Source organism: Nyctibius grandis, chromosome 7 (assembly GCF_013368605.1).
Source record: "Nyctibius grandis isolate bNycGra1 chromosome 7, bNycGra1.pri, whole genome shotgun sequence".
NCBI classification, from domain to species: Eukaryota; Metazoa; Chordata; class Aves; order Nyctibiiformes; family Nyctibiidae; genus Nyctibius; species Nyctibius grandis.
The window spans coordinates 30768936-30890831 of NC_090664.1; the positions used below are offsets into that span (position 1 = coordinate 30768936).

A 121896-nucleotide genomic window follows, 5' to 3' on the forward strand; every position below is an offset into this window, starting at 1 on the left:
ACCAACACCAGAACACAGCGAGATTATCCTGGAGCTCAGCTTCAGGTCAGGCACTTGAGGAAGCTGGTAAACTTAACTGTGGCTGTGAGTTGCTGGTGCTACAACCAAGAGAAGCAGGGCTCTTCCTGGCCACGCTGGTGTATGCCTGGGAGGACACCTGCACCTGAGACTTCTTGCTGTCCTCACACCAACTGCTTTGCACACTCTGCAGAATTCCTGCCGCGAGAGCACTGAGGGCAAAAGAAGCAGCATCTTGACAATGAGCAGTATTTTGCAGAGCAGGTCATTCAGACTATGTCACTGCTGTGCTAATCTCTTTTTTATCTTAAATAGTTTTGCCTACTTTTTGCCACCTTAAGTAGCTCCTGCTTGCACGCCCTCGTGTTCAGCAATAGCCACTCTCAGCTAGCTGTCCTGGCTCTGTATCTGGGAGACTTTTCATCTTGCTCTGTGTACCGAGTTGGTTACACAGAATCACAGAATCACAGAATGTTAGGGATTGGAAGGGACCTTGAAAGATCATCTAGTCCAATCCCCCTGCCGGAGCAGGATTACCTAGACCATACCACACAGGAACGCGTCCAGGTGGGTTTTGAATGTCTCCAGAGAAGGAGACTCCACAACCTCTCTGGGCAGCCTGTTCCAGTGTTCGGTCACCCTCACTGTAAAGAAGTTTTTCCTCATATTTATGCGGAACCTCCTGTGTTCCAGCTTGCACCCATTGCCCCTTGTCCTGTCAAGGGATGTCACTGAGAAGAGCCTGGCTCCATCCTCTTGACTCTTGCCCTTTACATATTTATAAACATTAATGAGGTCACCCCTCAGTCTCCTCTTCTCCAAGCTAAAGAGACCCAGCTCCCTCAGCCTCTCCTCATAAGGGAGATGTTCCACCCCCTTAATCATCTTCGTGGCTCTGCGCTGGACTCTCTCTAGCAGTTCCCTGTCCTTCTTGAACTGAGGGGCCCAGAACTGGACACAATACTCCAGATGCGGCCTCACCAGGGCAGAGTAGAGGGGGAGGAGAACCTCTCTCGACCTGCTAACCACACCCCTTCTAATACACCCCAGGATGCCATTGGCCTTCTTGGCCACAAGGGCACATTGCTGGCTCATGGTCATCCTGCTGTCCACTAGGACCCCCAGGTCCCTTTCCCCTACGCTGCTCTCCAACAGGTCTGTCCCCAACTTGTACTGGTACATGGGGTTGTTCTTGCCCAGATGCAGGACTCTACACTTGCCCTTGTTATATTTCATTAAGTTTCTCCCCGCCCAACTCTCCAGCCCGTCTAGGTCTCTCTGAATGGCTGTGCAGCCTTCCGGTGTGTCAGCCACTCCTCCCAGTTTTGTGTCATCAGCGAACTTGCTGACAGTGCACTCTATTCCCTCATCCAAGTCATTAATGAATATATTGAATAGTACTGGTCCCAGTACTGACCCTTGAGGGACTCCGCTAGACACAGGCCTCCAACTGGACTCTGTCCCATTGACCACCACTCTCTGGCTTCTTTCCTTCAGCCAGTTCACAATCCACCTCACTACCCGATCATCCAGACCACGCTTCCTCAGTTTAGCTGCAACGATGCTGTGGGAGACCGTGTCAAACGCTTTACTGAAATCAAGATAGACCACATCCACAGCTTTACCATCATCTATCCACCGGGTTATGTCCTCATAAAAGGCTATCAGGTTGGTTAAGCATGACTTCCCCTTGGTGAAGCCATGCTGAGTGCCCCTAATGATCCCCCTATCCTTGATGTGCCTAGAGACAGCACCAAGAACAAGTTGTTCCATTACCTTTCCGGGGATGGAGGTGAGGCTGACCGGTCTATAGTTACCCGGGTCCTCCTTCTTGCCCTTTTTGAAGACTGGAGTGACATTCGCTTTCCTCCAGTCCTCAGGCACCTCTCCCGTTGCCCACGACTTAGCAAAGATGATGGAGAGTGGCCTAGCAATGACTTCCGCCAGCTCCCTCAGCACCCGCGGGTGCATCCCATCAGGGCCCATGGATTTATGGACGTCCAGGTTGCTTAATTGGTCCCTGACCCAGCCCTCATCAACCAAGACAGATTCCTCCTCTATCCTGACTTCTTCTGGGGCCTCAGGGGTCCGGGGCTCCTCAGGACAGCCTCGAGCAGTATAGACAGAGGCAAAGAAGGCATTCAGTAACTCTGCCTTCTTTTTATCCTCTGTCTCCAGGGCCCCCACCTCATTCATTAGTGGGCCTACATTGCCTCTAGTGTTGGTTTTACCTGCAATGTATTTGAAGAAGCCCTTTCTGTTGTCCTTGACCTCTCTTGCAAGGTTTAATTCCAAGGAGGCCTTAGCTTTCCTAGTTGCCTCCCTACATCCTCTGACAACAGACTAATATTCCTCCCAAGTGGCCAGCCCCTCCTTCCATGATCTGTACACCCTCTTCTTCCACTTGAGTTTGCCCAGCAGTTCCCTCTTTAACCATGCAGGTTTCCTGGTACCCTCTCTTGACTTCCTACCTGCTGGGATGCTCTGATCTTGAGCTCGGAAGAAGCAGTCCTTGAATGCTAACCAACTATCTTGAGCACCCTTACCTTCTAGTACCCTGTCCCATGGGATTTCCCCTAGCAATTGCTTGAAAAGGCCAAAGTTGGCCCTCCTGAAGTCCAGGGTTGTAATTCTGCTAGCTATTCTGTTCCTGCCACATGAGATCCTGAACTCTACCATCTCATGGTCACTACAACCAAGGCTGCCCTCAACCTTCACCGCTTCAACCAGACCCTCCTTGTTAGTGAGGATAAGATCCAGCAGCGCTCCTCTCCTAGTCGGCTCATCCACCATTTGCATCAGAAAGTTATCATCAATGCACTGGAGGAACCTCCTGGACTGAGGATGGCTGGCTGAGTAGGCCTCCCAGCAAATATCAGGGTAGTTGAAATCCCCCATGACAACATGGTTGACATGGTTGTTTGGTTTGCAGGGTTTTCCATATCTGAGCTCAGCTGTGTGGTTTGTTTAGTTCTTCAAGACTGGGGTTGGCCATTTGAATTCTTAGGTCTTGTGTGTCTGAAGCCAACCAGTTTGGTTTTACAAAAATATTCTATGATATGACAGGCTCTTGAATAGTAATCAGTGTTCAGCAGCGATGACAGACAGCAGTATCCACAGGAACTGGGTAATCAATGGAGAGTGAAGTAATTGACATGTTAATGGTAAAAAAAAATTAACTCATTCTAGGAAAATGAATGGCATAGACTCATGAATGGCACTTTTTTTTCAAAAAGGTTGTGATGTCAGTATCAATAATTGGCCCTTAGAATATTAGCATAATGGAAATATTAGTGATGGCTGTGTTCCTCAGGGAAGAAAACAATCTGTCACAGGGAAACATAATGGTAAATTAGTTACAGTACAATAAAAGCAACATATACTTAAAGCCTAAAGGCTTATTTGTATGTTACGATTACTACAAAATCTCTTAATGTATAATTGCTAATGACTTAATCAAGTGTTTGAATTTCAAGCCCTCTCCATGACAGCAAATTAAGACCTCTTGAAACTGGAAGTTCTTTGGGGCAGGCATCTATTTCTGAGAACAGGCGCGTGTACTGCATTGTACTGTCCCACCCAAATCTCTGTGCTTAGGGTATCTCAATAAAGCAAACAGTCATTAAGACTAGACCTCTTAGCCACTCGAGGTGAAGAAGGTGGTCTCGTCTTCCAAGGGGTCACACGGTATGTAACAACTTACTGTAATGTATAGTGCAAGGTATGACATTTATACCATCTCACTTTTCACTGACTGGTCATAGCATTATTTTCCTTCCTTTTGTGAAGTTATTTATCATAATATATGTACATTTTTAAGTGCCTGAAATGCACTTCAGACCTAGTTCTGAAATGACATGATTTTCCACACCTTGCCAGCAGGAATATATCAACAAAAACAAGCAGTTAGATTTAGTTTTATGTTGTTTTCTATAAGCTACCATAAAAAAGGCCTCCGCTAACTCCTATTTCCAGCTTTCTGTAGGAGAGGAGACGCTGGTTTATTCACGAGCTCCACTTCCTTTACTATAAGAGTCCTCTGTTACACATAAATTAGTCTGTATAAATAGGAACCGTGCTCGAGAAAGTTACTCCAAAAATGCTGGTGTACTTATGTCTGACAGTCATGCAGCCAGTATGAGCAAAGATTTATAGCGCTGCCATTTTTCACAGAGGGAACAAAGGGACACACTAAGTTACTACGTCTCTTCTTTGTTGATATTGGATACTTACTCCGGACACAGTGATCCAGAGGAAGATAAATAAAAAGACTTTGATTTTTCAAAATAGTGACTTTGAATTGGCCGGAAAAGAAAAATAAAGCAAGCCAGTACCATGTTACCACATGCCAGGAGACAGTGGTAAGTTTTTATTTTTATAGCACATTCTGGAAAACATCAGGGAAGGAAAAAAAAATCATAGAATCACATAATTATAATCCTCTATATTAGGAATTAAAATACATTTTTATATCACTTCTCTTATGTCATATTTTAGAAGCTTTTGTACATTATAGACAGTTAACAATACTAACAATTAGACGAATGAAAAATAAAGATAAAATATGTCTGCATTTTGATGGAAGGAAAATATCAAAGTAAATCTGTCTCAGTTTCTGAGCTTATACCTTCAAAAGTGATCTTTGATGTTTCTGTTGGCTGTAGTGGGCCTCTGGACACATGAGAAGCTCTCCCTGTGTGTCTGATTGCAGGACTGGGACTTCACGTGGTAGGTCTTTGAATGTTCACCACTTTACACAGAAAACGCTCTGGTCTACTAGTTACCACACTGTAACCAATGCAAGGCTAGAAAAAGGGAAAATGGAAGAACTGCATCATTTTCATCCTCGTGTCCAAAATAGTAAGCCCAGTAAAATGTCAGCTATATAATATACTTTTTGTTAGGTTACAGTGAAAGTGGCTTCTGGGCTTTTGTGGAAACCTTAATTCTTTCCTCTGAAGTTTATAAAAAGCTCTGTCACTCCTATATAGAGATCCAATCCTGAATGACGTCCACAGACCTCGGTGGACTACATATGTGGGTTCTTCTGTCCATGATGGAGACCATTTTGTCATTGCCTTCAAAACCTTATGTGTGAAAGGCTAGCTGGACTGCGCTGTAAAAACAGCATGACATTTCATGGAGCTGAACACCTTTGAAAACTGAGTGCACCTTGTAAACAGAGAAAAGCAGAAGCTGAGGCTTCTTGAGGCCAGCGAGGCAACGAGACAAACCGGGACTGCACAGCCACATGGCTACAAGAATCTCATGTGATGTGATGATAGAAGGGCCAATGTGTGCCTAAAATGGGCATATCACAACCGTTCTTCATTACTGAACACAGCTAATAATTACCTATTGATAATTCCATAGAATGAAATCCCTTTTCTATCAGTATAAAGGTTATTCTTGCACAGCATAATGTACTATCAGGCAGAGAGATCCCTGCTTGTTCCGAACAAGCCAACTCAGGCATCAGAAACAATACAATAATATTTTCCAATGCTGATGCTAGCAGTACAACACCCCTGTCTCATCAGCATGGCTCAAACCCAACCTGGATGGAACAAAAACTGCAACCAAAGGGCCGAACACTTCACAGAAGTTATTTAAGAGTGATTTTCAAAGACAAAGAAAATGACAAGCAGATCTCTAATATTTTTTAGTGAAGGCAAAATTTAGAAATTAAATTTATAATTTCACCTTCTATATAAATAAATAAATACATTTAAAAAATCCTACTGAGTGGTTATATCACACTTAACACAGTGAAGGCCCAATCTCTGCTGGAGTCGCTGCTACTAATATAAAATGAATGAATGATAACACCAATAACAAAGAACACCTGAAGACCTAGCCTGGAGTACTCAAATGCTAGAAACCCATGGGTTTTAGGAAAAAGTGGAACCAAAGAGATCACAAAGTTAAAAGCTCTTTGAAGTAATGCAAATGTTTGTAATCAAACCCAGATCTAAGGAGGTAACTATCTGATGAACAAAGCATCCAAACGAGGGGAAAAAATGATGAAGCAATATAAAAAGAGAACTTTTTTCAGGATGTATTCACAGCAATAGAGTCTTTCCATCTCAGGAAATACAGCATTCTTATTACTCAAAAGTAGTCATTCTTTCAAATCATAATAAAAATTACCCACAGAACACAGTTTTAAGTTAAAAAAAAGCCCAGAAAGAAAAAATCACTGGAGATAAGTTATCTTCTCTTAGCTCTAGCAGCATTTTCTAAAATTCAAACACAAATTGTGGGCTCAACAGTTTTACTATAGTAAATGTAACAGGATGGGATCCTTAGTATTCATAACTAAAAATAATAATCCTTTTGGACTTTACTGAGTACCTTAATGCAGGAGCATTTTGTAGTTGTGTGTTCTAAAAGGTAATTATGTGCAGTGGAAAAGGGCATCTCTTTTTGCAGTTTTAGATTTATTGCCTTTCAATTTCTTTAAAAGTCTGCTCTTGTGTTTCTGAGAGAACAGAGACTACCAAGCTCATTTTTTTCCTGGAACAATCCTTTTCTTACAATATAACTACCATCTCCTTGATGAAGCAAACACCTTCAGTTGTTTTCAGTGTCCCCTCAGACTCTTCTATTTCCGTCCTCTAACACCTTGACTTTTGCTTGCTTTCGCCTGATCAGTGTTTTGATATTAACGTGATAGAAGTCAAATATTGTATCCACAGTTAGATATCCACAAATGCAACTGTATCAGAAATGTCACAATTTTCGCTATCATTCCAGTTACATTATAAGGACTATTATCTGCCTTCATCCTTAATAACCTACCATGTTGTTTGCTCCTGCTTTCTGTTTTCTCCCTGGTGGACTCTGATGTTTATAGTAGGATGCTGAAAGCAGTCTAAGGAATATAGATGAGATGGAATGGGCTAAAAGGAACAGGTACCCTTTTGCACCAATTTTCCACTTTTCTTTTAATCTCACAAAGTGTTACACACCAGCCTGTACGGAGGGAGAGGAAGTAGACAGACCAGCATTTAAAATACACCCCTCCTGCTCACCATCACTCCTCTTCTCCATAGACCCAAAGGAGTCAAGTTCATAAACTTTGGAAGGGATTTCCTCACCATTCCTTCTGTGTACATGTCCTCTCCTCCCTTGTTGTCCCTCAGAAAAGAATCCCTATGGATGCCAAGTTTCAGCTAGCCATAGCTGGAAACAGGCAAAAGAAATGCAGACATAACCAAAACAAAATTTAGGTGTAATATTACGAAAGTTCTAATAGCAGAATTTCTTACCAGTTTCCAAGGAAAATGTTGAAATCTGTTATCACCTGAATCCATTCCAGCTGGACTACACAAAACACTAATAAACTGAAGAGGATGGTCCTATTCTCAGGATGAAAATGGTTTAAATACTCTTCTCATCTCCACTCTCTAGGATTTACAATAGACAGTTTTTAGACAAGCAGACACGATCCTGTATATGAACGCGGATCTGTCTCCGCAAAGCTCAGAGCAAATCATCAGAGAGGTGCTGGAGCTCATGGTTATTCAGCTGAAGAGACACGCTTCTGTAAGTTGATCCCTGAATCAGTTATAACTATGACATGAGTGAAGAAGGAGAGACATGAGTGAAGAAGAGGATATTCCTGTGACTGCATTCTCATAGCCAGTGGTCAACTACTAAAAATGCCAGAACATACAGTGTGCGCAAATAATCAGCTTTACCTAAAGCTGTAGACTGTATACACGGTTTGGATCAATGGCTCATTTTTCTGTAGAGTCTTCTCCACTCCAGCAAATAATCCTGTTGAATTCAGAAGGATTTTAGGTCACATGAATCAAGGCCGCTAGATCTGCTCCTAGAGAATGTGATTAGTTTCCTTAACAAAATCTTATTGTGGGTATCCTTGATTGTAATCTGAATTCTAAGCCATTGCTTATGCTGTCATACACCCCTTGGCAGAAATTGCCTGCCTGGGACCTTAAGGAAAATACACATCACAAAACTGTCCCAGCAAGTAAACATGTTTGTGACCTGAATCTACTTTTGCTTTCTAAAGGCTAGATTTGAGAGAGTCACGAAACCTCAGACTCCCCCAGTTCATTCATTGCAATTGTTGTTCATAGTTGTGGTTGTTTTCCTTCAGACGCTCATTCTCCTTTTCCTGCTCTGTGGCCTGTTTTGCACAGTTCACTCGCTCGGGCCATGCAAATAACTTCCCTTGGAAAACAACACTGGAGATCTGCAGCTTAAAAATGTCACCGCGGTGCAGAAAGGATTGCAGAAAAACATTCAGAAGAAAAAGACAAGTTTTCAGGAATGTCCTTCAGCTCAAACAGTGATCTTTGACAAAATGGGATACACTGAAGATATAAACTGAATTTCTCAGAACTACAAATACATCTCTGTAATTGAAGAATACTGTTTGTATTTGCTTTACATTAATAAGAACTAGGATTTTTAGTAAATGATAAAGACTTCAGGTTAAAATTATATCACTGTTTTGTTTTGTTTCTTGAGGAGTAGTGAACATTATACAATGTATAATTAATGAATCTATAATTAACCAATTAAATCTTTCAGTTCATTCATTGGTTTACTCTTGGCTAAACATGTTCTTCAACAGCAGTAGCCTTCAACCAGATTTTTTCCGTGCATGTATTAAAAATCTCTTCCCTCAACTTCCAGCTAATCCAGCATGACCACTGCAGCCCGAACTCAGAATTTCCCTCAGGCATCAGATGAAAACAGTCACGTATATATGATTTCCAGTCTGGAGAGCTCTAAGAATACACTGCAGCACGTCAAAACATCAGTTCCCACTAAAAATGAGCGGTGTATATTGTCAATGCAATCTATTTTCCTTGACTTACTCAGCAAAAGGACTGTGCAAACCTACAGGTGGGGTCTGTGATCCTTATTAACCCTAACTTCTAAATTCAGGAATGGCATCACTCTACCCCACTAAACTACTTATGCTTTAAGGTACTGCTTATCATGAGAAATGAATTCCCTGAGAAAACCATTAAGAAACAGTGCATCTCTACAGAACGCTGCTAAACCATGAGTGTTGAAATAATATCTGTGATCTATAAGCTTTTGTTTTTAAATTTGGGATCAGAACTTTTACATCAAAAGTTGTATTCAAGTAAATATTTTTATTTGTCCCAGTAGTGTAGAATTGATATTTCTTTTGCTTTTGCATATATGAATTTGTAATCCATTTGCACCCTACATCTACAATTAGTTCTAAATTAAAGAATAGTTACAGTAATAAAATTGGATACCAGCTGAAGCAAAAGGCAACAAAGAAATCAGTGATTTGTACAAATCCCATTTCTGGTTGGAATGCTTTCTACTGTTACACGATTACTTCTACAACTGTGTCAAAAAACATTTTCCTTCAGAAACTTTGGTTCTGTCTTGCCAAAGTAAATATTCTTAATCTGTTCTAATTTTCTGTCATTCTTTAAGGACCAACATACCTCTGTTTCAGGCTTTACAGTGTCTGATCAATGATTGTTTTGAGGGACGTCAAAACTGTCTGTACAGCCCATTCTGTGCAGTCATTTACCTTTATAAAGACTGAACATACAAAGCATTTTAATTCTGACAGAAAATATTGTTCTTTCTCTGAGCAACTTTTTGTAACCTGTCCTTTTCTTCAAAGCAAGTGGAATCTGTCATCTAGCATTTTGATACAACAAGCAATCATCACACTTATTTTTCTGCTGTTGTACTCTTTCTAATTGTACCTACTTACATTCTACATTTCAAAAAAGAATGTAATAAAGAAAAAAAATGGGATTATAAAAATAATTTATTCATCATATAATTGCAGAGAAAATACAAAGTTTTTCCAGCATTTTCCATTGTAAGATCTTATTTTCAATTGTTTACATATTAAACCATATATACATATAAACTCCGGGGCAGAATATTCCATGGTAGCTGACTGGCTCACAGTGACATTTTTTGAAAGTTTTAGCAAAAGTGATGCAGTCATTTTGAAGAACAAGATGAAAAGAATGTTTTTTCAATGCTAGAAAAGTTTTCAGAAAGTTAGCGTGGTGTCCACCATACTTTGGAACAGACGGATGAAAACTAACAGACAGCTAACGCTTGTGTTGGGGATGTGCTTTTTTATTACCTCATGCCAGTAAAATGATTTAATTTGGACAAGATGAAAACTTCAGAAAATTCTGAAATCTGCAGATTCTCAGTAATGGTTTGCTCAGGACTGGTACCTAAATTCTTCAAATATTTGTTCTACATTGAGCCAGCAGCTGAAGGATGTAGGCTCTCCACATTTCCATGGAATGACTGACTGCTCTTTGCTATTGTTGGGTAATGCAGCACTTTAGAACTAAACTAAAATTAGGGAATTTTTTTTGCTTCCAGTGCACAAAAGAGGATAAAATGGCTCAAGCAGGGCACAAGAGAAACAAATCAGAACTGATGTGCTGGGAAACAGCAGCAGAGTTTGAGGTTAAGTAAACTGAGACTGAGGAAGAGAAGCCATTGAAAAAAACGTAAAGGGAATGGCAAAGGGCTTCAAGTACTGGGCTAAAGAGGAAACCAGATCAACCGAAGAGGGATGAGGTTGCAAATACCAGGATTAGAAATGAGTCAGAGTGGGCAAGGCTGCTCAGTGGTAGAAAGAATGAAGTAAAGACCAAGGAGAGAAAGGCAATTGGTTAGATAAGGAGTTTCATGAGGAGCAGCCAAGGACACAGAACAGCTGTTGGGAAAAGACCAAGATATTTTCTGCGCCAGAGCAAAATATGATGGGAATAATTACAATCAGCAGCCACCAAGCAACTGGGGGGCACTGCCATTTCCTTCTGCAGGTATTTCTGAAGCTTTCACTGGCTGTCATGTATCCACTGCAAGCCACGCTCTGTGAAAATCTGTTCGGTATCTGAAGTGCTTGCTGGATAAAGCCCTCTGAGGCAATGCCAATTCCTGGCCATTAAAACCTTGGCTGAGCTATGAACTAAGCTGCTCATCTCTAACAGGAATGGGCTAGGTGAGCACCCAAGTGGAGACATCATCCGGGCATCTGCAGAGCTGTACAGGGAGGCTTCTGTGGGGCTCTGGTGCCATCAGACTCTATTCAAGAAAAACCACAGCTTTGGGATCACATTCCCAGCAATTTCACCATCCTTTTTTGGATCTGACCCAGAAAATTAAGGATATCTCTTTAGGCAGCACTAGAGAGGTTATGAAAAAGACCTGACTAGGCATTTCAGACCCTCTAACAGAAGTTGGATGCAGGTTAGTTATGCAAAGAGAGCCAGAGGCACTGACGTCTGAAAAGTTGGCAGGAGCGCTTGGAATCACCTTCTGATATGCAGCAAGTAGCTGATGAGTAATTATTAACAAATTCCAAATATCAACTTTAGACCATGTAGCTGTGGTCAGAATAAGTGATTCACGTTAATGATTTACATAAGCATTGCAAACTTGGCGGCACCGAAGTGAGTATCTTTCATTTTAGCAGCAAAAACATAGAAGATCTGCCTGAAGGGAAACTGAAAGCTCAGATATTGTGATACTTGACCTAAGTATCTAGAGTTCCTCCCTGAAATATAGAGTGGTATCTTAAATGCTCAGGCTCAGCTTGTTTCTACATAATCACTTGTGGAATATTTTCTTTCCTCCAGAGATAATGCTCTGACTTGGACTAATAAGACTCTCAAAAGATCTGAATCGTTAAGCTTCACTTAAAATGTGCCAATGCAAAGTGAGATAGACAACCCCAAAAAAACTGATCAGAACTCATCTCCTCGGTTCTTGTCCAAAAAGCACTGAACAACAGGCTCTGCAACAGGCACTGCAGGTCAGCAAACTCAGGCCTTTCAGAATAAAAAGGAGAGCATGTTCTGGAGCTGAAGGTCATTTCTGCTCATGCCCAACCTTCACAGGATATGGGTCACCTACTTGATATCAAGTACAACAAGGGAATACAGAGAAGGCCGTTAGTTTGCTTAGTTTTTAAGGGCAAATAAACCAAGACCAGAATCTCCACTATATACCGAGGAACTCTTTGGGAACCAATACAAGCCTGACAGAGTGGGAGATAAGCGTTGCATTTTGCAACAGCCCAGAGTCAAGAAGTCTGACAGGTGCATCTCATTCACTATAAGAGTTCCAGCTGCTAAGTGCTGTTCTATATGAGTTTCGGAACAACATAACAATACTAGCAGGCTCCTTCAGGAGTCTCTTAAAGATACAATTCCCCCAACAAGCCATACTATTAAGTAGGCAGTAATACTTTTCTGAATTTCCAAATGTTCTTCAGGTCCAGCTTCTATGTGGATCTCATCAAGCCCAGTCTCAAAGAGGCAAAATGAAAGTGAGTGGATCCATGCTCAAAGAAAATGCCAGTCCCCTATGGAAGAAAACCGACTTGTAGCTCTTCAGTGCTGGTTATCATCTTAGCAGCAAAAGTTGTATGTATTCTCTCAATCAATATACCCTACCTATTTGTGTTATCTGGCTGAATCTAGTAATAAGCCCCATGGTGATTGTACATGTTCTGCACTGCCAGGGAAATACCAGAAGAAGAGGGAATTACACAGGACTCGAGTGCATTTGATGACTACTTCTCTGATGCTCCTACAGAAGGCTAAGTTAATGGACTCCCTCACCAGGCGATGAACATTTCAATGATGTGCCCTTTAAGTCACTTTATATTAATATAAACAAGCAAAGCAGTACATGACAAAGTGGTTCTTTTCACCACGGCAGAGATGAACATTTTTTTCCCTTTTGCAAGTTTTCCTCTCTCCCTGGAAAAGGACACTTTGCTGACTCACATCTGATTAGCTCTGTTACTGTAGTAGAAGCAGCAGAAAAGGAGAAAAGAGCTGGATACTTTTCTGCCTCACACATAACTATCCACACACAAAACCTAATACAGGATAAATCATACCCTCAGATGGGAATTTTCCTATTGATTTCAGTGAGCATAGTAGGGGATTTTCTGTATTTATTGTTTAAATCTTGTTATCTGCAGAAATAGTGGACTAAACTATCAAAACATCTGTTGCAGTTCAACTTTCAGGAACTTAGCTGAAAGCCCCTAAAATCTCCTTTTGATATGTAGAGTGTGGACATCTGGCTGGAAAATTTCTGAGATACTGAACACAAAAGCTGCATGACACATTTTTACTGAGTCACTGCCGATCATACAACTCATCCTGAAATATCATGCCTGCTTCTGAAGCATGAAACCATAGATAGAGATGGTTTCTTTCCACCTCTCCAAGGCTGGTTCCAACCAAACTGAAAACAACAACAAACAAAATTAAAAGAGAAAAGAGGAGAGAAATAATCTACCAAACAAGCAGCTATGTGAGCAGAGCACAGAAGGTCTGATTTCCCGTGGATTCTTGTGGAGTTTAAAGAGATCAGTAGCTGGGCTGAGGTCTTCCCCTGTGGCTAGGCTTTCCTAGTCTCTCTTTGGATATGGATTCTTTGGAGTCTATTAAAAGATGAACATACAGTGTAGTCTGTTCTTCAGTGGAAGTAACAAGAAGTCTTTATTCTTTATCAGGCTGCTGTTTTTCACAAAATCTGGAGGAATGTAGTACCTCTGAGACTGCTGCTTTCCTCTCAGGCCTGGCTGAAACTGGCTAACAGCTGACTTTTGACCAGATAGATACAAAAGCAATGTGACCTGCTTTTTTGGTAATGAAATTAAAAAGAAACGGTCTGAATAATTAGAAGTTATCATCATCTTCCCTAGGTAAACATACTTGCTATCAATGCTTCCAGTCTTGTAAGTCATTAAAAACCTTTTGAACTTTTGTCTTTATCCAGCTCATTTTAACAAAACAAATACCAAAAGCTGGCATAGGCTGATAATGGAGAGCTGTAAATACCTAGGTGGGTGATGTTCTTAGAGTCTAAGCAAAGCACTGAAACTAATGGAAAAGCTCCAGCTGGCTTTAATGGACTTTGAGCTAGACCATCTTTCTTCAGCTATGGAAAAAGACTAGCTCATAGTGGGTCCTCTGGAAATGTGTACTAATAATTAATAAACGTTGTATCTCCATGGAAAATAAAAAATGATGGGTTTTGGCTGGAGAATGAAAGAAAACACTGAGTTTCAAGATGACCAAATGTTTATATTTTCAAACATGTAAGTTTGTTGAAGCTAAGAGAAACTCAGTGTTTTGTACAAAACTTTGCAGAGGTTCTATTACTTTCTGCAAAGTCTTGGCTAATTAAAATCCAGCAGTCCTCTTGCACACAATGTATGTTCAGTGTGTGCAGACATTCATACATACACTTTATAGACATACAGATTTTCCATTAAACGATGCCTAATCTCTTCTGTGAATAAAGTCTGGTCAAAGCAGTGTGTCTATTCAAATATGACCGACATTTTGGCAAATGGATTTATTAACAGATTTCAGTCTATCTTGTTATGGATAATGCTTTACATTCTAGGTATTTTGGTGACTAGGTGAACTTTATAAATAGCAAATTAATATACTGTCTTGAAAACCTGATCTACTTCTGCTTTTTATTTTGCGATTGACAGATTTATTATAATTTTTTCCTCTTCATGAATGCTTCAGAATTGAGAAGATCTAATCCCTCTTGGCATTTTCATTTGATGTTGCAATTTTGTTTACTTAATAAATAAAATTGCAAGAAAAAGAAGGTAATTTACCCCTTGATAAGCCTCCATCCTGTTAACTTCCATCTGTGAAGAATGGCCAGTGAGCGTGCAGCGTGGCTGGTACAGACTGGATTTGGTGTAAGCAGAAACAATTCTGATGGTATTGTTAGGAGCTGGAATTTGCACTTATGCAAATTTTTTTTCTCATTCAGAATAACAATGATTTAATCCAGCAGCACAGTTCAGCACTTGACATGCAAACACAACAATTATTGTGTTTTATTTTTTATATCCCCTTTATTAAAAAAGAACAAGAGAAATATAGATAACTCCTACATCTGTAATATAATCTACGTTCAGTACTTAGCTTTAAAAATGTGATACTATTAGTACAGAGTATGATAAATATTCTAAGCATACACAACTCATGCTAGGTGATAAAATATTCTGAGCATGTCCTAAAATGATTCTCTCATCAGAGATGGCTTGTTACCTCTACCATCAGCAGATACTGATAATTAATCAACTGAAATGAATCTTTACAGAATAAACAAATCTGTTATACATGAAGGATGATTATGTTCTTTTGGCTGTGAAGATTTTTCATAACTTATTCATGCCAATGGTGTGCCTGAGTTATGTAGTATTTTTCACTTATGAAATAAATATAGCATCCTTTGTTTGTCATATAACCCCTCTATTTTCTGGGCTTTACCAATGTAAATCAGTACAAATCTACCAGCTATACTGATTTATACCAACAGAAGAATTAACCCGCTATTCATCATTGGCATCAATGTTTCCTGAGTTATTTCAGACGCCTTTCTAAAACACAGCCCTGGTAAAGCATTTTCAACAGTAATGTCTGTGTAAATGCCATCATGAGCCGTAAGATGGAATCATAGCTGCCTCCTTCCACTTTGTGAATTCCACTGTCTCCTGGTAGACGCAATACACACAGTGGGGGATAGTGTCATATTTTGAGATGGGAAAGCCATGAAAATATACTACCATTTGTATGGATTTTTAAATTAATTCATACTTCTACATGCTGCTTTTATGCTCACTTTTCCTTGAAGTATTTAAATGACCAGTTTGGTATTTCGCTGGCAGAAACACTGATAGATGATGAATTTTAAACATGCATGTGAAAGTATTTGAAAATATTATGTTCTGAGGAACAGGAAACAAGATCATGTTTGGCTGACCTCCTCAGCAATCACAGATAAACAACAGGGTTTAAATTACAAATATGTGTGACATGTTAAAAAAACAACAGCAAAAAAGGAAACATTGAAAATCGTCATTAAAACTGATTATAAACAACATAATAAAATAAACAGAAAAACAGTACATGTATTTGAGGAAATCATGATCTGCTGTGAATATTCTTCAAACAGAGGAAGAAGAATTGTGAATGATTCATTCAGGCTGAGTCATACTTTATTGTATTAGAGAAATTCTCAGGGTTAGGCCTACTGTGTGAGCACAAATTCTTGGCTAAGATTCACTAAAACTGATGTGCTAACTCACATCAGCCAGACATCCTTTATTTAAAGAAACCAAAACACAAAAACACAGAAACAACAAAAAAAACCCCAACCAAACCCTTGACCTAAGGAAGGGGATACTGCTTCATGCCTTTCCTGAAGCTTCACTGAGGGAGAGGAGACAATAAAGAGCTTTAAGAACTATTTAAACAAAATCTGCTCGGGAAAACCTTGTGCTCATTTCGTTTGAACATTCAGCTCTTCCCCACTAGGAACGAGGCCGCTTGTTTGTTTCTACTATAAGCTATACTTACATGAAGACACACTTGTGCAAGTTTTGTGGTAAGTTAACACAGAGCACGCTATCCGTGCTGTTGTATGCATAATATAACACAAAAGAAGCTGCCTGGAAGACAACTAATATGTCGTGGGGCAAAGAGAAGGTATACTGAGGAAAAGAGCTCAATAATTTGGACAGTAGCATAGGTCTTGAGGGTCTTTGCTTTACCTCAGCCTCTCACCAAGCTACTCAGTGCACCCAGATCTTTCCAGATCTGATCTTTCCAGATCCACTCCTTCCCAGACCTCTCCAGACGCACTCAGATCCTTCCAGATCCAAGAAGATATTTTCTTGCCTTTAAGCCACATACTGCAATGTCTACATTTTAGGCATTTGGCTGCCAGTGCAAAATCCAGAACATTGTAAGAGACATCATAGAAAGAATAATGAATGTCAGAATGAGATCCAAAACAGCCAGCATACTGAGCTCTGCCTTACACTAGTCAATAGGAAAATGTTGATCCTTTATCAGTCCTTTATCAAGGCTAAAAAATCCTATGAGCCACAGGCTGTCAGTCTCCCCTGGCTAATCTTTAATTAGCTCAGCAAAGATCATAAGTGCTACTGAGATACAGTTGCTCTGCTATACAATATCCTAATAGTTAAAACACCAAGTAGTGAATCAGCTCTCATTCTCTCTTCTACATGAAAACAACCAAAGCCTAATTTTTTACCTCAAGGACAGTGTCCAGACACTAGGTTGTGGCTTATTTTGGAAACAAGCTACAGCTCTTCCTGTAAAACCCGTCCCTGTATGTACAAACTCAAGATGCCCTGTATTAGAAGAGGGCACAAGAAGGAGCTAACTCCAGGTCATTTCTCATTGCAGAGGGGAGCCCTGCAATGACTGTGCTCTGTTTTGTGTTACACGTAAGACACAGAAAAAGCCATTGGTTAAGGAGACACAATCTCCTAACTTCTCCAAGAAATGCTGGTATGTGTTTTAGTGAAAACTGACGCACAATTTTACCCTCATCCCACCGCATTTTACCATACAGAAGAATCACGCTTCTCTCCAGTCCAGCTAATATTGAATTCTCCTCTGCACAGTGACACAGCTTCACTAGAAAGAATGAAAAATGTTCCTCGTCTATTCCCCAGAGCAGTCCATGGCTTGTGGTTAAAACATATGAAAGGAGCATGCCACACGGGCCTGAATCTAACCTCAGTCAACAGCGGACTTTGAAAACAAGCTGCTTACGTACCCAAAAAGAGTGCTGTAATCTACCACAGCCATATTGCGTGCCATTTTAAAAGTGAACATTAGCCTTCACCGCCTTTGCTATGAAGATAAGGAGCTTGGGCCTGTACATGGCGCATTGGACACGATCAGAGACCTGCCAGGCGAAACCCTTTATACTGATTGCACTTGGGTTTCCATGTAAGCTGGTCAATGACCTTCCAGCCTTGTCTGGACCAAGGCACTGCTGAAGGCATGCTCAGGACTTGAGGCACCTGGAGCTCTTGACGGCTAGGAAGAGCTCAGGTGCTGTTGCATTTAGGGAGCCGCTGAATGAGGCTTTCCAGGGTCATCCTTTTTCATTTACCTCTCTGAATTTCACTGCCAGTCTACTTGAAACATAGGCAGGTTTTTTGCTTGTGTTTTTCCTTGGCAATTGGCTCAAGACCATGTAGCATCATAATGTGAGAACTGTAGTAATTTTCTTAGCAGTCTTAATATGGAGAACAAATCCCATTGAAGCCCGTTTTCACAAAAATAAAGCTCAATAGGACAGGCTTTCAGCCTCACATCTAAATATCCTGGCTTCTGTATATTCACAGAATCTGATATTTGTATTCTAAGACAATTGTTATGCTATTTTCTCTCTGTATTTTTTCTCTTCTTAGTGGTATTATTAAAATAATCCGAGATTGTTTTTTGTCGTTTATAAATGGACTGCTATTATCTATTAATTTATGACAAGGTGACAGTATTTACTTATCTAGTTGTTTGCAGATAGGCACTACATAATGTGTTTTTTATGTTCATTTGAAAAGGTGTGGCAGGAGGAAGGCTCCAGGTCTGCTTTGCTCTAACTGCTGTTTTCTAGGTCAGGGAGATGCAGCAAGAAGTGAAAGGCTGTGCTGTCTCACAGAACAGGAGACCACATGCAGCAGGCACACGGATGCGGGGCAGGTAGAAAAGGAAGAGAATCCAGCAAGTGGGAGTGTTTTACAAGAGGCAGAGACTGGAAGACTGCTGAGAAGCAAACAAGATAGATATGCTGCCAGGCCTCACAGGTGATGGAAGAAACTTCCGAGGGACACAGTATAATTTACTGAAAACCAGAAAGTCATTAATTCATTAGACTGAAAACAAACAAAAGAAGAGCCATCCTGCAAAGATATATAGTGGGAAAGAGCAGATGCATTTATGAATCCTTTTAATTTCTCTACTGTCTCCCTCTAAGCCAATTAAAGACAATTAATTAGTTAATTGTTCTGGTTTATATTGTAATAAATCTGGCTTTGAGATCCTCTGCCTTTTTAGTATCTTTACGAAACTCACTTTAGGGAAAGTGCTGGAAGATCTACCTCAAAGCTACGACTAACTTGACACCCAATTATAAACACAAAACCTCACCCCCGAGCTACTCTCATAAGCAACCTTTAGCTACACGCACGTGCCAAGTTCCCTGTCTGCACTACCAACCTCAGGCCAGCCTAAAATCCCCCAGGAGCCAGAAGCCCCAAGGCCAGCCAGAGCGGGCATCGGCAGGGCTGGCGATTGCCCTGGTTGCAGCCGCAGGCCTGCATGCCAGAACGTTTGCTGCCAAACACGCCCAGACAGGCTGTCTACAGTCAGTCTGCAAACTGTGAGCGTGCCATACTTGTGGTCATCCTGGGTACCGCCGGGGACTCTAGTGGGGCTGCTTACGTGTCATGTTCACGCTGACTTAGGAACGAAAATGGCATTAACAAAATTTGGTTGATAGCATGGCTCATTCTCGGGACATCCCGGAATGAAGCCTTGGGATACAGCAACTGGATGAAACATCCCTCAAACAGCAATCTGACTTGCGGGGAAGAGAACAGCTCTGGGCAGGAGAGCAGGGTTTGCTGAGAGGTGCAAGACCAGCACGGCTGGTGTGAAGGCGTCTGGCAACCATCGGTTGCTTGCCCCGGTGTCCCCTGCGAACACACTGGAAGCATGTCCTCTGGTTAACAGCACGAGTGACTAGTGGCTGGCGTGGTCGCTCAGAAGTCTCTCCAGCGGCCGGAGGGGCTGCAGGTCTCCTCGGAGCTCGGGGTCCCTCGGACGCTGCTAGGCCATCAGCCATAAGCTGAGGAGAAAACATGAGGTAAACGGGACCCTCACAGGGCTGAGGCGGTGCCCGCCCCGGAACGCCGGCGGCCCGCCGGTGCCTGAGGCCGCATCTCTCGCCGCCTCGCCTCGGTCAGCGCGGACCCCGCAGACCCCGTGGGGCGGGCCGGGCCGGGCCGGGCGACCAGGCGGGCTGCGGCCGGGCCGGTCGGGGTGCAGCCAATGGGCTGGCGGCGCCGAGCGCCCCGTCCGTGCCTGGGAGAGCGGTGACGGCCGGCGCTGGCGGGCTGGTGCGCAGGCGGGGAAGCTGCCTGCCGCAGTCGGAAGGGAGGGGAGGGAGGGGAGGGAGGGGAGGGAGGGGAGGGAGGGGAGAAAGGGAAGGGACGGGAAGGGGGTGGCCGCGCCGGGCACAGCATGGCTGCCAAGGTAAGTCACCGCCGGCGGCGGGCGGGGAGGCGGCGCGGGCGCCAGCGGGCTCTCGGCGCACGCCAGCGCGGCCGTTGGCGGCGGGGAAGGGGCCGCGGCGGGAGGCGGGCGGCTGCCGGGTTTGACCTCGGGCCTGTCCTTGGCGAAACTCGGCGGCTGGCGCCTCCTCCTCGCGGCTCCGCGGGCCCTCGCCGCCGGCCCCGGGGGAGGAGGGAGGTGGGCTCCGGGGCCGCCGAGCGCCCGCGGCGGGGGCGGCCCCCCCCCCCGGCGTTGGGTGCCGGCGGGCACAGCGGCGGCGCGGCGGGGCTGCCCACCTGCCGGCCCCAGGGAGCGGGCCTGCCCTCTGCTTGGAATGCACCAGCTGCGTGACACTGCGCGGCCGCCTCCCGGTGCCGGGGAGGCGGGTGGGACGCGGCTGGTGCCGGCGCCGCCGCGGCTCGGTGCGGCCCTCCCCGGTGCGGCCGGCCTGCCCCCGCGGCCCGCGCACCGCCCCGCCGGGCACCCGCGTCCCGGCCCGGCCGCGGCTCCGCCGAGCGCTGTTAGGCCCAGCTGTGCCTCCGTAAGCACCCCGCCATGCACACACCGTATCTAGATGCATAAAGATATACATACATACATGTTATAGATACACTTATTTTTGGACGAGAGAATGCGGTGGGTCCTTGGGAGAGCAGCTGGCAGGTCAGGACCTTGTCGGCCTCGCCATGCCCAGAGTAGGCACTGCTGTTGGCCCTGCCCCACTTGCAGGCCTTAGCATGACAGTCCCTTTTTGCTTTTTCTCCCATTTTCTCCTATACCTGTTTTTACCTTGTGTTTTTGCTTTTGATTGTAATTTCCAACTGGTTTCATGTCTCTCTGGTCTCCTGTCAGATTGATACCTGTTAGTTATGCTTTTCTGCTGTTTCAGAAGGATAAATGAATTAAAATACTTTTTAACAATTGTTTAATAACACGCTTCCATCCCAGAAAAAAAAAATTAGCCATTAGCTGGATCAAGGCCATACAAAACCAGATATTCCACTTCTAATGGCAGATAAATGTAGTATTGGTGTTTCAAAACTTACTACTTAGCTTTCCTTAAGTTTCTTTTTTGAATACTGAGACTTTAAAAAAAAATTGGGCCACATCCTGCTTTTTTTCAAGTCAGTGATTAAACTTGTGCCAGGAAAATGTCAGAAAACAAACTTCCCCAAACAATACAAAGCAACACGTGCTCAGTCTGGCCGGAGTTGTATGCTCCTTTATTTCAGTGAGTCCATGAGAGAGCTGCTCCTGTCATCACCTTCCTCACGAGAGGCTTAGGTTATCCGAAATGCGTATTGTTTTAAAGGATTGGGTAACATTTGATTCCTCTGCTGGGGTATATGAAACAATCATCCCCAAGTGTTATGTCTGTTATTCCTAAATCTTAAACTGTCCTGTCTAGCATTTTTTTTTTGATTTCCCACTGGTCCGTACACACAGCACATCAGTTATATTGTACCAGACTCTTGGTGTTAAAAGACTTATAAGTCTTCCATTCACTAAATTTATGAACCATCTACTTACCTTTTCTCTCCAAGCAGCAGTTCTTAATCCTCAATGCATTTGAATTCTTACTATTCACATACACTTAAAAAATGTTGCATATGTACTTAGTGTTTGTCTGATCTGATACACATATGTGCTTCATGCTACACGTTTGCATGAGGTCCTTTTTCTTTTGGCTTGGCTTATTACACAGTTCAGGTCACCAAAATTTTTACAAGCATATGTCAAAAAGACTCAACACTTAAGCAGAAACTGAATTGAACGTAGTATGTTTCCAATTATGTCAAACTTGGCAGAGATACCTGCTAAAAAGAAAAATGACTTGGCACTAATATCGTAAGCATCCTTGGTGCATTGCAAGACAGAGATACAGCACTTTGTACTTCGGGGTTTGCAGCCCCCACATAGCTTCTGCAGGCTTGAATGTGTTTTGAGACTTATGTTTAAAAAAAAAAAAGTAGAGCTGGGAGCAGCTAGAATGGATTAATTATTAAGTTACCTTGTGAGACTTGAAGTGTTTTCATCTTCTTGAGGTGAAACAGTTGCTGTTAAACACAGATGAATTTCTATTTTTATTGAAGTCAGTGGCAAAATGTAAGTGTTTTGTACTCTTAACGGTAATGTCTGAGCTCAGGTTCTGCAAGCACACATATGAATAACTTTGCCACGTAAAGAGCTTCTGGGCCTGAAGTTATTCACATGTGCTTGCAGGCATGGGCCTTGATTTGTGTTCTAACTTCCTCACTGATGCATCTCAGTAATGTTTGCCTTTTTCACCTCAGCCAAACAATGGACTGGTGAGTCAAATGATTTTTCTAAAATCCCTTTGGTACCTTTTCCTTGCCAGTATCCTGCATGACGGCTTCCTTTAATTTTTTAACTACACCCTTTTAGGCATATGAGTTTTTGGGATTGAATGTAACTGTTCTTCGCATGCAAGATTTCAAATGTTGACTTTTTAAGCAGACTCTAGGAATTCAGTCTGTCAAAAGGAAAACTCAAACGGGATACTGTTAAGGCTGCATAGTTAAGCACTCAGGTATCAAGAAATGGGCAAAGCTTTTATGCATAGAATCTTTAATGTCCATTACAGTTCCATTTAATTTTCTGCATTGTGTGTTACTCAGTTTATTACAATTTATACAACATTTTGAACACTGTATATTGCCCATCAGTGTCTTTTCTGAATCTTCGAAAGTGTTTTCTGAAAGTGTTTTGTGAAAACCTCACTGTAAATTATATTTGCACAAATTGCCGGTAAAAACTGCAGGTGAGATGTTCCAGTAGATTTTTACCCCATTGGTAACTAAATTACCATCATAGATACTGGCTTCTTTTTCTGAATTACACAGAAAACAGGCCATGTGGAAAGTCTTTATGGTAATGCATGTACAGAGCAATAGTGATGTTTTCTATAGTGCGTCATGCTTTATTTCTTCATTTTGAGTGTTTAACAATGCAATCACAATGTTTTTTCTGCCCTTTAGCCAGATGCTTGTAAAGAGAAGTTACGTAGTCTAGCAAATGCCCCTTGCCTTCACCCGGTGTGTATTTTACAGCAAAATTAACTGTGCCTGTTGAGTGGATGTAAGCTGCCCTTGGTCCAGATACTGCTACACAGTTCTGGGCATAGGGGTTGTATCATGCATGTGCAAAGTGTGACTTGCTATCTTTTTAAAGTACTACTGCTTGGTAAAATATAAACTTATTTCCAGTGGGAAGTTCTAAGGTACTTCTCAATGAGACCTCTTTCCATAGCTGATTTTGCCTTTGCCGCTGTGCTGCTTTGTCTGTTCAACATAAAGTCAGAAGCGGATATTTATAATGGGAGCTAGTATATGTAATATTTTTAAATGTTGTATTTCATAGCCACTAAGCTACACTCAAAACAGTTAAAAATTGCATTAAAGAAAATTCCAAACTTGAATAATTTCAGTAGATAAATTAAAGCTTAGAAACTGTGTAAAAACTGTGGGCTTAGCATGGAAGCACTTGTACCCCGTTAAACTTCATCTCTGGTATGGACAGCATGTGAATGCATTTTGATACTTGTATTGAACTGCACAGTACTGATATAGGAGATGATTTTTAGATACTGTGGTATATCTCTTTTTCTGATGTAATTGTTTCTTTGTGCATATGTGAACTTTTATCCATTGAGCATGTACTGGTTGCGTCCATTACCTAGAATATATTAGTTATTTAAAAATCATTGTCTTATGTACAAAGTGAACACAAATATCACATGCTGAAAAAACTAGTTGTAAAATGACTGTTCAAGTGAAGGCATGAAACTTACATCAGTACCTGGTGTGACTACTGGCATGCTTAATTTTAAGTGCATGTGTAAGTCTTCTGAAGAACAAGTGCCTGACTGTGAGAAATATATCAATAAGGTAACAGAAAGAGATTTGGTTGCTGACTTTACTTACATGACAATATTTGGGATGTTTCTAATGCAAGGTAAAGAAAATTTGTTATGCAGTTTTGGTATATTTAACAATTTTTTATTCTCTTTCTGCTTGTGTTTTTCTGGAACTGTTTACTATGGAAGCTGTATCAGTGGAGTTACATGTTCTTTCCAGTTACTGACCTATTTACCTTTAAAATCCTAAACCTTGTCATATCAAAAATAGTTAGTCCCCATCACAGGCTCCTTGTATGTCTTGGTGTTAATGTGGTCAGGCATTTCCCACTGAACACCCCAGTCCTGCAAGGTGTATCACCTTGTCTGAATTGGAGTTCTGTGAAGGATTGATGCCGCTGGCCCTGACTCTGTGGGCCTTTTTGTGTGTAGAAATGATCCAATGCCTGCACTGGGCAATGTGAATTAATGAGGTCTGCATAAGCAATAAATACAAACACCATGGCAATGCAATGCAATGAACATGATTCCAAACAATGTCAAAACTATTAGATGCTGGTGCAGCCATGCCACGTTGGTTATTTTGCTGTTGTGCATACCCAGCGTGTTCCTTTGTGCATCATCCAGCTCCATTGTGCCTCTTCATTCAGCTCCTTCTCCTGTGCTCCTCTCCCCTCTGCTAACAGTAGGGTGGGATGTGCCTGGGAAAAACTGAATTCAATTTTCTTGCCCTTGTTGGTGCCATTCTTCCCTTCCTCTAGCAAAATGGTAGAGAAGAATTTGCATTGCATTGCGTGTGGATTCGATGGGCCCTCAGAAAGGAACAGGTGAGGGATCCTCGCGTCATGATGGGCTACTGTGTCCAGGAAAGGAGTGGAGTCCCTTACAGACAGGCTCCAGCCACTCAGCGAAATCAGAACTGTGGGGAGGAAAGTGGTTGGTGAGTAAGGAGAGAGGTATCTCTGTTTCCCTGAAGCATCACTGAGTTTGTGTACTTGTAGACTTAATAGTGTCATGACACTTAATGGCGCCATGGTACTTTTTCTGGACGTGATAGCACCATGTAAGATCCATGTGAAAGTCCTATTACTAGTTTGTACACATCCAGTGGTGCTTGCTGATGGGTAGTTACATTTTGGAACTGCGCATAAGTGTGTAAATTCTTAAATACCTTCTGTATCATAAGACTCTTCTTTCCACTTTCCCTCTGAGAAAAAACATGTCCTTATGCTGCTCATGACTTATTACTGCATCTTGACTTCTTAAGAGACCAGAATTTGCCTGATAAAGGGATACTGAATTTGTATGAGTGCTCATTACTTCAAACCTTTTCTAAGTACAAAGTAGCATGCATGATGGCTGCGACTGAAACAGAGGAGAAAGCAAATCATTGACTTCCCTTCCCTGTCCTCCCTGCCATTGTTTATGTGTTTAGTTTCATTTGTTTTTTTTACTGCACAAGTCTTTGCTCATGATGTTTACCCTTAGGGGACTGCTCGAGTCCGAATCCCACAAGGTGCACAGCGAGTTACAGGGCGCACTGGCAAGAATAATCCCAGGGAAGCCACTTGCGGAGCGACTCTCTTGTGGAAAAAGCCCATACAGTTCTCTTCTGCAGTGAATGCCAAGCTACCCTGAAAAGGAGCTTTATTACACTGTGTTTTGGGGTTTAGTTGAGTTTATCTGTTTCTTTGTACTACTATTTTCCCGCTCTTTCTTTATCAGAGCAAGATGGAGGTCAGAGGAGATGGTGAAAGAGGTTGATTTATGTCTTTAATATGTTAGAGAGGTACTTATGGGATCGCATGTTGCAACTGCCAGTGATTTTAACAAGTTTTTGAAACTTGCTCTTTTCCATTATGGTGTCCCTGTAAGAGGAATTGCAGGGTGACCTCACTTCATGTATAGCCTGGGAGAGTGTGACTGGACCAAACAGTTACAAGTACATCCTCATATGCGTCTCATCTGTTGTGATGTCCACCGAGAAGTATTTTAAGTTATCTGGATCTTATCACATCGGGAAATGTATTCCTCTTTCTATGCAGCTTTATGTCTCAGGAAGTTAGAGAAGCTCTTCGAAGTATGCTTCAAATGATATGTTAAAGGCACTCCTCTTGATCCTGTAATGTAGACAAGCTTACAGCCCTGAATGGTAACAGTGTGTCTTCTGACAAACTTGTTTAGGCCAATATCTATTTTATTTATCTATGTTGTCCAAGGAGTATGACAAGGAGGTATGTGACACCATGTTTCCTGGAAGATGGAATGAACGTGCTGCTTAATTTTAGCTTCATTTTTGCTTTTGATCTGTGGACTTGCTGCTGCTTTGGCTATAGAATGGCTTGACTGTACTGAATAGAGCCTGTATGTTTGTATGGCACCAAACCTAAACTTGCATAAGGCCTCTGGGCACTACTGTGACTCTGCTAATCGTGCTGTTTTGCTTCAGCTACAACACAATCTTCAGAAACAGAGCAGCTGATGTTTTATGGTGCTAGGTAGCTATGGCTAGTACAACATAAGGTTGCGTGTTTTCTGGTGCATTCTCTTTCGGGAAAGTATCTGTATCTCAGTCATTTGCAGGGAGATAGAGAGGTCCTTATAAAAATACTCTATCTTCGATTGCTTTGGATAAAGCAATTTCAACCGAAGCTTTGTTAAAACACTTAAAGGAACACTGCAAATGCATTTTTCATAACATTTTAAAATAATTTCATGCTATTTACACTACCTTAGAAATGTGCAATTGCAATTATATTCTTTACCAAAAATGTTACTTGGCCTGCACAAAACCCAGGGTGTTAAAGGATGAAATTGCTCATAAGGAGTGGGTTGTTCGCATTTTTCTTTTTCTCTGAAGTTGGGAAAAAAGAAACATTTGAGAGAGAGTGGAGAAGTGCACACAGGTACACCAAACTATGTACATTAAGAGAAGAAACAGCAGAAATAGAGCTTGTCGCAAGCCTGATCCAATTCCTCTTGTTGGATACTTGTGAGGTGCTTAACCTCAGCTGCTGGATTCATATGCTTCTGACGTCTTGCATGCCTAGGCAGCCTGCAAGAACTGTTTCTGTGCTCACCAGTAAGCTCACTCTTGGGGGTCTCCTTGAAGATCTGCCGTACTCACTGGCTTACTCTTGGCCATGTGGAAACCAGAATGTGGAATTTAGGCTAGGACGGCTTTTTGGTGGTCTCTAGATCAACATCTCCATGCCTAAATTTTATCCACTTGGCTTTGGAAGTAGAATTAGGAAACCTATCCGAGGTATCCAGGAACAGGTGTCGCAACAGCCAGCGTGCTGACTAGGGAGCATCTAAGTCATCCAGTGGGTAATGAAAAGATAGAGATCTCCCAGGAGGATCTTCAAACAGCAAGGCTTGCATCTCTCTTTCAGACGTGGATGCTGGGGCGACAGGGGAGTGGGCCAGAACCCAAATCAGTTGCTGGCACTTAGGGCACGCAGCTGGGAGTGGTGAGATTTGCGTTCTCTGTTGCCAGCGGAGTTTGTGCATTTTGCATGGATGATACCTCCACCTGCCACGGTTTCGGAGGGTTGCTGTGCTTGATGCTTAATACAGTCCTGCCAATGCACATTAGACGTGTCGCATGCATGGTGCCTGGGCTGGGGTGGGGAGGCCTGGTCACTGTGTCTGAAATGTCTGTACGTGCTCAGCCAGGGCTGCGGCAGTTCTGGATGTGCACCTTGGTGGAACTTCCAAGAATCTTAAAAATCCTAAATCGCATGTGCCTTTTTGCTTGTAGATGGATTAGTTTTTGCATCATGCTATGACTGAGGTAGTGGAGCGTGCTAATGGATCTGACCCTCAGAGGCCAAGCAAAGTGGAGTTTTCAAACTCACACACGTTTTATTTGTAGGGAGAGCACTGAGATCGGCAGACTTATGCTCAGCCAAACCTTTTTAAAATAGTTTTTAAATCTTCCATCATCAGTACTTCCATAGTTTTAGGAGGTGATTGGTTCTTTTTTGGAGTCCTAGCCTAGGCTGGATCAGGCCTCTGGGACTGGATCTTTGCCTTTTGTGCCTTTCTGATACTGGACTGTCTCTCTACTCTGATGCCAGGGATGAACTCACATAGCTGTTCTGTTGGTCGAGTTGGCGTGGAGAGGTGCCTGTTTGTATCCTGAACCACCAGGTCACTGTGTTTTTAGTTCAGTGGTAACCCTGAAGCTGTGATTCACCTTGAATATCACTAAACATTCAATAGCAATACTAGGGTAATGTAATGGTGCCAGGCTGAATTACAGTGGGTAACTGGCTTGGCAAAATTAGACTAGGTTTGTTTTTTTTTTTTCTGATACAAATTTTTTGTTTGCTTTAAGTGAGAGCAGTTCCCTAATATGATTCACAGCAAAGCAGCATAAAGAGTTATGTGGATGGTGTGCTCTAATGTAACACTGAGCATAGAAATACCTTAAGCTGGAAACCTTTGAAGGGTTGTCTTGTATTACAACCATAGGACTGTTTCTTGCCTTGCATTTATAGATACTTCTGCATTTTCCACTGCTCAGCAGAGAAATGAGAAGGAATTGTTTTTTTACCAAAATTAGGTCTATGGTGTTTTCTGTGGATCAGATGGTTTGTTCATTGACAACCCTTCATGCTTGGCTCATGATGGGGTAACCATAGAGGTGCTAGGGCTTTTTCCCTAAATGTAAGAGGCATGGTGCAAGAACGTAGGCATGGGGATGTAACTGTAAGTCTTGCATAGGCAAAACTGTGAGATGGTCATAGAATCATAGTATCATAGAATCATTTTGGTTGGAAAGGACCTTTAAGATCATCAAGTCCAACCGTTAACCCAGCACTGCCAAGTCCACCACTAAACTATGTCCCTAAGCAGCACATCTACATCTACACCACATCTACACATCATAGAACTAATTGGTCAACTAATGTACCCACTAATTATTTAAATCCCAGTGGGCAACAGTCAGTTTAAATGTTCAGAAGAGAGAAAGTAAAAAATGGAACTGAAACACCAAGAAAACTTTATCACAATTTTTCTCTTAAATATTTATGCTAAACTCTTTGAAAGTCTTTTGTCCCATTTTCTCTATATAGCCCAGTAACTGGACTGGTAGGAGCATTTTTAAAAAGAAAACTTTGATGTGAATTTTCCATGGGAGAAGAAATAAAAAATCAGACTGCCCTTGCAAATGGTTTGGTGTTGTGTTGTTCTTGTTTGTTAAAAGATGTCTCTGATTGGCTTATTTATGTGTTCAAATGTGAACAGACTTTGCTGTAGAAGGAATAACTACCTCTTCTTTTAGGCAAGTTTGTGGTTGTATTTGCCTTGATTAGCCTAGCTGGTCCCTACATGTTTTTCTAACAGTGGGGATCAGTTCTAGCTCAACTCCACACACAGAAGATGACTGCAATCGTAACCTGTAGGAGTCAGGCAGCTGGTGAAATCCTAACTCTCTGAGGCTTTTTTCTCCCATTAGAAATGTGGGAGAGTAAAAGGGAGTGACCTTAGTGGTGAAGATGATGGAACCTTGCATACGATGCAGTAATCCTTATGTTTTTTTTCTTAGCTTTGTAGTTTTTGAATTGTTGATACACATATGAATTGTTAAGCACTATGGCATTTTATGAATTATCCATATTAAAATGTGTAATGGTCAAAATGAAAAACCTAGCTACAAAGAGGTTTCATGCCTTTGTGGTTTAGGTTGCTGTTGCCTTTATGACTATGACCTCCACATCACCTCAGTCTTGCTCCCTACCAGCTAGCCCATGTTAGCATAAATAATGTTGGTGCTTTGCTCATCTCTTCAACAGGAGACCCAGTCTCAAAGGCTTTGGACCAGAGCTGAAGGGAGGTTTATACCCCTCTGGGAACAGGCACCTGGGACATTTTATGGGAGTCGTCATTGTGGGTTTTTTTAAACCCAGATAGCATATTTGGCAAACTTATTCAATCTCCGTTTATTGTAATAAATAGTACTACTGCAACTTGTGATTGCTTTAGTTGTTCTGAAATACGTTTCCATTCTTAAGTGACGCTTTTCTTTCTTCTCCACATCTCCTATCTGTGGGATAGAGAGTGTTTTATCCTTTCTTATGCCTGACAGTTTGTACACCATCGCTTGAGTTTATTGAATATAGATGTAGGCTTTTTGGAGCATCTGGGACTTGCCATTAGTTAGAGCTTCAGTTGGTTTTAGGTAGGGCATAGTTACACCACAGTGTTTGCTGTGGAAGCTGAGAAGGTGAGACAATTTTGGTTCTCACCCAAGCTCTCAGTGAACTACTGTCCAAATAGCCTCTTGTTTTCAGTAGATGTTGCAGATTTACATGTGAGCCTGCCTTGTTTCCTTAGTCTTTCCACATTTTTGGCGTTCTTACTGTTAATATTTTAGGTGGCTGTGATTGCAATGAATAGGACAGGTAACTACTCTTGAAACTGTTAATTCTTGCTCCACAAGCCGTCCTTATGACAGGTGAAGAGTTCCCAGCCGTATTAGTGCTGTTTGAATTATTGGTACTTCTCATTGATTAAAATTAGGTGCAAATAGTGAAAAAAGATGTTAACCCTGCATCTTAGCACGTACTGCTAGATTGATTAAATTTGAGGTAAGGTGGAGAGAAAAGCACAGACATGTGTCTTTACTCAGACATGTAGGATCACCTTATTTTTGTGAAGTGCAGTGCTTCACGGAAAGCAGAGAAAGAATGTACTGCTCCAGCACCTCTCTCAGGTATCAGGGACAGGAATGTCTGACAGCAAAACAGACTGATCACATAGGCAAACGGTTAATAATATGTTGTAAATTGAAGAAGAGTCTTTGAGAAACTGACCTTTTTAAAGCACATTAAATGCTTTTTGACCAGCATATCTTATTTTCTAAAAGCTGCCAGAGTACAGAATTAAATTGACCTGCTAAGGTCTAAGTTTTGGTAAGTCAGCAATGATAATCCTAGAGTTGTAGTTACCTGTAGAACTATCGTTAGGTTATATTGAGATTAGCCACAAATTATGTAGCTGGAACTTGATTATGTCTTCCGTTCAAAGCAGAAATATTAAGAAAATAGTTTTGCTTGAAGTGTATTAGCATGTAGTCTTTTTCCAGTCTTCAGGTCCCACTGTAAATCAATCCCATGTGAAGATAATACACCCTCAAACCTGAAGTCTAGTTTTTAAAAGAATTCTCATCAGTATAAAAATTCAAGGCTTTTAAAGGCTATTTTTGCAATTATGGGGACCTATCAGAAGAGTAATACATGTTCTTTTTACAACTATGATTTTTATGTCCTTGATGATTAGGGCAATTGAAGAATTGCAAAGAGCAACCTTAATTCCAAAGCTGGAATATGGAAGAAGGTGTTGTGTAGCTAGATGACCATAGTTATTAGCCAACCTTACAAATAGGTAGAAGCAGACTTTTTTTTTCCCTCCTCCTTCAGATGACTTTACGTAATTAGTGTTCTGGAGTATTAAAACCTTGACTGTTGGGCTAAACCACTGTTCAGCAAATTTAAAACATAACATTTCTGAGCAATTGTGGGACTGCACAGGGAGGGAAGTGTAGGGGATCAAAGTTTGAATATTTCTGATATAGTTGAACAAATTATTCTTAGACTAAAAACTTGAGGAAAAGGACGAGAACAGTGATTTGATGTATTTGAATTCCATTTGTTATTTCCCCAGTAGAGTTTATTCTTTCTCTCTCTCCATTTGTGACACTGTAATCTTGTTGGTACTTCCTTCATAATTGAAATAGATTTGCTGGAATTCAGATTGTTGTGTAAAGTGCCATTGACCACAGATTTTTCCAGCTTCATGCACAATTTTGTATTTATCTTTTCATATATTTCAGTTTCTGTAGGTGAATACTACCTGATCTTTATTCACTGAAGATTTAAAAATGTTCTTTCCTGGAGCTGAGCTCATTTCTGAAGCTGAGAGGATAAGTTTAAACTTACCAGGAAATGGAAGGTTCGAAGAAGGTTCCTTGGCAGGTTGGAGTCTTTTTTTAGTGCTGGCTTTGCAAGGAAATGAGGAGGGAACAACAACTAACACTCTCTGTTCTTTGTTTTTCTTTCTGATGTTGTGTACTGGAAAAAATGTCTGTAGTTTTCAGAATATGGAGTCATAGAAGGGCACACATTTTTCTACCTTCTTCCTGATAGTGTTTGCATACTGCATAAAAGTGCACTTAGTCAACAGGGGAGGATGCTTTCACAAGGATGATCCCAAGCCAAATGCCAATCATCCAGCCAGTAGGAGGAAGAAATTCTAATTGTCTTCGTATTTAAGTTGCTGTTTCTTATCCAAACTTCCCCGAAATCTCTCAGCCAATAGAACCATTACTTGCTTAGGGTTTTGGGTTTTTGCTTCAGTCAATGGATATTTGATTCTGGGAAGTTAGCAAATGTGCCCACTTCATCTAAGTGAAGCAGTAAATTAGAATAGTTTTTTAAGGAGTAAATTAGACCAAATTATTCAGTGTTAGAGTAGCTTGAGCGGCATCTGACTACATCTTTCATCAAAGACTGATAAGTGTTAATCAAAATGCAGGTAACATCTCCAAAACATAAAAGACCATCAGCAGGATCATAACACAAAGTTTCTACATCTCTGCACGCAACTCTGGTTTGGAGGTCTGTGTTCATATGTGTGCACATGTGATTTCCTACACTGAGAAATGAGATCTCCTGCCTTAATGCTTCTTCCTACTTTTGCATGTTTGTGGTGTTGCTTTGTGTTTTTTCTGCAGTTACACCAGGTGCCCACTGAAGCTTCTTAGTCAAGTCTCTGGTCTGGTGTGTGATGTTACGGTGTGGGAGAGAGACTAGGATGTTGTATTGTATCAGTAGCAGGGTGGTGGGAGGCTCCCTACTTAAAGGACTTAATTGAAATGTATGTTCTGCAGTAGCAGTCAAGCGTTATCGTCTATCCTTAGTTACTTGACTTTCCTGTCAGATCCGTCCATCGCATGACCTGATGCGTACGTCTGATTTAAGGATAGAAGAAAAGAGGTCTGAAAATTAGTATTACTGAACAAACGGCGGACTGTTTGTTATTACTGTCATCTTTCTGTGCCTTGGAAATATGACCTATTTCCACTCTACCTGGATCCTTGGCTACTAAAACTTCTTGGTCATGTATTTTGTTATTGTAGGTCTTTATGATGTTTGACAACTACTGTTTGATGGAACATCACTAATTTAACAGGTCTTTGGCAGAAGAAACCTCTAAGTGAGGCACCAAGTATGAGAAGCCATTAGAAAAAACACGGTATGTAAAAATGCAGTGATGGGGTGATTTCTGCTCTCAGCCCATTGTGCAGTCTGAATCTGACTAGAGAAATCTTCATGTGTTTAGGGGAAGAAATTTTTGAATAATTTCACATTTCCATTAAAATAGTTTTTGTCACTGACATCAAGTCAGCCTTCCTCCTTCCTGTCACTTCACCTGTCTAATGCTGCTTGCCATTGTGTGTCAGTCTAACTGGAAACTACTTTGTAAAGATCATGAATTAGTCTTATGTTGATGCTGTTCAAAAGGAAGAAAAACATGTCAACAACAAACTTTCTACAGTTACTTTTACTCTGTTCACACGCCCAAATCGGTTGCTTGGTCTGCATCTTTTCTTTCAAGACCGATTGGAGTGAAGCAGCGGGTTCAGTCTTTTCTGCATTGTGAATGTTGTGCTACAAAAGTTTTGGGTTTCTCTTTTCTTCTCACAGTAAAGAAAATGATAATGACTGTAAACCTGTTGTAATTTGCTTTTAAGGGTGTTCCCTTACATATAACCTATAGATTCAGAATCTCAGTTATGAGAATAGCCCAAACCAGAATACTTAATTCTCAAGTGTGTAAACATTCAACCTAAATACTGTATAATTAAAATAGCACTTATTAGTTCCTTATTCTGTGTGCCATTGACAAGTTAAGGATAGTAAACCAGCTTTTTCCCTTTTTCTTGTGGATGGGTGGGGAGAGAACGAGGGAAAGAGGGCACTGAGCTTTGGAAAATGATGGAAGGAGCTTAGCAAAGTATGCGCAAAAAGACTCTCAAATACGCTATTTTCCTTCAGTGTTTTTAGAAAGTTTTGTAGAGAATAATTGTCTACAATTCTTTTGTGGCTTTCAAAGCCTGAGGGTACTTTGTGTTGTGTGTCACCCATAGTTTGATTAAACAAAGGGATATATAATGAAAACTAGTGTGAGGTTTCCTGGCTTTTCTGTTCAGTGTTCAGACTTCCTGGGCTGGCACATGTTGTGAAAGCTGTGAAGAGTAACCATTGATTGGTCACCCAGCATTTTCATGAGGCAAAGCATTGATTTTTTTGCATTTCAAAGGGCTGGATCAACTGATCAGAAAGAAGTTTTTGGAATTTGTCCACATTTAGCCCGCACCTGGGGCTAAACAATAAACAATTTTTCTATCACCCAATGTCCCTTCCCCAAATGAGGAAGGGAATTGGGAAAAGGAGGGAGACTTGTGGGTTGAAGTTAACCAGATTTAATGAAATGAAGAAATCAATATAATGACAACACAAAACAGAGAAAAGTATACTTACCCACAGAGCACTGGCAAATTGCTCCAGGAATCACAATGAAGAAGAGGAAGGAAAGGCAAGGAGAGCATAAAGAGCCCCACCTCTTCCCAGCAAACCCTCTTTTATATAGTGAGCTTGATGTCAATGATATAGAATACACCCATGGGCCAGCCTGGATCAGCTGCCCTGGATTTAACTGCTGAGGGCCTTGATCACCACGGCTGGCCACAAACTGAAACAAAATCCCAGTGAAACCAGGACAGGATTTTATTATGTTTTTGACAGTTGGTGTCAAAAAGTGAACTATATTGTCAGCTAATGCCAGTAGCATACTGTGGAATGGCAGACGTACTGCTCTGAATTCGTTTGGTGATGTCAGGGTGCTGACATCAACCCAAGTGTCCAAGGAATGAAACGAAAGAACTCCTGGTTAATCAGACGTTGAAAGAATCATGCTAGAATTTCTCTAGTATCTTCAACTCTGCTCTGTGTTTGGTTAATCTGAAAATGGAAATCCCTTTCTTGGCAAAAAAAAAATGATTTAATTCTGTTTTCCCCTCCACTAAAGATGCCTGCCTGAAAGTAGTTTTAGGATTTTTTTTTTAAATTCCTATCTTTAAGTCAAAATGTTCAGTTTGACATCATTATCATTTCCACTGCAACCAAACGATCTCACAAAAATATTCTGAGCGCAATGCAGCAGAAGTAAATTTAATGTTTTAATGAAACAGTTATTGCTTTATGCAAATATATGTAATAAAATAGACTCACAGATGAGAAGCCAAGATCATTCAAACTAAAATCAGAATAGTTCCTAATTAAAATGTATTAAAATGCTGGAAATGTTTCCGCAGTTTCTTAAGGAGATGATAAGTTTTTAATTGTTGTTGTCAGGTATCTTACAACTTTTGCAAATTATGGAGAGTTATTGTGAACTCTTTAACAATTTTGATTGAGTTGTGGCAAGTCACTGGCAGGTAAACCTTTAGTATTAGAATCACTCCCTTACTTAAATGGTTTAGGTCTTCATTGGATTATTTGATATTCCTACATGAAACTGCAAATTATTTCCAAGTACCCTTTTTGATAGCTTCAACTTTCTGTTCAGGTCCTTAGCACAAATGAAAGTCACATGGCCACAGTGGTCTGTGGCAACTGTGTAATCTTCTAATATTTAAGCACCAAGCATTTGTTTATTGTTAATACTGAAGATAAGAATTGTAAAAGCAAATGTTAAACTGCCTTTACTTTGTAATTGCCCTGTCTTCAGGGAGATAGATAATCTAATGATTTTAAACTGAAACCCGTATGATGGGAGTTGGACAAACAGTGATACCATTGCTTGAAGGCAAAAGCGAGCGTGTTGCAAACTCATATTTTGTCATGTGTATTTTGAGATGACAGGTAAAAATCTTTAAGGGAGAGAGAGAGATTTTGTTATTTCAAAGTCCAGGTTTTCCATAGTCAGAGGCTGACTAGCATGTTTATCTGGGAAAGGTGGATAGTCACTGTGACTCTTTCAGCTTTCACAGAGCATGGGCATGCTCCCCATGACCCAGTACTGCACTGTGCTGAGTGCTGTCCAGACAAGAAAGAAAAGAAAAAAAAGAGCCTATTTTTTTTTCTTATTGTTTCAAGTAGCACAGTGTTATTATTTGCCTGAGTATGTGTTGGAATGCTGCCGTTATTCTTTTTAGCTATGAGGAAGGGTTCTTGACTGCAGGACTTAAGATTTTCTTTGAGTCTCATCATTTATAGCCTTTAATATGTTTGCTTTGTGTGTGTGGTGCTGTTTCCATTGTGCAGTTGTCTTTTGTTCTTTTTAAGGTTGTAGAATTGGATCCATGCACACACAGGAATTCATGCCCACTCCCACACCCTTCCCAGTTCTCTGAGCTGCTGAGGTGTAGCATTTTGAATAGAGTTGAATAGATGGATTTGATTATAAATAGGATCTTGAAAAGCGAACTTCTGTGTTCAAAGAAGAAAACACAACACTGAAACAAAGTACATTTACCTGTCAGTTATTCCTACATAATTCCTGTCACACGTTTATTAGTCAAGACATGTAATGTATAGGAACTTTTCTCCAGCACATTTATTTTACTTGCTCATTCACAAGCATGAGGTCACAAATAACAACAGTTACTCTAGCAACAACTTGAGACAGACCTTTCCACAAGTTTATAGGCAGTGATTGCACATCCATGTAATATTTTTTTTCCTTATCACAGAATCAGTAGTTATCTAAGAGCAGATCATTTGTTATGATACCCCTGTATGGCACTGCTCCAGGTTTGCTTTCTTCAAAGGGCAGCGGGTTTTTGTTTATCGCTGCAAACGATCCTGCTCACTCACTGGGACCTTGTGTCACAGTACAACTTCCATTGCGTTGACATCCGGGAGAGAAAATCACGGAGAAACCTTTTGTAACACTGTTCAGGGTGTCAATTCCTGCCATTGTTTGCTGTCTTGGTTTTGTAATTTAGGGAGGTGTCAGATAAAAGATGGGGCCCTTCTTTCTAGGTCGCTGTGTGCACTGCGTGGCGTCAGGTGCAGTGCAGGACTCTCAAGAAGTTCCCTGGTGGTGCAGCATCATATCTATTGTTTTGAATCTTTTCATTGTGACTTGTCATGGTAGAAGCACTTGGTCATTTAGTCTGTAGAAGCTGCTTTGTGCCATGCCGGGGTAGAGTGAGCATCTGGGTGTTGGGGGCTGGAGCTAGGAGCCAGGTGAAGCCAGGAGTGATTGTCTCTGTTGAGCTGTGAGCTGTTGGGAACCTTGAGCACCATGAGCGTGGGGACCTTGGAGAGGCTCATTAGTAGTTTGTATGTTGCGGTCAATAATGACTCTCCCAGAGCTCACTGGTGCTCTACTTAGCTGTGAGACAATGCTTCCTGAAGTGCCACCTTGTGAGAACCATGGTGTTAAATGGCCTTCTGTTTTAATTTTGGCTTACCCATTGCTTAATCCTGGTCCAAATACATACCTTATGCTAATAAGATTGGGTGCCAGATAAAATTCATGCTGCCCTAATAGTCTGCCACTTCTCCCTGACAATTTTTGAGTGATAACCTTTTCCTTCTTGGAGAAGGAAAGGTTTAATAGAGAGCATCTGCCATCGATTTAATAGCCAGCCCAGCTTTAAACCTTGACAATATCTTATGTATAGTTATTGCATTCCTTCAAGTGAGTGGTGAGCTCTGGTTTGATGAGATACATTAGGATATGTGAATATTAGATTATGGCCATAGCAAGGTAGCTTGCTTGTGTATCTTTGGATCACAATCCTGAAGATCATCTCAGTAAAAATGTGTTGTAGAGGAGCTATGAGACAATAGGGAATATTACTTTGAGGAAGAAGATGGACTGATGCAGTCAGAGTGCTGTAGCACTTTATGATAGATAGGTAGAGAAAGAGATTGGAGAGCTGAGCTTTTTCTGATAGCAATGTGAAAAGTGAAAGAGAGATTTCTGGTTTTCACAAAGAGTTGGCTTTCAGGTTCAGTTTCTTGCTGTAGTGTAGTGCATCATGTTTTGTTGCAGGAATGACAGCAGTTGCATCCTTATCCTAGTCCAGAGGCTGACTACAAACTAATAGTCCAGTTTGTTCCTAACTGCATCTTCTGATACATGCTTAAAGTTTGGAGTGGATAGTATTGGTCACAGTATGATGCTTTTTCCTTTTGTTAAACAATTTTGCTAAGCAATGACAATGCCTAACTATTTTTACCTTAGTGTCGGGCTGGTTTTATGGTCCTTCTGTTTTCCAGGTCTTTACGTAGGAAAATTGTAGAAGTACACAGTCTAAATGTCTTTTTACATAGCATTAATTAGTTATTCTTGGAAATTCTTGTGGCAGTTTTCCTTAAGATATATACTACTCCCACCTTGGTTTCTGTACCTACTTGGAAGCATTGGATGAGCTGGACAAGCGTTTTTCTGTGTGTATGTAATTGATAACTGTGTGTTGGTCCCCCGTTTGCATGCAAAAATATTATGGTTTATTGGGAATCTCCTTGTGTGAGAACCATTTTATGAACAAGCCAGCTGCATTCCCTTGGGACTTTGAAAGTAGCATCAAAGCTAGCAGGTAATTGCCCAATAAAGTAGGTCTGTTAGCTTTGATGCACTTGGGGGAAGTGAGGCTTCCACTTATAATGGTGCAGAGGCCGGACTGGGAATTGCCCAGAGATTTGTAATTGTGACAGAGTGAAGATGGATGCGAATAGTTTTGCTTGAGATTTGCTGGCTCTGTCAGCTAGCAAATTTTGTTCTACTTCATCGTGATGGCGGGTAGGTGCAGCCCAACTGTCTAGTTTCAGTAGTGTTCATTCTGTAGCTCCGCGTGCTGAGTCAGCATGTAGGATCCAAGAAGACTTTGTCAATTAGTGTTAATAACATTTATTTTTCTTAGCTTAGCTAGGTGTTATTAGACAAAGGAATGCAGTAACTGCTACTTAGTGTAGGGTTATACTTTTGCAAAATGTGATTGTAATGTTTGACTCTCAGGATGAGAACTGTTTTTAGAAAATAAATGTTTTTGTCTCAAGGCTGACTGTGCTCAGACTGATCAGACTGAATGTAGTAAAAGTACCTGCTTAGTAGTTATCAGCTTCTCTTACAGTGCTTCTTACCTTAAGCCCTTGTGTAGGTATGCCAAATGCCATCTGATTATATTTTCCTGGGAGAAATTCTCAGCGTACCATTAGGGAGATCTGGTGAGAAAGTCTTTTTGGTCTGCATTCTGTGTGAGCTCTCCTTGCAGTTGTCTGGTTCCTTGCTTGGTGAACTGGTCCCCACCTTGCTTGCAAACTTCCCTGTGATGCCGAGTTCTGTGTAGTTTGCTTTCCATTGCAGATCGTAGTCAAGTTCTTTTTCTTGGATTCTGTTGTGCAGAAGGAACAGCAGTGCTTTTGCTGAGGTGAGAATACGCTGAAGCATGTTGGGCTAAGGAAAAATGGTTATTAGGGCAGCTGAAACAGGAGACAGTGCCCTGGACAGATGTTGGTGAAGAACACTGTTGTAACTTAATGATGCTGTATGTGATGATGGAGAGTGACCAAGGGGAGTTGCTAGGTTAGCAGAATGATTCTGTATGTTTGTGGTAGTATTAGTGTAAATATGGAAGAGGGGTGATTCTCATCTTTGTAAGCAAGTTAGTTGTATTAAAATACAAACTGGAGTGTTGTTTTAGCATAATACTTACACAATATTAATAGATTTCTGGTCTGAGTTCAAACTTGGCTGGTAACTGCGCTTTAACTGGTTTCTGATATTCCAGTCACTCATTTAAACAAGAATGTAAGGTCAAACCCTGGTTTGATCTCCTTTGGAGTTGCACATTTTGAGCATATATATGTATATGCTTTTAGCCAGAAGGAAACGTTACAATGATCTAATCTGACCTCTTAGATGAACTGGACCACATGTGTTTGAGTCTTACAGGTGGACTCAATAACTTGTGATGAAACTAAAGAATACCTCTAGAAGACATGAGGTTTCAATCTTGATTTGAGGTCTTTTAGTGGTGCCAAATAGATTGCGTTCTTTAGTTGTGTTTGAGAATGGAAGAACCTTAAAAAAATAGTTTCAACATGAAGCTGCTAGAGCTTGTGATCACTTCTTAGGCCTTTCATCAAACATCTTCTCTTTGTATGTGCCTGTAGATGGTGGTGTTTAGAATTCAACAGACTGAGCTCACCAGTGCCTGGCAGTGAGGCAGCCCTGCCGCAGCTTCGGTTCCCTGCTTGGAGAAGGGCTGCTCAGTGTCAGGAGTTTTTAAAGATAATGATTTTCATCAACTTTCTCCTTCACACTTGAGCTGTATTCACATTAAACCATGAGGAAGAAACAGTATTAAATAGAGATATTTATCTCTTTCTCTTTGGTTAGGACTTGCTGTTGTTCCAGTAAACTTTCTGGAATATTGTAGCAATTCCCGAGTGTTCCTGGATCCCCATCACCTTTCTGCTCTATCCAAACGGTGGCTACTGAAGTGATCTTTACCATAAAGGTGAGAAGGTCAGACATCTTATATTTACCATTAGCTTAATGCTATATTGGCATTAATTCTGATTTTCCTGCTGCCCTTTTTCTCTTTTGCCCACCCATGTTGTTGTTCTTTACTGGGTGGAGCCCACTCACTGCTTTATTAGTCCTTTTGAATCTTCTGATATCACGTACCATCTCACAACCTTCTGCCTTGTGTGTGGCATACATTAATACAGTTGATTGGAAACGTAATATAATTTTCTTTGATTCCCAGCGGATTCTGTTTTCTTGCGTTGTTGTACAGTTATATTTTTGTGGGAAGAGTCTGTTTGCATTTGTTGTTGTGGGTGGAAGTGAGGCTGGAAATGCACATCAGTGTAAATTAAGTATAAGTCAACAAGGAGAAAAGAGCTCTGCTGGAGAAAATGGGCTGAAATTAAGATCAAGGTGCAAGGGAGTCTAAGGATCTGAACAGCTCCAGCGTGTTACTGTCCCTCACTTACAGAGCGTTCCCTTTCTCTGTGCACCCTCTGTCTCCCTTTGCTGAATGTCATTGCTAATGGCAGGGATTCAGCATTTTAAAATTCAATCTTACGTTGCCTGTGCTGGCTGGTTCTTCGTATACAGTATAATGCACATATGCATACAGTATGTTGGATAAAACTTTAAAATGTCTACCTTAGGAACGAAAATCCCTGCTGATGTTCTCCGTACATTATCCCCGTCTTTTCTGTAGCATGTCCTGACTTTGTTATAATCCTGCACTTCAGTTTCTGTACTCCCGTTGTTTCCTGTTTCTTCTAAAAATAAATTTTGTTTGTGGGAGACCTTTCTTCACTGAACCTTTCTTAATAAAAGTTATGTTTTTTTGAAGTGTTAGTGTCTGTTACAGAGCATCTCTTTGTAAAGAGCAGCAATAAACATTATTTTCCTCAGATCTGCTTTATCAAATGCCTTCTCACACAACTAGAGAGATGTAATGCCTACCAGCTCATAGCTGGTTTTATCTCAGACTGGTTTCTGTCTTTTTGGAGAGAAGTTAAAGTAAAACGGAGAAGTCTTCCTAGTAACAAAGCACATCACCTAAGCCCAGTTATGTGAAAGTCTGTAAATATCACCTGAGTTGACTGAAGGAGAAGCAGTTTGTGTCTGTGGGTCACTTTTCATCAGGGACGCTACCTGCTGGCATGCAGTCTTGTTGGCATCAGGTTACTTAGCCCACCTTCAACTGCTAACATAGCTGGGAACAACTTTCAGAATGGTATTGAAAGCGGTGTTTTGACCTTTTCCAGAAGGGGAATCTGCTAGTAATGCCTGTCATCAGTTCTTGTGTCTGTGTGTGCAGCTTCAGCTTTGCCCACAGCTGAGGATGGATGAAAGGCTGAATTAAATGCTTCTCCTCTTAGCACTGGTATGGCTGCATTAGCATCAGTCCTCCTGAAGCTGTAACGTAATGTAATAGAGGCCCTTTTCCTTGCTTGGGATCAAATAGACCTTTCAGAATGGAGATTGGTGGGTGACACATGGACAAACCCATTATGCAGTGCTAACCATCTCTTTCCTGTTTCCTGGGAAATAGAAGAATGTGGAAGTAGACTGCAGGAAATGGAGGGAAACCATGATCTGCACCTTCTGCTTGGGCTGCCGCTCTGCAGTGCCTCTGTGCATTCATTGACCTGGCCAGTTTCAGCCTGTCTTTCAGTATACAGTTTGAAATAAGCTTGCTGTCAAAAAAACACCAAAGTCCCCCCATAATCAGAAGAGGGCGGACAAATGGCAGCTGGGCTGTGAACACATTTTTTCTCCCCAGTTTCCCAAGATGGTTAATGTCAGTGAAACCAAAGGAAAATGTTTGGAAGTTCAGCTATCAGCGTGTACCCTTTTCCTTTTTTCTTTTCATCTCTTGTTTCTTTAGGCTTAGATTTCTGGGACAGTATAAAATTTAAACTTCAAGGCAGATGAAGTGTGATACTGATTTATTTTTAATGGTGTGTTTGAAGTGTTTTTTGTTTGCGTGTATAGTGGCAAGATTCTTCACTGCAGCAGTATAGAAATGTTGGATTTTTTCTTTCCACAAAGTTCCCAATTGGTCTAGAGTACCAGGTTTTTACAAATGGTGTTAATGTAAATCTCTGCTTACCACACAGTGATTACAGTTAGGACAGCTTGTACTTTAGAAAGTACACATTTTTTAGTTTTTCAGCTTCACAATTAGACTTTGATTTTTTGCAACTGCCTCTGCATGGATTTCTGTGCAAATGCAGAACTGGGACTCCAGCTGTGGATTCTTGTCAGTTGAGCTCTAGCATAACTTCAGGTGTGGTTTTTCCCTTTAAAAAAAAACTTCTAAACATTTATAAGAAACCTTATTCATATACTTTTCTTAAAATACTCTGGGTTTTTCTTTCTGTAGGGTTTTTTTGTCTTTTTTTTTTTTAAATGACCCATTTAGGGTGAGGGAAAACTTACTAAAGATTCTTCATTAAATGTATATGTGAGGATATAATGCTGTTGTACAGACTTACACAGACTCCTACCATTTTCTGCAGTAGTCTAGTGTGCTACTAGAAATGCACTTGCAGTCACATTCGCCCTTACAGTCTACGATTGCTCTGGAGAGTCAAGAAAGTAGGTAGTCATGTTTTATTGGTAACGTTTCTGAAATTTAATTCTTAAGTGAGTGTAAGATTTTATGTCTTGCCCTTTGGCTGTTTATTCCTTATTACCGAGATGTTTTCACAAGTTTTTGAAAATCCAGGTTTGCTTGCAAAGTGATTTTTTTTTGGATTAGAAGTAGATTGATGTGCTGAATTGACTTATCAGATGATGGCTGTTATGTTGGCAAGCAAAACTTTATCAAAGTATCCTGAAGAAAGAATGGGAAACTCTGTAGCAGGTGCAGACTGAGGGATGAATCCACTTTCTGCCAAAAGCAGCAAATGGATGGCATGGTATGTCAATGAGGAAAATGCTGAGGGGCTTACTCCATAGCGGATATAGAATATTTTTAAGTCCGTGTTTTGGAAAAAAAGGTATTTCTAATTATTTTGGGTTTGTGGTGATAAATGTAACTGAGATTTTAGTTGTAACTGGCTGGTTGTCTGATCTGAAGAAAAATCTAGATACTGTGCTTTCTGAATTTACCTCGTCAAAAAGGTCTATGCTGTAAGTTTAAATAGTTTAAAATGTTGGAAGTAGCAGGTAGAAGTACCAATAAATCAAATAATTACATTAGAATTCAGCCTTTTAGGGAGTTGCTTATTTGGACAAGTTTCTAAGTCTGAGTATTTTATTCTTGCCATCTATCAGTTGGGGGCTGCGTATGGTATTCTGAAATCCTTAGATGAAAGACGCTGGGAGTATAAAAATCTATATGGTAAAGATGGTGTAACGCTGAATCCCAGCAGAGAGGTATGTTGAAAAGATTTGATACTTGAATGTCTTTATGACTTGTTAATGTGTACTTGTTTAGGAATTGCAGGGTTGCATAAGGGAAGCAGTTACAACAAAAAGGATTAATAACTTAGTGTAAATGTGAAATGAGTAAAATAGGCATGGCCAGCTAAAGCAGTACCTAATTTATCTAAGGTGAACATTTATTTTCATTACTTGTTCCATTGTTTGAATTCTTCCTTTTAAATGACACTTTGACATCTTTTGTATAAATTATGCATATTAATGTAATTGTATTTACTTGTAGGTGGCTCTAACCAAGAGAGCTGATCCAGCTGAGTTGAAAACAATATTTTTGAAGGTATGTATAAAGTAAATATTTTACTCTTTCTGCTTAAATTTTTCATATCTTTTGCTCCTTTATTGCAGCATACAACTCTTGATAGTTTTTCCAACCATTAATCATTCACTGTATTATTACCATGTTAGACTTAAATACCATTATCAGAATTGAACAATGCTCACCAAGAAGTCAGATACATTCCTGAGTGATTATTGTATTGACTCAGAAGAAGTATTACTATCTTAGGAAACAAATGCATTGTTCGGAGAATGGGGTGGGAGTTCCTATATTGTTCCTACACATGGTAAAATGTTTGTGTAGACACCTTGCTGTTAGACCATTTGGTAAACTTTCTTCTCCCATCCTTGCTTCCTTCCTTCAGGGTTATCTCTGTTTCTCTGATTTGTAGAAGTGTTGGGAAGTAGACCTTGTGAATTTGTCATTTAACTAAAATTCTTTCTATGTTGGCCTGCTATAGAAGTATGCAAGCAGTGAAATGACTCGTGTGCTTGTATACTTGAGAGAAGTGTGCTTTAGTGTTTTGCTGGAATATGGCTTTCTTTGACCCATTTCCTAAATTTAAATAAATATTCCTAACCTTTCTAAGGTTTATTAGTACAATGTCTGTGTTAGTTTGGTAGTCTGATCTGAAAAATAGTTCACAAATTGGTAGGTCTGGAGAATAGATGTGAGGTAGGTGCTGCAGTGCTACAAGGAGCTGTTGTATCTGAATTATTTTTATGAAGGGGTTGAGTGCCTAATAGAGCTCGTAACTTCCCAAGTACCTCCCTCCACCTTCCCCCTCTCCAGTGTCATGCCCCACTCTCTGTGCACTTCTTGGCATGTTTTCCATTGTCCCTTGTGAACTATTATTAACAGTATGTGTAGGTGGCAATATGTATATTGCCAGTATTTATAGTTTTATCATATACTGTCAGTATTAATAGCTCTGAAACCAGATTTTTCAGTTGAGAAAGCCAGGATTTAACTTATTAAGTCCTGGAAATGGTATCTGTCAGGAGAGCAAAAAGACTCTTGAAAAAGAATGGGATAATGGGATTTTCAGAGCCAGATGCTTGAAGAGCCAGAGCAAGGCAGCAGAAAAGGCAGACAGGGAGCAGACTGCTGACCCAAGAAGATGGTAGCTTTGAGGAAGGGAATAAACATGGTAGAGAAGCCTGGTCCCCTCTGCAATATGAGGCAGTGCTCAGCTGTGGTAAGGGGGTTGGTTGGTTTTCTGAGAATAGTGTGAAAGTTGTTTCCTACCTGCCTGTGGGTATTCTCCTCTCCTGCGTTTCTGAAGATTGTAGCTCCTGCAGCTTTCAGTTTTGGCAGATTGAATGGGTCATGGATGAGCACACTAAATACCACCTCCAGCTCCTTTTTCATCCTTTTCTGCTTCCCCTTCCACTTAAAGAATGGGTCTTGCTAAGCAGAGTAATGAAATATGAGCTGAACATTTTGTTCAGTGTAATACAGAAATTGTCATGCCACTTACTACTGAGAAGGAAAAAGGATAAGAGAATGTGGTATGTTGTTTTGAGCTCTACAGATAAGCGATGGCCCAGGTGTTAATTAAGCTACTTCAGATGATTGTAAGTGGTGAGGCCAGTACAGTTGCTTCTGCAGATTGTGGGATTTTCACTTAAAAAATTACTTGACAGCCATTATTTCTACTTCAATTAAGAATGACAAAATAGGATTCCCAGGTAGGAATGGTAGCCACTGTGTAGAAATAAATATGAAGCTGTCAGTTTAAATGCAGTTGATTACAGTCAACTTTTAGCATTTTTAATACATCAAACCCCATGTTTGCAAATCTTATTTAAAATGGGGTTGAACTGGTTAATACTTGAATACCTAAAATGTATGGAAATAAGTTACCAAAAAACCATTAAGTACTATTGTATAATATCAAATTCTCTGTGGGTATAATTGCCAAAGTGGGGAAAAATACAATGGTAAAGAACCATTTTTTAATGTCTCTCCTCCAAAACCAATAGAATTGATGTTTTTTTTTCTTTTTGTTATGATAATTTGCAAGAGTAACTCTACTTTTTGTAAGTATTCTACCATAACCCCTAAGAGATTAGATTTTAGTCAAAGTGATCAAGCTGACATTTTCCAAGGTCATTTTCTATATGTATTATAGAGTACGTGATTGGATTTCAAATACACTTGAGTAAATCACAGTGACAAGAAACAGGAGGACACTGAAACCTTGTGCTGTTTTCTGTTATTGAGTGCCCTAGCAGGGGGTTAGCATGGAAGAAAAAAATGAAATATAGAAGCATAGGCTGTCTGTCTTATTTCATTTATTTCTCAGTAGCAGCTGTGTTAAAAGTTTTTGAGGCTGGGATTCTGAAAGATTCTGTTTCCCTGCAAATGATTACATTGAAATCAATTGATCTGCTAGTTCTTATAGAAGTATACAACTGAAAATTCCTTGCAGTGTATCAGCTAGAAAGCTTGTGTTACAAACAGTGTCTATTGAAACATGAATCCTTAAATGCTAACCAATATATAGATGCCAAAGCAAATTATGTTTTGTTTGGTCTTGCTTCTGTGAAGCCTTGTTTCTTGAAGATATTGCCGTACCTGGAGAATGTATTTATATAACACTGGAATAAAATAATCTACTTACTGTTACACTTTGGCATCCCTTTGAAAGTTGTATGCCTATAGCAGGTATAACAGTACTCTGCAGGCACCAGTGTGGCTCTGTGAAATGAAAACTGGCAGTTTCCTTCCCTTAGCAGAGCCATAGCTATGTAAAACAAAACGTGTCTTTGAAGTCTGCTACAAAATAGCAATACGCATCTAATATATTTATTACTTTAGTGTGGATAATGGCCTGTGGGGAACTGCCACAATGGTTTATCATCCTACCTTACCTTAAAAAAGAATAAGAAATTAACAGTTGCTTTCCTGTTGTCAGTGCACATTTGTTATCCTGAGGCAGACTTGTTTCCCTTAAAGCTAACGCATGGTTCTGCAAATGTTGCCTGGGATTTCTTTTCCTCTCAATTACTGTCCTTATCCTTTTTCTTTCCTAGAAAAACATTTTTAGGGTTGATCTCAAGTTTATCCTTCTACAGAAAATGAGGGCTTTAAACTTTGAGGGATGACTGAGGAATCAGGGTAAGGGTGGTAACAAAGGCAATTTTATTTATTTATGTATTATCTTCAAAATATTTTAATATTCCTTTTCCTTGATATGTAATGTTACTGGAGGCTTCCCTTGGGAGCAAATACTCTTGGGTCTGTTGAATGCTGTTTCTGGAGTAGTAATGCCAGTAACTATGGTATAAAGCGTGAGTAACATATGCCATCAGTGTTTGGTAAGGTCTCAGACCCCTTTTCTTGTTTCTGCAGTATGCTAAAGTGTCCAAGTTCTTGCTTTCTCTCACGTTCTTCTGCAAATACTTATTCTCTGGCCTCCTTTCAGCAGTTCAACCAAGGAGGAATATCTGTAGGTTCTCCTTTACTTATAGACCAGCTGTGGCTGAAGGTGATGCAGTGGAGTTCCTCCAGAACAGCACCCCCAGGTGGACACTGCTGTGGGATCATCTACTCCACTAGCACTATAAAGTCATTTCACAGGTGTAAACCTACCTTCTCATCCCAAAGGAGTAATTTCAGATAAATAAAATATGCTGGAGTATCCTGTGCCTGTTAGAGTTTCAGTGGGATGGCGGTGCCACATGCATGTTTGCACATGTGCTTTGTGTTCGAAGAATCATACGATCATAGAATGGTTTGGGTTGGAAGGGACCTTAAAGATCATCATCATAGAATGGTTTGGGTTGGAAGGGACCTTAAAGATCATCTAGTTCTAACCCCCTTGCCACAGACAGGGACATCTTTCCTCTAGACCAGGTTGCTCAAAGCCCCATCCAACCTGGCCTTAAACGCTGCCAAGGAGGGGGCATCCGCAACTTCTCTGGGCAACCTGTTCCAGTGTCTCACACCCTCACAGGAAAGAATTTCTTCCTAATATCTAATCTAGATCTCCCCTCTTTCAGTTTAAAACTATTCCCCCTCGTCCTATCACTACATGCCCTTGTAAAAAGTCCCTCTCCTGTAGGCCCCTGTCAGGTACTGGAAGGCTGCTATAAGGTCTTCCCGGAGCCTTCTCTTCAACTTCAAAAAAACATTTGGTACTGGAGTATTAACTCTTTCTAGACTATCATGGAGAAATTGTTGACATGATGAACAAATAATTGTGTATCTGCCACTCTTTTGGCTGGGAAGCCAAGCCTTCAGCTGCTCGAGTAACTCCCCACTTACTATCTCCTGTTTGGGTGTAGGCTGTAGGTTCTTCAAAACAGAACTGTCTCATCTACTGTAATGTAAGCCTGCTCCTGATTGGAAGCTATGGGTAGTGGTAATAAATACCTGGAGAAGGATGTATTTGAGACACTAAATATTGTATTCATTTAACAGTATGCAAGTGTGGAGAAGAATGGCGAATTCTTTATGTCTCCAAATGACTTTGTCACACGGTACCTGAAGATAATTGGAGATGGTTTGTCTAATGCAAGCACTGTGCAGCTCCTTGCAGGTGTGGTGGATCAGACAAAAGACGGGTAAGTGGGGTTTTTTTTTGTGGTTTCTTTTCTTTTTATGTTGTTCGTTTAAAAAACACAAACCCATTCTTCCAAAACAATCTGATCCCCCAAGGGTGGTAGGGTTTGGTTTTGCTTTTTGCTTTTTTTTTTTGCCTGCAGATACATAAAGAAATACAGTATCTTTTAAGTGGATACTGTAGAAACAATGTTTTGAGCTGCATGCACCATTTAGCTGAGCAAACCATTTTCTGTCTACTATGTATTTTTAATTCATTGAACCTTTCATGTTTGTTGGCTGGCTCCCCTAACTCCCTCTTGCCTTTCCTTCCATGAGTCTTTCTGTCTCTGTTTACTTTATGTATTTGTCACAAACACATTCAAATAGCAATCCAAAATAACTTTAGATGGTGTAGGAAGAGATCGTAGAAAAAAATGCCCCTTCTTTGTTTTGCGGTAGCGCTGTTAAAGGTTTTTGCCACTGTTTTTTCCCTCAAGAGGGAAGAGTAGCAGCTAAGGTATTTAGGGAGCCACTTTGCAATTTGGGAAGACAGCAGTGAAGTTGGTTGCACATGGTTTGCATTTGAAAGGCTGACTTTGCCAATAGGCAAGATTAGCTACCCCTCCATCTTCCTACCCCCTTGTTTAATGAAATCCTAGCTTTTGCTTTTGGTACTTGCCCAGGCAAGCTGTCTCTTCACCCATATGAATGCATTTTTTGAACCCTGCCTTTAAAGTATCTTTAGAGAAACTTTGTAATAATTAGCTAGGGACTTAAGGTCTGCAGTTGTGGCATTTTTAGAAACCAGAAAACTTCAGGCATGACTCATATCAGTGGTTGCAGAGAGTAAAATGTGAGATAAATAAAGCATAACTAGAGAATGCAGGCTTCCTAGGGAACAGATGCATGCATAACTGAGAACTTTTGCCATAGTTCCTGTGCTCTCTTTTCTGCTCTGGCAGCCGGACACCTTAAACCTTGCAGACAAGTTAATGTGATGATTGTTACCCCTGGTGAGAGAATTCTGTAAAAGGTTATATTGGTAACATTGGCATGATGGCGGCAGGAAAGTGGTGGCTTCAGATAGCATTTGACTGAAAACATTAAACATGTCTCAGATTTCTTTCCTTGGTTCGATGCCTGCAAAACCAGCATTTTCCAAATTGCATAGCTTCAAATCCATTTTGTAATAAGAAGATTGAGAGTATAATCCATACCTTGTGATTTGGATCTCCCTCTCAAGCAGAAGCTGGTGTCAGGAAGAGCAAAACGTAAAACTGTACCCTATGTGAACTTGTTGACAAGTTGGGATTTCATAGCTTGGCATGATCTTGAAGGAGTTTTGCGGTGTAGTATTGAGGCTTTTAATTGCCGCTTTCTGCCATGGGTAAGGACTGTTTTCTGCAGTCCAGACTGTGCAGTGACGGGACTACGTGTTCCTAAAATGTCTTTGGAGAGTCTCTTCTGGTATTCAGGCTGTCTTCTTGTTTAGCTGCTATACTAATATGTGAAAAAATGGAGAAAGTTCAGGAAGTGAGTAGCATTCATCTCTCTAAGCTGGCATTGTAGCATTTTTGGCTGTGGGGCCAGGCATTTGTACCTTGTTCTCATGGTGTATAAAGTAATTTGCAGAGTGATCGTCTGAAGCAAGGGTCACTTGCTTTTTGTTTCCTGGAATGAAATCTCCTAGGGATGGCAATAACTGGTCTTCTCCTATTGAATTCTTTCCAACTTGACAGTCTGAAGATCTTAGTTTTAAAGTGAAGTACAAACTCGCTTTTGTTAGTGTTCATTTTTAATAGGCTGGTCAGTGTTTAGAGACTTACATGTGTTAAGGTCGTGAGAGTCTGTTCAATAATTCAGCTTTATTTCTAGTGTAAAACACAAGGTAGGCTGCAAGAGCAATGACAAGTTAATTCTGTTACAGTGTTAGTGGCTTAAAGTTCTGAAAATACTGCTAGGATATTTCTAGAAGCATTTATCCACTGTCCACGGTTTTGCTGTGAAGAAGCATCTGTTCTTCATGACTGGTGAGCATGACCACTGTTCACTAAAAGGGTCTGAGCCCAGAATCACCAGGGTTGTTCCTAGCACTTTTTTAAAAAGCTTTTTAACTCCTTCTGATTTTGATGTGAAGTTAGGTATAGGTACCAAGTGTAATCAATGAGAAATGCTAAAACGGGTAAGTCACGTGAGTGAAAGGCAGACAGCACAAGAGCTTCTGACTCATGAGCAGAGCAAATAGATGGGCAAAGAGCTGCTTACACCAGAACTGAAGAAGTCCTGAGTGTGAAGTGCAAAGTATAGTAGTTCTTATGTACAGTCTCACTGTGGTTGCTGTGGACAAAATCTCTCATGTAGCTCTAGCACAATTCTTGCATTGCCAGAGATGAAGGATTTGAAGGTATCGGCAGAAGTTGCTGGTGGTGTGACAAAGGTATGAGACCCCTTAAGGCAGACTCTGGTGTTCAGTGAATATCTGTTGCCACGGGAGCAAGTTTTGCCTCCATCTTAAGTCAGGGCATAGGGTTATTTGGAGGTCGGCTTTCCTTCTGTCCTCTTATGGAGGCATCTTTTTAAGGTTTCCTGTAAGAAAAGGAAATGTTTTTCCTGCCGATGGCCAGAGAAGCCTTTCAAAGTAGTCGATTGGTAATAACACAGATTTTTTTAAAGTGTTACATCACGTGGCTGTAGTTTGTATGAAACAGACTTAAGAGCTGTGACTGGTTCCTAGCCTTAAGCTTCTCATTCCTAATTTTAGTTGGAAAAAAACGCTTCATTTGGCTTCAACCGGATCAGAAACTCCCCCAAAACACAGTGGCTTTCTCAAGGCCTATCAGCAACAGGCCAGGCATTTTTCATCCTGCCTACGGTAACATATTGGTTTTCAGTCTTTTGTTGTACTTTTAAACATCTAACAAAGTAAGTATTTACTGCACATCTCTGGACTGTAGTAACTACCACTTTACTGAGAAATACTGTATGCTTTATTTTTAGAAAGGACAAACTATTCAAAAATAACACTTAGAAATGCCAGCATTTTCCATTATTATTGGATATAAATTTATCCTCTAATGCACTGATTTACACTATACTTAGTTTACTGAGGTTTTAGCATAAAATAATAGATGTAGCTTCAATTTGTGTCCCATTATGTTATCATGTTTAAATTGCTGATACAGTAAAAACATATGCATTGATTTCTGAAGAAACCTCTTCATCATTGCATTTGTATGTATTATTAGAGTGGGTAATGGCTTTTTTTCTTTGCTTGGCTACATGTGGACTTTTTCTGGTGGAAATGCATCATGCTTATGTGGTGCCCAGATACCGTGGGTGCGAGCACCAAAAGAAGCAGCATAGAAGAAAGGAGAGAGTGATAAATAGTGATCTTACTGCATCATACCTGGTTGCTGTGTTTGAACTTAGCTCTTGTGTGTGGATGTTTTTAAAATACAGGTTTTCAATCTTCCTGAATAAATTGTGCATTGTTGGCCCTGTTAATGAGGACATGAAGGTGAAGGAAGACTTTGACCGATTGGGTAGAATATCCTCAAGTAAAATTTTGTAAACATTTCAGCTTCACCTCTTTGCGCTGTTAAAATCACGAGGCTTTTCTCTGCTTTTGTAACATAAATGAGCACTTGTTTAGTTAGATAAAATAGCTCTTAAGTAGTATATTGAAGTCCATGTTAATATGTGCTGTTTAATGACACCTAATGATATTCAGTGAAGGGTTATGCTAAACCCAAAGGGATGATGCTAAACCAGAGAGAAAATGTGTTACCCAGGCAACTGCCCTTGTGCAGTATAGAGAACTGAGCATATGGCTATGTAGTACACATTATTTCAGCATCTTTAAGCATTAAGAATCACACGTGTAATTGACTGTGAAAAATTACTGCTCAGTTACTGTATTGTACGGTCATAATAGAAGTAAATGAATACGTCATTGTTGTTAGAATAGATCTGTTGGGAATCACTAGCAGGCTAGTCTACTTAGGGAGCAAGAATACAATAAGAAGAAAATAGCTGGTTTAATTAACATGTAAAAATTGGGTTAATTTGAATTCAGCTGGCACAGCAGATATTAATGTCTCTTCTTTAATAGTCTGTCTAGAACCACACAATTTGTACACTTTTAATCTTCCTAGTACTATGAATAATTGTTTTTAAAAATCGATATGGGGTTATTTTAAGCATCTATCTCTGACATATTAGGGGGTTTATTACTTGTAAGTACTGATAAAGAATGCTTCTACCAGTATAAAATCTTGTAGCAGTGTTAATGCACGGAGTTTTAATCAAATCCAGGCCTAATAACATAGAATATATTCTTAACATGGTGCTAGGATTTTTCTGAGATAGGTGCTGTATTTCTTTTCTGTGCTCTCATCACTGTTTGTGTTGGGATCTGTTAGTAAGGACATACGCTGATTGTTGTTTCGCAGAAAAAGCAGCTTTATCAAAATGGTATTGGCAGATACTTCACATTTTTAATTCTAAACAATCCTATTCTAGAGTCTTGTTGCCTGCTCTCTATTTTGTTCTTTCTGTGTGTGTGCTTTGTAATCTTTGGGTCAGAAGAATTCAGTGCTTTGTATCTGTTTGCTGTTGTGGAAGTTGTCAGGTATGTATCCAATAATAATGGATAATAGTGAGCTTTTATAACCTGTAAGTCACATAGTAACAATAAACATGCATAAATGCAAAACTAAGTAGCTTGTGATGTATTGGTTTAAAACGGAAGGAAATGTTGCATTTTTAAAAATTTCTTTTGAATTAGGAGACATGGAAATTTTCTTCCATTTAAAGACTGAGTATCTGTGTATTCTGTGTGTAACAGCGGGGAGTACTGAGAGCTCCCAAGGAGTTTAAAATAAATGACTCCATGGCCTGCCCATGTGCTAACGTGTGCGTATGTAGAAAGTCATTGGCTTCTTTGCCAGTAAAGCTTAAGGCATGCTTATATGTTTACTGGCATCATCAGTTGTGAGTTTAATATTAAGAATACCTGAGGAGGTTTCTTTTTATTTATTTCTCATACTACATAATAATCTATGGTGGCAAGTTCCCAGAGCTAATTATTTGTTAAGACTATTTCAGACTCTACTTATGCTTTCTTTTACTTTTATTTAGTGCACATATATTGAGGGAGGTAAAGTAGAACAGCTTTTTGGCCTGCTCTGTGCCATGCTTTTTTTTTAATGTCCTCTTTTGTTCATCTTTTCATGTTTTCATGTTCTTCATGGAAATCTGCTTATTAACTAACTTAAGGAAGGGCACCTCTGCATTTATCTGTGCTCTACTACTACGCTCGTGTATTGGGAACCTGGCTGTAATCATGAATTTCAGTAAACTGCTCTTGGGCTGACGAATAGCGTGCAGACTACTGCTTGAAATTTGTGACTCAACATGCAGAACTGGAGGGCTGTGATGGATGACTAATAAGTTGCTAGCGAACAGATACCACATTCTGATCGGTTCCTTCTGAAGTGAGTGGCAGCATGTAGGTCTTGAATGGATTTGCTTTCCAAAAGCCTTAAGTAGTGAGTCTTGAGGGAATTTACTCATATCCTTATTGGCTCTCTGTCTTGCCAGCAGAAGGAGGTAGGCTCCCCCAGAGGGCAGTTCAGTTAGATATTAAAGCTGAGGTGAGTAGCCATGCTGAGCACTTTGCTTATTTTATGTTCTGTTGTGACTTGCTGAGAGGAATAGTTCTTTGTTGAACAAATTCATTTCTATCTAGCGTTAGAAAGGCCTCCTGACAGCATTGGTGACAGGGCATTTTAGGATAAATTTTAATCTCTGTTGATAACATTTTGTACACATTTTGGTTGTGATCTTACTTCCTTTGTATAATCTATGTTATATTGTATTTCAGTTTTCTGCAAGCAAGTGGTTTCATAGCTCTTGCTTTTTCCTTCATCCCTTAGGTTGATATCCTTTCAAGAGTTTGTGGCATTTGAATCAGTCCTGTGTGCTCCAGATGCATTGTTTATAGTAGCCTTTCAGCTGTTTGACAAGACTGGCAAAGGAGAAGTTACTTTTGGTAAGACTGTTCTTAAATGTACACTCTTAATTTAAAAATCCTTACTTATACTAAACTCTATTTCACCTTCTGTTACCGTAGGGAACACAGTGATTGGTAGTAGAACTACAATAGTGCCAAGCAACTTTCTGGCTGAGTTTTTTTAATCATTTACATGTGCACAATGTGAAGTCAAGGTCATGGTCATCTTCATGGTTTTCTCTGGAGAACCAGTCACTTCTCTTTTTCTCTTCCCCAACATTTGTGCAGGTCTTCAGAACAGCAGTGAAAGGTGACTATAGGAAATGATTGTAAAACCGCAAGAAAGTTGCCAGAAGACTTGGGTGAATGTTGAGTCTGAAATTACCCTGATTATTTTTTGTTTAAATTTGCTATATTTCAAGATGGCTTCCTTTTAAGGCTTAAAACTTTCTGTCTTTATTCTGTGAGATTTTACAGTAATAAATCCATTATTACCCACACCCCCCTTTCCCCAAAAAATTCAGCTGTGCATTGGAGGTGTGGTGTTTGCACTGACAACATGAGAAATACTCGGGCGAGGTTAAAACTTGATTATGAGGACTGGTTATTTCTAGATACCATAAGAGACAACTTTTGATAGCTGTAGGACTGTCTGCCACCTGCCTAATGGTAAGGACCATTCTGTCTGGAAGGAGGATTCAGAAATTAGCAGTTTTGAATAACTTCACACATTGAGCTTTCATGTCAAAAAGTATGGGGGATTTTTTTTCCCTAAATACCTACACTGGATAAAATTGCTATTTCTAATCTGCTACATTTGGACATGGTTATCCATATGTCTTGAGTTTTGTTAGTTGATTGTTAAACGGTTTTAAGTAAAAGCAAAATAGGATGACATTGACTCTTTGTCTTTCCAAAATGTATGGTTCACATGTCCTTTGTCTTTTGCTAGTATTCTCCACACATTTTATGCTCAGTTGAAAACGCCCTTCACTTTCCATTTGAACTGGCAGGATCCTGTTACCATTGCATGAAGCATCATTGTATTCCTTCTACCATCTCCAAAAATCTGTATTTGAATTTGTGGCTGCTGAGAAGACTTGCTGTCTCTTCTTGTGTCTGTTTTGTGTTTTCATTATTTTGGTTGTCTGTTGAAGTTGTGAAAGATGTGCTTTTTGTGTGCAATGTTACTTGTTAGAACAACTTTTTTGAAATTACTACGGATGCTGAAAGATTTGAAAGAATTTCAGGAAAAAGTTCTGCTAATCATAACCTTGATGAAGAAAGTGTTTTGTGCCTAACAGTCTTGTGCATGTGTATGGACAGAGAGGCAACGAGAGACAGCACGCTTTTAAACCAGAAGGGCGCGCGTATTTTGCAGAGGTTTTGTTCCAGCGCAGACAAGCCAGGGTTCTTGGAATGCCTGTGATATGCACGTTCTTGTCTGCGTCAGAGCCCCGGTTTGCTTGGAGCGCTGGTTAATAATCTGGGAAGAGCTGTAGTCGTTTGATCTGAATGCTGAATCAGTCCGACTTAACTTTTTAACTCTTGGCATTCTTGTTCCTATTTTTCCTGCTGGCAAATGCTTCCCTTGGGGTTTGACACAGTGAGTCAAGGGATTTGTTTGGCATTTTAAGTCCATTGAAGTCCTTCTAGCGATGAGAAAACTCCTATGCCAGGCTGTGTTTAAGGTATTTGAAAGAGGAGACATGCCAACATTGGCAGAACCTCAGATACCTTTTTTGAATTCCCTCCTCTCCCCCTTTTAAAGCATAAATGCATTTATAACTTCTGTATAGTACCTTGTGGCTACCACCCCAGCAAACGCCTGGAGTGAGGAGGATGTGAGGGCTGTCTCAGTGTTGTGCATTCTCAGCACAAACGGTTGACCTTTAGACAAAGCTAGTTTCTATTTTCTGTCATAAGAAAAAAAAGGCTTTTTTCCTCCCCATTATGAAAAAAAACCCTAATACTTTCACAAATAAATTATTACAATACTGTCCTGTAACTTTGCCACTGAGTGCCTCAGTCATGCATCTTTGAGGTTAATTATGAGATCTTTTTCCATTGACTTGAATGAGAGTGGAATCAAGTCCTTATCAAGGTTAGGAGACTTAAATAGGGGTTTTGTATACTGTGGAATTACAGTGTGAAAGGAACAGAAGAAAAGGGAAAGTATCATTTTTCACTATACTGCTGATAAGTGTAGTATCTCAAGAATCCTATTATAAGTCTGTATCTCATTTTATTGTTGTAAAGAAACAGCATGGCTTATGTGTACAGTCATTGTTTTTCTGTATACTGAGATAATGGTATAAATATTTTAGGTTGTACCGAACGGAATATAAGGCTTCCCAACTGTGAACTTCACATTTTCTACTAAGCAAATCACCCAAATCTTATTCTTCCACAGGTGCACTTAGTTTGGCACCTTTGTAAAACAAATTAATATTGGGCTTTGTGTCAAAGAGCTTTTGCACTGAATGCCACATCCAGGCTGTGGATATTTAGAGAAATGTTCTGGGTAAAGAAGTTCCAGTATTTAATACTTTGCACTTACTTTTCTTGAAAAATGCTGCACTATTACTTTAGCTTCTGGGTTGGAAATGCCTTTGCATTTTAGTCATATGTTGACACCTCTGCAATTTTAAATGTTTCATTTCTTACAAGTTAACTGTACCTGGTTCTTTGACAGAGTTATCATCTATTTAAAAGGGCTGATCTGCAAGCAGCGTGTGTATGGCGGGCGGGAAGTGGGAAGTATTTCTAGTTTATTGCTTTTCAAGGTGAATGAAATGGCCACTAGTAAATTAGTGGCCAGTGGCTGACTGAGACTACACCTGGCTGTTGCATCATGTCATAGATTTATCTGCTGCTGAAGTGTCAAAGCCTTGACAGTTTGCAAAGAGTTAAAGCCCTCAGCAGGAAAGTGGGAGGAAGTTTATCTGGCTTTTAAATTTGAGGCAAAGAGCAAACCATTGCTTCTTACTGTTGAGTGTTGACAGGCACATAAAAGCTGATAATGTAAGTCCAGAGGTTTAAGAGACTTAGTAGAGTTGCTTTTTTGTTATATGACTGTATTTTAATGCCTCATTAAAGAAGCAGAGCCCTTTGAAATTCTTTACTAGATGGTGTTTAAAAAGAAGGTGAGATGGTTGGGTAAAAATGTCAGTGTTTAAAAACTAAGTCGTCTTAACCTCCATCTCTAATTTTGGATGGATACGTGAAATGATGAGAGCTAACAGTTCTGAGCAGTGAATATGCTGTGGTGATATCCAGGAACTGGCACTTTCCTTTTCTTGTACTGGTTCTCACTGCCCTAGTGAAGGGCAAAATAAGCGTTGTCCATGTTGGCTTTGCTCACAGAGAAAAGAAAGGCACAAAAAGACATGTGATTGCTCGCGTCTGTGCTGCCAACCGGCGTTGAACCTGGCTTTGAAGATTTTAATTCTGATTTGTTTTAAAGTAGAATTTCCCACCAGAGAGAAATTCTTGCTCTCGTACTTAATGAAATGTAGCTGTGGTATAGTGTGTGTTTTTCTGGTTTTGTTTTTTTTTTTTTTAAAGGTCATCTAATTCAATCTGAAGCTGTTTCAAAATGGATGCTGTGCTGTGCTGCTTTGAGAAATATGAGTATGCTGTAAAACAAGTCAGTCCTTTAATTTAAAAAAAAAGTGAAAAAGGAAACCAAAAGTCCCCAAACCCAGCAAAAATGCGAAGGGCATGGGGAACCCAAACCCCAAATTGTTGCTTGTTTAGCATAACAGCTGCAGAATCAAGCAGTGTATTCTGCTTTTGTCTCAACCCAAAACTTTATTTACATGTAGACAGCAGCTATTGTGAGTCTCTGCTTCTGTTATTAATTATATCAGTACAGTAGATAGATAAACACATTAATGGAGGGTACATCTTACTAAGCACTCCTGTTTGCTTATCTGATACTTGAATTGCCTGAATACTTGTTTGTAAACTTTCTAAAAGCACATAGCTCTTAACAGAGGTTTAAATAGCTATGCAGCTATTGTGATGAGCTTCAGAGATTTTCCTCTTACGGTAACGCTCTGATACTTTTTCAATATGCAAAGAATTGTCACAGGAGTCTCACAGTTGCTTTCCTGACCAAAGGATTCGGTTCAGGCCGTGTGAGCTAGCTCATGCTTTTGTTACAGAGGATGACTTATTTTATGGTTTGCCCTGTAATTGCTTGGTATGACTTGGCTCTTCTTATGAGATCTGTAATTCTTTTTTTTTTTCTTGCACAACACCTAGCTTAGTGATGCCCAGCCTGGTACACTCAATAACATGTAAAGCAAGGAAAAGCTAAATCTGAACTACCAAAATAAATTGCTGAGGCTGTAAGCTTTGATCGCTTGATAAATTGCAATATTCAGTATTTCTCAGTGAAATTTCTGTTGCTGGTTCAAATTGGTTAGGAACCATTTGTTAGCTAGTGATGTGTTAGCTTACACCTACACAGCGAAACATTTGTTGGTTTATAAATGACAGTTGCCTAGATATGATCCCAACAGCAACATTGCAAATGCAACATTTGTTTAGTCTCTGATATTTTTTGCTGTTTGTACTGGATTTTGCACAAATAACGGCCAGTTTTAATTAAAAGAGGGTGTAAGGTAGACTTGTTAGTATATTTTATTTTCTTCAAAACAATTTTTGAAATCTTCTTGGTACTATTTTCAGATAATTTCGTTTCTAGACATATGTCAACTTGCAAGTTTTTCTTGGTTTGTTTTTTCTTTTAAGGAAAGTGTTATGTAACCAGGCAAACTTTCATGAAGGCATCTTAAGTAAAATAAAGCCCGCTTAGACACTAAGTAAATCTGTCATTTTAAATGTTAGGAGAAGATCCATTCTTTTACACAGTTGTGTTTCATTTGGTCTAGAAAATACAATTGAGTTTACTAAGTCATCCAGAACTGAAAGTTGGTGTTTCGGTTGTTCTTTGTTGTTGGTTTTGGTTTGTCCTTTTTTTTTTTTTTTTAAAATCAAAGTTGCCTACTGACCAGTATCAGGCTGAAGGCTGAGCAAGTCTCTTGTTCATTACCAAAACGCAAGGAATGATCATAGAATCATCAAACGGTTTAGGCTGGAAGGGACTGTGGCAGCCATCTGGTTCAAACCCTTGCAGGGCCATCAAGACCAGGTTGCTCTGGGGGCAACATCCAGTCGAGGTTTTAAGTACCTCTGAGGATGGAGACTCTGCAGCCTCTATGAGCAAGCATCTTCCAGTGTTCAACCACTGTTACAGTGAAAAATAATTTCCTGATGCCTAATTGGGATTGCCCACGTTCCAGCTTGCAGCCATTGCCTCTTGTCCTTCCACTGTGCATCTCTGTCTTCCCTTCACCCTCCCGTTGGGTAGCTGTAGACAGCAATGAAGTCCTCCTTTAGCCCACCCTTCTCCAGGCTGAGAAAACCCCATAGCATCAGGCTCTCTACGCATGTCATGTGCATCAACCCCTGACTATCTTATATGGAGAAAACAGAAGTGGTATTTTATTTTAATCAGCCAAATTCTGCTGTTTACCTTGGTGAAAGTGATCTGTTTTTTTTATTTTTCTTCTTCAGGGCAAAAGGGGTAAATTTAGTTTTATGCCCTCATGGGGCCTAGTGCTTTCCAAACCTGTGGTCTTTGGGCTCTGGCAGTTTCTTGCTCACTTCTAAGGAGGCCAGGAAAGGTAATGAAGAAATGTAAGGCTGTTGCCAGTAAACTGAGATTATGACTATCCACAGCTCAAGCGGAAATATTTTTAAGGGATTGCATCTTGGAAAAATGTTGAAAACCTATTCTCTAAGCCAATTATGTAATATTCCGTGTATAAGTTCATGTTATTTCCCCTTATATCCAAGGAGGACAGAAGAAGAAGACAGGCTTGGATCCAGAGTCTTAACTGCCGAGAGCGATGATAGTCTTGGAAAGAGCCTGCCTTTTTTTGGGTATTTTAAACATTTTGGGCAGTGTTTAGCAGAGGTAACAGAAGTGCTCAGGTATCTCAGTCAAAAATCATGGCCAAGCTGAATTGAACAGTATATGGATATGTCATGAGGAAGTGAATTCATAGTTTTCAGAAGTGACAAGAGCACAAACTACCAGAACAGGGGGAAGGTAAGAGGATAAAAAAGCAAGGACCTTTTTAGCAGAGGGGTGAAACTTGAAGCTTATAATGGATCTTTTGATTGGGGGAAGTCATGAAAACACAAGCGTGTTCTTGTGATAATGTTTTCATTAATGTAGGATTAACCTGTAAGACTGCTCTGTCCTTGTTGAAAAGTTTGGCTAGGGCAATGAAGTTGTAACAAAATGAATTTTGTTCAATAGCTAGCGCCTCTCTCCTAAAAGGGAGTGCATGCCCAACTTTTTATTAGGAATCATAATGGGCTTCATGGTTTGCTGGGGGCTTTTGGGGGATTTTTTGGTTGTTGTCATCTTTAGGACATCTGAAAGACATTTGGTTAGTAATGCTGTTCTTAATCTCACCTCTGTGTACAACAGGTGCTATACAGCCTTTGCTGCTTCTTCCAACTACAAAATGCATGTGGTTCACATTATCTGAACAGAAGCAGCCACTTTTACTTAGAGACTCCAGCCTCCTGCTTCTCTTCCTTGCTGTGACTGCCGCTAAGGGGGCTGGCACTACTTTGGGGCTGTCACAATACAATCTCTTTTCTGCCTGGAGATGTGCCGAGTCAACCAATTCATTTTATGAGGGCAGCCCAGCAGCCATCATAACCTTTTGCTTTCCATTGATGTGCTCCAGATGTTAGTATGTCACCTGGAAGTGAAAAAACATTGTGAAGGCATCCATTTTTTGATATATGTGGGGCTTTATGGCACTTCATTAAATAATAATTTTGTATTACAAAAAGAAACACCCTCATTTTGGGAACTTTTTTAATGACTTATGAGCAGTGTTTTCTGAGCAGCTGAATACAGATGCACACCAATATCAGACTGGCATGCATGTGTGGTATGGTATCTTGTCAGAGATCAGAAGAACTGCTCAGAAGCTGTTCCAGTTCAGTGGGTCAAAAATCCGCTTTTTATGAAAGGCTGACTGTAGATTTGCACGATTGACTGTAATGGCTCCAGTTTTAAAAGACAGAGGTAACAGAGAGCACTTCCAGTTGGTGGGATAATTCAAGAATACTACATGCTCAGATGGCTAAAATATTGTGCCTTCAGCTACTACTTCATGCTACTTGAAAAGAAAAAAAATAGGTGTGGAAAAGGTGGGAAAAAGCCAATTTGAGAGTAAATTTCAACTATATGAGGTCACTCTTTAGTTAACAGTAAGCTGAGTGTTAGCCATCTTTCATACAGCTGTATATCCTGTTTGGGGAAAAAAAGCCCAACAGGATTACTAGGCAGCATTTGGGTAGGAACCAGAAACTTCCACACCAGAAAATATTTAAACTGTGGCAGCAGCAGTATATTACTTTAAGCTTGATTTTTATTTTAATTTTTTTCCCATCCCCTTTTCAAATTGTCCTGGAATTACACATTAGAAGGTAAAAACTTCAGCAGGCCCTAAGAGCTAGGAAAGTGTTTTGTTATTACAAATTCTAATATGAAATTTCAGCTATCAAAATACACATACTTTTGCAGTGTGTGTAATTTAGTTTTCTAAATTGGAAAATCTGCTGTTACCTAGCAGTTAATGACTATTTTTTTCCAACATTTGGAATGCAGGACCTGATTTGATAAGCTGATAAAAGAAAACAAAACTGATAACATGTTGGAAGTACTCAAAGTGAAAATTACAGTTTAGGTAGGTTTGGGGGTAGATAGACATTTTAATTGAACTAAAATAGTTTTATACTAATACAGTACTGTTGTGGGAGTACATTTTGTGGTGCACTTGAAATTGAAGTATTTAAGTGGGGGAAAATGTATGTTAATGCTTTGCATGAAAGTGATTTTTTTTTATACCATCTATCTAAGCAAAATAGCTGTTAAAGAAATAGAGCTCTCAAGTCTGTATTGGAGAGTAAAGTTTAGGATAATTTCTTCAAGGCAGGAGTTTGCTTTTATCACTTTGGTTGGTATATTAAACTGCTGTAGGAAACAGTCATGTGGATTCTGAAGTAAATATGTATTCCTGGACAACTACAGCGAAGTCAGCCCCTGCCAGTGTAAAGAAAGGTGTTGAGTCAGTCTGGATTCTGTAAGTCCTGTGTTTTTAACATCTTCATGATAGGGATAACAGAAATGGGTCCAGGTGATTATTTCAGTTACACACATGGAAAGGGGGGCATTGAATTTGATATGACCACTTTGGTTACACACAAGCAACACTGGCTTTTGTTAAGCAGCGGAAACCCCTGCTTGTCCATTACAATTCAGCACTAGTCCACAGCTGGACTAGCTCAGCATAGCTAAATTGGTTAAAATTACCATTTTTATTATTTGAGTTTAATTTTGTCTTTGGAGATTCTCTCTGAATTAGGAGTAACTAGTCCTATAAAAAAATAAGCTACCTCTTACACATGTGTGCACACATACAAAATTATCAAAAGAAGTGAATTCAGTTTTTTTTAGGTGTTTATATGCAAGTGTATATGTGCAGCCACATTTTTCAGGTGCAGGTGAAACTGATCTTAGTCTAAATGGATCGAGTACACTAATGGAGGGTTTTGCACTCTTTTGAATGAATCTGTTTTAAAACAGTAGCACTACCACATGATAGAGCACAGATAAATTGCACTGACCTGAGCTGCTACCTTTTTTCAAATCAACTCACTCCCCCCGCTTCTTGAGTCGTGTAATACAATCCCATTATCTTCAAATTATGTGCTCTGTTTCTACTGTGCCATCTTCAGTTTGAGTGTTCTACCAGATACCTTCCTAGTAATATTTTAAGAAGGAAAGAACCTAATTTTTTTTTTTTTGATTCAGAATTGCAGAATAGGTTGCAGTCTATGTTTTACAAGGAATTAAGAGGCAGTGAAAATACAGCATTAGTGTATTATTTCAGGGCTTCTAACCTGTGGAAGACAGTGACTGTGACAGCCCTTCCTGCTCTTATTGCTTTGTTGAGGGAAGTTGAAGGGTTGAGTACACCTTTCCTTTGCAATCCTTAGTAATCAAACTATTCCAATGTGTTATTTAATTTACAGCATGGACACTGTAAAACTGTTTCAACCCATTTCCTTTACAAAGCAGCAGGGAGATCAAGAAGGTGATTATAGCGCTTGTACTCCCAGAGTGTTGTACCTCTTCTGGGTGAGTGAGGATAAATGGACAACCCAGCCAAGTACTTGGACTACCCCTCATTCCACATCTTAGCTGAGCAGATGTGATGTGGATGTATGTGAATGCGGTATACTTGTTTGTACATTAAGCATTAAAGCATAGACATCAGTACAGTGGAGAGAAGAAAGTCCCAGAGGACAAAAAACTCCCACTGTAAGTCAGCAGGCAGTTCATCTGGAGGGAAAACAGAACATCTTTTCTGTACAGTGAGCAGAAACCAATGACAAAGTATCCTTTAATTAGAGGCAGCATGGGGAAAAACAATTATTTATTATAGAACTTTGCAACTTATTTTAAAATTAAGTTTCAAAGTTCAGTGTTTTTAAAGATTGACACAAAATGACAACATGGATTTCTAAAAATGAATATTTAAAATCTTCTCCTTCAACCTGTTGTTCATTTTGCTTTCCAACAGCTCTGGTTTAAACAATGTAAACACAGAAATGGTTGTATCTCTTGCTAGCTTTAGACCTTGTGCTCTTACAGGTCCAGACAGTGGTGCATTGACATTTTGTCTTTTTAGAACTAAACCAAATAAACAGTGTTTTAATATGGATTTAAAAGCTTCATTTTTTTCAGATATTTTGATTAAATATCGGTTTAGGATCAAACCACGATTCCCCAGGCAGGTTGTTGAATCTCCATCATTAGAGATACTCACACCTTAGCTGGACATGGACCTAAGCGACCTGAACTGGTTGTACCTACTTTGACAGGAGGTTGTACCAGATGACATCCAGATGTCCTTTCCATCACAGATTACTCTGTGACTCTGTGAAAGAGGTTCCTTTAAAAAAAAGGTCTAAACAAACAAAATAACTCCTTGCTACTGAAGGACGTTGCTGCTCTTTACTATGTTTAGTTCAGCAACTTGTGGATAGCCATGGAACTTCAGGTTTAAGGTGAAACTACATTTTAAAATTGTCCATTTTTTATTTTAATACTGGACTTCGGTGATTAGGAGAAGTACAGTAGGCAGTCTTCCAGTCAGCTACCTGCACTGTATAATCCAACATGCACTCTGTCAGAAAAGCACCTGGTATTAGTTGCTAAGGCATATTGACATCAATATACAGTATGATTTTGAAAAGATCAAGTAGTGTAGGGAGTTCTCTTGCTATTGTACTAAATACCTCCACTAATGTGGTAGTCTGTGTTTTCCAAGTCATAGCAAAATTAAGTGTACATCTCGTGCTTGGACTGTTCGGAAGGATATTTGTACTTATATGAACTTCTGAGGCATGCGTGTAGCCTTTAATCTCTAAAATAGACAAGGGAATGCAAATGCCCTGGATATATACCTTACTATATTCCTAGCTGGCTTGATGGAGTTTTAAGTTCCATTGCTGTGAGTTCCTTTGCTATTTGTAATGCCAATAATTAAGCATTGTATTTAGTCTGAAATTACCATTCTTTTCACTTCTTGATGTTTGATCTTCTTGAGCTGGAATTTTTCTTTTGGGCCACAACTAAGTAGGGTTTACAAGGCACAGAGCTGGGGGAGCAAGATGCATTGTTCCTTCAAGATAGCTAATGTATTTGCCACAACTAAGTAGGGTTTACAAGGCACAGAGCTGGGGGAGGAAGATGCATTGTTCCTTCAAGATAGCTAATGTATGATAACTAATTAAAATAAAATTACAGAGGCATAATCAGAGGACACTCTGTAACTTTCATATGTTAACAAGTTGAAGTGAAGATTGTGAGGAGCCTGGTGCCATCAAAAGGAATTTGAGACTGCTTTTATACTAACCAAGATTTTCCTATCTCTTACCTCACATCAAGTAAGAAAGCACCCTTTTTCTCTGACAAAGACAAATCTGGAGTCCAACCAAACATAGCTTTTGGTAAACAGTGACTCATTCCTAATTTCATCCAAACAATATCAGTGTTTTGCTCTGGAGAAATTCAGGAGATGGGATGGGAGAGAAGGAGGAAGCAGATGAGCATCTGATTTCTTTGTAAGAGACAGGTACCAGAGCTATTCTGGGAATATCTTCATTCCTCTAGAAAAGCAGAGTGGTCGCTACCAGGAAGAGACAGCCTTCATTTCCTCTTGTTTGTGGACAGCTCAGTCTGTCTTCTTCATGCTGGTTCCCTTCTTTGAGGGGTGGGGAAGGAAATCTGGCAGAAAGCAGGAACTTTATAGAGGTGATCTCCAGTGATACGTGGCAAGGTGCCTTGAGCTGTGTCAGTAGGAAGCATCCTAAATAAAAGACATTCATTAGAGGGACAGGACCTCACCCTGAACCAACTGGCTTTCCCTCCTGTTGCTGAGAGCAGAATTTTTCTCCTCGAGAATGCTGGTGGACAAGATCCAAGCTGGCTGTGATGAAGCCTGAGGACAAGAATGAACAATGCTGTCCTGGGGGCACTGTCTGACATTGCTTGGAGAAAATTCTCATAGGGCATTAGGGCTTGAAGTTGCGAATTTTAAGAATTTGAGGTTAACTGGGGTCAGTCTTTCTCTTCGTAAGTTAAAACCAACTTGTTCTTTCACCTTGGGATCAGTGGGTGTTTTTAAAGATGAAACTATTGACTGTGATGAGGGATGGGAAGAGATTCACAGTATCATCTCTGCTCTCTCCGTGAATCCCAGAATATGAATAGCCCCCATGTTTTAGAATGAGCTGTCCTTGTGGGTAACACCAACTGTAGTGCTTTTGGGTCTGTGCGGCAGGACACCTGTCCCTTTCACCTCCTTGGGACCATTTTTTCCTATGTCTTTATCCTTCATTCACTTGGGCACTTCCTGACATCTTCCTGGCTCTCAGCCATCCCACCCCACTCTTACTTTTTCCTGCTTCCTTGCCTGAAAGTGGAAATTTCACCCTGGCTGGGTTTCCCCAGGTCAGCAGAGCCGCTGTGCCTGGCTGGCATGGACTGAACCAGAAGCCAGAACTCAACCTGCGCAGGAGACAGGACCTCACGGCTCCAAGGAGTCGGCTCCCGCCTTTGCTTGTGGTGCTGGGGTGAGCTGGAAGGCGGCTCCCAGGCCTGCCTGGTAGGCAGAGGCTGGCTCCAGCAAGGTGGCTCCCAGCTTGTTCTGCACACAGGCAGGCACAAAGCTCTGCTGATTTCCTTGCTCCTGGGCACCAGCCACGCTTGGGAACTGGCTTACAGCTCTGCTGCTCGCAGAGACAGACGAGAGGTCTGGGTTTGAGCTCCTGGTCTTTCTTCCACAAAGCGTGAAGGGAGCAGGAGACTAGCTCCTGGCCTTGCCTGTGGGTAGGGAGTGTCTCCTGGGAACCAGCTCTCCATGCCTGCAGGAACTAGCAGGAGACAAGAACTGGCTCTTGGCTGGTGTTGCTCGAGGAGTCGTATGGCAATTAGGAAGGTATATAGTAGTTGGGAACATCTGGCCTTGAGCTTGTCCTCGGAAGATGTCTTTCCCCTGTATTTTTGGCTGAGACAGACTGTCACATTGATGTGGGCGCTGTCGTGTGATCAAGTACTTCCTCAGATCTTGTGGCTGTTTCCATTAGTTAAAATATGTGCAGTCCAGTTCTAGCCATGTATGATCCTTATTACTGATTGTACAACTTGGTGTGTTTCAAATAGTTGATTCTTCACCAAAAATGCCATGTATTACCAAAAAGTCTACCAAGCCTGTAATAAACTGTTGCCCAGTTACAACTACTAAACTGAACTAAACTATGAAGCTTGCATTTAGGTGTGATCAAACAAACTTGTTGCACTGCCCCTCTCCTTGTAGCAGAGGTCTAGAGTTAAAGTCTGCTTAGTGCTTGAGGTGGTGATAAGTTTGTGTTCATGCCTGCCATGTCCCCCCCATCCCCTGCCCTGCATGTCACTGCTCCTGTAAGGTAACTACAGAGAAGTGGATCTTGAAATACTGGTATTTTTGTTATTGATTTGTTTGAATGTAAAGAACTCTGGGAATAATACAAAAGCCTGAATTATAGTGACACAAAACTTCCATTGTTAGCAGCTTGAAAAGATTATGCTGAAAATTGGTTAGCTTTAGTCATCTTTTTATAAATTGTCTTTTAATTTTAATCTTTTCTTGCTTGAGTTTGAAACTTGAAATATCTAGTTGGGGCTCTTCTAATCAAATACTGTGAGTATAAAACTTCACAAATAAAGAGATTATTCAGAGATTGTATTTGTGAGGATGTTCAAAACTTTTCATTTGTTATGATTTTGGTAAACAAAAAGATCAGGTTTGCTTTGCAGTATGTTACTAATTTGTATGAACAGTATTGCTTTCCTGTTAGAAAATACCATATTTGTTTTACTTGTATAAACATATGCTTGTATTTATTGTTATTTTATTTTATTATTAAATGAACATTTTTCTTTTCTTCCCAGAGGATGCTAAGCAAGTTTTTGGACAGACCACTATTCATCAGCACATTCCGTTTAATTGGAATTCAGAGTTCGTACAGCTGCATTTTGGAAAGGATAGAAAAAGACACCTAACATATGCAGAGTTCACCCAGTTTTTACTGGTGGGTGTCATACAATACAGTTTGTCAAGAGTAATAATAAGAATGCAAGAATCAATGTATTTGCAAACTTGCCAAATACTACTCTGGTAGGAAAGTTGCAAGATAGACTGAGTGTAGGCTTTTACAGTGAAGAGTGCTGGACTTCAATAGTGTGTTGATAAATAGGATATGCTTGTGGTAAAATTGCTGATTCAGGCTAGCTGGGTTTTTTTCTTTTCTTTTGTTTTTGGCACCTGTGTGCAGAAGGTGATCTTTTCTACACTGTTGTGTAGACAGAGACGTGAAATCAAAAACCTAGACCTCAAAGTCTGAAAATTTTCTGTGTATTTAAATCACATGAGTCAAAGAATGCTAAATAACAGTACTGAACATTTTGGACCCAGTTGCCAGACTGGTATTAAGAAGAAGTATTGTCTGTAAACAGCATGTTTACCAAATTTGCATTTAATTCAGTGCTGATGTCCGATAAAGATGATGTTTTGCTGCAAGCCCTTTCCACACACTTCTTTACTTTTGACCTTTTTTGAATTAAGAGTATCCCAGGGAAATGTGGTATATAGATAATAAAATACAGTCTTTCTTTTGCAAGGAATTCTTGGCTATTTACAGTTCAGGGTACTTCGTTACAGAACACAAAATATTGTGCTAATAAAAAAAATAAACAGATTATCTGTATTTCAGCAGTACTGTTAAAAATAGTCTTCAGCAGGAAAAGTGATCCTTGAAGTGGTAAAACACGTGAGTTTCTTATTTGTATTCCTTCTGAATACTTAATGCCTGTATTAGTATTTACACTAGAGAGTTTTAAAATGGGAACCTGCTTCAAGACTGCAAGGTTTCTTTTCTTCTTGTTTACACAAGTATGTTAGTTCACAGTAGGAGGTGGTATCATTTTGATGAGGAATAATTAAGATAATGCTATTGAGACAAATGTTTCAAATTGACTTTGTAGAACAGAGCGTAATTAACTTTGTGTGAAGAGGACGTCAGGTATCACATGATTAAATCATATTCCCTTAGGGTTTGTATTGACTATTGTAACTCCTAGAGTAGCTAAGATATAGACCAGTTTTGTGACAGAATAGTGAACTAGAACCTCTTTTGGATAAAAAAGCAAATGTGTTACTTGATTCGGAAAAAATGTCTCCGGCCACATGTTCTGGTGTTCATGTATCCTTATTTTGGTGGATTAAAATCACAGTCTTAACAGAATACCAGTCCTGTTTGCCTCATGCATCTGTTTGTTTAGAGATCCGAGGAAAACCTGAAGAAAAACCCAGAATGAAAAAAGGACACTTTTTTGCCAAAAAAAAAAAAAAGAGAGGAGGGGAGTGGTGAGGGAGGTTAGAGCCACAGGCCTAAAAGAGCCCATAACCTCATGGCTGGGCATTTGGAAGATTTGAGTTCTTTCTTCGCGTCTTTGGGTTCTTTTTTGTTTTTTTCTTTGAATTAGGAGAAGCAAGAGCTGAGGCAGGAGTTCTCTAACTTTGGAGATGAGTCCTAACTACTAGACTTTCTCATACTGTGGAGGGATGTTCCTCTTTCTTTGTCTAAAAGGACTTTTCTTGGATGTAATAATAGTCTGGGGAGAATTGTATTTGGTTTTGGTATGTCTCGCCCCTGCTTTATCTTTTTTTTTTAACCAGCTCTACTGCAAAAGTGAATCTTAACTGGTTGCAGTGCAGAGTAAAAAGGTTGTCTTGGAACACGTAAGTGGTCCTCAGGAGCCAGACAGCCCTTTTGGTGATGATCCATATAGGATCCATATAGACAAAGAGGGAGAAAGAGCATAAACATGGAGAAAAAGGATGATGATTCTGAGTGTCCTCTAGGGAGGTGAGATGCATTCAGAAAAAGTTCGAAGGCTGCTAATAAAGATGCTCTCAGCATTGGTGCAGGCAGCAAGGACTTTCAAATAAACTAATTGTCCTAAGACTCTGCTGAAGTTGTCCACCATCAGTACAGTCTGTTAGGATGCTCAGTCAGTCACAGTAATTGTGTACATCTGTTTACCTACTTTCTAGAACTGTAAATCTTTGAAACACATGGGTTTCCTTGCTGATTCTTGCCTTGCAGCATTGTATTATAGATACTGAAGTTTGGGCACATAAATGACTCTCAGCACAAATTGGAGAGTTAATGTTCACAGGCATAGAAATCTCCCTTTAAGCTCTGTAACCTTTGGTACTCAGCCTTTCCTTCTGACATTCTGCCTGTGCATGAGTCAGTCTCTTTGGTCTGATGTCTAGACCTTGGACCTTAGACAGCAGAAGATGACAGTGGATACTAAATTACCTTTCTGCATTCCTGATGTGTGAATGGTCTTTACATTGCACTTAACATGGACCAGATTGTTCTGTAAGGCGCTTCAGGTACGGCTTTGTAAGTACAATGCAATTTGCAACTTTTGATGAAATAATCCAGCTATATTCAAATTCATTCATGTTGGGTCCTATTATGCCACATAAAGTTGTTACATATTCGTTATCTGTCACAGCATTTGGGCAAATCACCACTTCTGGCAAAGCTGAAGGTACATTGAAAATAACATTAGTATGTTTTATCCATGAACAAGATGGATCTCTTCTGGCTTTAAATAACAAGAGTTTAGATGGTATTCTGAATATTTATATCCTGCCAGCACTTTTTTTGTCTAGAGTAATAGAGATGCCCAAACTGCTTAGCTGTAATACAGTTAATGATCTATTTGTATCAACCCAGAGCTCGGGGTGTGTTGTTTTACCCTGCTTCTCATTTTGCTAGCTTAAAATTAGCTCATATATCTCCACTATATATCCATCATATCTATATCTGTTTGGATATGGTCACGTTCCATCATCACTTAAGTGGTAAGTCTGCTTCACAAAGAGCAACATTGGCCCCTTTCTCAGCGCGTAAAATCTATTCTGCAGGATAAATTTTAACATATGCTTATATGTGGACCTGGTAAATCCATTTCCACGTTGTCTGGGAATTTATTTGTGCCCAGCGTATTAATTGATGAAGTAGTATTCTTTATAATTGAACCTCGGGATCTACTCCAGTGGAAAGAATTGTGCTGTATCTGATGACTTGTGGATCCATTGGGATGGAACCTAAACATAAATTTCTATCTAAGTGGAAAGTAAGAAGCTTTTAATGAGCTGTAAGTGAAAGCTGAGGTGAAATCTGTAGATAGGAAATAATTTCATGAAAATTCTGGTATCAGCATGCCTGCCATGATAATGAAAAATTAATTTTTCACAAAGTCTTATGCTACCTGAGAGAATTCTGGACTTCCAGCATCAAGGGAGAAGCTTGTTTTCTAAGTATATCTAGTATAATAGAAAGTCTAGTCGGGGAAGGTTCTTTAGGATGTGTAATTTCACAGAATCACAGAATCAACCAGGTTGGAAGAGACCTCAGGGATCATCGAGTCCAACCGTTGCCCTGACACCACCCTGTCAACTAGACCATGGCACTAAGTGCCATGTCCAGTCTTTTCTTAAAACACATCCAGAGATGGTGACTCCACCACCTCCCTGGGCAGCCCGTTCCAATGTCTAATAACCCTTTCTGTAAAGAAATTCTTCCTAATATCCACCCTGAACCTCCCCTGGCGAAGCTTGAGGCTGTGTCCTCTTGTTCTATCGCTAGTTTCCCCGGGAGAAGAGGCCGACTCCCACTTCACTACAACCTCCCTTGAGGTAGTTGTAGACTGCAATAAGGTCACCTCTGAGCCTCCTCTTCTCCAGGCTAAACAATCCCAGCTCCCTCAGCCGTTCCTCGTAGGTCAGACCCTCCAGACCCTTCACCAGCTTGGTCGCCCTCCTCTGGACTCGCTCCAACACCTCAACATCTTTCTTGAAGTGCGGGGCCCAGAACTGAACACAGTACTCAAGATGCGGCCTCACCAGTGCCCAGTACAGAGGGACGATCACTTCCCTAGACCGGCTGGCTACACTATTCCTAATAGAGGCCAGGATGCCATTGGCCTTCTTGGCCACCTGGGCACACTGCTGGCTCATGTTTAGCCGGCTGTCGATCAGCACCCCTATGTCTCTTTCCGCCGGGCCGCTTTCTAACCACTCTTCCCCCAGCCTGTAGCGCTGCATGGGGTTGTTGTGGCTGAAGTATAAGACCCGGCACTTGTTCTTGTTGAACCTCATGCCGTTGCTCTCGGTCCATCTATCCAACCTGTCCAGATCCCTCTGTAGGACCTTCCCACCCTCCAGCAGATCGACACTCCCTCCCAGCTTGGTGTCATCTGCAAATTTGCTGAGGGTGCACTCAATCCCTACGTCTAGATCATCTATAAAGATATTGAACAGCACCGGCCCCAGAACTGAGCCCTGGGGGACACTGCTAGTGACCGGCCGCCAGCTGGACTTTGCCCCATTCACCACCACTCTCTGGGGTCGGCCATCCAGCCAGTTTTTAACCCATCGAAGAGTCCACCCGTCCAAGCCCTGGGCAGCCAGTTTGTCTAGGAAACTGATTTAAAACTTAATCTGTCTAGATAAACAAATCTGTCTAGATAAACAGATTTAAAACTTAATCTGTCTAGATAAACAATATTGGACTGAAATAGGTGAAACAATAAAAGTTATTGCAAGTCAGATAGCATCTCTAAACACTACAACTTTGCTTTACTGTTTTTCAGTTTATTTTTAAGGTGGTATTTTTTATATTAGCTGCATTTACACAGCATAAGCAATGTTACGAACATCTCATAAAGATTTCCCTGATAAATTGCTAGCAGCTACTGAGCCTCATTTTGAAACATAGTCATGCTGTGAGATGTCTCAACTTTCAGGCTTGGAGACTGAGGGAATAGATAGCCTTTCTTTTGAGTTAAACACTTTAAAGGAGTTTATTATGTTGTTATGCAATGTACAGTGATTAGAGAAGTGACATCTGGGGTTTTTTTTGTGGCAGACTTTACAGGTGAAGTTTAGTTTCGAGCCTAAGTGTGTTACCATTTAATAGTCTGCATGTTCTTGTATGCCGTGTCACTGCTGTGGTCATGGTTTGGGAATGTCATGTGGCTGAAGGTCTCTCTGTGTTTTTGTGCTTGGTGCAACTGGAAAATGTGTAACACAGCTCAAAATAACTGTAGCCTAAAAAGACCCTACCTTTCTGAGAAGGTGGGATGAGTCTTCTGTATCTATTTGCAGTATACTTAAACCACTTCATTTCTGAACTAAGGAGGAGGTGCGAATAGGGAGCTCCAGAAGACTGACATCATCCTATTCAGAGTTTTGTCTTGCTGTATATCTCCAGCTAAGTGGCTCTTTCCTAGCTGACAACAGTATGGGCAAATGGCAGCACTGAGTCCTTGACCATGTGTTGAACCAAGTGGGATAATTCTTCACTCTAGTGGGTTCCACATGTACCAAGAAGATATTGAAAGGAATCGCGTTAGCAAGGAGAGGATGGAGTGTTTTGGCTTGTACTCAACTGTAGTACTAACAGCCTTTTTGCAGTTAGCTGGGTGATGACAAGAAACATGCACTTAACATATATCTCTGGAACATGAGCCCCGCTTTGCTTCTGTGGCTGGGACATCACTGTCAGCCAAGGCCCCACCGGTAGTATATGTAGCTCCAAACTTGCTGTCGGGTGTACACAGATGGTAACAGATTGGACTTCTGCAAGTGGTGTCCAGGTTTTTTACTACATTTTAGTGCTGGGTTCTGCCAGCATGACGCTGCCAGCAGTTTCAGTGGTTAAAATAAATTGAATGAGAGAAGGAGAAGAAAGCAACATTTACAGTTTCCCATGTAATCCTTCTCCTAAATGCAGTTTATTTTTTCTTTGGTGATGCTGCCACTTAATGACAAACATTTTTGTTCAGTTGTTCATACGTTTCCACCTGCCAGGTGGTGAGTATTTAGGGATGCGAGAGTTATTATACCTAAATCCTCTTCAGAGCTCTCTGCCTCCCAAATAGCTGCCTGCCTCAAGCTGACAGAGTTTTTTTGTGTTCTTGTGCTCCTCCCACCGTAAACCTCACAAAATTGCTTGCTTCCAAATTTCTGTTGAAATTATACTCACAATTGGAGTGAAGCAAGAACTTACACGGCTGCATCCAGCCAGAGTGAATATTATTGCTGAATTGTAACACCTCCACACAGGGGGCTGTAATGTAAAGGAAACGTGACAGAACTGAAATTGTAACACTTCAAATTATAACCCCCACAAGCGTTTCTCATCAAAAGCTGAAATTTCTGAATAATTCTGTGAGTGAAACGCAGTATTGAAACATTGATCAGTCCTTCCCCCCCAGCTCTTTCCTCCTGCCTAGTGTGGCAGGAGGTTTTCATCATACCTTTCAGGTCAGGGTACAGTGTTTTAATTAGAAATTAGGACTAAAATTGGAGAGATCAGGAGGCTGAAATGAAATTATTTCAGTGGCAGCGTGCATCGGTGGCCGTGGCGTGAGCAGAAGGAGGGATGGTGGCTGCAGGCCTCCGGCAGCTCTGATCCTACGCTGGCTGAATTTGCCTTTCACCCTTCAGTCTCTATTCCCTTGAATGCTGCTGTGAGATAAATACCAACTTACAGGAGATCATATTCACTGTGAATACATCGTGCTGGTGATTCTTGACTAGCCCTAACCTTGGCGTAATATGACTTTTAAGGCATATATTTGCAAATATAATGGAAATAATAGGATAGTGTTGTGGTGCACTGCAAGACTTGCTTAGTATTGCTGACATACTTTTGCTCTGATTTCATTTTCTGAATAACTGATAATGAATATGTGTTCAGACTAAGCGCTGTATTTCCAGTGAAGTTTTTGTAAGCCTTGAAATTTAAAGGGAGGACATGGCAATGATTTGTTTTCCTCAATTCAGCAAAGAAATGTAGATTGGGAAGTTTGTCTGCATCACCAAAAGGTATTTCTGGTTTTGGCAAACCTGTAGAACTGAACAAAAAGTTCATATGTATTATCAAGTTACTTTCTGTGCAGGATTGTTCCTTTTAAATGAAAAATAAAAAAAATAAAAAAGTAGTCTAACAGTAATTTGTGAAGAAGGGGTGAAGGTCACAGTAGGAAAAGACAGAGTTTTGAGAGATAAAATGCCTTTTTTATCCCCTCTTCTTTCAGGGGCACATTTGAATCACAAAATGAGATTATCAGGTGGTTGCATCAAATAATGCTTATCGTTGATCTCTGCCCATTGCTACTGCTGAAATATTGAGAACTGATCTTTAATCAGTTGCAATACAAGGAGTTCTGAATTAAACTGCTGGTGTCTTTTGTAGACAAATAACTTTATGTTTTAAATGAGGATGCTTTTTGAGGGAATGCTTTCAAGATTAGTGGGTGTCTATGTGGAAATCTCTGATGGTTGCATTGTCCTCGTTCAAGGAGTAGCAAACGCTTTTACAGACAGTATTTTGACCTGCTGTGACACATGCAATAAACTGGATAATACACATCATGGAACACTTCAATGTTCACGAGTGGGAGATTACCTGTACTGTTGTGTTGGTATGTGCCCTCCATTTCTCAGTTAAATGAATTGCATGACCTATGTCCAGACAGCACAGAAATCATGATGGTTGTCCTAGATATTGAGCTCAATGATAGAGACTATATATGCCACTGATAGAAAAGGCTGAAAGTTACACGTACAATATCTAATTAAAATTAGATTACATGTAATTGTGTTTTGTTAAGTATGAGATATCTTGTAGGATTGCATTATATAAAATCTAACTATTAAGGTGATGATTTTAAACCTAACTTCTTTTTTTTCTGTATGTTTTCAGGAGATACAGTTAGAACATGCAAAACAAGCTTTTGTGCAGAGAGACAATGCTCAGGCCGGAAGAGTCACAGCTATGGACTTCAGGGACATTATGGTCACTATCCGGCCACACATGCTGACACCATTTGTAGAAGAATGTCTAGTAGCCGTGAGTAGTTCTGATATCCCAACTGGGAAAAACCTGGGATACAGATGTGGGATTCCTTTTTTATGTACCTCAGCCACTATATATGGCACATAGTCCAGCTTGTGGATGCATGTTTTTAAGTTTAGCAGTTATTATCTGCACATATGAAAGTTAACCCTTATTGCAGAATATGTATCCTCAATGTTCCTGGTCTCCTGAGACAAAAGACAAAGCAGGTAGATGTACCTTAGTAATGGCCTACAAATGTAGAGTTTGCCTGACTATTTCCAGTCATTCCATCATAGTAGACTGTGTTAAATATGTCAAAATGCCATTGCATCCCACTTAGGAAGCCATACTCGAAGGACTTCCTTTGTACTGTCAATTCTAAACTCCTGAGTGTGATGTCCAAGCACCTGGGACAGTGTATGAACTGGAACATCACCCAAGGACATTCACTATATATTAACTGATAGTTGTTACACTTGAGTGTACACATTTTTCAGCTTGAAGTGCATAAACCAAATTAAGTATTACAATTCTGCAATTTCACTGAAGGAAAAAAACCATACATTTCCTTTTGAACACAGTTTCGAATCTTGGGAACTTGTAGTAGCACTTCCCAAGTAATCCAAAGTCTGGCCATATCCAGGGTTAAAGAAGTCTCTTCTTTGATTTGCAAGGGAGAATTCCAGGGAGATGTGTGAAGTGATGAGAACTGCAAACTCTGGACAGAATATTGGGAGAAGCATACAGCAAAAAGCATAGCCAGAAGACTTAGGGACTGACAATGAGACCTTATGCTTTCTTCCTCGATTCTCTCCCCAGTTTTGTTATCAGCTGTTACGGGTCGTATACTCTCTCATAAAACGTAAGATAAGATTTTTGATTCTCCCTCAAGGTCAATTAAATTTTGGCAAGCTTATGCATTGTTTTCAGAAATTTGCTTGATCACCGATCTTATGCTTTAAATAGGGAACTGATCCAATAATTTTTCTGTGTGCAGACCCAACACCACTTTAAAATAAAGGTTTAGGCTCAGTTCTCGTTTGAGAATGAATAACTGTTCGAACCTTATTGTTCCCATTTTGTTTGACTGCCTGATATAAGCCTGAGAGCGTACTGCTGATTTTCCATGACTTGAAATGCATGTGAATTTAAATGTTTCAGTTGACCTTTTTCAGAATATGTTTTGATTTTGTTGAAACTTTCTGTATAGTAATATACTTTACATGTAGAAGTAGATTTCCTCATTACTAGAAATAAGCCAACTTATGAAACATTTCCAACTGAAGCAGTACTGAAACTTGAACTTTGTAAATTACTACTGGTTATGTTGTTATAATCCTGCATATGTATTTGTTTAGGTTTGTAGGGTAGGGAGAGTTTTACATTGTGGTCATGATTAGTTTCAGTAACATAAGAATCTTCCATAGTTTTCTTTATTTTGCAGTTTTTTAAAAAAAACAACCCTGTGCTACTGTTGCTCTTGTAAAATAACATTGTTTGAAAACCTTTATTTCAAGATTTTTCTTAGCCTTGTAACAGTCTCCTTTCTCTTTTCTTCTTTTATTGTCTCTACTCTAGGCTGCTGGAGGTACCACTTCCCATCAGGTCAGCTTTTCCTATTTTAATGGATTTAATTCTCTCCTTAACAACATGGAGCTCATTAGAAAGATCTACAGTACTCTGGCTGGAAATAGAAAAGATGTGGAAGTCACTAAGGGTTGGTAGAAATGTTTGCAGTCTGGAAGTTTCCTTGGGCATTTGGTTGGGGCGGGTGGAGGGAAAGACTTCATTTGTATGCTTTTAAATCAATGGGAGGGGGAGAAAGCCTGCCTTGTTAGCATTCCTTTGTACGCCACTCAGTTTTGTGCACTCCTGTTGGAGTCCACCCTCCAGGTTTTTCATTTTGTTTCAATCAGAAAAGGTCCTAGTAAACTGACAGTGGGGGCAGGGTGAGGAAAGTATGTAAAGATATTTAAAAGTTTAAAAAACTTCCTAGGACTCCTGCCAAATTGGCAGCCTATTAAAGTGACCTTCAAGGGTAGTTGAAGAATTCCATAAACTTGTATTGGCGGCACAGTAAGCTGATCTACAAGCTTGGAACAAGATGTTATCTGGTATATCTAACCACTTTTATAGAGAATTCCCTGTGCAACGCCAAAGTTTCGTTAATGTGGCCTACTGGGACTATGCATGAAAAGTTCCACATCTCTTGACTCCTGGTTTTTTTTTTTCTGTTTGCTTTTTATTTTATTTTTTTTCCTTCTGACCCACAACTGATTGATACCGTATGTCAAATGTCTTAAATCCTGCTGATAGCACTAAGCTTTAAGACCAGAGAGCTGTACTTCTTTGCGTGAAGGATAGACCATTTAAAAGGTATATCTATGTAGTGGCAAGAATGCTTTTGTGGTGGGTCACTTTTATTCCCTTTCTTCCTCCCCCACCAGCATCTTCTACTTAATACTGAAATATAATGCAACTCTGGGATGCTCTGGCTTATTTGTTCTGGTTTGACTAGTGGGGTTTTTTTCTGTATTTTTATTCTGTTGCAGAGGAGTTTGTTCTGGCAGCTCAGAAATTTGGTCAGGTTACACCCATGGAAGTTGACATCTTGTTTCAGTTAGCAGATCTATATGAGCCCCGGGGGTAAGTGGAGATTTATCTGTCCTCCTCTCTTTCCTTCCCTCCTCTGAAGTGGAGTGGGAGGTGGTGTTGGGGAACAGGAGAGGGTAGTGTAGTGGTCACATGCTGGTGACTTTTTGTGATCTGAAAACCCATCTCTAAGCAAATGCTAAGCTGAATTAATTTCCTCAGGCGCATGACATTAGCTGATATTGAAAGAATTGCTCCTCTGGAGGAAGGGACGTTGCCCTACAACCTGGCTGAGGCTCAGAGGCAGGTAAGAACAGAAGCCAGTGTGATGCTATTATCTGTTTCCAGTGCCAGGTAAATAGATAGCCAACCTCCTTCTGTGTTGTCAGCTCAGTTGCTTTTCTCTTGTGTTCTGGAATACCTTCTTGTTAGGATTTATTTTTAACCTGTGTCATGTCCTCTCTCTCTCTTCTCTATGCCCTTTGCTCTTGGGCTGCATTTTGACAGGTTAAATGTAATTTACTTTAAAAAGATAAAATGTACATGAGTATCATCCAGCCATTCAGTAAATATTAGTGTATACTTAATTAAGGTGTTTATGTTTTGTGATTCTATTGCTCTGTGTTCTTTTTAATGAGGCAAGAAGACTTCCTGCTTCAAATATGGATGGTGAATTCAGCATCTAGCCTATTAAATGGCAGCCGTTGTTCTGAACACACGTGCACATTCCCAGCTTCAGAGTATTCTCTGCTTTGCCTTATGCTCTGCTGAATATCAAAAGAGGAGAGATTATCTTTAGTCTACTGTCACAGTTTCAGTAAAAGCATTAATATTCTCTGCATTTCCAAAAACTAAAGGATGTTGACTTTCAATGATATAACAGAAAATGGATGAAATTAAATAGGAGTGATCTTTAAATGTCAAACCTGTTGATTTTTTAGCTTTCATATTATTTTAGCTTATCTTATATTTTTATTGATAGAAGTTTCTATACAGATAGATTTAAAACTAACCCTCTGTTTCTGTTTCTCTCTTTTTCTGTCTCTATTTTAAGGCAGTCTTAACTTTGTGTCTTATGAGACTAAGGGTTTTTTGGTTGGGTTTTTTTTCCTGCTCTGAGTCTGTGCAGAGACGCCAGTTTGACCACAATGAGTTGATGCAGGCTACATTTTTAGGACTACCAGGCCATAAGCCAGGCCTCTGTGTGTGTGTGTGTGTGCACATGCGTCTCCTTTGCTTCTCTTTCTTCTTCTCCTGCTTCCCCTACATGTGAACACCCCCACCACCGCTCCAAGACAGATTCTAGGGTGGCGGTTTTCTGTTTGTTTGAGCAGTGACTAAGTGTTGACTATGCTGGGGTGGATCCAAATGAGCTGGCACCCAAAAGCTCACCATCTATTCCTAGAAGACTCTTAAAGGAGGTAAAAGCATTTGCATTGGACTGAGCATCAAGTAACCTAAGTTACAATAGGTGGCAGTAAAATGTAGCCAAAAATGCGATGGTGAAAGTAGCAGCTTCTTCAGTTTTTCCTTTGGGGCCACTGTCTTTGCTCGTATGATTTATGCCATTTTAAGAGGCTAGGACATATGAACCTGCTTAAATCTTACAATTTCTTCTGCATATGTGTCTTACCTTTTCATTTTTCCATCCAGCTCCTTTTTAATGTCAGCTGCTTGATGCTGAGACTGAAAAGATTTTCAGCTACATTGATACCTTCAATTTATATTTTGGCCAACTCCAGCTACATTGGAATATTAGCTAAAACCTAAACACATTTTCAGGAAAAAATATATCCGTGTTTTTATTTTGTCCTTTTACTTGTAGTATCCTAAAAAAAAGTATTACAAAAAGTGTTAGTAAGTATGGAAGACTTAACGTCCCTGCAGAAATTCTGTTTTCCTAATTCTTTTCTTTCATTAGATAGCAATTTTAGATCTGGAGCACTTCTGAAATTTATTTTTCATTGGGTTGAACCTCGCACTCATAGACGGTTAGCAAAATGAAATTGTGGGGATGCTTTATGAAACCTTATTTTTTTTAGGTAATACTTGTGAACAATGCTTGCATACTTGTTTTGATAGCCTGAGAAGTAATAGGCATACCTGGTTTTGGTGACAGTAGAAAAAAATTCCAAACTGGAGTTGCTTTTAGCTGTAGAACATTAGTTACTTAAGATGCAATTTGCTGCCCTCATGTGCACATTTGGACCATTGAATTTGGAGTTGTATAATTTTGTTGCAGTATCAGTCTTTCATTTCTTTGCCATTCCAATCTGAAGAGGCTACGTTATATGGCGCTTAGAAATCAGTGGAAAATAAATAATAATTGAAAACAAAATCCTCAGTGTATTGTGGGATTTTCTCCAGGTATTTTTATACTTACTTCTGTCTGATCATGAGATGTTCTCTCATGAAATACCATGTTCTGATTATGTTTCTTGTCTATCCTTTTGTTTTAAATCCTGCCTTGACAGAAAGCTCCAGGTGATGTGTCTCGACCTGTTCTCATCCAGATTGCAGAATCAGCATACAGGTTTGCCCTTGGTTCAGTTGCTGGAGGTTAGTCATGGCTGAGCAAAAGAATATTCATCTTCACTGTTTGGGTTTTTTCTTCTTTTCTTCTGCCCTTCTTTCCCTTCTGCCTTTCACTTAAGTGTAGAAGGCTTCTAAGTCTTTCCCTTGAAGCCATGTCTAAGGGATGGGATGACTATAAGATGGAAGGGGAAGAGGCCATCTGGTCTGCAGGAGTTTTGGAATTTACGAACCATTGGAGTTTGCAGGTGGTGTTGCTATCTGATTTATCACCAAACCAGTTTCAGAAGAATCAGATTAATAATGAGGTAGAGCCAGGAAGTGCTTTTGGTTAAAACTGTGGGAGGTAGTTTAGTGTATCCAGAATATATTGTGGAGAAAAGAAGACACAACTGGTATTTGAGATATAAATGTGGCAGATGACAGTTGCAGTCAAACACTGCAAATGCAAAATAATGTTTTCTTACACAGCTGTTGGAGCCACTGCAGTCTACCCAATTGATTTGGTAAAAACTCGAATGCAAAACCAGCGCTCTACAGGCTCTTTTGTGGGAGAACTTATGTATAAAAACAGCTTTGATTGCTTCAAGAAAGTGCTACGTTACGAAGGTTTCTTTGGGCTTTATAGAGGTAAGTTTAAAAGGTGGTATATACTAATGATAAGATACTAATAAGAGTTCAGTGGAACTCTGGATTTTTAAGCCTATTTTGACTTAAGTTTTGCCTGGTTTGTGCTTTTGTTTCTGTTCTGCTATAGGTGAAAGGTTTGCAAACTTCTTGATAATTAAAATCTCATTGTAATGAGAACATTTCTGTAGGACCTTTCTGTCCTTTCCTTCCTCATCTGCAATAGGGCAACAACAGCAAAAATATACTGTTAGTCAAGTTTTCATTTCCTTAGCAGTCCTTAGTACCAAGGATGTTTTGTCCTCTTTGGTGGAAGGTAGATCATCCATTTTTGTTTTTTTGTTTCAGTGCTCTTTCTGATCTGTTTTCTTTCTATTTAAAAACATAGAGAAAATATGGTACCTTGTTATTAACCAGATCTCCTTTTGTGATATCTTTTATGACAAAAAGGTTTCTCTGAACCAGTTGCATGTGCTTCACTAATCATTGGGAATAGTCATCTTTATCAGGTTTTATGTATACCTGTTCTTAGCTTGTCACTGTTGAGTCAGCCAGAGAGATTAGCTGGGTTTCAACCCCCTTAGCTTAATATACATAACCAATACACCCAAGTTATGAAGTTAGCTGTTCCAAGCTCACTTTGTAGTCAATGGAGGAAGCTCCAAAAGCTCAATTTACTCTGTTCAGGATGTAAGTCATCCTCACTTTGGCTATCTTAGGTAAGTGCCTGCAGTTATATGGTGGCTTTTCTTTGTTTGTTTTATCTTTGTCCCAGTTATGGCATCAATGGTGTAAATTCAAGTAACGCAGAAGTGGTCATAAAGAATCATGAACTGCATGAGACTGCAGTTCTTCTCTGTCACAGAGATAAAGCAAATTATATTTCTGGTATTCCAGTTATTGAGATCTCTTATCCCCCTCTGCCGTATTCATTGGGGAGGATTTGAAACTTGCATTACTTATTTCATCTTTAGCCAGCTTGCTTAGAAACTTTAACTCTTGAAAATAAGAATATTGTAATGACAGAAATTAATTGCTAGGAGTTGAGTCAGGAATGAAGAACAGAGGATTTCAGTAAAATATTGTTATGATCTGGCAAAGCTATATGCACCTGAAAAAAAACCTTAACAGTTCATAAGACAATGGGTGAACCAACATTAAAAGTAAGTGGTGTGATACATGTGCACTCTTTAACCAACTCTTAAGTTGGCTAAGTAGCTCCTCCACAAAATACAGACTTGTAATTATTTCAGCACAGTTGGAGATGGGAAGGCTCTGTTATTATTGACTGAGTTTGAGGCAATTTTTTGGGTAGGCCTAGTAATTTAATAAAGGGTATTGACATGGTTTCTATTTTGTGTAAGGATTTATAGCAATCAGAATCGTAAAAAGTCCCAGTTATTGGCTAAAGAACAAAATGTATTCCCTGCAAATGTGTGTCTGCTTCTTCCAGGATCCTGAAAGACTAAATATGCAGAATTCCACTATTATCTGCTTCTGTCTCATTGAAACTCTGAAGCACAGTGATTTTTTCACCTGGAAAAACAAACCTCAGAAATGGCATAAATGCATATTCTTAACTCTACTTGCTTGTCATGGTTTTGGAGTGATTTTTTCATTGCCAAATTTGGGGAACTTTAGGAACTTCCATCAGTATAGCTTGTCTTTCTGTTCCCCATCCCGTTTACTACTTTTCAGTCTCCAAAGGAGTACTGAATAGGGAAATCTCAGACAGTTTGGTGGAGCTGAACTTCTAAACCCAGGGCAATAATCTCATTTCTGGATTATATAGTAGAAATTGTGTGATGGTTGTGTGATGGCAAAGAACACCATCATTTCAGATGCAAATTGAGACCTGCATTTCTACAGATTCTCTACTTAAAGGGCATCCTGATTTAACTTCTCTTTTTAAAGAGTCAAATAGAGAAAACTCCTTAAAAATGTGGAGCTTCCTCTGTGCAGTTCTGTAAATTCAGACTGTTGGTTGATTTTTAAGGAGGTCGTGTTGAAGAAAGTTGAGCGACTGAGTGCAGAATGAAGGTTTCTGGTTAAGATTGAGAGGACAAGAAAATTTGAAAGGAACATTTTATAGTTTAGTATATTCACCCAATTTAATGCAGTAAAGATATAGCAAGAATCGTCTCGTTCTAGTCTTAAATGTTATGCTAGGTAAGACAGACTACAGAGTACATTACTTTTGGCTGCTCATTGGTAACTGGTATTCTTTCTTACACGGTAGTAGGTTCAGAGCTAAGTAAACGTGGGGTTTTTTCCCCACCGGAGGAGGGAGTAATCATTGGTCGAGTTCTCCTGCTTAGCTGAATAGCGACGCAAAACCTTTTAAGAAAATTATAGTAGAAACATTTGGAGCAGTGGTCTCTTTGTCATGCCGCACTGCAAGAAAGCAAGCAGGAATTATAAACCCTACTCTGAACTCAGCCATTTCAGATGATATTTTTAATGCAAGGCACATATTTCCATCTGGTGAAGTGAACTGATTTTTCTTTTTTGTATCATTATTTTATTCCGAACTTGAAAAGGGCAAAACCACCATGTTCTAAACCACCATCTCAGATAAGGATAAATTACACCATCTTGTGGATATAAAGAGAGCACTAAATTTTGTTTAATGTGAATTTGGTTCTAAGGATAATCAGTGTTTCCACTGAGAAGATACTTTGATTTGGCAAAAAAAAAACCCAAACATGATATAAACCTCTGTAGAATTTTTACAATATGCATTATTTGAATGCTGTGTTACTAGATTCAGGTTTTTTTAAGACTGTACATCTGAGATAAATTTTTAATCTGTCTCTTTCTCAGCATGGCTGGAAAGAATCCTCATCTTGCATACCTATAATTTACTGTTGTGTCTACATTTATCCTTGAACTACGTATTTAGAAACTCACAGGTATTTGTATGTATGCAAATACAAGAAAATTTTGGAAGCTGTGATTTGCCAACATCTCTTCCAACTGCTGAGGTCACCTACATTTCTTAATATCATTTTAATCAGAAGTCCACCTAATGAGTCACAGAATGCTTCACAGTCTTAAGCAGTGCATGTAATAGAGGTTATTTAACCTATATGTGATAGAAATTCTGTGGGAAATTTAAGTACCAGAGATAAAATGTAGCTCCTGAAGGTGTTCAGTAGCCATACTGCTAATGCCACTTCTAGAGGATGAAAAAGACAGGAAATGCTGCAGAAGACACCGTTATCTGTGATCATTAACTGTTAAGAAACTTGTTAGTTTTATTCTTCCAATGGTGCTTCTAGCACTCCAGTGACTCCAGATGCCTTCTAATCTTAGATTTTAGTCATCCAAATTCATTATTACTAGTGGACTCCCATGCTAATGCTACAACAAGACCACGACAGAAGCTTTCCTTCAGAAGTATGCAATGAAGTACCATTTTTGTAGAATGGAAGTACAAGCCTATTCCTACCCCAAAGTTCGGTCAAAGCACAAAATGTTCAAGAAATACCCCATTTGCAGTCTGAGGGAGCTGTGCTTGAATGGCAACTGGTGATTAATTGTCCAATTTATTGTGTGAATCATGTAGTAGAAAAATTTGGCAGTATTACTGCCTTTCTATCAGATGTCCAAATGGTTTTAAATATTTTACCTAGACTGAGCAACAACTCCATCAGTCAGTGGGTTTTTCTAATATGAAGGGAAAAGCACATCCGTTACACAGTGTGAAACTGAAATTTCACTGTTAGACATCTGAAAAAAATACTTTGGACAAGTAAGATTATTTTTTACTCGATGCCATCACTGCAGCTGAGCTGGATGAGCTTTTCCATGTATATTCACAATGTATTCAGACTGCTTTCAGAAAGTGACTCGTATAATGTCGCAAACTCTGAGTGCAGCTCTCGGTGCTCTCTCTCTCGCATATACCTTCACCTTCCCGTAGAGTCCTACTACGACAGTGTGTGAAATATGAAGTGGTACGTGGTAATTGCTGCTAAAGGGCCTTGGATATATAAAAATGGGTTGAATAACGTTTGCTGTATACTAAACTAGCAGGCCACCTATGTGCAAAATGTTATTCTCTGATGTTGTAAGAGGCGTACATTTTTAGACAGTCAGACATTTCTAAGCCTGTCCCCCATCTGTGTGTGTGTCATATTGCTGATCTGGTAATGCATAATAACACTGAAAAATTCCCAGCGTGTCAGGATAACCCCAACAGAAAAATTATATATTCATATGTGTCCCTTGATGTGCTTTCTTTCTTCCAAAACTTGTCATCTCTATCATGTTCAGACATCTTTCAACAATGTTTCAGGGCTCCCATCAAAAGAATAAAGAAAAGATAATTTAGTTTTGATAGTCATAATGTATAGAATGCACAGGTACCACTTACAGATAGCTTTATTACGTAGGTATGAGAGCAAACAAAGAGTCCCTCTACCTTCCTAAGCTGCTGGAGACAGTGGGCTGAGCTGGTATCTGGCAAGGCTATAAAATGTAATATTAAAATTAATGCTACCTTTTTTAGAATACTGTGTGCTATCTTGCAGTGGACATACACAGAATTATCTGTAATGAAGCTTACAAAACACTTTTATACAATAAAATCATATGTGGAGTAGAGAGAGAAAAATGCTCTGGGTGTTTGGTTGTTCAGTTGGGTTTGTTTTTTTTTTGGCGGTGGGTCTGTTTTTTTGTAACTTCTACCTATTCTATTTAATCTTTCTCTTCTACATTGAAGCTTTATGGAAAGTTTTGAGTCGTAACAGTCCCATTCAGATTTGAGTGCAAAAAGAATGGACCAGATGGGAAAAAAATAACTTGTGCCAAGATAAACGTGTTTTTCCTGCGATTTTGCAAGTGCCTTTACAAATGCAAAGTCTTAAGAACTGAAAAATGACTAATGATAAAAAGGCCATCTTCAGATCAGTCTAGTGAAAATGAATTTGATTTGTCCTGCTTACGTTGCTTCCAAAACTGGATGTTCATACAGATCTCTGACTGGACTATTTTTATAATTTTATGTCTTGATATTTTAGAATGCCTTTTTCTGTAATTTATTTAATACAATATAACTTCAAAGTCATGTTATATATAGCTAAGGTATAGTAATATATGTATATGTGATTTTAAAATTAATGATCTCTAGGTTCTTTTGGAATTACATATCTGCTTGCAGACCTGCTCTAATTCTACTGGATTAGGCTTAGGATCAGATAGTGTGCTTGTAAAGTAAGTGGAATGTTTTTTTAATCTCTGAAGATACAAATTCATTAGCCATAATGTCTATACAAAGCCACACATGTCCTCTAGCAAGACGTAAATATCATAGCAGTTACAAAGATAATTTTGTCTGTATAAGGCTAAAACTGAAAAAATCCTATTCATTATATATCCTTGTGTTTTCTTCATAGTACTGCAGAAAATGTAATATTTAATTACACAGTTCTGACTGTCTTAATGTTTTTCCATTGAAGTCTGGATTCAAGTCACCTGTGCAACTAAACCTGTTAAAGAAATTCAAATTTTGAAGTTTAACTTACTTTGCAGAATCTCTTTTTTTTTTTTTGAGCAACTGTATATGAACTTAGTGTTAGTGTATTCTTTTGTTTGAATATTCAGCCATGTGATCATAATTCATAGTTGTCTTGGGTAGATGTTAGGTATATATGTGCATCAGCTGTATATGCAATTAATTACTCTTTCGCACTTGAAAAACATGCTAATACACGTGCAAAATTTTAAAGGCATTAGTATCTAAATATGGCTGGGCCTCCTGCTACCACAAGCCAAATGGTGCTATTCTCCAACATAATTTCCTTATTAAGAGCATCAGTACTAACCAGTGAAGCTGATGGATGGTAGCTAGAGAGAATAATACACTAATCCAGTGGATGTACATTTTTCTCTTTGTTCTTCTGACATTTAGCTCTTTGGGAAGATGCTTTTTGGCAAGTTAGCTCTTAGAGATGGAACTTTAATTGTTGTCTTTTTCCCCAAGAGTAAAACCATGGAGAGGTGAAAATGTCAGGCTTTGTAGAAAGTACCCAAAGGAGCTGCCTGAGGTACTAAAACAAAGGGGGTCTGCACCAGGAACACCAGTCGGGGTGATTTTCTTACATTTCTGAATGGTGTCCTAATTTCATTATGCTGATGAATGCTTGCAACACCATTCTAGCCCCAGGCTTAGTTGGTAAGTTGTGCGTATTTTTAGGTTGTGTCGTCCAAAAGTTTACAAAAAATCGACCGTTCACTTCAAGCAAGTGAAGCCAGCGGTCAGAGAGTCCCACTACCAGTTCTATAGCGCATCGCTTCTAACAAAATAAAATAGGAAATTCCATACCTGGGTAGAAAGCAGCATAACTAACTTCCTTTGTTTTAAGAACTGGTGAGTTAGCTGGGCAAAGAGCTCAAGAATGCAGTCACACATGTTTGAATGTTTTGCATTATTTTGTTTCCTGTCCCCTTGGGTCCTGCCATCTAATGCCATTGTTTTTTGCCAGAAAAAGGTACTGAGCTTGTAATTTTTGGAGCAGATGCATCGTATATCTTACAAAATTAATTAGAAAGTCTGAATTTGTGTGTGAAGATGCAAAAAATAAATATTAGTTTAGGACAGAGTACTGAAACATAGTTGGCAAATCTGTATTAGTGTTTAAGCGTAAAGTGAGCTAATATCACGGATTTTAAAAAGCTAAAGAAACAAGTACATATAGGCAGTGGTAGCACTTGAAGTGGTAGCACAAAGTTTGTTCTCAAAATGGAATGTTTAAGTACTCTCATTAAATATAATAACACAAAATTGCTGTAAAAATTGCCCGTTTCTGTGTGGTGATCTCTACGTATATTTGTTGATTTGTTTAGTTAATACCAAGTTACTCGATGCATTGAATTCTCTATTTCCATGTTACAGGTCTGTTACCGCAGCTATTAGGAGTAGCACCAGAGAAGGCCATAAAACTTACTGTAAGTTTGCAAATGGATTGCTTTCACATTTTGCCACATTGTAAAGTCCATCTAATTACAATTAGCACGTTAAGGATTTTTATCCTTAATGCGTCAGCAATGTGGTAGAGTGTATTCCATCATTTTTGCTTGATACAAACTTAATTACAAAAAGCACAAAGCAACTGTTTATATCTGACTTGTGAACATTACAAGTGGTGTACAAGTCACGTGCAGATACATACATGCACATTTTAAGAATCTTACTGAAAACTTTTTTTTGGACTCGCTCCAAAATATAACAAGCTTATTCAACTTGTCCAACTCGTCTGCTTGTTTGTAAGTAGTGCAGACCTTTGGTTTCACTTCTTAGCAAAAATGAATAATTATTTATTGGACTTGGAGGGCTTTTGGTTTTGTATCTCCACGTGGTTCCTGTATGTTTAATTCTAGCGCAACAGGAGATAATATGAGCATGTAGTGAAATGTTGGTAAGAAAGGAACTTGTTGCAGCATTTTTTTTCCTAAATGTTTTACTTCTGTTATTTCTTGAATGATTTTAAGACACTGAAGAATTTTTTATTATAACACAATGTTAATGAATTAGTTATTCACCAAAGCTAGTAATATGCATTTTAAAAAAAGAAAGGTACTTAATGCTGTTAATTGAATTGCTGTTGTGTTAACACTTACTATTGAACCTTCTGATATTAATTTGGAATTATATTTAGATTTGTAAATGTAGCAAGCATTTCTAAAATCTTAAATGATTTTATCATTAATTTTCAGATAATTATGTTATTTAATTAGTGATTGTTATATTTTTTCAATAATAAATAATTTAATTATGCTGAAAATCTTTGTTAGAAAAACAGTCAGCTTTACAATATTTCATATAAAATCTAAGATTTTTTTGATATCTGTTAGCTTGGTAGCTTCATGGATGTATTTGCAATTTCAGTTGCTCAGAATTTGCAGCTGATGAGTGTTTTCTCCAGCCTTTTAATTTATCAGCTTTCATAACTGTTTGTTTTTTAAGGTTAATGATTTTGTGAGAGATAAGTTTATGACTAAAGATGGCTCTGTCCCACTGGCTGCAGAAATTCTTGCTGGTGGCTGTGTAAGTATCTTTAATTTCCTTCATATGACATTAATGAAAGTGCATTATGTAAGAGTAAGTATGTGGTCTAAGGCTTCTGTTTAACCACAGATCCGGTTCAAGAGCAGACTCTACTAGAGCATCTCAGTTCTTTCCTAGATAGGCCGGCCGTTCTTGATGAAAGGGTAAATGTTTCTGTGCTTTGTGCCTTTTAACTGCGCTGTATAATTCTTGCAGCTTGGAGTTTGTTTCCTTAATAAAGAATGTGTCTTTATTCACGTTGGCTGTAGCTTGTGACCCAAAGAGGATTCATGCTAACCTTTCCAGAGTTAATAATTAGTTACTGCTTTGTGGCACCCACTCTGCCACGTCACTTCTTTCCTGGTGTGTTGTTGCGCCCACTAATTTTCACTTTTTGCAGTGATACTGACTTTTTGAAATGGCAAAAACTACTCATGCTTCTTTGAGTTCATAGCAGACGTAGGCTGTATAATGTTAACTCAGTACATAATGCATTCCTGAATGTAGACTGTATTTAAAACCCACTAAGTTTTTAAGAGTGTTTTGCTTGCACAAAGTAGTATCTTAATGAACAACTGGCATATTACTGGGTAAATGATAACACTTCACGGTTTGGTCTGGTTCTGTCTGTTCATATTACAGCTTACTTTATCTGCTGTTATTGATTTTGTTCAAGCAAATGTAAATACTTTAGGTAAAATGAATAGTTGTTCAAAGACCAGTGCACTTTACAGATAAAAAACACTGTTTATTTAAACCGGCTTTGATCACTGGGGCAGAGCAATGTTGGTATATTTTCAGTCTGTTCGTATTTCTGTTGTCATAAGACAGATGAGGTCACATTTTCAAGCAGCTTCTACCTGTGTTGAAAACTACAGTGAGCAGCAACTTAAAAATAAATGCTTGTGTCTTAACCTCAGTAGGTGCAGAGATTTGTGCTGTGTGTGCTTGCAGAGAGCATACTACGATTATCTGAGCCTCAGGGTGCAGTGGCTCGGTTGCATTGCAGGCTGAGAAGCCCTGGCTTTCTGTAATTCTCAGGAGATGGGGCAGGATTTGGCTGCTGTCTCACTGCTCCTTCTGTTTGATCACTGACCTGTTGTAGACTGCCAGGTAGGATCCCCTTGTTCTGTAACTTTAGGAGCATTCAGGGGAGAAAAAAAAGAAGGGGAGGGAGAGAAGAATGTGGGTCTCTCAAGCCCTAAATAAAAAGCATGCTGTAAATGAAGGAAAAATGCAATAAAGTGCTTGCAGAGTAAAAAGTATTTGCCCCTTACACTAATAAAATGTCTTATGAACATAGCAGCCATAGAGAATTCAGCAAAATTTTCATTTAAAATGTCATTTGATCTAGAGTTTTTATTTTTACAGACTGCTGTGAATTTTTTAATGCAGTACAAAAAGCACTCTTTACAGAGACCTGTCATTCATGAGAATGCTGCAGCAAGCTTTTTGCCAGCAGTTCATTGTAAACTAAGGATCTGCTTTAAGAGATAGGTGGTTTGGGATGCGTTTTAAACGTGCTGTAAATGTTGGCTTGTCCTATTTGGTATGTGAAATATATATTAACAATGAGATGCTGCATAAAGTTGTAGCAGTAGACGTGCGGTGGCAGAATGCCCTGAGTTTTCTTTTAACTGGAGTGTTCCACTTAAGGGCATAGTCTCGTGCCAGGTAGATAGGTTACAACTTGTCTTTTCTGCAGGTGGTCTTTGGGTTTTTTTTATAATTTTAAACCTAATTTAGACTAGCAACAGAGACTCTCGTTACAAGTGGTGCCTTAGTTTTTGGGGTGAATTTTTCTCTCATGGTGTAAACATATGCATAAAATATGAGATGCCAAAGACTGGCTTTTCCCTGTAGCTTTCAGCATTGTATTGGCCTAACTTTTTGTCCCCGTTTAAGCCAAAGTGAAACTGATGATTTCACAGTGGAAACAGTAAGGACACTGTTGAATGCTTTTGAAAATTTTCGGTCTTGGATTTTTACCTCATTTCACAATGTAGTTATCGCTTATGTAGGAGGCAGGAAGACAGGAGTTCATGATGTGTTAAGAGTCTAAAAGGTGGCAGCCAACTAGGATGGATTTTATACAAGACACTTGCCCTATCACCTTTCCGCTCCCCACATCTAATTCTCGGCTGTGATTGTGTTACAAACACAGATATTAAATTTTCTTTCTCTGCTTCTGTTTCTTTGGAGCGTATTTATTGCTTATGCAAGGGCCGTGTGCTGGGATGCATGCTAGATTTTAATGTTTTAAATACCAGCCCTGTGAGTACAGTATAGCATTAATGCCTAAGAAAGGGAGGATCGAGCAGATCCTTGGATGGTTTGGGTTGTTCAGGAACACAAAGGGCTTTGAAGAGGTCAGTATCACCTGAGTAGCTCCACTCGCTGTTTGCCCAGCCATTGCCAGGCGTTGACAAAATTTTAAGTCCCCAAGGAGTTCGCTTTGCATCATAATTACTGAGAATTAGTACACATGGCTGACTTTTGCACTTGTAACTAAAGCTGATTGTTTCATTGAACAAGTCTTTTTCTGTTTTGTAAACTGTTTTCTCTCCAAAAAAAAAAAAAAAGGAAGAAAAGAAGAAAATAGATCTTTTACTTCATGACCTCGTGGCACTTAGTTCAGTTAACAGCCTGTTTCATAGCTTTTTATTACGTGAAGATGAAAGTGATAGGTTGGTTGAGATTTTTTTTTTGAGACCCCCAAGAATATAATTACAAGTATAACCTTTATATTTTTATACAAAATCTTAAGGAGGCTTGTTATGTAAATTACTAACTCAAAACTTCCATCTTCTTTGAAAGAAATTTTCCTAGTGACTATGGTATTTGTTACCCATAAAAATCTATGTAACTTCCAGATTTGCACAATGCCTGACACCCACCATGAACTCTGGTCTCCGCCGTGCATTTAGGACTCTCATCACTCATGCGACTCCTATATATCCCTTATCATTATTAGACTAGTAAAAAGCTTCAGTTCCAAGACATAGTGTAATGATACTGTAGAGCTAAGATCTGCTGAGCATCTAAACCACAAATCTGACTTAACCTCCTGGAATGAAAAAGTGCACAAATATGCTAGGTTTGATTTCTGCTAATGCTGTAACTTACCTTCAGGGTTTCTTTAATAAAAGGATGATCTTGGGTAAGCTGTAAGTACAACTTGATTTTTTTTTTTTTTTTTTTTACAGTGGCAATAATCTTGAAGTTTCTGTAAGGTTTTATTTTATGGTTTTCAATTTATATTATATTTTAAATAAAAAATAATCACTAGTCATACCGAGTTTAGCTGCTTGCTTCTTTTAAATTTAATTCACTTAAAAGCTTCGGTTAAAAGTAACCTGATTTTTTTGATACAGCACTGGACATTATTCTTATTTTTTGAGTTACATTAACCAATTGAAAACTGTTTGTAAAAGTGGCATAAATATTATTTTGGGGGTTTTGAGGTGTTGCCTTTAACACTAAGCTTGTTATGTGAGAGTCATTTTGCTTAGTTCCTTAACTAAAGCAGTTCCACATTTAATTGAAAAATTTACATTGTGTGTGTGGAGGTAATTGGGAAAGAGATGCAAAGATGCAAAATAAAGAGTGATCATAAAAAACATAGAAAATATTAACAAAAACAAGTAGTATTATAGCATGACTAAAAAGAAATAGCTATATAATATATGTTTGTCTGCATATAGTAATACAATTACAATTATATAGGTAAATCAGAGGCTTAAGTTTCAGCAAGAAAAGAGAAAAACATTTTGCTTTATTAACCGTTCTTTCTGCTCTCCCTCCTCTTTCAGAGCACGCACAACCTTTTCCTTCCCAGCTGCTCAGTGTGTGCTCACTATTAGCCAGTTTAAATCATGTAGCACAGTACAATTACAGACCCCGTACAGATCTGCTTTTATTTAAGTTGTCAAGACAATTTTAGGCATATTTCTAGAGACTTTATAGTAATCGTAATAAAGTTAAAACATATTGGACCTGCTTGGACAACCTCAACTCTGCTATGGAACATAAAAATTAGGTATGGTTAAGATGGAGTTCATCTAGAAAGTGCAAAATCCTGTCCAGAATTAATTTTTATAAAGGAATATGATGTGAAATTCCAGATGAATTGTGCCAAATAACTGATCCAGTGCAAATAGTTTTATTAAGCTACTTACAACATTTATTTCACATTTCAGAGAGTAATAAAGATAAGTCCACATCTGAGCTGCATTTTCTCTGTGGCATTGCAGTGGAGGTAGAGGGTGCATGGACTGTAATTCCCAAACTTCTTAGATCTCTTACTTGCAAAAATTCAGGCATTTCTAAGTTGTAGGCTGAAGGAGACTGAAGGTGTCATTCTTGCTTTCATTATTCAGAAACCTAAATCTAATAAAATTCTATTCTATTTGGCAAGGAAGGCTGAGCTAGGGGTAAAATGAAACTGAGCATTATGTATGCCAGGGGAAAAAAAAAATCTCTGCATGTATATCTGAAAAAGAAAAGAACAACTGCTGTCACACAGAAAAGTTTTGGTATAGTTTATTGAGATAGTTAAGTAATGATGGTCTTCTTGATGATTGCTCATATTAGCTTTGAAAGCAAATGGCATACAACTCTTGAACTCGTAACAGATTTATTCTCAGAGGTCTATTCTCCCTGTAGTCAGGGAATCCAACTTCCATTACTTTTACTTTTAAGAGGAGTTCTACCTGCATGTGTAAAAGCCCAACGTTCACATTTCTTGTTTAAGGAAAAGTTCAGAAGCTCCTAATATATTTATTCCTTGATTAAATTTAAAGCTATTTTCGTTTTACGTAAAGTTTGTTGTTAATTAATTAGGTTTAAAGTCTATTTAATATAATTAATATAATGTAACAGAATATGCTATAATTAATTAGATATTTTTAAAGTGTAGTTTTATCCTCTGAACCACTGTAATTGTAGTTATTTTCAGCATACTGAAAATAATTTAAACTAATAGTAAACTTTTGGTACAAAAAGCCCCAGCTATATCTGGGCTTAAATTTAACTTCACATTTCCAAACCTGTTGTATTTCAACACTGCTCTGTTTTAATTGTCTCTGATTAATTTTCAGCTAATCTTAGATTTAAGCCTTATAATGAAGTTTGGGAAGGCAATATACAGTAACATGATAACCCTTACATGAGGTTGTACCAAAGGGTGGGGAAGTTCCTGGTGTAAAGTTCCTGCTTTTCTTTGACCTCACCCCACATTTCCTTGCAGGTTTAGATTTTTTAAAAAATAGCTTGCTGAAATTTTCACCCAGTCATACCTGTTTAAACTGGCCTTTCCTGAAAGCAGTAAGGAGTTACGCAGAACATGATTTCAGTCTATTTTGAATTTCCCTTTTGGATTAGTTAATATAATTTTAATTTTTTTTTCCAAAGTTATTTTTCCATAACAAATTAGAGGTGCTTTCCCCTTCTGCTTCCCCTCTCCTCTTCCTTTTCATTTCCCTTCTCCCCTTAAAAAAAGAGAGAAGAAATTTTTCAAACTGTAAAACAAGGAGGGATGCATAGGTTTACGTTGTTATGTTTCTGATTGCAGAACCGAACAATTCTGAACTCTTAAAAAGCCCATTATTTTCCAAAAAACATACTTGATATTCTTTCCATTTGAAACATATTCTTTTCTTTTCCTATTATACTAGAAATAATGACTGCAAAATTTTTTATGAACATACATTACAGTTTAAAACACGTATTTGTTTTGACAATTATATTTTATTACACATCCCTTTCTCCTATTACTCCTTTTATTGGCAGTAAAATATTTTACTGTTTACCAATGCAGGTTCAAAAAAAAAAAAAAAAAAAACAACAAAGCCTCAAACTCAAATCAGGAATTAAAATCTAGCTTTCTGTGAGAAAAAAGAAGATATTTATGATGTCACAGTAATTTATGATGTGACCAAGAAATAAGGGTCACAGTTTTAATACAGTTACCATGCCTTAAGACTTGAAAGGTCTGTAAATCATTAAATGATTCTACAACTAGTCAAAATAGACAAGTAGAGCAGACAGAGCCAAATGTTAACATATTTGACAGGTCTGTAACTTAATTGCTTTTATAATGCCAATCAAGTAGGCTCCACTTTGATTTTTTGGCTAGGCTTCTGAGAACTGAATTACCTATAACGTGGAAAATATCAAATCCACAATTTTAATTTTTTTCCCACTGCAGACTTGGTCAGTGCTTATAAACAAACCATACTCCTGTTTGTTTCTGTTCAGCCAGGTCATTAATATGCTATTGTAGGACAATCGTCATAACTTATATCAGAGTCCTGGAAATCTGTCTGAAGCAGTAGGAGGAATGTACTTCTATTCAGGCTAATTGCAATTCTATTTATGAGCACTTTTACGTGAGCGTTTGAAGGAGCTTGCTTTACATTTTATGTACATTTGGACGTTAACAAGACTCTGTGATTCTAGCAGCATTTGCTGTTTGAGCTGCCCAAAGTAAAACCTTAGCCAGACCAAGAGAAGGCTGTCTTCAGAAGACAAGAAAGACTAGCTGGATTAAAACACAGTTCTGCCTGAGCAGCATGAAAGCTGTTTCTGTGCTAACCTGGTCAGGGTAGTGAAAAGCAGATGATGGAGGGCTCTGGAAATCTCCTCGTGATCTGAAGAAAAGGTATTTACCATACGAACTCACGTTGCTGAAGAGCATTATCAGAATCCTGTATAGGTGGGACCACAGACGAGAGAACACAAAATAGCATGAGATGGCTTGTCTGGATTTTTGAAGCCTGGCTTTATTGGAAAAAAAGGTAACACAGAACCAAGCTTTTGAGAACCCAGTATGCTTTGCCCTTGACATACAGTGCCACGTAATTAAAGTTGTCACCTTTGAAATCTATAAGAAAAACAGTCACTTTGGACAGATGTCTGTTACTCCGTAGCTCTTTTGGTAACAGGCACGTCCATAGTGAAATCACCTCTGCAGCAGCTCAACATAATTCATCTGATGCTCTTGGGATCTTTTGCCATACAAACACCAAGACTTTTAGAGGTAGTTTGAAGCACTGCAGTGGCACTCCGTAAATCAGGCTTCTAAGCCTTGTTCTGTCTTAGCGTTAGTATGTGGTTTTGTAGTAAATCATTGAATAGTTCTGTGCCTTAGCTGCCGTTTATTATACAATGAGGATGGTAATTCTTCCATTCTTGCATCCCTTGAGTGCGTTTTTAATTTATATTTTTTTTTTATGACAAGGAACAATCTTTATTTTGTGTCTGTACAATGCTCAGCACTTTAGGAACCTTGACTTTAATTAGGATTAATGGATGCTAGCAAATGCACAGGAAAACAAGCTGCATCTGGCAGCTGGCAAGGAGTGAGGCCTGGGACCGTGTACGATGTTCAGTGTGACTGAATGTGATAAACAGTTGACTAAAAATTTTGGAACTTGCACCTGCTTGTCTTTTTGTAAATTGAACGAGTAACTAAGACATTGTAGACGATTTCTTTTGCAGAGGTTGATTTTGGATAATTATATAATATTTTGCTTATGTATTTTAATGGTTGCCATTAATTGCCATAATTGCTATCCCTGAGTGATATTGTTGGGAAATACTAACACTCTAATAGCAGTAGTAATGCTTTCTACATCCATGAAACCTTAAAAGGTGATATGTGACAAGTTGGATGGGATGCAGAAGAAAGATCTAGGCTGACCCTACATGCTCTTAGCTGAGAACAGGAAAAAGACTATGGTAGTAAGGTAGGTAGTAAGGTTAATTAGAGGCACAAGAACAGTTGATGGTTGGTAGCGGTGAAAGGAAAAGAATCTAGTACTTTCTTCTGGGATGGAAAACACAGCATTTTCTTCCTGAATGGCAAGCTGTATTCTCTTCAGAATGGACACCAAAGCTTTCAAATGGAGATGTGAAAGCCTAGGAGAGTTGGGTCTGGTGTGCTCATTTCTTATCTAATCTCATAAGGGCACAAAATGCAGTTACATTAAAAAGAACAGGAATTTCTTGTCTTAGTGTAATGAGGGGGGTTAAAATCTCTTTATTTTTCAGTGAAGGTTATTACAAGGTGATTTGAACACATGAAGAAGTAGAAAACATTATGACTTCTTCAATTGGAGCGTTGTTAAGCAGTTGTTACTAACCTAATTTTTTTTCACTACAGAGTGGATTTTATTTCCCCATGGACAAAAAGAAATGCCTCAAGTATTTCTACTTCTCTCTTCTGTTCAGTAAAGTGAGAAAGTAGAAGGAGGCATGTGATAGACAGTACTGTATTACTGTACAAGACTATACTGCCATCGAGAGGTGTCGGGTGATATCATACCAACTGCAGAGTTGAAGAACTGCAAAAATGAAAAAAAATACGGCTTGTTTTCAAAAATTCACGTGTGTGGGTGCACAGCTAGCTGTCCGTGTGTTAAAGCACGCTGAATGTTTTATAGGCATACAGGTTTCTAGCTATGTGTGTATGAGGAGTTCTTGGACGACAGAGGTATTTCCCTTTTATTTTCTTGCTTTACATCAAACAAGACCGTAAGTGCTTGTGATTAGGTCAAATGTTAAATTCTTTCAGAATAATATGGGCCCTTTGTGGGCCCTTACATACAATTATCTATGCAGTACCTCTAGGTACCTACTCCTATAAATAAGTCAAAATTGCAGGTTGTATTTTAATCACATGATAATAACTGAAAAGCAATAGATTTGCTTTTGCAGTCAGATTATTTATTTCTTTAAGACATGATTAGAAGAGGTGATAAGGAATTCAGAGTTGAGGGTATTAAAGTTTGTAACTTCAGTGTAGAAAAATTGGTGTTACTGGGAGCTATCTATATTAAACAATTGATGGAGTTGATTTCTGTGACACTTAGTGGAGAAATCATTAAGCTTGAGCAATCTGAGCTTAAACTGTGTTTATTCTGGCCAAAAAAAAACAGTTTTCAAATTCTGACCTTTGGGAGTATATTTTGAATTTTTAAAATGAGATTCACTTTCAGCTGCAAAAGGTAGCAAACAAGGAGGCGATGTTCTTCAACTTTCGGCCAAACAGAATGAATGAGTAGGGTGATAGGATGTGCTGATGATGTTTTGTCTTGTTTTTTCCATAACAGTTTATACAAGCACCTTGAAGAGACTGGAAAAAAATAGATTGATGAGATTTCTTTCATTGCATTCACTATGCAAAATCTCAGAAAGAAGACAGAAGCCATGCTGTTGTTATTCAAGCTACTGATTTGGAGATCAGGATATCTGGAGACTCTTACAAGTTGTGTGTTTGAGCTAAGGGGATGCACACACTGGGCATACAATTAACCTCTTTACCTCAAATCCCCTTCTTGTAAAACTAGAGTCTTTGTACTTTCCTCACAGGAGCACTGGGAGGAAATACTATTAATATTTATGAGATGCATACTATGACGATGAATAGCACAATAGGAGTTACCAGTACTAGACAAGCAAGAAATCATTTCATTAGAGAGTGTAGTAGCCATTTCTGGTTTCCTTCCCACCATTTTGAGAGTAAGGAGCTGCGGTTACCAGCACAGATGGTTAAATAACAGAGAGATAAAAGCTCCCCACCAGCCGACTGTACTTGTTACCACTAGAACTGCCTCTGCACTCTACACGGGCTGATAAACCAGCCTTCCTCTCCATCACAAAGCAGGCAGGTGGTAGAAACCCTCCTACCGAGACCCTCTGTCAGGTATTGTCTGGCTCATCGCTTTCAGTTATTCACCATTTGATTTTTGAAGGATATCTTTGATCAAATTCAGAGGATGGCAAAGGTTGTTCAGGGAGTACCTGGACAGTTTTGTGGAAAGACTTCATTGGAAATTTCCATTGTCTTTCTTCAGACCGGTAGTCTTTTTAGTAATGCCTGGTGCATGAAGGTCTCAGCGTTTTAAAAATTTGAATGCAGCAAGCTTGACTGTATGAGGTGGGTAAATCATAGCATCCCCATTGTTCAAATAGCAAGCTGAAGCAGAGGAAGTCTTGTGTGATTTACCCAGAGCCACAAACATCTAATGCTGCAGTGTTGACGTAGCCAGGTTGGACATGCAAACATAAACATTTATGTGTGCTAGCACCTGAAGTACTTCTCATTCATTTGAATTCAGAAATTATTTCCCTTTATTTTCCTTTTAAATCGTATGTATGTGTGTCTATTTCCTTTCTTTAAATATGTCATTCACTTATAAACATTTTTATAGATTTTTAAATTGCTCGGTGTTTTAGTGCATTAATAATAATAATAAATTAAACTTAATTTTGTTGTAATCTTTTAAATTTTAATATGGTTTTCCTGTATTGAAAATTAAAGAAACACTTCCCATGGAGTCATGCCACAATGAACTGTAAGAGTATCACACTGAAGAGAAGTAGTTTATTTGTGCTAACACAGATAAGTTGATATGAGTTTTAAGTAGTGTGTTTTAGAGGAGGGCTGTGGTATAGCAAACTTGCAAATGAACATTATCACCTGCAATTGGGATGTTATCCTTTTAAGAAGAAAATATGTGTGGTGGCATATGGGAATGCTTAATATTTGTAATACATAGACCAAAATGTTTATTATACAGGAATTTGTAATTCACCATACAGACCTTTCCAGGATTTTTTTTTTTATTTTGAGACCTTGCAAGATGAGTAGACAAGTAAAAGAAACAATTTTTTGTTTTGAATGCTTACTTAATATGTTCCAGTTTAAGTGCAAAACTGAAGTCAGCATATGTGCGAAATAATTTATCAGTCTAATTTCTGATGGCAACAAGAACAGCAGTTTTATATGTACCAGGATTCTGGTTTGGTAAAAGCAGTTAAATTAAATTATGCCAATTTGAAAGTCAAAACCAGTTGAGTTACACAAGAGCATGCTTTTTCTGGTCAAAATAGGAAACATTTGGGATATTTTGGGGGTTATGTAAAGACTTTAATTTGTAACCACACTCTGTATGCTCAGCCTAAGTGGTAGACAAGAATAGTTGTTCGTGTGATTTGCCATTTCTTCAGCACGTTATTTAAACCGTATTACTGCACATATTTTTTATTTTGAATGATAGTTCATCTGAGCTATGATTAATTCTTTTAACGTTTAGATAATTTAAAAAAGATGTGCACATAGTGTTTACATACTAGACATGGCTAGATGCAAGTGCTTTTAAATGCAACTTATTTCATTTTAGTCATTACCTTGTAGAAAAAAAAAATGGTTGTTTTGTTGTGGGGAGGGGGAGGGTTGCCCTTTGCATAGTTTGTGTGATTTCAGAACCTAGAGAAGGGCATAGTTGTTGGGCCACATAATTCAGAAATTAACAGAAGTTAGATGACACTCTGTTGAATTTGGGCCAGATGGAGTTTGGGTATTTTTTGAATACCCTTAGGTAACCTTCATGTTACTTTTTTTTTCCTGTTTCAAATTTTTAACTTGGGATCTGTCAGTGTAGTGGAAAGGTTATGCCTTACATTACATACTGTGAATGAGATGAATTTACAAGAATTAGCGGGGAGTCTGAAATGCTTGCCACCCTTGTGTTTTAAATCTAACTTTCAAAATCAGTTGAGTGATGTCTTCCCAACAACTGGAGACTGACACGTTACAAACATGTAGCGGTGCTTGATTAATAGAATCCTTCAGTCTATAGACCTTCTTTTCTTTATTACCTGGTGCACAAAAAATGATGTGGAGCTCAGACTCTTGAATCAAACAGCATTTAACAGCACTGAAACTGGTAGTTCAGTGAGGTTTAAAAAAAAAGCACAATCTGTCTGCAGTTCTGGTCTTTGGAATCCATGTGGTCTTTGTTTTATGAACTCATGCCAAAATTGAAAAAGCTTCTGCCAGACTTTTCAATAGTATATTTTCACTTTCTATGTACAGGCATGCACATCTCAGTTTCTTTACTTAGTTACTAATTCTTCCTTTCACTTCATTACTCTCTTTACAATGTTCTTGGCATGTCAGTATTGCATAAATTGGTGTCGGTAAATGTATTCTTGCAGCAAGAACTGAGCTAGTGTCTGCCTGATGTACTGCAGTGGCCTGCAGTGGCCGACCTGCTTCCTCTCTCTTTTTCCTGACCACTCATCTCGTGGCGGGGTGGGTTTCTTACCTTGTGAGCTGCAGTTTATTAACTAACACTAAAGCTCTTGTCTGCTAATAGCTTAACCAACTGCAGCAGGATTAAAAATGTCTTCTCTTGAATGTAACAGGACGTACCCTGCAAATAATGTAGTGGGTTAATGTGTTGCCTTCCACTTTTGATTTCAGGCTGGAGGTTCTCAAGTGATCTTTACCAATCCACTGGAAATTGTCAAGATTCGATTACAGGTGGCTGGAGAAATTACTACTGGTCCACGAGTCAGTGCCCTCACTGTGTTACGGGACTTAGGCTTCTTTGGTCTCTACAAGGTATGGGGTTTTTATATATACATGAATTAAAAGCCAATTATGAATATTTCAAATCAACAGATAATTTTGTTGTTCTCACAAACTTTCATAGGTGGACATAATTGTACTTTTAAAAAAATTCTTCCTTATTATGTGATATTATATCTCCATCTTTCATTTCTAACTAAGGGTAAAAACTGCCTCATATTTTTGAGCATGTGGTTCTTGTGGATCTTACTAAGATTTTTTTTCTCACTTCATCAGGTGTAAGTATTGTTCACTGAGGATTAGTTTATGATTCCTGATGTTCTGCCTGGTGTAAAAATAAATTTATTTTCATCTGCTTCGTGATATAGAGTTTACAGTTTTCAAGCTGTGCTTTTGCTCTTCTGTGTTTGATTCAGTAACTTTCCCAGATGCCATTGTTAATTTGGTGATGGGAATTAATTGCAGCACCATAATAGTGAAGAAATACAGACAGTGGGAGCCCAGCATAAAAATAAACTCCTAAGGCAAACTTGCTCTTGCTAATTTAGAAGAACATTGCCACAAATAATATCAGGAAAAGCTGCTTTTATGAGTGTATACTACAAACTATAAAATTCTGCTTTCTACATTACTGTCCTCACATAGATATGTAAATATGTGGAAATAAAGTTAGGTTTAATGTTAGACTGCAGCAGGATTAGAAACAACATCTGCTGAATCTAATAGGATGTATGCTGTAAATAATTTAAAGGATTAACATACTGCCTTTTAGTTTTAGATGAGGGGGACTAGATATGGAAGAGTATGAAAGGTCTTGGAGTACTTTGAGACAGCCATTACACACAGTATCGAAACATAAACTGCAATGAATGCCATGTACTGCAGAGCACCGTGTGGTGTTTCTTCAGATTCTGCAGCCTACTTCTCGGGAGAAAGCTTTCACACTACCCATTTGTCCCAGTATTTCCAGTGCAGAAGGCAGTATTCCTGTTTCTTATTTACAGCAATGCAAATGTAAATTGAAAATGCTTCAAAAACCACCAAATGAGCCCCATCACCCTCCCCCACAATATTTAAATTCCATCTCCATTTTTAAGCATCCAGTCCCTTTAAATTGTTCTGTTAACATTACAAAGAGGAAGCCTGCCCGAGAGTGGATGTATGTATGTTTTGGCCTGGAGAGAAGTTGCAGGTCTGAATAGGATTTAATGGGGAGTTGTTTTTCCCTTTAAATTGACTTGCTAATTTTTTAGGTGTTTTACTGAGGCTGATGCTATTGTGTAAACTCCTAGTAAATGGCATTATGGTGTTGATCAGGTCAACATTTACAACGGAAAACATGGATATGGTAAACAGTCTGCATCCCTGAGGCTGTGCAGGAATGGAGGGCAACTACTGACTTTTGCTTGAACTAGTAAAAATAAAACATAAAATGAGAAAGAGTGATGAACTACTTTACTAAAGTTAGAGTTTTTTAGATTTTTTTTCCTGAATACCTGCTCTTGGTGACTGAGCAGAATTTGCTACTTTTTTCCATTTTTACATGGCATGAATGTCTTGGGTCGTGTTATGAATTACGTCTGTTTTCTGGAGTAGATAGTTGGTGAATATTTGTAAGGAATACACCTGAACAGGAGCTGGTTACAGCACTATGTTGCATCGAAACAGGTAGTTATTTAATCACAAGCTACACAGTTTCATTGGTTCATTCATTAAGTCAATTTACCTCCACAAAAAAAAGCCACAGAAGGGTTTTGTTTTTACTCTTCCATTGTCTCTGTTTCTGTCTCGCTCCACCCCGCTCCTTGTGTTCATGTACTTTTGTATGTCCAGTTTGGATTCATGCCTACAAAAACTTGACTGATTTGACAAAACTAGAGAACTGAACCTGGCAGTCGCAGTCATCCACCCAACAGAGCACAGGCAACGTCAGAAGGCTTGTGTCCAAGTGCACCCTTAGTCATGGCTAGCTCTGTCATTGGGCAGGTTTGTGCTGTTGTCCACCAAACACTTTGGCACTGTAGCCAAAACCAAATGGCAATCCTATCTGCCCCCTCTCCAGTATTTAAGCAAGAGTGTTGGTGCAGCCACATAATGATCTGGAACAGGAAACTCATTAAACTAAAGCCTCCTCCTCCTTACGGCTTAGTTTATTTTGAACGCAGAGCAGCTCACTCCGTAGCTCCTCAGGATGGTTGTAGCCAGGCAAAGGGAGAAATGGCTTCATGGCATGGGGAACCCATCAGCCTGTATCAGAGGAGTTTTATACTGCCTTGAGGTGCTTGTGGAACAGCAGTGTTAGAGGCTAAAGGAGTCCTCTCCTGAATGCTTGTGCTGAAGCTGACAGTGCTGGTGAGACCAAGCGAGGATTAATAACTCATTGCATCAAAGTCACCAGCCCCAGTAAATGGTACCCAGAGACATCAATGGTCTAAAATGAATTTCAGATGAGACTAGATTTGGTAGGTGCTACCTTCTCTGGTGGTACTTCTAGTAAATTAATTTAGTGAGTATAATGACCAAGTGAACTGAAATATCTTGGTACATTTGGAATGCTTGTACTCTTTAACGAGTCAAATTAGCTTTAAAACTATAAAACAGGAATGAGGATTTTGTCTGTCTCAGTACTTTCCATGCTGTTCACTCTGACATGAACAAATCTTTCACTTGCATCTTAAGTCTGTTTTAGCTTTGTCTTTTGTGTCTCAAGATACAAGGCTTGTATCTCAAGCCCTGAATATAGTTATTTTAGTAGATCTAAGTAAGACGCCATACATAACTGCTGTAGAAGAACAAGAATAGATACTTGGTTTAGAAAACAGTTTTATTTGTCAATCTTGGAGTTTATTTATAGGCTTAATGGGCCTTCATCTAAGTATTCCAGCTGTTTAAACACTGGTCTGTCTTAGCCATGATTTAGGACCAAGTGATTAACTTTCTTTTGCAAGTGTTGAAAGCAAAATTCTAGACTTTTAATTTCAGGAATTTTCATTTGAAATAAATGGATGTATTTTTTTCCTAAGTTTTTTTAAAAATTTTTTTAACAATCCAAAATTTAAATGTAATATTTCATTTCATAGTTGATAACACAATTTTTTGTTTTCATTTTTTTTCTGTTTGGTATGGTCTGAATTTATTTTCTGTTGGCTTTGTTTTTCTTTTGTTTTTTTGTGGAAAGAAAGCAAAACCAACAAAAATTAACTACTCCATCAGTTTTGGTTCAAGACCATAATGTTCCTCCTTTTCTATGTGACTTGTTAGAAATTCTTGTAAAACTGCTCTAAGAAGGGTTGACTGCATTTTTCTACAGCAGTTTCCATCACTGACCACCCAAATAATTCACTTCTGATGCCTGGATTAATGGATATCAAGTGCCTGTAGTGTTGTGTCCCTGGAAAAGGTGAAGATGGCCACTGTCTAGATCATAGTCATAGAATCATAGAATGGTTTGGGTTGGATGATGAGGCCAGGTAGGGCGGAATAGTACAAGAAGCTGTACAGAGGGACAGGATCCTCTGTTGCTTACAGAATTTCCTTAAAGGTCTTGCTTTGAGATGGGGAGAAAAGGGATTCCCTCAACTCAACGGTTGTCTGGTGAAATCCATGGAGAGCAAAGATCAATGATTTGTCTGTACTGCCAGCAGTGGAGAAAATAGGCTTGTTATAGAATAAATGGAGGGATATCGCATATTTAACAGGAAGATGGAGCCCAGAAGACGTGATGTTAACCTGAAACTAACACTACCATAATGATGATTTTTCAAAATAGGAGCGCGGATATTTTTAAGCGGTTCGTTTTTTGTGATGAATGAGAACATTACCAGTCAGTCTGCAAGCTCATAGTAGAGCTGAAGTGTTTCCATTGCTCATCAATGTGAGTTTGCTTCTGTGTTGATAAGTTACAAACCTCTTAAATCAGGACTGGTCATCCAGTCTGCTGCACACTGGCTTTTCTGTTTCTCTCACTCCACTTTGGTGCTGTTTTGTTTACCGCATTGCAAGGACTGCAGTAAAAATTCTCTTTTCCCAGTGCAGAAATAAATCATCATGAAAGCTGTTCTTACGACCACAGATCAATCCAGCATGCTCTGCTTAGCTCCTGTGAATCTTTTATGCTGAAATTCAGGTGAAAATCTGTAAGAGTCCTATATAGTAGTCAACGAGGAAGAATGTACTTTCATTAATTATAACTGCAGCCAGAAGATGCGAAGAATTGCATATGTCGGTCTTAGCTTCATGAGGCAAATTCCTGCATGTCTTAACACGATCTGCTGCTTGTTGTTTGAATTCTTATGTTTTGTATTAATTTCTACCTCTGAAGCACTTTCTGTGGATTTTAAAATAAAATGCCCACACAGCCCTGATATAGGTAATTTCAGTGTTCCTGTCTTGCATTAACAGAGAAAAGCAAGGCACAGACAAATAAATCTTATGTCTCGTGTCAACAAATTAACAAAGGAAATGCTATGTAAACCCTTTTTGCATCCAGCTGAGCGAATCTTGTATTGATTATGATCGTAATTATCCCAGCATTCTAGTCCAAATGAATAGTCATTTGAGGATCACTGAGAAGCTGGGTTGCATAGTTTTGATGCCCCTCTGTGTTAGTGAGATTAATAATCTTTTGGGTCATTCATTAGCATGTTAACGTGGTGCTCTACTGTGCTAGTGGCACAAAACAATTCACAGTAGTACTCTGCCGAGATCTCTGCTCTGTGCTCCGCTCTACTTGCAGACTTGATGTCAGAATCAGAATAATTTGTGTTGAAAGCCATTCCGGAGGTCATCTGGGCAACTCGACCCAGTGTTTGACCACCTTCGTGGCTTAAAACAAACAAACAAAACCAAAAAACTTTCACCCTTTTTCTAATGCCTAATTGGAATTGGTCGTGTTCCAGCTTCTGTCCATTGCCTCTAATCCTTCCACTATGCACCTGCGAGAAGAGCTGTCTTCCCTGCACCCTCCCTGTAAGTAGCTGAAGAGAGCAATAAGGTCTCCCCCTAGCCTGCTCTTCTCGGAGTTGAGCACACTGAGTTCCCTCAGCCTCTCCTCATACACCATGGGCTACCCAGCTGGCTCGATGGACCTGCACTGGACTCACTCCAGTGTAGCAACACCTTTCTTGTACTGGAGAGACCAGAACTGGACACAGGACTCCAGATGTGGTCTCACTAGTGGTGAATGGAGGGGAATGATCACTTCCCTTGCACCCTTGCTACTGCAGCCCAGGGTGTGGCTGTCTGTCTTCACTGCAAAGAGGCATTGCTAACCCATACCCAGCCTGGCCACCAGTACCCTCCAGATTTTCTCCAAAGCTGCTTTCTGGCCAGTCAGCCTCAGCCTGTACTGCTACATAGGGCTATTCCAATCCAGATGTTGGACTTTGCATTTGCTGATTTGAATTTCATGATGTTCTTGTCAGCCTATTTCTCCATCCCATGAACAGCAGCCTTGCCTTACAGCACACTGGCTACTCCCCCGATTCAGTATCATCCACTAATCTGCTGACAGTGCAGGTCATGTTCCACTGACTTAGCTATGAAGATACTGTGGCAGACCATCTCAGAAGCCTTGCTTATAATCACGGTGTACAACATCCATTGCTGTCCCCTCATCCACAGGTCTGGCAAACAGGTTGGTCAGCCATGATTTGGTAAATCCATATTGGTTGTTCCAAATCTCTCCCTTGCCCTTCATATGCTTGAAAATGGCTTCCAGGAGCATTTACTCCATAAACCTCCCAGGGACAGAGGTGTGCCCAAACAGCTTGTAGTTTCCCAGATCTTCCTTCTTGCTCTTCTTCAAGATGGGTGTGATGTTTGTCTTTTTCCAGTCATCAGAACCCCCTTGACTGACTTGACCTTTTGAAGGTAATAACAGCCTCACGACAGCATCAGCCAGCTATCTTGGCACCATTGGAGCTGTCTCTTTGGGTCTCATGGATTGTGTATGTGCAGATGGCTTAAGTACTCTGTAGGTAATGCTGTGCTCCTGCAGACTTTTCTGGTAAGCTTGTGGAGCTGAGAGGCCTGAGGGCAGATTTTACTAATAAAAAGCGAGGCAAAAGTAATTTCTCTGCCTTTTCCGTGTACTTTGTCACTAGATTTCCTGCCCCCACTGAGCAACAGCCGCACAATTTATTTAGTTGTCCTTTTGCTGCTGATGTGGTTACAGAAGCCCTTTTTACTCCCCCTTCACATCCCTTACTAGATCCAACTCCAGCTGACCCTTGGCTTTTCTGACCTAATTGCTGCATGTCCGAGCAGTTGTTCTGTATTTTTCCTGGGTAGCCCATACCCACCTCTGCTTCCTTTTTACTTTCTGCATTTGAGCTCAATCATGAGTTCTCTGTTCGTCCATGCTGGCCTTCTGACATGGTTGCTCAACCTTCTGCACAGTGGAATGGACCATCCTAGTGCTTTGAGGAGACTGTCCTTGAAGATCAGTATTATCTTGGTGTACCTTTGTAACTTCCAAGAGTTTGTATTGGGGGGAAAATTGCTATCATGGTGCAAAGAGGTCCAGGTCAGATAATGTAGATCTCCTCTCCTTCTCTTCCTTCCCCACCAAAGAAGTAAAGGCCAGTAGGTCTGGAAAAACGTCTTTTTTTTCACTTCAACTAATTGTCCATCATAATAAGTACAGCAATTTAAAGTCAAAGCTTCCTCCCAGACTCACTGCGCCTTCACTGGGTGTTCAGATACTAGCAATTCTGTAATGATATGCAGCTTAGAAATAAAATACATGTCAATTCCAGCAATAAAAAGGTTTGACACATACAGCTCGTTGGGCTAACTGCTGGGTTGAACCCCTGTAGTTCTTTAAAGCTAGAATGCAAATATTTTTTTCTGCCTTTGTCTAAAATTCTGAACTACTTGTGTAAATAAGTATTTTAAAACATTGTACTTCTCAAGACCCAGCTGCTCCTTTGGGGAGGCACATAACAGCAGTCTTGCAGAAGGAATTTGTTTCCTCTATTTGTCTTCTTTCTGCCAGTAATTGTTGCTGTGAAAGCACCAGGGCATGGAAGCTTACGACTAGTAAATTCTTCTTTAGCTACAGATGCTCTGTAGATGACAGCTGTTATTAAAAATATAGAGACAACATATCCCAGTCAGGGAAAATATCATTTAACCTAACGCAAAATGTCATTTGTGTTGGCAGAAATGGGAAACGATACATTTCTGGTTTTCAGTATTTTTAATATATTTTATTTAATTTCTGGTCACAGTTGAATACTGAAGTGATGGTACAAGATAGCTAATATATTTTCTGTCTTCTGCCTGTCTTACACAGTAATATGCATAACGTCCTGTTAAAGTCAGTTGAATTTAGATTCTGTTGGTTTCGAAAGACATCTTTAAAGTGCTTATGTAAATAAACATTGTAAGTACACCTACTTATTTTGTACATCATAGAAATTCATATCCATATATCTGCCATAAAATGTTTAATAAAATATTGCTCTTTTTATAAATAATAATTTTGAATAGTGCTTTACAGCATAACAGAAAGTGCCACTCCATAATTTTGCACAACAAAGTTATTCTGTGATCCCAAGAAGATGGTAAATAATACAGTAGTAAATGGTTCTTCAAGGAAAGGATATGTTGGTTGTGGTAATGTTTATCATTACAATTACTGGAAGGTATTTAGCTCAGATTTGTTCTTTGGCTGATATCACCAACACAGTTTGCATTTCCAAAACTAGTCAGAAAATCTTCCAAAAGTCTCTTCATTTTTTTTTTTTGACAACTTCTTAAACGGGCTTCTGGTGTGTTGACCTGGAAAGTGTCATCTCAGGTGACAGGATCCGTACCAAGCTCCCGCCTGGTTGCTTTGATAGCAGCTGAGGTATTTCACCTCTTGAAGTTGTGGGTTTACAGCAGGATGATAAACATACGAAACAGAGTAGTAAAAGTTTTGAGTTGCATTAATTTGCATCCACCATGCCTGTTTGTGACTGTGTTCTCATATGTGAGGACCTGCTCTTCAGAAATTTTCTTTGAAACTAACCAAAAAAAGCCCTTCCAACTAAGAAGTGCTATAATTTTTGTGTGCAAACTGAATTTGAATTGCTGGCACAGCATTCGAAAACAGCATTTTATTCCTGTAACTGGATGTGCTAAATCAGTTTCATATTTTGGTTGGTATAAATATGTGTGAATAAAAACCTATAGCAGCTTTTAAGGCAATGTCATTTTACGGTAGAAAAAATTACAGCCCTTGAAAGCAATATTTAACTGACTGTTACAAAACCTGTTAGGTGATGCTAGGGCTCCGATTCCAAAGGGTTAAGTCTGTAGTAAAACCCAAGAAGAATGCAAAATGATCAAGAAATGACATGCTGCCTATTGTTTGTAGCTATAGGATCAAAATAACAATTATACATGCCAAATAAATTCTAAACCTGTAAAGGAGAAATAGAGGGGGTGGCTGTAAGTACAGGTGCCAGAAGCATTAAATAACCCTCTCAGACAAGGTGCACCACTGTTGTCTTGAATGCTGCGAGGTCCCCCCAGTCTGGCATTTTTCCCCCTGCACTAGACAATGTGCATTCACTGCAGGAGACTAGGTTAAGCCTGCGTCTCCCAGACCTGCCGGCTCCTTCTGCCCGACCCGACACAGAGGTGCCTTTGTCAGTATAATTACCCTCCCCTTGTAGTAGAAATAGTTTGTTTAGAGCCTTATTTGCAGGTAGAGCTGGTATAAGCAGGAATTAGCATGCTAAAGAACCTGCCCCAGCACTGACTTGGGCTTATTTATCCCAATCTTTGACAATCGGGTTTGTTTGGTTTTTTTTTTTACCTCCGTTGGTTTATTCAGTGAGATACTATCCAAGATTAAGAGTTTTAAGGTTATTAAGGAGATTGAAGATGGGAGCCAACTGGCTGTTGTGTGAGGGAGGCGCATGTCGTGGTGTGTAGGATCTCCCAACAATTTCATGCCTGGCAGGGCTGCACCTTGGCTGCCAGAATAAACTTGGGTGGATGATCCTTACAGCTTTCTGGGGACTGATTAAAACTCCTTTTGGCTTTCAGCACGTTGTCCACATCAAAAAGGTGGGAGAAGTAAAATAAATGTTTCTTTTGCTTTTCGAGATACTGTGGCCAATCTCCCTAAGCCTTCCTAATTGGCCTAGGCTGGTTGCGGATGATTAACTTGAAGTTAAATGAGGCCTGCTTTTAAACATGCTTTCCCAGACTTTAAACAGAAGGATGGGGGAAACTTTAGACTGTTGCGGTGCTGGACTGGAGCCAAGCTGGGTTATTATTAAAGCGGATCCAGGTTTTGATCCAGATTTTGTTTACACTGAACCAACTAAGTTGATGGACATCCCTCCCTCTCTGCGTACCTGAACATATATTATTAATGATATTAACAAGATGCTATTTCTACCCCATGAAAAAGAGCCTTTTAATGAAGGGGGGAGGAATATTAGCAGCTCAGGTTGAGTTCGGAGTTGCTCGCATTTGGAGTTTATTGATTTCCTTAAGTTATTTTAACTATGTCGAGATATTTCAGAGTATGAAAAAAATGCGGAGGAAAAAATGCGTGCAGTGTTTAATGACAACATTGCAAAGAAAATAAAAGTAATGTGCCCTGAGGGCAAAGGCAGTGAGGAGATTTGCTCTGAGGAAAAGCATGCTCTAAAAATAAACCTTTGAAGAAACGATGTTGGTCTGTGAATGTTGCGTTAGTGAGTTTCATAATTTTTCTGTGAGGTAAATACAGTGCAGACATTTGATCATTAAAAAGTTGTTTTTTCATACAGAACTTGGTAAAACCCTAGTCTGTTCTTTTTATGTGAAGATTAAAGGTAAACTGTAAATCAGGCTTCTGTTGCACATTAGAGGCCAGAATTCTTGTGTCTCTGGTGAACAGAAAAGATTCACCTTCTCTGTGCCCTCCAGGTAAATTGTATGGGCTTTGCATGTAATTTTGAGAGGAGAATCCAGTCCAGCATCGCTTCGTTCCATGGCTGATAACCCCATTCAGCACAGGGGGGAACAGCGGAGCGACTGCAACGGCAGCGCTTCGAGTTCCTTTATGGCATTTTACTCAGTGTATCTAGAAAGGCATAACGAGAACCAGGGACTGGCAGCATAAATCAGACAAATCCAGATGAGCAACAAGGCAAAGGGTCTTAACAGCAGGAGTCATTAACCTCTGAACGGACTGTCAGGGGAAGCGGTCAGTTCTCAGTCTGAAAATGTCAAGAAACAAGCTAAAGAAGCGTGGTGGAAAGCAGCTGGCGTTGGAGCAGAGCGTGCTGTGCTCACCGTGGTCGGTAATTGAGTCTGTGACACTTAGAAGGTCTGACTATAAGATCTAATGGCTGTTTTTAGATAAGTCTTTATTTTCTCAGAGGCATTCTCTGACTGCACACTGCAGTTATTAGCATCTCCTGCGAGCTGGCTGGCAGGACCTGCTTTTCCCATCACACATCCCGCTCGCCTGCCCCTGCCTTGCATCGCCGAAAGGCAACTTCTCAGTTTTTCTGACATCTGGCAGCTCTTGCGTCTTTGCTTGATAACCAGCATCCAACTTGGATAAGCACTATATTCTAACTGCTATTATAGTACAAGCTTAAGTTTACAGATATGTCCAGGCAAATCATTAGATTTAATTAAATTCTGTGGATATTAGCATGTCCCCTGTAAAATGCATGGCACTGAGCCATGCCCTGGTAGACCTGCACACAAGAGAAGTACATGAACAAGGACACCCTGGGAGGGCTCGTGGATGAATCTCAAGCAGTTTCACCACAACCCCACCCTCACTTCAAAGAGAAGAGGCTTAGGCTCATCCGCACACCATGTCTTTCTGAAACTTGGAAGATTTTACCCATTTTCCAAAGCCACCTCCTGTTTGTGCCTTCCTGCTGGTCTCAGTCCTGGTGTGTTCAGGCTCTGGTGTCCTCTGGATCTCCATTTTGAGGAAGGGCAGACTGCAAGTCCCTCATGCTGTTGGAACATGGATATTATTTGGTATTTTATTTTGGTTGCCTCCCCTAGTGGCTTTTTTGCTTTTCCCCCTGCTTGAAAACCAGCTGATTCCTTGTTGCTACCCCAAAACTTTCCTTGCCTGTTTGCCACCCTCTTGGGTTTGAACCCAGCTATGTTGCTGGTAACTTCGCTGGCTGTTTGTGCCATTTACAAAATGGATAGCAAGGCAAATTTAACAGTAAGAGCTGACACTTACTTGAAACAAACTGTATCCCAGATCACCTGTACTTCAAAAATCACAAGTAAATCATCCTGTTACTATTCTGTGAAAGAGTTAGTGTTATGGCCCTATTCTCTTTCTTTCCCTTGATTTATGTTGCATTATCAATTGCAATGTCTGCATAGATGCATAAACTGGGCACTATTTTCCTTGGAAGTATTTATTGTAAGTGGGGATCAGAGGGGACAAACCTGTCCTGTGGCTCAGTCTTCATCAGACAGATCCTAAACTCCCACTACAGGTGCATGGCTACAATGTCAACTATTTAAAATTCTGCAAAGGTGTGATCAGAGTTTACTCCAACACATGACATTTTCTCTGTTACCAGCAAATTACTACAGTACTAGGGAGTGAGGGAGAACAAGTAGACAAGATAAGCACAACGACAAGAAATTACTGAACCAAGAAATAGTACACAGACATTCCTCGGCAGGGTGAAATACGTGGATCTCTCAGAATTTTCAGAGAAAGAATTGCTTTTCCTATAAGTCCTTTGCAAGAAAACAAAAAAATATGATGTTGCTCTGTTCTCTGGTGTACATAGTTCATCATGTTAAATTTGCTCATTCTCAAAACTTGTTCTCTTTTTCAACACAGGGTGCTAAGGCGTGTTTTTTGCGTGACATACCCTTCTCTGCCATCTACTTCCCCTGTTATGCTCATTTGAAAGGTTCATTTGCAAATGAAGATGGGAGGGTTAGCCCTGGAAGTCTGCTCTTGGCTGGTTCAATAGCTGGTAAGTGCCCAGATTTCTTTTTGCATGCCACTACATTGCACCGCAGTGCAGTAGTTATAGCAGTGAGAACTTTGAAAAGCTCAGAAGAACCACCACATGCATTTTGCAATCTTGTGCCCAAGTAACAGAAAGCCACCATGCTGTAGAGTAAGTTGATGTTAAAAATAAAGATATACTGTAAGTTCCTGGTATAATCACAATGTTCAGGAGGACAAACAAAGGGAAAGGTTTAAGTGCTGATGTTTTGTCATCATATATCATCTTTCCTTGTGAAGTTACTGTGCTGTTTTCGTTTGCGGCTGGCTGACTGGTAAAGTTTTGTTAAAGTGGTTTATAAATAAAGTCATGGCATTTGCAAAATTCTTTATGAGCAAAGAAATCTTGAATTTTGGTATGTGGAGTCCAAAAGCCATGCTGGCAGTACAGTTCTTCAAACGCAATGATGTAGCCTGTGACAAAATGATGACAATTACTTGCTACCCACAGTATCCCATGCAGTTACTTGACTTTGTGAGGATATTACCATTATTTTTTTGTATATTAAACAAAACAGAAAAGCTTGAAAACATTTCTGTTGTGCCAGAGGTTGCTGATTCCTAGTGTATCCAGATATGACAGAGATGCTGAGTGTGATCTTGAGCACTTGCTTGTTTTAGTCTGCTACACAGCGGATAGGAGAGCCAAATCATGTTTAACTTGTGACAGAGCATTTAACTTGAGCGTGCCAGAGCCTAAGCGAAAAGAGAGAGACACGCTTTGTAGCCTCAGCTTGCCTTTGTGTCTGCTGCATAGTTGGCCCCTGGCACAGCACCCAGGTTCTGCACCCAAAGGGGACCACCATTTGGTAGCTGCCTCCTGGAGAGGGCAGCTTGAGAGTCCTGCTCCTGCTATGTCCAAGGTTTTCCCTTCAGGAAACAAATGGGCTTGAAAATTTGTGTAGCAAGACCTTTGGGGGAGTGTGTAGCAAGCAGGAGGGCTCCCATCAGCAGATATTTCCACCGTGTTCATTGGGGGTTGCTTGGTCTCTCTGAGCTGCAGGCAAGTTCTTCCTCTAGCGTGGCACCTGACAGGCTGCTGCAACCTGCTGGGTGAGAAAATGATGGAGTGGCATGAATCCAGTACGGATAGGTGGTTGGTGGTTTAGCTATGTTTTCTCGTTTGATTTTAAGCTTGCTTCTCCCTGGGGAAACTGTTCTTGGTCAGGATTATACACAGGGCTGTGTCTCTTGAAGAGCCAGGGACCTTTTATGGCTGGTATCTGAGCTTAGGATACAGCCAAAGCCTGACGGTGCAGATCAGTTAGTCAGTCTTGTTGAAGCACGTACCTTCAGCACTTTGGGTTTGCTCTGTATTCAGTAGCTCATAGTCCAGAGGAATCGACCTGGCACTAGGAAAGCTCGCTGTCTTCAAATGACTGGTGCTTAAAAAACCCTTGTCCTCTCCCCTCCTCCACCCCAACCAGAGCCAGCCTCCAAGCCCCCCAACAGGAGCTTACAGCCAGCTTATTTCTCACCCATTTTAATGGAACAAAACAATTTTTGAACTTTAGATCATATTTACAGACTTGAAACATAAGCTGGCATTTTTAAGCCAAGTCATTTCTTAGATTTTTCTGGTTTTCTCTTTCTAGCCATTGTCAGGTGATTGCAGACTGAGATAACCGTCCCTTTGAAGTTCAGGCACAGAAGCAGTCTTTATTGTTGCTGATATGGCTTACCAAACTAGCTATAATGTGAATTTTATCCAGTGCTTCCTGTGAATCCCATCCTAGGTTAACTCTCATGAGCAAATTACAGTGTTAAAGATACAACACTCATTGTAGTGTTTAGAAAAACAAGGGATTTCTTCTATTGGGTACAAGTAAAGCGTGGTGGGGGTGTATGTGTCCACTGTTTTGCCGCGAGAAAGTCAAGGTGAATACAAAACAAAAACGCCACCACCGCTGAAACACTGGTGCAGTCTCTGGGCTGATGTCTCTGCTCTGGCTGGGGATCTCACCTGGTCACTGGACTTCAGACATATGCATGAGCTCCGTCTGGGTGTGGGAAACTCCACCTCCCCACAGTCCCGTGATGCTGTGATGTTCACGCTGGCCATGCTCAGATGCACACCTGCGTCCTTTGCCAGTGGGTCATGCTTGTGCTGGGTGTATTTTCTTCCTTTCCAGTGTCGTTAGGGACACATGCAACATGCATGTCATCTAGCTTGATCTGCTTCTGGTTTTCACTGTTAACCAGATGTCTCAACCTGTTGTGCCACGGCATTTTCTGAGATGATTCTAGTATCAGATACAGGATCTCTCCTTAATTTGCTCCATCTGCTTATTGCCTCCATGAACTTCCTTCTCCTCCCCTTACTCCTCTTTTTTATTGTCAGCTCCTGCTGTGCCATTTGTCTCATTTCGATTGTAAGCTCCTCACAGCAGCGACCTGTAAATTTTTATTTGTCTGTAAAGTCTTTTGTCCTGTACACATAGCTCCTAAAATCAGGATTAGAAACATCTTGCAAAATATCCTCAGTAATAAGGAATGAGGAATAAGGAGATGGAAGTCAACGTGTAGTAAGCAGAACAGTTTCTAAGTATGTCCTTTGGTTTTCCTTGAAAACACTGGTTGGCTTTTGAAGGACAAAAGTCCGGCTTTAAATTGAGGACTCAACCAATATCCTGGTGTGGGTAAGACTAAGCAAAGAGGAATTTCAACATTTCTGGAGTTCAGAAACCTTTACCGGGTTTTAGCACTTGCCTGCCAGACTGACCACGGTGCAAGTTCAGCTTGTGCGTTATTTTGGGGGGTCTGGGAGAGGAGGAGGAGATCTTGTTTTGGTGATACGCACACGCTTAACATCTCTCAGCAGTCTGCAGGAAGGGTGTGCTGGTGCTTGAAGCCAGACCATGCTGGTTTGGACAGAAGTTGTTACAGAATTATTAAGCCTAAAAAAAAAAAAGCAAAGGAGATTTATGCAGCTACATCTGACCAAGTTGGTTTGGAACAGATGCAGAATGGAAAAGTAATAAAATCATAAGAGACAGTGTCTTCTGGGTACAGTCTCGGTGCTTTTTTTTTGGCTTTTTTTTTTTTTTTCAATTCTAAACATGGGCAGCCCCAGTTTGGATAGGAATGATTTTAGAAATACCACCCATTGGTAATTTGGTATTTTTTGCTTTCAGTTGATTATCTGCCAGGGTAAATTTAAATCTTCCTCCAAGTGTTCTGCTGAAGATGTCAACTGTGGCTTTGCAGCTGAGCAGTATGCCATTCCTCATGAGAAGAATAACCCTTTTTTAAACCTTCGCTCTCATGCCTTGCTGAGCGTGCACAGTGTTATCTGGTTCTTGGTGACATTGCTCTGTGTGGGGGGGTGTGTGCGAGTGTGTGTGTACAGGCTATTCTAGCACAGTGTGCAACCAGAATGCCAGGAACCACAGAGAGGCGTGAAAAGGGAAAGATCCACCTCACCTCCAAAAACTTTGTGCTTATTAACTATGCAAGTTTCTAGTTAGCACTGAAAAATCCAGCCCGTGCCTCCCAGCTCCGCAGGAAGCATGTGATATGGTTGTTCTTCTGGGAGAAGCTCTGTCTGGGTGAAGCCACGTCCACAACTGCTGCCTCTTGTTTTCCTTATCGGCTTCTGCTTAAATCAAATGTGGCTGAATTCTTCTGACGTAAGGACGAAAGGCACGGTTACCCCTGGGTAAACGAGGTGTGTAGCATATGTGACAGTCGGTGGTACCCACCTGATGGTGTCTGTGTTGTGTAGGTATGCCTGCAGCCTCTCTGGTGACCCCTGCGGATGTGATCAAAACAAGGCTACAGGTAGCAGCCCGGGCAGGACAGACCACCTACAGCGGCGTTGTAGACTGCTTTGTGAAGATACTTCGAGAGGAAGGTCCGAAGGCTCTGTGGAAAGGAGCAGGAGGTGTGTAGAAGAGCTTTGATTACAAAGTGATTTCTAATTGTGGTTTCTGTCACTTAGGAACTCTTTTCTTTTCTTTCAAGCTCGGGTGTTTCGATCTTCTCCTCAGTTTGGTGTAACTCTGGTGAGTTACGAGCTACTACAGAGATGGTTTTACGTGGACTTCGGGGGAGTGTAAGTATGTGCTGTCTGAATCTGCCCAAGACCCTGAATCACAGAATCACAGAATCACAGAATGTTAGGGATTGGAAGGGACCTCGAAAGATCATCTAGTCCAATCCCCCTGCCGGGGCAGGATTACCTAGACCATATCACACAGGAACGCGTCCAGGCGGGTTTTGAATGTCTCCAGAGAAGGAGACTCCACAACCTCTCTGGGCAGCCTGTTCCAGTGTTCGGTCACCCTCACCGTAAAGAAGTTTTTCCTCACATTTATGTGGAACCTCCTGTGTTCCAGCTTGCACCCATTGCCCCTTGTCCTGTCAAGGGATGTCACTGAGAAGAGCCTGGCTCCATCCTCATGACACTTTCCCTTTACATATTTATAAACATTAATGAGGTCACCCCTCAGTCTCCTCTTCTCTAAGCTAAAGAGACCCAGCTCCCTCAGCCTCTCCTCATAAGGGAGATGTTCCACCCCCTTAATCATCTTTGTGGCTCTGCGCTGGACTCTCTCTAGCAGTTCCCTGTCCTTCTTGAACTGAGGGGCCCAGAACTGGACGCAATATTCCAGATGCGGCCTCACCAGGGCAGAGTAGAGGGGGAGGAGAACTGAAGCTGCACTTGGTTGTGCGTGGGTCTTGGTGCTCCTCGACGTGTCAGAGTCAGGGTCTTGCTATTATGGAGGACACATTGCAAGGGTGTTGTAAATACTCTTTAAGACAAACTACACTGGTGGAGGTTAGGATGATATTCCAGTACCTGCTTCACAGCAGGACATTACCACATTTTATATCAGCATTTCAAGCTGGGGACCTGTGTTAGTGTAAACAGAGACAGTGAGAGGCTAAATAATGGGCTGGGGATGTAACTGCAGGGGAAATGTGACAGCTGCCAGGCCAGGATATGCTCTGCATTAGTCCTCATTAGTTTGATGGAGGAGCTGTGCCCCTCATTAGGCAGGGCATTTGCCATCCAAAAACGTCTATAGGTGTCACCAAGTCCAAAACCTATTTGTTGGAGCTTCAGCTCTGCCTCCTGCTTTTGTTGACGATACAGCTGGATGTGCTGTTTAACGTGATCCCAGGAGCAGCTGCAGGCCATTTACGAAGCTTTGGGGACAGTAGTTTGAAAGCCACCACAAAAATTACTTTAACTCTGCTTGGTTCCTGGATTGGTTGTGCACTGTAGCAGAGACTTATGAACCCCCACACTGCAGTTTTGGTTAATGCACTACAAATTTTATCTGGATTTGACCATATGCAATCACCATGAAGGCTCCTAACTGTTCTGGAAGATTTTAAACCAGGGTATTTCTATTACATTGTAGCATTAAATTTAGTTACTTACTGGGAGGTACACTCGGATGTCTCATTCAGCATACTTGATGGAGGAGATCTTTGTGAATACTGGTTTTACCCTATGGAAATTAATTTATTATTTTTATTACTTTGCAGAAAACCAGCTGGATCAGAGCCAGTTCCTAAATCTAGGATCACGCTCCCTGCTCCTAACCCTGACCATGTTGGTGGTTATAAATTGGCAGTTGCCACTTTTGCAGGGATTGAAAACAAGTTTGGACTTTACCTACCTCGGTTTAAGCCATCGCCACCTACCTCAAAGGCTGCTGCAGCAGTGGGACCCTAAGTTTATTGCTGTAGGTTTTTTGTTATTAGTTGGGAAAGAGCCACTTTTCTAATTGGTTAATACTTTGTTCCTTTAGCTTCTCATCATGTAACAGTTTAGCTTCATTTGAGTTTTAAGGCAATTTTCATCTTAAATGTAATCATTTGTCTTTGTGCTTCCTTAACCAGATCACTGTGAAATTCTTACCAGTTGTTTTAAGTTTGGGACCATGAATGTATTTGTCCACATCTGACATGTGCTTGCGTTGGGAAGACACTAATTTTAGGTTCCGTTTATTGGGGAGGGCTGGGTGAGAGCTGTGAACCAGATCATCTTACGGGCAATGCTTGGTTGCAGATTACCAGGGTGGATGTCACACATAGTCACTCAAATGGAAAAACTCAGTGGATATCACGGTGCTCAAAACGGAATGATTTTGACTGTACACGTAAATTGGTTATAAATTTAGTGCATTGTCTGTAGAGGTCAGCGAATATATACCCGGTACCTAAGTATGCCAGTACAGCTTCAACTTTTTAAATATGTACACGCACAAATTCTGTTTCTGGATTGTATTATGAAGCTTTTACGTGGAACATGTTTTTGTAATGGAAACCACATTTATAAATGTTTAGCCATTGTATTACATTACTGATATGAAAATGCTCAAAAGAAAGTGTTATTGTCCATAGTCTTTGCACTTTATGGCAGAACTTTTGGCATTCTACTACACATACAAGGAAATTTCGTAACTAGGTGCCTATCTTGGGTTGCTGGTGTTTGGAATTCAGTTTGTATATGCACTTCTATAGTAAAACGCTGTTTAAATAACTGCTATAGAAAATTCATGCACTATATCAATGGTACCTGCCTTAACTGCTGGCTTGTAATTGGCAAATAGGTGGTTTCAGATTCTTATTTACTTCATTGAGTCAAAAGAGATTAAAATACTCTAAAAGAAAAGATTTTACTTAATTTTTTGGTGCCTTGCAGAGTGTTTAGAAAATTATGTATTTATGAAGATAGAAATAAACCTTTCAAACAGATGCACACATGGTATTCTGTTACAGAAATAGTGTAGTACATAAAATGTCTTGTTCAACTTCAGTTATAAAGTTAGGTTAAGATAAAGTTAGTATTTGGATATGTAGGCTATAAAAGCACCTGCTGCTTGAGAACAAATTACTTGAATTCCCCTGGGTAGGAAAGACATCTGTTGGTGTAGATGTCACTGAAAAAAAAGAAATTTTTCCTCAGTCAAAAACCAGGACTGGAATAAGCTTTGGTGTTCTGACCTTTACGTTTGGGGGGAGGTTAATGTGTTGTGAACAGTCCGACTGTGTAGTTGAAGGTACTGTTGGGTGTCTGCTGTGATATCTCTTAAGACCAGGAAGAATTTGGTCTTGCTTGTCTTCTTGGGGTGGGCGGTGAGTGCCTTCAATGTTGACTGTAAACTGAGGGAACGCACAGATGCAATATCTTTGCAGAAGAATGAGTTAGGTATGCGATGTCATGTTGTTG

At 39.8% G+C, this 121896-nt stretch overlaps 1 protein-coding gene across 6 annotated transcripts; it reads left to right on the plus strand.

The window, feature by feature from the left end:
- The first annotated feature begins 20080 nt into the window (after nt 1-20080).
- On the plus strand, nt 20081-121421 carry SLC25A13 (solute carrier family 25 member 13). 6 transcript variants are annotated; one of them, XM_068404508.1, is made up of 19 exons: nt 20109-20153; nt 22395-22480; nt 44276-44329; nt 48758-48900; nt 54817-54932; nt 68494-68633; nt 76395-76541; nt 78108-78246; nt 79082-79175; nt 79344-79428; nt 81596-81680; nt 82125-82283; nt 89179-89231; nt 90250-90330; nt 102602-102742; nt 114537-114675; nt 118435-118593; nt 118674-118764; nt 120207-121421. In XM_068404508.1, the coding sequence occupies exons 4-19, from the start codon at nt 48791-48793 to the stop codon at nt 120394-120396; spliced, it is 1929 nt and encodes a 642-aa protein (XP_068260609.1). In that variant the 5' UTR covers nt 20109-20153; nt 22395-22480; nt 44276-44329; nt 48758-48790; the 3' UTR covers nt 120397-121421. The 6 variants fall into 6 exon arrangements, with proteins under 6 accessions (XP_068260607.1, XP_068260609.1, XP_068260606.1 ...); XM_068404505.1 differs by having other exon boundaries at nt 20113-20153; nt 22466-22480; XM_068404509.1 differs by lacking the exon at nt 22395-22480 and adding an exon at nt 40477-40597 and having other exon boundaries at nt 20135-20153.
- The last annotated feature ends 475 nt before the right edge of the window (nt 121422-121896 follow it).

Coding starts and splice junctions, on each gene's coding strand:
- SLC25A13 (XM_068404505.1), top strand. Junction 76,542..78,107: donor TAGAAGAATGTCTAGTAGCC/GTGAGTAGTTCT, acceptor TCTCTACTCTAG/GCTGCTGGAGGTACCACTTC. Junction 78,247..79,081: donor AGATGTGGAAGTCACTAAGG/GTTGGTAGAAAT, acceptor ATTCTGTTGCAG/AGGAGTTTGTTCTGGCAGCT.